Raw genomic sequence first — 128,312 nt, 5'->3', positions numbered from 1 at the left:
TTCAAATTCAAATTTTACATCTCTAGGAAAATTTAACCTCCAAATTGTAGACTTTACATTACAACAATCTTTCTTAACTACACAATTTATTGTTCTATTTCTCTCTATAATATGATAATAATCACAAATATTTAGGCCCTTAATTAACTTAGAAATATCCTCCATTAGTAACCTAATACAACTAGGAATGTTACTATTTTTATTATAACAATATATCACTATTTTTTAGTCACCTCTAATTCGTAGGTTCAGGAACTCATTGTTCTTAGTAACTAACATGTCATCTCTTAAAGTCATATATATTCCACAACAATTATTGATGCATTAACTAGATGTCTACTTGCATCTATTTTTATAATTCCATCAGAGTCTTGATCATCCATCTTGAAATACTTTTATGCTCTACCCTTGGTCCATTAAAATTAGTTTGAATTTATCATTAATTAGAGCAATCCATCGAATCCATTTATCGATCACTTAAAGGACATTACGCCCTTTATTTTGAAAGAATAACTCAGTCACAAATTCTTGAAGGTTTTCAGAAGTTTAGGGAAGCTTTCTTGATAATGAGAAAAGGGTTCTTGGATTTTTATTTTTTTTTTATTTATACTGCAATAATCTTAACATTTCTTTTTGGTTATATCATATATGTTGTGTCATTTTTCTCAAGTTCACTCTTGCAGATTCATCCATGTTTATATTATATGGTACCCCATCCATTACTATAATCTCTATTTGTTCTAGCAGGAGTATTAAAATTCAAGTGTGCTTCGATTGATTAGGAATCTTTCCTTGTCTACTGGGATTGACTAACCAATTTCCGGATCGCAGGACTTAGGATAACTATAGTTTTTCCTGACTTCTTCCTCAACTTAGTTGTAATTGGTTGATTATTGTGGAATTTTTGGTTGACTCAAAACAATGGCCCCATCTTACTAACAGGGTCCTCCTCTCTTTTTTCTATAGGCATATTCCTCAGAAGAATCTCATTGATTCCTTGTATGTTGCATTGGTGAAGCTGCATTGAAAGTGAAGATTGATTTCAGAGCTTACAAATTTATGGGGAATCACTTTCATTTTCATAATTATCAAATATTTTATTTTAAGTAAATCATTATTTCTATTTTCTAATTATCAAATATAATTTTATATTTTTATTTTTTATTAAAATTGTCTTCAAAAATGGTTGCTAAACATGATCTAAAATTTTTATTAACAATTTATTTTTATAGCATTTTTTTAAAAGTAATTTTTATTTAAAACTCTTTAAAAAATAATTTTTATAACTTGTTCTTTGCAAAAGTATTAAATAATTATATACAATATAACATTTTTTTAATGTATTTTTTATATTTTTAATTTTAAAAAATTATTTGTTTGATAAAAAAATTTGTTAAATGTTTTTCAATTTAAAAAATAAACAAAAAGACAATTCTTGTAAAGTAAAATAATTACCAATCATTATCAAAATCTTTAAATTATGTTTCTACTTAATATTAAAAAATATTATTTTTAAAATTCATGAACAAATTCTTTCTTTTCTAATTATTTTTATTTTATAATTTATATGGAGGAAATCATTTCCATTTTCTTTTTAATATCATGAATCAACCACGCCCACTGAAAATGAAAGACAACCAGCTGGAACCGCAGAAAGTGACTTGAGGTTGAGATTTCGTGTGCTTCACGCTTCTCTATGAAAGCGCGTCAGGTGGGCCGTCGGATCTGGAGATTGATAGCTTCTTCTTCTATTCTTTTACTTCACCGACAATGCATGTCGTCGTCAACACTTCAACCAAACAAACCCTCCACCTCTCACCTTCTATTACTTGTACCAAATTGGACCCACCTTCTCAAAGTAATTTTTTTTAATTAATTTGAAATCATATTTTAAAAATATGATTTAAATTTATACTACAGAATTGGGCACGGAGCGTTACCTAAGCCGCTACAGTGATAATAAGGTTTGTTTGGCGGGTAAAATACTCAAAACAGTAGTTTTCATGTACTCAGAATCTTGTACCGTAACGGTCACTTATACCGTCTGCATTGACTGCGTCTACCTGATTCCAAAAGCTTTCATGTGGCTTCTTTCTCAATTTAGCGTTTGCTTGTGAAAGCAAATTTTTTTTTTTGGTTGCAGGTGAGATGGTTATTTTCAATCAAACAGGTATGGTGTCATATTCTTTTGGTAAATTTCTCTTTCTTTTTCTTATTATCATTATTATTATTGTCATTATTTCTTGTTATAATTGCCTCTGCTTCTCAGACAGACTGTGTGGTTTATAGAGAGTAGGGAGAAGGGTAGATCTGGTGTGACCTGAAGGTTCTCTGCAGCGATGGCTTCAACAGTGATACTGGTCGTGGTCTTAATCTTTGATGTCATTGCCTTTGGTTTAGCAGTTGCAGCTGAGCAGAGGAGAAGCACTGTGAGTACACACTCTTATTTCTCTCACTGCTTCAATGAGTTACTCTGTTTTCCTATGCTTGATAGATAGGTGGGAAGGTGCATTTTGTGGTGGAGGTTAGTGGGTGAATGTTTGATTTTGTTGATGGGTTTCTACTTTGATGCATTTTTGTGATTTTGTTGATGGGTTTGGAGAAATGGGGTCTCTTTAAGGTATGGATCCATTGTCTCCTGTATGGTACCTGAGAAAATGGAGGAAAAAGAAAACAGAAATTGAAGGATTGGGTGTTTGTTCTTTTATCGTTTCTTTTCCCACTGTTTTCTGAGCAGCCAAGCAGAGGGTAACTGAAATTCTTGGATCTATTTGTTTTCTAAATGTTTCAGATCTATTACCATTTCCCTCTATCAACTTCAAAACAGGAATAAGCTTACTCCAAAGAATTGAGATGGATCTATTTGTCTTATGGATGGAATTTGATTAGGCAACACTGAAATGATTATGAGATCTGAGTATTGATGGGGTGATCTCCTTCTCTGAAAGTGCTTATTGATTAATAGCCAGCCACCGATAAGACTAGATCTGAGTAGGATAAAGGCATTTGCTTTAAGTCCACAAATTCCATCAATTTTCCCCAATTCAAATCTGGCCACTAGTGATGCTTCATCTCATAATTGACTTTTTAGCTTGCTATGATGTTTTTGTGATTCTGGTCTTACTGGAACCAAGCATTTTTACATCATATTTGGTCCAAAATAATGAAATTTAAGATTCAAAACTTCTGGGTCTTTTTGTCTTATATTCTCTTAGCAGCCAAACAGATCAGCCAACATTTGCTTAACACTTTTAAGTACTTCAACCAATTTGTTCAGTACAGGTCACTACTTTGGATTATTGAGATTTCGGCTTTATACCCATCTCTGTTTTTAATGTAGCAATGATCTCTTTGGCTGATTAGCTGGTTCCTAATGAATTAAAGTGCCATTGTTGTTTTCTTTGACAGGAGAAGCACTGCCCAAGTTGTTCCAGACAGTGAAGATAATTATAAGTACTGTGTCTATGACTCAGACATTTCAACCGGTTTGGGTGTTGGTGCACTTCTTTTCCTCTTCGCCAGTCAAGCCATTATAATGGTCGCAAGCCGATGCTTCTGCTGTGGGAAGGCTTTGAATCCTGGAGGTTCAAGGGCTTGGGCAGTCATCCTTTTCATAACTTGCTGGTTCGTTCCTGTACTAAAGCATACTAGTAAACCATGAGTGTTTTCCTCAAAAAAATTGACCAGATTCATTAATTTTTCAAATATCTTGATCAATTTTGCAGCTAAGATTTAGTATTTTTTCTGTGATCAATATCAGGGTTACTTTTCTCATTGCTGAGATATGCCTGTTAGCGGGTTCAGTGAGGAATGCCTACCACACCAAGTACAGGACAATTTTCAGTGAGGATCCCCCGTCATGTGAGACCTTGAGAAAGGGTGTGTTTGGCGCAGGGGCCGCTTTCACATTCTTCACTGCCATTCTCTCTGAACTCTACTATGTTTGCTATTCAAAAGCCAGAGGAAGCTTCCCAGCTTATGGTGGTAGAGAAACTGGTGTTGGGATGGGAACCTACAGCTGAGCTTAGTTAAGGCGATCATGACTGGCTTGTCAATTTGCTTTCTCCATTGCCCATTTTGTTTTTCATTTCATATATGAGGGATTGAATTTAGTCAGAGATAGATTGTATTCTCATCTGTATTTCATGTTTTTTTTTTCCCCTCATTCTATTGTGAACGATTCCTTCTTTGTCCTATAAATAATAGCAGGATCAGGACACTGTTGGTCGTGTTCCTATACGATTTACATGATCATGTTCTCAATGGTAGCTAATTATCTGGCCAGGTTCATATCACATTTTCTTTTTCGGGTTTTTTGTTAACCTTGCATGGAAAAAATCATCCTGCATATCAGGCCACAGGGATACTTTTGTTGATCTCAACATTTGTTAGTTTGAAGAATTTCATCCTTACAAGTGATTAGGAAACTGAATGTGATGATAATTCGTAGATTATCAGAAGTTGCTGTTTACAATGGCAGAGGAACTAAATTTCAGATGTCCCAAATGCAGAAGGGCTCAAAATCTTGACTGTATAAATGGTTGAAGAAATTGGTAGGAACATGAATGTTCTTGATGAAACCCTTGAGAAGATGATCTATTGTAATTCTTTTCACATGGCAATGCTTCCTTGAAATTTATCAAATTCTTACAAGCAGCACAAGCAAGGAAGGAAAATTTTTAATCTTCTGCCCATTTACTGCATTTTTATAGGAAGAAATCAAATTAGAAGGAAAATGTGTAGGCCACATGTTCTTCAGAAGGTGGGGTGTTTCTCTGCTAAATTTTTTTTCCCATTGCTTTCTCAGCTAAAATGAAAGAATGGTAATAAAAAAAAATATAGAAAATAGGTTAAAAACATTTTAGATTTTTAAATGGAATTTTATTCTACAAAACATAAAAACTGTTTTTAAAAATGATTTTCCGTAACTGTTTTCAAAAAAACTTCTTAAACAAAGTCTACATTTCTGCAGACTGCAACTTTGGCTTGGGTTTGGTCTATTCTCATCATCAAGATGAGACCAGAATTTTGGAATCTGTTACCTATCAAACATGGAACCTTAATCCCCGGGGTCGGTGGCAGGATCATTCCACCCTGAGAAAAAAACAAAAACAAAAAACAAAAAAAACAAAACAGAGGGAATCAAAGTTTTATGCCAAAGAAAATCCTTACACCGAAAGGAGTTATTCCCACTCCCATCCAGACGAAAAAGTCAGCAACGGAACCAGGTTTTGCTTGACGATTGACTCAAATGTTAGTAAGAAAAGGACTGGGCACAAGGGGCACAGCCATAAGAGTTGACTTTAATCCAAGAAATACTAAGAAATTAGGCAAAGTCTCATGCATAAGATATGTTCCATGCAGCCACACAATGGATCAAGTTGTGGGGGTCCTTAGTTCTTACAAAGTGGCCACTTCCCAGAATGGGGTATGATTGTCTCTTCACTACAGAAAATCCTATGTGGTTGAATTTTTCAGCTGGTTCAGATGATGACCAGAGCATTATCGTTTACTTTATTCTACTTCTTAGGTTATCTGATTGTGCCATTCCACCTCATATATCCACTTGAGTTGGAAACTAATATAATAATTATCACAAAAGAGAATATATCTAAAAGAATATTACTAAGAAAAGCACAAAAAGGAGTTTGATTTTAAGTTAATCTGCACCATTAGAAAGTAGAGGCTTTGATCCTAAATGGGTGAGAGAATATTTGGTAATCTGTACTGTGCAACTGCCATGAAACATTCTTTTTTTTTTCTTTTGACTCTACTCTGACAATGAATCCTCATCTGCCAAAAGTCAGACCCCTTTCAGGACCAAGAAAAGAAACAAATAGTGGCTTGTGATGTAATACGTTTGGTTTAGTTGATTTCATGTGTAACACCTGTTCATATCATATAAATATTGTCTATTATAATTGTAATTTCTCTCAGTTTTAAACCATGTCCATTCAATTAAAAACAACTCATATATATATATATATATATATATATATATATATATATATAGAGTTTTCTTGTATTGCAAGACTAAACAGATAGACATTTCTTACGGGATTGGATAGATAAAGACCCATGTTGATATTAGGGATTAGTTTTAATACTATTTGTAATGACTTTTTCTCTCTTATATGAGAGTGCATTAGGTGGTGATTTTAAAAAACATTTTTAACGTTTCTGATACTTAAAAGATAAAAATTTTAAATGTTAAAAAAGTTATAAATACTTCCTTCCTTACGGGATTGGATAGATAAAGATCCATGTCGATATTAGGGATTAGTTTTAATACTATTTGTAATGACTTGTTCCCTCTCATATGAGAGTGCATTAGGTGGTGATTTTAAAAAACATTTTTAACGTTTCTAATACTTGAAAGATAAAAATTTTAAATGTTAAAAAAGTTATAAATACTTCTTATAATCACTGTTAAATAGATTCTAAATTTGTTTACTATAGGCCCAAAAAATTTTACTGACTTAAAAATGCGTTTATATGATTAAGAGAAGTTTATATGTATATAGCATCAAAAACTTCTTCTCCTGCGGCAGGATATCCCAACATGCCAGAAAAATTGCTTGGCTTTTCTAGGGATGTAGCAAACTTGTTTGCATGAGTTTTTGACATCTGGTATTGTTCAAAGTCGTGAGGCATGAGTTCCTCATCTCAATGGGTAAACATCATTTTTGTCTTTGAGCCTGAGTGTGAGGGGGAGACTCATCGTCCATTAACTTGGATGGAAGAGTTGAGTGAAACTTGACCAAAAAACTAAATTCATAGTATTGGAGATAACCGTGTGGGTCCTCCACCTATCAACCCTGTGCCTCTCATCCAAGTCAGCGCATATCATATCTTTATCTGCTCTATAAGTTGTAGTCATTCCCTCGTCACCTCAAACCTGCCCTCTTCCTGATCCTACCGTCTCTTTCTCCTACTTGTTGATTGATCAGGGCTTGCTCTTTGTAAATTTGTTCTGCTATTTTTCCTGTAGGCCTCTTCTTCTACAATCTGCAACCAAGAGAAAAGGCTCATATCACTGTGACCACAATGGATGATGCTAATAGTAGTGTATCAAATCAAGAGGATGAAGATGTTGGCAACATGGCTCGGACTGTACTGAACCGGAATCCAGGTAAAGACAAGGGCAAGAGACGTTGTATTGGCTCGGAGAAGAAACTGTTAAAGCCAGCCATGGAAGAGTCATTGATGCTGAATAGGCCTCTTAAGAGGGTCAGAAGCTTGGAACATCAAATCCCAATTCAACGACCTTCTCATTTCATCCATCAAATGGCTCCAAATCCTATTTCTTCTCCAGCTTCCTTAAGGTTTGGTCTTCCCTTTTCCATGCCAACCCATGTGGAGCAACAAATGATCTCTTTTTCACCAAATGACTCTGAGTTGGAGCCTTACTCGAACCATAGGCTTCTCCAGTATTGGAGCAGTGTGCTTAATCTAAGTCCTCGAGGAAGAACGATGATGCCAACAATGCTGACAAATGGACTAGTCCAAGATGGAGGTGGTGTTTTTAGGCCTTCAACCATTGGTCCGCCCAACGCCAAGCTCTACAGAGGAGTGAGGCAACGCCAATGGGGCAAATGGGTGGCTGAGATACGTCTCCCTCGCAACAGGAGGCGCCTATGGTTAGGCACATTCGACACAGCAGAGGAGGCTGCTTTGGCCTATGACCGAGAGGCCTTCAAGCAAAGGGGAGAGAATGCACGCCTGAATTTCCCACATCTTTTCATCCACCAGAAAAGTGAAGATATGGGAGCCTTAATGGCTTCAAATTCAGCTTCTTCATATTTCTCCCATATCACCAATAAAAATCCCCTGCCCCAACAGAACCAACAGCATCTCCAGCAAGTCCAAGGAGAGACCAATTCACCAGTTTGGCAAATGGGAATGGTGCCTTCAGCTCTTGGGCATAGTCCTAAAAAAGATTTGGCCAAGCCCAGCTTTAAGGGCAAGTGTCCTGCTGATCTACGATCAAGCGAGATCACGGTCCAGGCTCAGGCACTCACACCAGGTTCTGGAACAGGGGAAGGCATATCAGAAATTTCCAATCCTGTATGGGGTGATATGACAGAGACTTGGTACAATTCAGTTTCAGCAGGTATGGTTCCTGTTAGCCCATTATGGGATTATTTTGATGCTGCAAATCATCTATTACCACAACCCAGAACAACTTTCCCTAGCTCTCAGCCACAGGACAGTAGTAGCACTACTGTCCAACAGCCCCAAGATAATTATGCAGCCTGAGCTTCATTGTCTCCCTCTCTGTCTACCCTCACTGGCTGCTGCATTTTCAATGAACAGCCAATGATCAGTTACAAATTCTCTCAACTTCATTTCACGAATCAAAACCTCAATCCCACCATATCCCAGTCAGCTGCTTCTCTATTCTGATAATTCTACACATTCTTACATCTTGTCTACACATCTGATTTACTAGCAACCAAATGCTAACTCTCTTGTAGAATGGTTGTTATTGTATATTTATGTCATCTGGCACATAGGATTTGGGGACGGTTTCATTAGCCCCTCTACTTTGGTCCATAAATCGCAAGCTCTGATACGATCCAAGACTATGCTTGCAGCTTGTACAGTGGTTTTCATCTTGTTAACATGGTGTATATTCTCTGTTTTTATAAAAAGGCAAAAAAGATTAGATGAAATGAGTCATCCCCAGTTGAAATTTGATCTGTTTGTTGGATTTTTACTATGGTTTTCTTGAGAAAAAAGATTGGGTAAAAAGAAATTTTTTATTTTTTGTCCACAAACTGTTAGATTATGTTGAGTGATGGGATTTGGTTCATTCTGAAAAAGACGTCCATGCAAATTGACATTGTATATGCAGTTAATCTGTCATAGTTGAGGGAAATTGAATATGCAAGCCACCCCCCCATGAGATCATCATTATACATTTCTTGTCTGCAACGGAAAGACATTGACAAACAGTTCATTGAAATAATCCAACTAAAATTATCTGAAGAAGTTAAAGCCCCCATGGATAATCATCAATGGTTTCTTTAAATTAATCTCAGCATCCAATCACTGAGCTGCCTCCATCTACTGCATAAAAAAATAAATTGTAGTGTGGGTGCTCTGTCACACCTGGCTGATCAAGTCTAACCTTTGAATAGTTCAACCTCCAAATGAAAACATTTGACTGTAGAAATGGAAGCGGCAATTTTTGTAATCAATCCAAAGAATGGTCGCTCCATGATGATTTCGGTCTATATGGTAATGTTTTTAGAAACAATTTTCTCACCCTAATATGCATATTGAGCCCAAATCAAACAAATTTAAGTTTTTATAAAAATCGGTAGTTGATAGTTCAACATGGTATTATAGCTTGATTTAGTCGAAGTTCGTGAGTTCAAACCACCTCTCCATAATTTGTTTCTCTTACCCGATTTGCAATTCTATGGTATCACTCCACATACAGGTATGGGGTCGAACACGAGGGAGGGTATTAAAGAGCATGACATGCATATTGGTAGTTCAACACACCATTCTCAATTGCTTTTTGTTCCATTGTTTTTGGGAACAACATTTGAGCACTAAAATATTGAAAACAGTTTTATTGACTTATTCTCCATGTATAGAATGCAAAGGTTTCCAAAATATTTTTCATAATTTTAATTGTTACTAAAAACAATCTATGAAAAACAATTAAGAACTTCTCGAATTTCTTCAAGAAAAGAATCTGTTTTCAAAACAAATTCTCAAAAATTGTCTTCTCTCAAAAGTGGACATGTTAAAAAACTTATTTTCTGTTTTTCAAAATGTCCCTTTATTTCTAAAAAGTATTCTTCGTATTTTCAATTGTTACTCAAAACATAATATAAGAAATAACTAAAAACACCTTAAATTTTTCCCAAAAAAGCAGCATGTTTTCAGAATAAAATCTTAAAAAACTGTCTTTTTTTTTTTTCTAATCAAAGTTTAGCAAACATGTTTTCTAAGTTAGAAAATTGTTTTTGGTTTTAAAAATAGTCTCTCTAAACAAACCCTTCATTTCCAGAAAGCACCCAATCATTATCTTTATTTTAGACCTTAGTTCAAGCTTGTATGTGAATTATCAACCAAGAATGGCCCATAAACATTGCAGAAAGAGCCTGAACTCTCAACAGGCTCTCTACTTGTCATCAACCCAGGCCAGCCCAGAAAGTTTCAGCATGTGAGCCAAACCATCAGCCCAACCCAACCAACTCAAAAGCCCATTTCTACACCCAAGTCTTCAAATTCAGGCTCAGTGGATCTCTTCACACTTAACAACAAAACACCTTCATGTGACTGCAATAAATTCTAGGACGTGTGAGGGCCTTTTGCTTCATCTCTTAGCAAGAGAAGATGTCATATTTCAGCTATTCAACCTTTTCTATGGCTCTCTCTCTCCGGAGAAAAGAATGGAAACACTTGAACCACAATCTTGGCTCTCCACCATCATCTACATTTGTTTGTGTTCTTTGTATTAAGATGATATTGCAGTGATATCTCGGAGTTTAATGCCGATGGATCGAGGTGCTAAGCCCACTCTTTTGACAGTTGCGACTCTTAAAAAATATGTACCAAAGAGAAGTACAATATTTACCTGAATTGTCGATGATAATTCATTGATGCAGTAATGGTGATATATGATGTACAAGTTAAGTTTGTGAAAGGTCTGTGGCGTCTCCTAAGGCTAAACATATAAAGCTGCAAATTTTTCAGCTACCATGGGTAGATAAATAAAAGATCATACTACTTTGTTGAAACTCAATTCTGACATTGGGGGCTGTCTGCAAAATCTCTTCAGCAGGTATCTTATCAGTAATTGAAGGGAGGAAGAAAGCAATGAGGTTGGACTGAAACAATTCTCTGTGAATTTGCAGGCATTTGAAATGAGTTCATTATATGAACACTCTCCAGAATGTTGCCGTAGGGATGGCAAAAAAACCCGAAACTATCCTAATGGGGTGGGGACGGGCATAGGAAAAATTGTAAAAACCCGAATCCGGACCAGGCAGGGCCTTATTCCCCGTCCCATCCTGGTCCGAAATTATCATTATTATTATTATCATTGTTGTTATTGTTATTATTATTATTATTATTATTATTATTATTATTATATGTAATTTTATATTTACTAAATTTTTAAAAATATGATACCATATATAATTTAATATTTTAAAATTAAAATTAACATGGGTTCTCTTTTGAGAAAGGGAAATTATTTCCCTTACAAGGATTCCCCATCCCGTTTAGTCTAAAACAAGGAATAGAATTATCTAAAATGGAGAATATGATGGAGATAAAATAAATTTACAAGTAGCGATGAAGATGAATGAACCCTCCTTGACCATGTCTCATCTTATTTACATCACTATTTTTTGATAAAATAAAGGGTTAATCTAAATAGATAGAAACATCCAAGAGAGGGGGTGCATTGGAGTTAAAAAAAAAAAATTCTTTTTAAACACAAGAAGCACAAATATAAAGAGATAAGATTATAAAAATCAAACTCAGATTTATAGTGGTTCGATACTTCCTTGCCTACATCTACTCTCCTCAAGCTCCTAACTGAGTGAGGGTTCCACTTATACTTAAAACTTCAACCAAGCATATAATCATTTTTTACATTTGGATTTCGGTTTTAATGAGCTTTTACACAATCTCTTCAAGTCTTTACTCACTTAAAGGTTTTAACACTCAATTAACAAATTCGAATCTCTCAACCTAACTCAACAATTGCTCAAATACAACTTAAGGCTAGGATGAATCACAAGGATGCACTAAAGAATATACAAATGAAGATTTAATACACCAAGAAAAGAATGAGAGCTTTTATGGCAAGAACAAATAAGTAAACAAATAAATGCAGGTGTTCTCTTACTCATAAATGAAGTGGAGCTCTTAATTTATAGATTTCTAACCTTGGGAACCAAAAAACCAAAAAGCAATCTCGACCAGTCGAGTTGGGGGTCGACCGGTTCACTAGCCGTTAGAGCATTAAATGCTTGGCAGGTGATCGTTACCCTCGGCCGGGAAAGAAAAGCTACTAGAAGAGAGAGAAGGTTTTTGGTATCTCTCGATCGGACCTCGATCAGGAAAGAGTAACCAGTCGATCGGTACCCTAACTGGTTGAGTCGATTGGCCAGTGCCTCGACCGATTCATCATTTTTGACCCAAAAACCTATCTTTTTCTGGTCTTTTTTGTTTCTATCACTTAGGCAAGGTTTTTAGGTAAACTAATATGTCAATTTTAAAACGTTTTGTCTAAGGTTCATTTGATAGAACTCGGATTTTGATGAAAATGTAACTTTAATGTATAAACCGAGTTTTCAAATATGCATGAAATGATATGAAAATCCTAAGCACACCTATGCATTCATCTTACATATATTTCCAATGATTAAAAAGTCTTTCAAAAATCTTGATCTTGCATCCATTAGGTCCTTTGATGAATTTTAAAATTAATATTTGAAATTATTTATAATTCAAACCAATTAGTAACTTAACCATGGTTTGTTATCATCTAAAAAAGATTAGGAGAACCCTTGGGCTAACATTTTTCTTCTTGAAATGACTTATTTTCAATCTTTTACTATGTATCGATTCCATTAAATGATTTCGATGGCCCAACAAGTAATATTACAAATTGACATATCAAAATTTTTTAAAGCATTTTTCCCTCTTATCAAAAGACCAAGAAAATGTTCCCTTCTATGAATAATGATCAGAATTCTTGACTCATGGATTTCTAATGTCTCCTTAGTACGAGTCCACCATGTCCTTATATTTTGTTTGTTCTTTAAAGTTAAAACTTTTTTGAAATCTTGATTTTATTATCATCTTCTATAGATATTTTCATGTTAACATATGCTATAAATTTTATAAATTTCAAGTGTTAATGAATGTTATCCATGATTTGAGAAGACATTTATAACTCTCCCACAACGACACCCTTGGGGTTTGGGGTTTGAATATGTGACATGTGACCTATGACCTCGACTCTAATACCACTTGTAAGATCTCAAGTACTACCAACTCTCCTAAAAACAATTGTTGTTAGGAAATGCGTATACCCTATCCTTATAGTATATTCATTCAAGAACCCAGGATATTCGAATACAAGAAGAGTTGATAGGACGTAATCAATTTCCGATCTGCCAACAATCTCCTCTGCTTCCCAACAAAAAAATAAAAATAAATAAATAAATAACGTAGTTTAATGACCTTTAATTACAAAAAATACTTCCTAATACTTATAAGCAAGAATTCATTTATTATCATACACTAAATGTATTTTCAATTTTGGCCCACGAAAGCTTCACAATTTAAATTTCAAAATTTCCATTTTTTTTCCCCAAAAAATGAATTGAGATGGAGAGATGCTTGATTGATCCGCAGCAATCTCGGTAATTATAGCATTGTACTTTGTAAAAATGTGTTGAAACATGATTGATGTCAAACAAGGGCATTTTGGCTTTGAGGAAAGAAAAGGAGATTTGGTGATTCCTCCACAATCTCAAAAGGCCGACCTCCACATTATTCCTTGGCCAATCTGTTTTTCCCTTTAATCTAATTTAAAGTAGTACAAAAGCACATGGAGGCTTTAAACCACCTACAAATATGTTGCAGTGACATGTCCCTTAATATTAATATTAGCTTGATTATTGCTGTCATATGCCCTCATTTAACACAAATTTTGCCTTTCTTTATTGCCAAATACATGCATTTCCACATTGGATACAAGCTAAAAAGTCTTTGACAACCCATTTAAATTGACTTTTGAGGAGTCAAAAATATTTTTAAAATTTTTATTTATTTATTTGATTAATTTCATTTAAAAAATTATGATTTAAAAATAATTTAATACAAAAATCAGAAAAACAATACTAAATATAAAACTCTTTTCGGGTTTATGTAGAAAACTATTTCATATTTGATAAAACTTTTATAATATTAATAAATTTTAAAAAATTATGACCAACATGGCATAGATGGTGTTATAATTTTATCAAATTTCAAAAGAAATTAATTTGTTTTTCCAATTTATTAGACTCCAAATCTCTTCCAAAACAACCTTACATGGGAAGGATGGTATAAAATAAATTTATGTCATAATAAAAAATAAAAAATAAATCTTGGATCATTGAACTCTAATAGTACAAGGGAACATATTTCCTAACCGTTCAATGACGTATCATTTCTATTGGTGCTAGTCCAAAAAGGACATAGAGATTGATTCTTTTGTGCATTTTTGATTTTTTTGACCATTTGAACGCAATCATGAGATATTTTGAAGGTTTTTCATATTTAATAAATAAATATAAGAAAATTTCAGATCCTTTTTAATTAATTTTATAGATGATACGAGAATCAATTAGTTAGAGTAAGTTGTGATTGTTAGAAATCGAGTTTTTATAATTTTTTTCTTCTTTTCAAAAACCCAATTTGATTTGAATTTTGAGAAATTAAAAGTGTTTTTTTTTTGTTTAACAAGAGCTTCTGTTTGTGACTAATTTTATTCAAAAAAAAACTTATGATTGCAAAAAATAATAATAATAATAATAATATGGAAGTTAAGAAAATATTATTTTTTAGAAAAATTTTATTGTGACTTAAGTAAAAAAATTCATTCAATGGAACTTATAATACAATATCGATATTACCCTTTTAAAAGTATAGTTTTAACTTCAATTTCATTTTTCGATTAAAAATAAAAATAAGAAATGATTCCAAACGATGTTAAGAGACTTGTATACGACTTCAATTTTGTTAACCAAAAACAAGAAAATCTATCATAAAATAGTGGAAAACATGCATTACAAGATTAAGATAGGACAAAGTAAAGGCTCCAATTTGGCCATTTTTAATCTCAAGTGTGCAGCCATATGATCCAAGTAGAATTTTTTTATTTTTTTATTTTTTATTTGGGAGAGTGAGAGAGAGATGGGCTTTCATGTCTCAGTACAAAGAAGCAAAAGCAGAGGAAGGTAGAAAATCATGTACATTAAAGACAGACCATGTATGAGACCAAATCATTGCACTATCTCTAACTCAATTATAGCATATGAGAGCATCCAAGGAATTCACTTAGCCCCACCCCTCTTCAATATCTTTCTTTTTATATTCAATCTCAACTCCAAAAGTCCAAACAATAAGGACACTCTCATTCATCTACTACCACCACCCCTTATTCACATGGACTCAACATTATTAAACTACTAACCCAATACCCACTTGGTTATTCACAATTATTATTATTATTATTATTTTTATTATTATTAATTCTCCTACCACCCACTATGATTGAGTTCAAATCCATCCATTTAGTCTAAAGTTAAAGGGACGAAACATGAATATGAACCACACTAATACAACTTGAATTTGATTAATTTTTCTATCTTTTTTTTGGGGGTTTTTTAAGTGAGATTAATGGTCTCTTTGGGTGTTAAACAGGCTGTTGGGAATCGACCCACATGGTCCCTCTGTCTTAAATAATATCAAGAGTAGCTTATGTGGGTGGGTTTTCATATTGTTGTGCTGTTGATTAATTCATAATGTTGGAGACATTATAATAGAGGAAAATAATTAAAGGGGGGGCTGAAGTAATGGGCAGGAGGGTTCCTTTTTCTTGAATGTAATCTCCATGGGTCTGAAAATTTTATTTAAATTAATGGTAGTGGGGGCATTGTGGGAGTCTGCAATTTCATCATGTTTGTACATTTGATTTTTGCTTCAACGATGGCCATGACCAAGTCTAGCCTTGATTTTGATTAGGTCAAATTTCATCAAACCTAACGGCGTGGAGTATCTTATAAAACCTTAGTTAAATTGATTTTTGTTAAGTTAAAAACTATTTTTTAAGTTAAATAAGAACTTTTAGGTCTGATTTATTAATTTTATTTAAATGGTATATAACATATCAAATAATTTAATATAATAGTCAAGAAAATACTATTTTTTATAAAACCCTTATTTTAATTTTTACGAGAGTTCTTTCATATTTAATATAATAATATTATTCTTTAAAAATTATAACTTTGGCTTTAATTTTAGCTTTCGAATAAGAAAAAAAAGTCATTTCAAATAAAGTTTAATGGCCGAAAACTTCTCTTCTAAGAAATATAAAATCTCACAAATATTTTTTAGGTGTAATGTCAATTTTTTTAATTGAAACATTCCAAATACTTTCGAAAATAAACCATGATGAAACATGAATAATAAATGGGGATTAAGGCATGACTAAATTTACAACTTTGATGCATACAATTAAGCACCCACTTCCACCATCCAATTATGGGTTCTTTTTCTTTTCACTATAAATGAGTTTATGATTTGTAATAAGCCTAGGGATGTGACATAAATTTTGAAAGCATCCACCATTTAAATAATTAATTAATAAAAAATTCCAATGCCTAATCAACAATTGAATTAAAAATATGATGATCATTGCAATGACAATTATCATTATCATGTACAATGATGAGAAGAGAACAGCAATATAGAGTTGTAGAATATCAATCAACCTTGACTCTATAGATTTTGGTTTTATTTTTCCAATTCACTAAGCTTTGAAAAAGAGAATATATAATTATATAAATATTGTGGGAATAAATTTGGAAACATGGCTAGCTTTGTCCTAGAGCCTAATGTCATTTGTCATATCATTGCTTCCACTCTGTGATGTTGGTCATGTGCTTAAGAAAATGTGAATTGAAAATAGTTGAGACATGGGTTCATTGTTTGTCAATTCATACTTTGAATTAAGAAATTTGTATCTTCCAAACTTAGGACATATATATTAATTATCATTCAAAAAATCATCATTTGGTTTCAAGGATGAATCATATTGTCCACCCTCAATTCTCCATTTGAGGTACATGTATAGTAGATTTTTTCATTCAATGGTGATAATGATATGTAAAAAGAATAAGAATTCATCGTGATTTGTACCTAAAACTTGTCGTGAATATATGTTTGAATTAATGATTAAGGTGAAAAATTTTAATTTAAAAATAATGTATTTTTATTTTAGACCTTATTTGGATCAATTTTTGAAAAAAAAAAAAATTAAACTCAATAGGAGCATTCATACCTATTCAATTAGTTTTGTTTAAAAAGTTTATGGTTCAAAAAATTGATTAATATTAAAACTAAAAATATTTTGTTTATTGTAGAAGCTTTATAACTTATGTAAAAGGTTTTTTTTTTATATTTGATAAATTTTTATGATACCAATATTCTAATAGTTGGTTTTTGCACTAATCTTCTTGACTAACTATGAATACTAACTTTTCAAAAGGTGAATTGTAATGTATTATACTAGTAATATATCATTAAAAAAAATTATACTAAAATTTGATGTAAACAAAATAAGAAATAGTCAAACTACTCCTATCTTACTACGTTGATTACCAATTCTTGAGTTCTAGTTTAAAAACGATAACTCTCTCAACCCACTCATAGGATTGGTTCACCCCTTGAACGTCTCAATAATATTTATTATAATATAAATAAGTTCGATAAAGATCATCTCGTAAGACCTCACAAGGCATCTTAAGAAACATATAATGTTTTTGGTTTTCTTCGTCTCTTCCTTCTATTCCTATGTCTTTATCTTGCCATTAGAACAAAATCCATATTGCCTTTTTAATAAATTCACTTAATGTTTGATTTTATGTTAGAGGAATTAAAAATTCTTATTGGAATGTTTTGATATAATTAATAAATATACATATGATAATGGTATATATACGGCTACATTAATGGTTCTAACTAAGTTATCATGTACCAATTTTTAAAGATATTTTAATTAATACGGTTTAATTTAACTTCATAGGATATAATTGTTTTTTAATTTTTATTTAATTATAGTAAATCCATAACTATAATAATAAGATACAAATACTATTTTTAAATATAAAATGTTAAAAGACGACACTTCTACTAGGGTCATTCTTAAAAATGAATTTAAGATGACTGTTCTACCTACATCATTACTAAAATTAATCAAAGATAATATTCCTATAAGTGTTAAAATTGGTAATTTCACAAATTTTATTTTAACTTAATTTTTTTTTTTTTTTTTACCTTTCTTAACACAAAAAAGACGTTATTTCTAGTTTAACTTGTAGTAAAAAAAATAAGAAGAAAGAATACAATGCTTAATTTTAAAAACAAACAATACAAAGAAAAAAATCTAAAACAAATGGAAAAAAAATTTAAGACGTTTGAAAAAGTATGAAGACAACCTAGTGAAGATTTGAAGGGTGGCATGGCCCATAAAAGGGCATAAATCAAATGTCATTCAAGTAGGCCAAGCATAGAGTTGTTTTAGCAAACCCCATTCAACAGATATAATTAAGGTTGAAGGGGCCATGGTAGGCCACTGCTTCATCTGTCCTTTACACCCCCATCTCTCTCTCTCTCTCTCTCTCTCTCTTACTCACCCACCCATCCACCCACCCACCACCCCTCTATGAATGTGCCTCCCAAGGGCCAAGAATTAAAGGAGAGCCTTTAATACCAGAACCTGCAGCTTCAGAATCCCATGGTTTAATCAAAGAGAGAGAGGCCTGCGGGTCTGATGAGACTCTCTCTCTCTCTCTCTGTGCATTGGGGGTCATAAGTTTTGCTTTATATTTTGCCTTCCCCCTTGGCCCTTCAAAATTTTCTTTCATTTTCCTTTTCTTGACAAGACCATCTATGTTTGGCTTTACGTATAAGTCTTGTCTGATAGTTAGTTAGAAGAACAGAACTATTATTATTAATTATTATTATTATTATTATTATATTGCATGGGGTATAGAGTCAACCATGGGACTTTTTATTTGACCAGATCATTGCCCGAGTTGCAATTCACCTCAACAGCCCCATAAATGATGAAACCCATCTTCATAATGGAGGATACTTTGCGTCTGGTTTGGACTTTGGAGGACTGCCATTGCCCTTTTCTCTCTGTTACTGCCTCTTCTTCAAGCATGTTTTAGCCTTTTAGGATAGTACTTACTCTGTGTGCAGTGGGTGCCTCTAATCTTTGGGTCAATATGGTGAAATCAATCACAAATTTACACCATGTGATTGTTCATTGGTTGGATGGAGGGTTTCTAATATCCAATACCATTTTTAAAAATAATAAAAACTATTTTTTTATTTTTTATAAGAAAAAAAAATAAAGAAAAAACGTTTTGTAATTGCAAAACCGAAAATAGTTTTTATTTTAAAAAAGAAGAAAAGAAAATAATATCTTTGAAGAATATTTTTTTAGTTATTTTCACTTGTTTTTTATTATTGTTTTAAAAAATATTAATTATGCAGATGCTAATAATAATTAAAAATAAAACATTACATATAAAAGTTATTTTAAAATATATTTTTAATTTAAAAAATTAAAAATATTTTAGATTCTCATATATTTACAAAATTTTTAAAAATTATTCTTAAAATCTGTTTTTTAGAATTATTTTTAAAAATAGTTATCAAACAAAGCCTAATAGTCTTATTTAAAATAATCTCATTATTTTAATTGGAAGCTAAATTTATAATTAAAATCATAATTTTTAAATGAAAATATTAGTATCATAAAAGTTTATTAAATATGAAAAAGCTTTTTATATAAATCAAATTTTAATTTTTATATATAAGAAATAACATTTTCTTAACTTTGATATTAATCTATTTTTTAATTTATAAATTATTTAAATGAAATTAATGAAACAAAAGTAGAAATTATTATTGAGCTTAAAAAAAAGTTTAAACTTCTCATCAATCCAAACAAAACTAGTAGGATGCAACGATGTTGCTTTTAAACCTGAAAATAAGTCACTTGAATAATAGTAGCCAAGTGTCATAAAAGGCTTATTGTATTCTTCTCGAACATCAATTGGTTTTCATATAAGATAGTTAAAGTTTGATTCAATAATTGATATTGAAGTATTGAAGCATCATATTAAAGGAGAAATTGTTGAAGTACAACAATACCGCTTTTAAACTTAGGAATGAGTTAACAAAATGATAGTGATCAAATGTTATCAAGGATGGTCCATGTTCACTTACACCAATACATCCATCACATAATATTCAATTTATGGTTTGGTTATTTCTTTCTTATTTACTTTTTCCATTCATGTTGAATATTGTAATACTACTGTTTAATCTATCTTATAATTATTTAATTTAATTGTAACAAATTTAATTTTCATTTATGCTAAATGTTGAATAGTTAAACAGTAATACTTATTTTTTCTATTTATATTAAATGTTAAAAAGTATAAATTTTTAATTATTTTTATTAGTTATAATTCCATATTTATGTTGAATATTAAACCATTACACTCTCTATTTTGAAAAGTCGAACAAACTCCAATATGCTAAGAACAAACACCTCTAAAAAATATCAAACTTGAAAAAATGGCAGAGGGTGAGATTACCACTATTTACATTTCTAATAGTCTATTAATTTTAAATATATATTGCATACATAATATATTTATTTTTCTTATTTTTTGAACTTTTTATTTGAAGTAACTTACTTTCAGACTTCAAATATCTTGGTTTTTACTTGTTATTATGTTATTACTTATATTCTTAAAAAATTTAATTAAATAAAAAAAGTTAAATTTTTTTTTCTTAATACTTAATTAAGATAAAATATTTAAAAAACAAATAACATAACACTTAACTTTATTAAGTACTATTTAGTTTTAAGTTCTATTTAAAATTAAGTAAAAAAAATAAATATCATCCACCTTTATTTTGTTATTTACTTTTTTAAATAAATTTTTTATCTCATAAGCTTTAAAAAGACAAATAACTTAATACTTAACCACCCATCTTTATCTCGCTATTTACTTTTCTTTTTTTTCCCTATTTTATCCCATAAACTTTAATAATATGAAAACGTTCATTTTTTTTTATACAAGATCATTCCAATTTTCAATTTTTCCTATATATATATATATATATATATATATATATATATATTTATTATATTGAGTTTAAATTTATTTGTTATTTTATTTATTTCTTTATTTTCTCTCATTTGTATTTTCTCTCCGTGGGAATCATAATGTTGAATACCCCTTTGACTAGTTGAACATTCTCATATACAAACATGAGGCCGTGCCCTGCCTCTTACCAAAGACACACACAAACATACCAAAATAAGAGGCCAAATTTCTGTGTGGATCAGAAAATTAAGGCACTTGGCTTTATGCCCTTAAGTCTCTTGCCTCACAATCATCTAAATACAACGCAACCAAACCACACTTTGGCCTCCCTACCCACCGCCTCCACCGTCCCTCTCCCTTCTATTCAATTCTTAAACTTCACCCATAAGAATGGGTCCCCGTTTTATAATGGCACCGCGACAAAAAGTCCTTTTTGGCTCAACCCCCATCTACAATCTACATGTGATGTAACCTAGGAAGAAAAATAATACCTATCCAACTCCCCTTAATTTTCATGAAAGAGACCATACTATTGGTTTGTAAAAGCTTGGTACGTAGAGGATGTCAGTTTCCGGAGTTCAATTTTCTTTTTTTATTATTAAATGACAAATCTGACCTTATTACATTTCTCCCTTTCATGTCCATGATTGTAAAAAATCAGAATGTAAATTAATGAAAATAAATGTAGAAATAAAGATCGGGATGAAATCAAATATTTATTTATTAAATAAAAGAGTTTTTTAAAATAAAAAATAAAAAAAATAAAAAACTTCTTTTGATCTTATTGTCTTCACTTTGACTTCTCTTTCTTTTTTTAGTCATTTTTGGTAATCCAACCTAGCCCTATGTCTTAGAATAGGGTGCGCCCACTTTTTGAGCCCCAACCACCAACAGTAGAAGTCAAAATTTGTGGTGGCCTTTTACTATTGAAGTAAAGTCAACGGGTGCTTTTAGTAATTTCATTTATTTATTTTGTTTTTTTTAATTTTGAGTTGTATTTAACAACCAAGATCCTAGCCGTACAATTTTGTTGGGATCTGTGGCACGTTGATGATGACCATCTAGACTAGCGGAGGGGGTAAGGTTGTGACTTATGGGGAAGAAAAACAACCCTAGAAAGGTTGGGAGGTGAAAGTGAAGAAAATTAATAAGATGGTCCCAAAAGCAGTTGAACTAATCCTCTAGCGGTCACCTTCACTTTCTAGTTACGGGCTGGACTCCATGTGGAGGTAGTTGAGTTGTGCCCATATTAAGGTGTTTTTGTATGGCCTTCTTAACTCAAGCCCAAGCCCACTAACTCATGGTAATTTTTTCTCTCTTTTTTTTTTTTTTTTAAATAATTGAGTGGAATTGTTTAATATTGTACTTGTGTATATAATAGATCCGAACTAAATATTTATATCATTAAGGCATGTTTGAATCTCTTCGTGAAATCTCGTTTGTCTCATTAAAATTTGCTTCAATTTTTCGGTGAAATTTCTCATCAATAATACGTTTCACATATATTTAGCAATTCACAAACTGTCGTCAAATGGTATAAATTTTAGATAAAGTTTTGTCACACGATAAGATATTAATATTGAGAATTCTTAGACATCGAAAGCATCTAGGATTCCTCGTACATACTATTATTAAAATTTATAATTGGTGGTTAGAATAAATACATGAAAATACTTTCATTTTTTCAAAAGAACTCATGATTATTGCCATTATGTATGTACTAGAAAAAGAGTACTTTAAAAAAAATTATTTATAAAATTAAGGTTTTTTGTTACATCAAAAAGTTATTTTTGTTATTATTATGATAAATGATAATCAATAAAAAATAGTGAAGTGACAATATGGTCCATTTTTTCTTTATATCTCAACAAATCGTTGTATTTCTTTCTACCTAATCTCATTTCTTTGTACCTTTTGTCTCATCTATTTCTATAATTGCTCATTCAATATTTCATATTTAATCATACACATATAAAGGATTCAAAAATTTAATTAATATAACATCAAAAGATTAACAAAAAAAAAAATCCAAAAAATCAAATAATTTTTATACAAAATTTATTTTACTAGGGTCTATTTAGTAACTTTGTAAACGGACACAATTTTAATTAATATAACATAAAAAGATTAACAAAAAAAATCCAAAAATTCAAATAATTTTATACAAAATTTATTTTACTAAGGTCTATTTAGTAACTTCCTAAATGAACACATTTTAATTTTAACTTAAAACATGTTTGATAGTGATTTTAAAAAATGTTTTTAACCTCAAAAGTGTTTTTGAAAAAAAAAAAATAGGTTTCGACAAATTTTAGAAAATACTTTTAAAAACCTAAAAATTTACTTATAATATTGAAAAATCACAAAAAACAGTTGATAGATAATTTTCTTAAAAACAACTTTTAAAAAAACAAACTTTCACTAAAATGCTTCTTAAAATTGTTACCAAACATCATCTTAATTAAAAGAAAATTTAACTAGTGGGCTCCAAATACTGAACAAGATATCATATATATTTTTTTTAATTTATATTTTCCATATAAGATTATAAATTGATATTTGACTTAGGATGGCTCTTGCCCAGTGTTTGACAAAATTAATGGACAAGAATGGAAATTCACAAGGAGGAAGAACCATAATATATCCACAAAAATAAGTAATAATCTAAAATAAAGGAGGACATTTTACACAAACTCCTACAATTAATCTATTATTATGCCAACATGCCAACACACAAAAATAAAATAAAATAAAATAAAAAGACATCAACTTTCACAAAAATTAAAATGACACGTGCGCACTCAAATATCACCCACAACCCACTTGCAATTTGACTTTAATTAAAATACAAAATAGGGGGGCTTTGTTTGGCCTATTTTTAGGCACCGACTAAAATAATTGTATTACTTAGAAAAATAATATAATGCTTTTTTTTTTTTGGTTCAATTTGGTAAAATACGTAAGCATTGTAATTGGACCTCCCTTCCCGCGTAACCCGACCCTTAGTATCGGTTGATTTTCAAGTGAAGATTTATTTTGACATTTTTAATGATTTTATCAAATAAATTCGGACTCATCAATACAATATATGAAATCATATTTTTAAGATGTTTTCAAGCTAAAGACGTGATTATGATAGTAAAAAGACTAGTTTGAATATAAGTTTTAGATGATGACTAAAGATGAATTTTGTTTTATTATAGAGGCTATTTTGGTTCCAAACTTATTCAAATCAATTAAAATTGAACATAATAGTTAAATTTTTGAAAATCGGTCTTCCATTTTGTTTTCAATTTTCTCATCTTTTAACTAATAAAAATTAAATCAAATCGATATTTTAAAACTTATTTATGATTATTTTATATTTGACAATTTTTTTTTATATTAGATTCTATTAAAGTAATTTATTGTTTTTATATTATGATCAAATTAATTTTAAATATATTTAATATATTTTTAATATCAAATCCAAGTTGATTTTAATTAATTTTAAAAATAAATTAAACTTAAAACCTAATATAAATTCAAATTAATTGACTTTAAGCTAAAAAAAACATAAATTTATAAGGACTGAGGGCTATAAAAGGTCATTAAATTGAATTGAAATCAATCAATGAAAACCAAATCAAACCAACATTAAAAGACTTGGTTTAGTTTCGTTTTTCATTTTAAATTTGGTTGATTCAATTTTTATTACATGCAAAATCAATTATATTGGTTTGATTCATGTTTTACTCAAAAGTCGATCAAATTGACTTTATTTATAATTCTATTCATATTATTTGAAGTCTCTTTTATTTCATTTTTTTTACCTTAATCCGTACTCGATGTTAATCCTTTGTACCATCGTCTAATAATCTATATTTTTATCGTATATTTATAAATTTAGCATATAAAAATAATATTTCAACTTTAATTTTTTTTCTTGCATGGCATAAGCCTAACGTTTTCCTTATTTGAAATATACGTGGAAGTAGAAAAGCGGGTGGGGACTGGGGAGGGGTAAAAGATGGAAGGCATTGAATTGAGGGAGTTGGTCATCAACTTAACTTATGTTTAGGGTTTGTTTGTTTTTTTAGGGGAGGGAGCGCACATTTTAGATTTTACTAACCAACAAAACGGCAGTTTTCACTCGAGACACAGAGTTACAAGGATGGTGTAATAATAATATTATTTTATTTTCTTGGAAGCCAAACAAACAAGGTTGAAAGGGAAATTTGTGTTTGAGTTTGATTTGAATGGGAGAGGAAAACACATGAGACCGGGTGGCTCTCACACTCACACAAAGACATACACGACACAACACAACGCTACATCACACGACACCGTTTCGTCTCGCTCTTTCTCTTCATCAGAGCCACCGCATAGGGCTTCGTTCCCTCTCTTTCTCTCTCCAGACTCTAGACATCGTCGGATCTAAGGGTTTGGGGGAGTGAGACAAACAGCAGCGTCGATCTTCGGGATTTTTCTCTCGGTTTCTCCCGCTTTCTCGCCTGCCAAACACCGGATCGAACTCGAACGGGACGCTTGATCGGATCGCACTCGTTTGGGGCATTCGCACACAGATGGGAATGCCCAAACGATGAGCAAAGCCGGCGACGAAGACGACGACGACGAGTGTTTCTACGAGTCTCTCGATCGGGTCCTCTCGTCCTCCTGCTCCTGTTCCTCTTCCAACTCCGATGATGATGCGGATCCGAATGCCTCGCCCAATTATGCTTCCGAGCACCCCTTTCCCATCCCCAAATTCCCCATTGGTGCTTCCAAATACGATATCTGGATCTCCGAGCCTTCCTCCATTGAAGAGCGCCGTTCGCGTCTTCTTCGCGAAATGGGCCTTAGCAACGACCCGTCTCTGTCCCGGGTAAAACCCACCGCTGATCGAAGTAACGGCGATATTGGCCGATCGGTTTCGTCCGATCGATTGGCCGGTCAAGGAGAGGCTGGTGTGGTCATTTGTCGATCGAAATCGGACGGTGCAAAGGATCAGTGTAATTCGTCAGTTTGTTCTCCTCCAATTCTTTCTATTTGTTCGGTTGTAAATAATAGCAAACTTGTTAATTCGCGAAGTAGTGGAAGTAATGGATCTCCGATTGCCAATGCTGCTTCTGCTTCGCCCAATAAGCCTCCCACCGGAAAAATGTGTAGGCGGGTGGATGAAACTAGGGGTGATTCCACAAAATCGGAGCCTAGTTTTGGTCGCAATTCTTTTTCTGGTTCTGGGAATGGGACTGGTGGAGAGTGTGATGAGGATTCGGATTGTAATGTGGTTGCGAGGACAGTCCCTCATGACCAAGTATGCACAATTAAGAATCTTGATAATGGGAAGGAGTTTGTTGTGAATGAGCTTAGGGAAGATGGTATGTGGAACAAGCTTAAGGAAGTGGGGACAGACAGGCAATTGACTATGGAGGAGTTTGAAATGTGCGTTGGGCATTCACCTATTGTTCAAGAATTGATGAGGAGGCAAAACGTGGAGGAGGGTAATAAGGATAATTTGGATATAAATGTTAATGGGGGTGTTGGGGGTGGATCGAAGTTGAAAAAGAAAGGGGGTTGGTTCAAGAGCATCAGGAGTGTTGCTAGTTCGGTGACTGGGCATAGAGAGAGACGGAGTAGTGATGAGCGGGATACATCGTCTGAGAAGGGTGGACGGAGGTCGAGTTCTGCCACAGATGATAGCCAGGAGGTTTCATTCCATGGTCCAGAGAGAATTAGGGTTCGGCAGTATGGGAAGTCATGCAAAGAGCTTACTGCACTTTATAAGAGCCAGGAGATACAAGCCCATAATGGGTCAATTTGGAGTATTAAGTTTAGTTTGGATGGCAGGTATCTTGCAAGTGCAGGTGAGGATTGTGTTATTCATGTGTGGCAGGTTGTTGAAACTGAGAGGAAAGGGGATCTATTGACAGAGAAACCAGAAGATGGGAATTTGAATCTTTTGTTTGTGGCCAGTGGATCCCCAGAACCAACTTCAATGTCACCAAATGTGGACAACAATTCATCAGAAAAAAAGAGGAGGGGGAGGTCATCTGTAAGCCGGAAATCAGTGAGTTTGGACCACATTATGGTGCCAGATACTGTGTTTGGGCTTTCAGAAAAGCCTTTTTGTTCATTCCAAGGACATGGTGATGATGTGCTTGACCTTTCATGGTCCTCCAAGTCTCAGGTTAGTTAATATTTGACTATTTGTCAATTCTCTTGCATGATGCCTATATCTTTTGCAAAGTAAGAGTGTTATAGGATGATTAGTTTGAGTTTTCCAGTAATGCTCATTAATTTGACTTTTGAATTCCAAAGATATTATTTGGTGTGTACTTATCCTTTCATATGCAGTGTTGTTTAATCATATTAGTTATTTATACATCATATTGATGATGGATTAAACATAATAATACCAAACTTTTGATGGAAAGATATTGAAAGAACATAGATTTCTTGTTTTAAATCTTTTTATCTAGGTGATTCCTCATTTGCACCTTGAACTTGGTTAAGCATTTTCTTTAGGTTTGTAGGGAGAGAGTAATGTATTGATTATAAAAGGACAGTAGACTTGGTTGATATTCTTTAGGAGGAAAGCAAAAGAGAGTTGGGTAAACAGTACAATGCGGTCATGGTGATTTTTTTTTATAGGTGTATAATGCAGTCATAGTGAATGATGGCTGATATGGAATTGAAACTACCTTTTATACCAATCAATCATTTGTAAGCCATTGGTCATGCCGATAAATAAGGTGCCTATTAAACAGATGTATTATTACACCTCTATGTTTTCTTGTGTATGTTTTTAGTTCCAACCAAGTGTGACCCATAATCAATTGTTCATTCTGCTTTCAATGGTGTTTGAATGATGAAATCCATTATCCATGGCTGCTTAAATAGTAGTAGTTTAGTTTTTTCCTCTATTTTTCCCTCTTAACTTTTATTGGCTTCACTCTATGGGATTTCTGACAGATGACTTTAGCAAAGCAGGAAAACATCCCCTTGAAACAATCTCTCATTAAAATCTAAAGCTATTTGAGAAGGAAAGTCCTGGGACCATATAAGAGAAACTGCGGGACTGGTTCAAGAAAAATCAGGGACTTAAGAAACACATTTTTCCCTGAAAAAATGAGGGAATTCCAAAGGTTGATAAAAGAATGAATGATGATGAGGTATTACTTGTGAAAAAGTTGATTGAAAAGTTCTCTAATATGCCAGATTTTGAATTCTGAGTGAGTGAATTGATTCATGTTCTAAAAAGGCCAAAATCAAGTGGATGAGGGCCATGCCAAAATACATGTTTGCCAAGGGTAATTTATAAACCGGATGGCAGAGCATGATCATGCACAAGGCTGGAAGTATGTGGGATAAACCTTTGTGGCTAGAATTAAAGTTGTTTTTAGCATTATTTAGTTCCACTGCGGGTAAGATTGAAGATTAAAAATCTTGGTCTCAGTCGGGCATTGCTAGTTGGAAGTTTGTTAAGCATCGCCTATGAATATTAGTATCAGACCCTACCAACTCAAATCAACTCAAATTTGATAAGCAATCTGTACACATGCACGCGCACACACACACACACACACACACACATATATATAATTTAGAAAGCTATATTTTTCTTGTTTGAGCCTTGGTGATGGAGGGAGGTTTGTTTCTTGTATACCTTGGATTGCTCTTTTGACGACTCTTCTAATACAATTTGATTCTTTATCTAAAAATAATAATAATAATTTAGAAAGCTATACATATGATAGACTTATTGAAAGGATCACCTCCTTTAGATAATTGATGAACTTCACTTTTTTTTTCTTTTTTTTTGTCTTTCCTTAATCCTTGTGACTTAACTGCTTAAAAATTTCTCTCCCTTGTGCATGCTCTATCTTGTGATGATTTTATAAGTGCCACTTTGGTGTCCCAATTGTCCTTGCATGATTCCTCTTTTATGTGAGCACATTCCTGGTCATATAGGAAAGTTGCTAGTTGAAGTGATTAATAGCCATCTTAGTGATGATTGTCATGGTCATTTTGTGATATGCTACCACATTATATTAGTGAAAATGTTTCGTTATGGCCTTTTATACCTATTTAGATTTAATTAAGAAAAATACTTGGAACTTTACAAAGTATAGAAGTGTCAATATTATCGTAAAACAAAGCAATGTGTATGAAAATGTTTTCCATGGTTTTAAAATTCGAATTGGACCAACCAATTTGATCGGTCCAACTGTCGACCGACGACCTTTTCGATCTGGTCCTCTCTTTTGAGTCGAACACCCATCAAACCGTTCGTGAACCGCCTGAACCGGCTACTGAGTCGGGCGGTTCTGTAAGAACCGAACGGTTCAAAGCCCACCCCATTTGCTACCCTTTTCTTTTTGGCAAAAGGTGGCCCAAATTGCTTTTAAGGCCCATTGTGTAGGCCCAACCTCACGACCCACCAGCTAGTTGTCTCCTCGTAAATGAATGAGGCTTTTAAAGCCCTTTTTATCTCCCTCCGTTTTCGATGTGGGATAACTAGAATGAATATTTTAAAGAAAAATTACATTTATAACTACATGAGGAGAGCTTGAACCCTAGACCCCAAGTTAAAGTAAAGCTAGCGGCACCATTCTACTACGCCCCCTTTCCTATTAAAATTAATAAAAAAAAAACAAATAAATTGCATATGTTATTTAAAAAAAATAATATAAATAATATATATATATATATATATATATATATATATATATAAGATTTTTCTTCCATTTTCAATATATTTTCATATTTAAATATTATACATGTTTTATTTAATGAAATTTAAAATATTAGTACATTTATATAAAAGATGAAGAAATAAATATCATTGATTTTTAATTTTATATATATTTTTAATTTTTTAAAATTATTTTAAAATTTAATAAAATATAAATTATATATTTATGATGTCACCGGTTCGACCACGGTTCAACCACTGGTCCAATCGCTAAACCGTGAACCGGTAACTTTTTCAATTCAATGACCGGTTCAATTTTTAAAACATTGATGTTTTCATTGAACTTGTCTACTTGCTAATAAATGATGGTGCAAGGTCTAAAGTTGAAAAGTGGTTGCAATTTTGAAAAAGAGTGAGGGAATCTTGGGTTGGTAGAGGTTAGTTTAGAATTTGGTTTTTGTCAACTTTGTTAAATCACTAGATATCACTCATAAGTTTAGGATCTTTGGTGGATTAACATGATATTAGAGCCCTGGTTAAATAGCGGTCTCGAGTTCAAGTCTCTTCTATTGTTTATTTTCCATTCATATGTATGTAATCAATGATTTCTCTCCACATGCAAGTATGGGGCCACACATGAGAGGGTGTGTTAGGGTGGTATATGTTGTAGTTCAGTTAGTTTTTATGTTAATTTGGTAGTCTATCATATATTGTAGGTCTACTATCTTATAGATGAAGTTTTTAAGTCAATTGGTAACTTAACATGATATCAAAGTTGTGGTTAACTAGAGGTTGCCTATTGTTCATTCCCCATTAATTATCCATAATCTGTTATTTGCCTCTCTACATACAAATATTGGACCACATGTGTAAAGGGTATTAGCCGGGTTTACATTGTGGGTCCTCTACTTAATAGCATAAGCTTTTAGATCATTGGTAGCTTAACAATGAAGAAAAAGAAAGGGGATTGCTAGCTTTCCTAATTGAAGTCTATTAATATCATTTTTTCCTTAAAATAAATTTTACGATTCCTGTTTTCAAGTGTTGCAAGCTTTTCTTTCCACTATTTTACTTTAGAGTTTCTCAATTTGTTCATATTGCCTCTCATTTGTATATTTTCTGTATCTAGAAGAAAAGAAATAGGTCAATTTTTAAGGAGTATGAAGTTCGTGCTGGCAAAGTCTTATTTAACTTTTGGCTTGTGTAAATAAAATTGGAATTTATAGGTCTTGTTTAGTCTCATAGATCTCTTTCTTTGTGGTGCCTATTTCTTTTATCCTTTTCAGTCTTGCTTTGTTTTTTTATCACCCATGTACACTGCTCTTTGCCTTGGTCTGTCCTTTCCTGTTTTCCCCAAGAAAATTTTTGCTTAAGCAAAGGAAAATTCTGAACACGGGATGTAAATGATGTTCATATCAGATGACTCAAACCTCAAGGGACACATTGATATTTTCAGAGGCCTTAAGAAAGGTCTCTTTAAATCTATCCCTAAATATTAATTGAATATAATTTGTGAAACTGGATATGTTCACCTATATTATTTAATTAAACATGTCCTAGAATCACAGATGAAGCTTCTAGATAATGATAATTTGTATCAAGACATCTTATTGTCAGAACTTTTATTTTCAGCAACTGCTCTCATCTTCAATGGACAAAACAGTTCGGTTGTGGCACTTGTCCAGCAAGTCCTGCTTGAAAATATTCTCACACAGTGATTATGGTAAGTACATGTGAGCTGCAACTTTTTCTTTTTTTTGTTTCTTTCTTCAATTTCTAAGTCCACTATCTACTTTTCAAAAATACCACTGATTTGGATAACCTTTTTGCCTATGAAGGGATATCCTCTCATAGAGCATTAAAAAAGCTTTTTTAAAAAGAGCTTGTTATGAAAAAGGAAAACTAAGAAGTTCAAGATATGCCTTTCTCCTTTACTGCATACTAGAAATTACAGCTAGATTATCAATTTGTGTGATTTTTCTGTAATTAAGGCATCAAAGATAGGAGCCAGCCAAACCAGCAGCCATAGAATTTTTTTTTCCTCTATTGTGTATTTAATTTGTTAGTTAAATACATTCTTATCTTTTGGATTTTCCTTGATACAGTAACTTGCATCCAGTTTAATCCTGTTGATGATAGATACTTCATTAGCGGATCCCTTGATGCTAAGGTTCGCATTTGGAGCATACCCGATCGTCAAGTTGTTGATTGGAATGATCTGCATGAGATGGTCACTGCTGCCTGCTATACTCCAGATGGTCAGGTTGGGCGTATTTAATTTGGCTAGTTGTTCCATGATATGCAAAAGTTTTATTGGCTCAAATTTTTTTCCTTTTTTCCCATGAAGGGTGCATTAGTTGGGTCATACAAAGGGAGCTGTAGATTATACAACACATCTGGTACAAGTTGATTTCTCTTCCCTTCCCCCAACTCCATCCTATTGAAGTTTCTTGATTCATTTCTTATTTTTTTCCCCAGAAAATAAGTTGCAGCCAAAAGGTCAAATAAATCTGCAGAATAAGAAAAAGAAACCTCATCACAAGAAAATCACTGGTTTCCAGGTAATAGACTGGCACTACTGCTGTGTACTTTTTGCATTCCATGGCTTTTTAGTTGCTGATTAGTTTTACTAAACAGTTTGCACCAGGAAGTTCATCAGAAGTGCTTATTACATCTGCAGATTCACGAATTCGGGTCATTGATGGTGTTGATCTGGTTCACAAGTTCAAAGGTATAACCACTCACAAAGATAAAGAAATGTAGACAGTATAATAATTTCTTCATTTCTTATAGTAGGTACTAGCTACAGGGTGGGTGTTAAATGCATGATACAGAAACTTTCTACTCTGTTGCTAACTTGATATGACTACAAAAAATTGATGGTTACTATCCTTTATGTACCATAGCTGTCTTTGGGCACTTGTGTACAATGGTACAGAAGCTTTTTGGAAACATGATTACACAAACTTCCCTGTCAAGTCTACTAGAGATATGATTTAGTTTTTGCTCTTTAACAGCTGATTCTTTTTTTGTATTAGAGCTTTTGATGGGGTTAAACTAAAACTACAGTTTGGATTTTCTCCCTATTCATCATGGACCTCCAGTTCAGGGATTTTGATTGAAACCTCAATTAGGAGTTAACCAGGGTGAAATTGAGCTTTAAAATTAATACTGTGATACAAAATGCTAATAACCTTATAAGTTGATGTTGATTCTTTGACAGGGTTTCGCAACACAAACAGGCAAATCTCCGCCTCTGTCACAGAAAATGGAAAATATGTGGTCTGTGCAAGTGAGGATTCTTATGTGTACGTGTGGAAACATGAAGGTGGTACCCGACCAGGCAGAAGCAAAGCCATTACTGTGACTCGCTCATATGAACATTTCCACTCGCAAGATGTTTCAGTGGCCATCCCTTGGCCTGGCATGGGCGAGACATGGGAACTGCAAGATAGTTTCTCAGGAGAGCAAATCGGTCTTGGCAGCCATCTTGATGAGGTCTCTACTGCCAATCATCCCCCTACACCTGTAGAGTATATTAATGGTGATGAGGGTTCACCATCAGTATCTGTATGTACCAGCAGCCCCCTTAATGGAACCATTTCTAGTGCAACCAACGGTTACTTCTTTGATAGAATATCCGCAACGTGGCCTGAGGAAAAACTGCTTTTGGCTACAAAGAACACAAGCCCTCATGCCAGTGTGGACTTTGCCAATGGGGTAAACCCCCATCGGTCCGCCTGGGGTATGGTCATTGTAACTGCTGGCCTCAGAGGCGAAATTAGAACTTTCCAGAATTTTGGATTGCCAGTTCGGATATGAGGGGGCTGATGAAGAAAATCAACCAGATCCTCAACAACGATGGGAAAATCGGTGATACTTGATTTTACCCCCCCTCTACTTGGCAAAATGTGTACAGAGAATATGTGGTGAGATTTGTAATATTAGCGAGTTCCTTTTTCTTGCTTCCATTTGCTTTGTGCTTGTCGGATGTGGGGAATAGAATGGAGAGCCGGTCCGACTTGGCATTGGAAAAAAAATAGATTTGTCAAAAAGAAGAGGAAGAAAAAAAAAGCCAAAAAAAAAAAAAAAAAAAAAAAAAAAAAAAACACTACACCTTGAATTTAGGGGACCGATGGATTTATGTAATCGGGAATTGTAGAGTTATGAGCAGGGGAAAAAGCTTATTAAATTTAAATGGAATTCTTTTACAATTCATTTGCACTGTTCGTTGCTATAAGAAGAGTACTGGGGTTCACAAACCTGTAAATTCCTCCTTTTGTGTTGTAGGCTTATCATTATCAGGTCATTCTGGAATCCATGTTTGCCCACGCAGTGAGATAACACATTAACGAAGGGCCTGTATTTGTGGTTGAGGAACTCAAATATTAAAATCGATTTTCTCGGTTTATTCCGCATGAAAGTTTGTATTTTCGAGTGTTGGCAATATTTCAAACTGGGCCTAAACCTCTCTTCTGTAATGGTAATTGGCTATGAAGAAACTACAGAAACCACGGGCTCCTTCCATCTGACCCAGCCCATTGCTTTCTGATTCCGCGAGATTTTAGGGTATGCTCTAGGCAGGAGCAGGCCTGTTGTACGATAGCCCCAGGTCAGACCCAAAGCCACTTTCTGGCCCAGATGTGGTATGTCAACCATCATTATTTACACAATATTTGACAATCGATAATAATTTTCTTTTTTTTTTTTTTCAAAATTAAAAAAACAAGAAAACATGTTTCCTAGCTAGAAAACTGTTTTTTGTTTTCTGTTAAAAACAGTTTTTTTGAAAAATACTTTTTAGTTGTTTCACTTGTTTTCGAATTAAAAAATAATTATAACAAATATGTAGTGAGATTAAAAATAAAATACTACATATAAAAATTATTTTGAAAAATATATTTAAAATATTAAAAACAGATAAAAAATATTTTAGATTTTTAAACAAATTTTAACTTCATAAAATATCAAAAAATAGTTTTTAAAAACTGTTTTTAAAATTGTTTTCAAAAACATGACCTTAACTACTATTTTCTTAATTATATTCTTCTTTATAGTCTTTTTGTAAGAGGAAGAACTACAAACCGTTATGGTTAGCAGCATACCATCTCCCAAGCTCTATTTCGGCCATCTATGCTCTAATTTTAATAAACATATTTATTAGATTTAGTTTATTTCTCAACTTTACAAATTAAAATTTTAGCAAATTTAATAATTATATTACAAACTACATAAAAAAAAAAAAAAAAAAAAAAAACAAACTCTTTTTGTATGCTTTTCAATGGATGGTTGATTTTTTTTTTTTTAAAGAATTCATAGGTGACGTGATGATATTATTGATTTGGTAATAATAATAATAATGTCACCCGAATAATATTAAAATGTTATTAAAAGTTGGGAATGCTGGGTGACAATTTTGTAGGAAGTGGCCCATTGAAGGTGGGGCCAATTATCAATATGATAATGTATGGAACAGATGAAGTCAAAACCTGTCTCAGCTCTGCAGTCTGCACAGCCTAATCCATTGGAACGAGCCCACTCCCCATCCTTCTCATTCTGTATGACCCAGCCCATAACGGGGTGTGGAGTGCCTCGACAACCCAACCAAAATATCCCTATTCCTCGTGGATTATTCATTTTAGCATCCTACCAAATAAATATAAAAGAAAGCTGCAAATATCATGGGAAATCCAAACCTCAAGCCCCCATTGGTGGTTTGCAATTGAGGTGGCAGATTCAATCTGCTGATAATTTTATCTTATCCAATTGTGTCACCGCTACCATCTCCTTATATACGCACACAATAAAAATCTCCATCGCTTCCCCACTGCCAACTGCCACTTTCCATCTCTCCAAATACTTGCAAGTTTGTAACACTCCAGTTGGAAGTTGTTTGTGGGGCTCTTCAGTTTGGTGGATATGGCTCTGCAAGCTGCTGCTTTGGTTCCCTCCGCTTTCTCCATCCCCAAGGAGGTCTCTTCTGCTTTCTTCTCTCATTTGGAGTTTCTTTCTTTCTTTTTCTTGTTTTTCTCATCAAATGTGCACGTCGGGTTGATTCTCTTTTGGGAATTGGTTGTGGGTTTTTGCAGGGGAAGGCCAGTGCTTCTTTCAAGGAATCTGGTCTTTTTGGAGTTTCACTTTCAGACCATGTCAAGGCTGACTTCAGCTCTTCTGCATTGAGGAACAAGGTAATGGCTTAGTCAATTTTGATTTCTTCCATGGCAGAAAATTTTGTTGCTTATTTACAAAAATTCAGAACTAACAGTAATTCTACATGGGAATTTAGTGTTTTAAAGCTAAGATGGATGTCTGAAATTGCTTACATTAAGTGAGGAACATTAGTCTCTAGAACACCCAACTCAAGAAGCCTCAACATTGTGTTTGGAAGTGAGGAATTTGGGGGAGAAAAGAAAGGAATTGATTTGAAATTAGTTATCTCACTACTTGAAACAGGGGAATTTTGTAGAGGGTAGTGAAGTTTAAAGAATTTCGATAGTTCTTTGTTCTATGATTGTTCTTTCTTTTATGCTTGTTTGTGTAATTGAACATTGAAGATTGGACCTATGGTATTAATTGGAGATGGAATTGAAACAGAGAAAACCATCCGTTGGAGCTATCAGAGCCCAGACCGCAGCTACAACTCCGGCCATCACCCGGGCTACACCAGAAGGGAAAAAAACTCTAAGAAAGGGAACTGTTGTGATCACCGGAGCCTCATCTGGACTGGGTCTAGCCACAACCAAGGCTCTGGCTGAAACAGGGAAATGGCACGTCATTATGGCCTGCAGGGACTTCCTAAAAGCCGAAAGAGCTGCAAGGTCAGCCGGCCTTTCTAAGGAAAACTATACCGTAATGCACCTAGACCTTGCCTCACTTGACAGTGTCCGGCAATTTGTTGATAACTTCAAGCGATCAGAACGGCCCCTTGATGTTCTGGTCTGCAATGCTGCTGTCTACCTTCCAACTGCTAAGGAGCCTACATTCACTGCTGATGGGTTTGAGCTTAGCGTTGGAACTAACCATCTTGGGCACTTCCTTCTCGCCCGGTTGCTGCTTGATGACTTGAAGCAATCTGATTACCCATCAAAGCGTCTCATTATCGTTGGTTCAATTACAGGTACTGCAATTAATCAGGACAAATATGATTCATGTAAAATAGAAGTACCACTGAATTTCATGATGAGTTCAATACAAATGTGTCATATAAATGTACTAAGTATGCTATTCCTTCTATAAAATGAATCAGGGAACACAAATACCTTGGCTGGAAATGTGCCTCCAAAGGCCAACCTTGGGGACTTGAGGGGAATGGCAGGAGGTCTAAATGGGCTGAACAGCTCAGCCATGATTGATGGTGGAGCTTTTGACGGTGCCAAGGCATACAAGGACAGCAAGGTATGCAACATGCTCACCATGCAAGAGTTCCACCGCCGATACCACGAGGACACTGGCATCACCTTCGCCTCCCTCTACCCAGGTTGCATTGCTACAACTGGCTTGTTTAGGGAGCATATTCCCTTGTTCAGGCTTCTTTTCCCTCCATTCCAGAAGTTCATTACCAAGGGCTATGTCTCCGAGGAAGAATCTGGAAAAAGACTTGCACAGGTAAGAGAAAAAGGACTTACCCTTTGTTAATAATTGATCGAGGGCAAGGGGCATAAATTTGATTGTTGGTTTATGATATAGGTTGTCAGTGAGCCAAGCTTGACAAAGTCAGGTGTGTACTGGAGCTGGAACAAGAACTCAGCTTCATTTGAGAACCAGTTGTCTCAGGAAGCTAGTGATGCAGACAAGGCTCGTAAGGTTTGGGAACTTAGCGAGAAACTTGTCGGATTGGCTTAAACGAACGCCTTAAGATGAGGTTCTTCTCTTTGACTAAATCTTTTGCCATGGGAGAGGAGGATATCACTGATAATGACCTGGGTCCATTTGCAAATGTGGAGTTTAGGTTCAGATGTTGTGAATGTTGTGAGCAAATTCCTTTTGTAAAAGTAGAGGACTTCTGAGTTAACAACCATAAATAAAATCGATCAACCCTTTTGCAGTTTTGAGTATGTGGGTAAAAATAGACGATGATGAGAAAAATGCAGAATCAATCAACTCAAAAAATGGAATGGTCAGTTGAACATCTAAACAATCTTATTATATGAAACAAAAGCAGTATCATTGTATGCTTCTCTTGGAAGCATATCAGAAAATCCCCATTACACCCAAGAGAATACACAAGCTCTCACCTGTAAAAATGATAAAGACGCTTGACCAGTCATTCTCTAGGGATTTGTCGATTTAATCATGTCCATTGTCTGAACTCCCCAACATACCCCAATTTGATTACCAACAAAACCTATAGTTTGAAATTCCTCTCAGTGTAAAAGGTTCTTAGAGAGGGTGATTTTGCAGAAGGAAGCAAAAGGACAAGAGAACAGCCCAGTAAGCATGAAGGAGGACATGAACGGGGCATCCAGATTATGGGTTCTTGTTGACAAGTCGCTCTCTCTTCTAAGAGCTTATTAAACCATCTCTCGGCTCAAAATCTTAACATCATATGAGGTTGGACAAGTCAACATGTACCTGAAGTTGAGTAATACCCGACTTCCAGCTGATCTGCGGTCTTCTTTGATACGTGGACTCAATAAATTGAAGAACAAGAAAATAAGTAAACACAAAAATTCTGATTTAGCAAGAGTAGAATGTTTCAACATAACAGAGTCTGTGGAAGGATCCACCGCACTAGTGCTCCAAAGTGTATTTCTGATAGTCGCCCCCTTCATTTGCTCCATCCATTGTGGCTTTGGTCCCATTGTCCTCAATAATTCTCCCTCATTAGTTCCCATAAAACACATTTCTATGCCAGTGCCCACTTTCCCCTCAACTCATCAAATCCACAAGTTGTCATGATGGCACACTTGCAACCATCAACTATAAATGAACCAATAAAAACTCAAAACAGCAGAGAAAGTATGATGTAGTCGACAAGGATGGAGACTACATGGAAACATATCACATCACTGCAATAAGGGAAACCAATAATTGAAAACGATTTTGATTCTTTCATCTCCATTTTTTACAACAGAGACAAGAAGATGATCGAGTGCATTCATATATAAGAGCTTCATGCAACCAACCCTCATCGTCTTTTCAAGAGGGTGCACATTATTAAGCACAAAGCTACCATTTTTCAATAAAAAAAAAGGGTTTGAGATATCCCTGTCAAATGAAGAGTAGATCATGTTTCTCCACCAATGCACAAGAACTCGAGGCAAAACTGAAATATGTCCAGTTCATATATTTGCAAAAGTTTTAAGACTTCATATATTTACAGAAGCTCTGAGACTCAACATACAGAAGTGATAATCATACCCGTGGTCTCCCCTATTTGTCCTGTAGAAAGCAACCTAAAGTTCATAACCTGGGAACCTGGCCTCAGATGGTTCGATCATGTCCAGAAACAGATAAGTCATTCCTCCAATGCCTTCAAATAGTGAATAAGGGCGATCACCTCCATGTATCTTCCCCTCTGATATAAGCCTTTGGGCCCTGTCGAGTAAAAAACAAGCAAATGCTTTGGCCCTGTACAGGAACTCCACATTACCAGTCAGTCTGTAGAGCGAAAGAAACACGTAGGTATTCCCGCTGATGCCATGACAAATCCCAACTCGCTTAAGCAGGCCTCTGTTCCATACCACCTCCCCTGCATCCACAGCTGCTTGCAGAAACTCCTTGTCTCCAAAAACCTGACCATTAATGTTCTTAAGATAGTTGTGACAGACTTGCAAAACCTTAAGAATAATCATCCTTCTATATAATAAGAGTAGATTATTGACATATTTTGGTATTAAAGAATAGCATATGCATCAGGAAATGGAATCAGAGAATCCCACAAATTTCGTGGTTGGTCTTTGAGCAGAATAAGATTAGAACACAGTTGCAGAGAAGTTACACTTTCCTGGGTGTCCACTTGACACAACAAGATCATAGGCTGGCTAATGGCTATGAATTTCCTATTCACATGATACTGTGCAATGCTTTAGTAGTACTTACACCAAAATAATAGTTCTTTTCTTGGGCTCCAAACATGAGTTACTGGAAATTTCTAGAATCACCTGTGGATCTTTTGTTCGATATTCTACTATACCAAATTAGAATGTCAATCCTTGTGCACAAATGAAAATATTACTGCTAACCTTTATTTCCTTAAGTTGTCTAAACTAGTTTGTAGGAGAAGTATCCCTGAGAAAGAGTACCTCAGCTGCTTTCAAAAGGGTAAGAGCAACACCAGGAGCACCATGACACCAATGCACAAGGCGGTCGGATTCACTTCCTTCACTTGAAGGATAATTTTCACTGGGGAAACGGTTCTTGATCATATAACGCAAGGTACCCTTGACATCCTCCACCTCATCTGGTTTCAGTTCCATGTGCATCAAAACATGCATAATCCCCGCTAACCCATGGGCAGCACCCCAATACTTCTTCCCGTGCCATTCATACATCAATGGGCATCTTTCCCTTTTTGCCATTTCTCTACCCGACTTGATAATTTCCTTCACGGCAGCTCTCTGTATTTAATGTCAACCCAACGAGAAATCATTTCACGGCAGCTCTCTGTATTCGAGAAGGATTGAGGCAAAATGAAATGAAAGAATGGTAGATCTTACCATGCGAGCAGAAGATATTGTGTCTTTACCAATATGCTTATTTAAGAATGAACATGCCCATAAGAACCCTCCTCGCCCATATAGTAACTCATTTGGCAAATCCTTAGGAAGCTTAATCTGCGCTCAAAAAGAAAAAGAATTGATTAATGGACAGATAAAAATAATCAATGCCAACAAACATAAATATTAAATTTTATCTTTTTTAATTTTGGAGTATTATAGCAGGTTAGGATTATTGGAATCATCATCATAGTTGTAAAAACATACAATCAAAGTACCTCTTTAAATTGAGTTAAGTAGCGACCAAGCAATCTTTCATCCCCAGCATGCTTAGCCGCAACAGCACCAATAGCATAAACACCAGCTTGCCCACATATGAATGTCACACGCCTGCAACCCCATACATTAAAAAAGCAAATTAAGTTAAGCTAAGTTGCTAAATATCCACTTTCAGGCAAACCAGGATAGAACCTGATAGTGGGTGCATGATCCCAACCATTTTTTTTAAGCAATCTCTCATATGAATTACGAAGAGTAGTTGAATACATTCATATTTTCCATGGTGGGCAAGGTAGGTTGGTCCCACGATTAACAGCAGAATTTCAACCAATTTAATTGATCATGCAGGTCTTAACGCCAAAGTGGTGGAGCTAATTTTTTCTTTTTCATTGATGGAATACCTGGATGAAACCCAAAAAATGGGCACAAAACAAAATCCACTTTGACAAATTCCCAATACAATAACCCACCCCAATTGAGCCAGTCTTTCTATCTTCTCCCTTTAAATCAATGTGCCAGAGTTTGATCAATCAAGTAGGTGTCTTAGCACCATTAGGAAGGGATTACAGCCAGGAATATCCCTCCAGGATCGTCCTTTCCACACCAGCTCCTTTGCTCCCAGGAAACTCTTAGTATCCAATACAGTATCGATGGGGCAAGGAGAAATCCGCAGAAACAGATAGAAAGGAATGAGTAAATCACTAATCCAGTGTAAAATTCCAACCGATTTAAGGAGCAGAAACACAGACACACACATAGGGAAAAGAGGGGAAAAAAGAAGAGGTACCCAGAGGTGGCGGAAGCAGAATCACAAGCCTTGACAATCTCGGAACAAACATTAAGATCATCCCTGTTGTTAGTAATCTGATAGGCCTTGAAGAGCAAAAACGCAGTCCCGAGAGCCCCAGTATACAAAGCGTAGTCCTGTACGCGTTTTCCAGAAAGCGCCCATGTCTCCCTGACAACCTGAAACATCACCACCAGCCACCACAACACAAAATACATTCACTTCTATTGTGTCCCTATCCATCCCCAAAAATACCCAAGACCCAGATCAAAAAGTTCAGAAAGAGGCGTGTACAGCGTCTTTGACATCCAAAGCAGCTCGCTTGAATTGTTGGGAGAGAGTTTCGTATGGAAAAGAGAGGAGCTTTATCAGAGAGTCTCCACTGTTTTGAGCGCTTGTTTCCTCCGCTTCCACTGCCGTATCCGGCATTTCGTTTGGGAAGAACCTGTCTGCCATCCCTCTGAGCACTCCAAATTTTGGTGGGTAGTCAATCGTGGGTGAAGACAGAAGAGCAGGCTAGCAGCAGCAGTGCGCCAGATTGAGTCGGTTCGACGCTATCCTTGAGTGGATTGGGCGACTTTATCCATGGATAGGATTTCAATAATTGGGTTGAGGACATCATTAACCCCATTCTAGTTTGGGTTCGAATTTGGAGCTAGACAAACGCGTCTTTATAATTAATTTCATTTACCTCATTTATGAAATTTGGATTAAATTCATCTCACCTCCATTAATATAAAATCTTATCAAAAACCTTCATTATACTTCTCATTGATTAATTTCATTCTCCTTCCCTTTGAGGAAATTTTTGCCGAAAGTTCAATGAAGTCTTAAGTATATTTAATCCAAACTATAAGAAAATAAGCAAAATTAACCTTACAATTTATTAGTTGCTCACATCCAATTAATTTTATTTCAAAAAAACATCCTTATAATAGATTTTATAATTTTAATTCAAACAAATATTTAATCAATAAGTAATATTAGAATCAAAATCATGATTTAAACCCCAAAAATGTCGTTTAAAAAAAATTATTGACAAATTAAAAGCGCTATAAGGTTTGGATATATCTTTTTCTTAAACTTCAATTACTTTTAAAAGAATTGACAACACCTCTCCTACAAGTGTAAATCTTTTATTTTATTCATCAAAATTTTAATATATATATATATATATATATATATATATATACTTTATATAATAAATATGTATAGGATATGACAAAATATAAAAAAAAATTAAAACTTATTTTAAAAAATTAAAAAAAGGTCATTTTTTAAAATTGTAAATAATTTTTAAAAACATAAGATAATCACACTAATTTTTTTAAATCTTGAAATATGTGAAATGACCCCATGATAAAAATAAATGTAATAACAACAATGACATATCCTCTCTTCAAATCGTATTCACATTCATTTTATTGAACTAGATGGAGGAAACGAGGAGAAAGGAATTCCGAAAACTACTAAAATATTGCCCATCCTAATATGTTTAGGATGAATATTCAAATGACATTGACATGTCCCAAAGCTAAAACAACCAAGTTTGGTTTGTTCACAGAGAGCAGGATTTGTCTTTTCAAGGCTCAATCGTATCAAGCGCATAACCCTGATCCCTTTTCCTTGTGTTTGGGATAACAATGATATCTCTTCCCTTTTCCCCCAACTTTGGATTCATTATTAGTTCAAAGAGTAGTGAAATATCATCACACTTGCGACATTTATTCTACGAAATCCCAACTAGGAAAGGAGGAACATTCAGGATATCAAATCATAAAAAGAAAGAAAGCTAGGAAGCTGGTTGGGATGGATGTTGTTGATGAAGATCAGACGATGAGCAGGAAAGAGCAGGCGGGTCTAATGGTAGTCCTCCCAATTAGACCAATTGACTTCACTTCCAACACGAGGCATGGAGTTGATCCTGGAGTAGACATCAACCTTGAAGTTGGCCCCACACATCACCCCTTCACTGTCTATTCTGGGCATTGCCTTCATCTTGTTCATTGGATGCTCGAAGCTCATCAACCCTCCATCGCTGTGGAACATGCACCCTAACCAAAAACCACCCCACAACATCAACACCCATCAGCCTTTAATATTAATTACTCCTTTAATATTTGCAAGATATGTTCAAGTATTCATTCAGCTATATATAGACTCACCTGTTGGGAAAGGAGCAAAAGATTTGGCACAGCCTGCTTTTATGACCCCCAAGTCATCGGAGATCACAACAGATCCGTCAGCTGCAACCCCCCAGAACAGCTTCACTCCTCCATCAGAGCCCTGCCAAGTGCCAACCATTTCACACACACAGATTACTTATCAATGGCATCAAGTAGTTTAAGATGGGGAAGGGGAATTAATGAAAGAGATGATGTTTACCAGAGCAGTAAATACAGTCCCAGCTTTGCTGTCATAGACGACAAAGGCAAAGCTTCCTTCAAGATCCTTCACCACCTGATCAGCTGGGTATGGGCCCCTGTCCCTCAGGGTCCTATACGCTTCAATCACGAGCATGGCTTCATTGCTCCCCTTCGACAGCCCATATTGCCTATTCAGTATGCACAGGTTGTTCAAACTCCCCATGAATAGACAGTATATGTCGTCAAATCCACCGAACAGCCTGAAAAAACCAAACCCAATTCCTCAATTAATACTCAGATAAAAAAAATATTTGACATATGTAAGTTTCTGCAGCCAGCATATATACCTTTGGTGGGTTAGGTAGGACCTGTCCGGAGAAACGTAAGCGAGTGCTGCAGCAGTGCCAAAGCTCATAGAGAAAGTGTTGGCAGGATGAGCAGATAAAAATTCCCTGAGGGTCTCCTCCGGCAGCTTGGGCTTCCTTGAACCATCCCGAGACGCCGGACTGTTGAGCTCCTCCGGCGGATGTGCAAACGCCTTGTGAAAAATGGCCAACATCGCTCAAAGCTTTACATGAATTGGGGGTATTAGTTTGTAAAGCGAAAATAAGGAGACGAACTTAAGAGAGAACGGGCAATATTTATAGGGAGTAGATGAAGATGATGATGCGGTGGATGTATCTGGTGGTTTTATCTTTACTTCAGACAAAGCATTCATGGATGGTACTGGATAAGTTTTCTCGTGTATCAATGACGTCACTCAGCTTCACTTTAAGTCTCTTTCGTTTGTTTCCCGAACATTGTTTATTCAGAGGTTGGACCTGCGTGTGATCCAGGGGCGGCTACATCTCCCTAGTTCAAATCTATTTACCACGTGTCGAACCCTCATTGGTGTTAGTTAAAAATGTCGTTTTTTATTTAAATAAAAAAATAATAGAAAGTTTGGATTGGGTTTAGTGCCAAGGCTTATCCAAAACTGGCGAAATTTGACCTCAGTCTGCGTCGGCCCCCAGGATTTTTTTTTTTTTCACTACTCTGTGGGCTGATGGGCCTCGCCGCCTTCAGCATGCGCTGGCGTTGAAGTGGCACCTCGTACTAATATTCTTTTGGCAGGACATCGGCACGTGCCTCTCACACCGAACGGAGGAAAACGACAAAACTATCGAGACGACGTCGTTTCGAAGATTAAATAAGAATAAAAAGCCTTTTGCAAGTAAATTTTTCCTTCATGGTAAAAATTTTTAGCTCCTGGATATATTTTTTGTTTTTAAATTTTAAAATAAAAAATATTAATTTCCATATAAAATATGAAATTTTTTTGTGAGCTACCTTAAAAACATAATAATTTTAAAAATTATTTAAATATTTGAGATAATACCTTAGATTTTAAACATTTTAAAAGTAACTTTAAAGATGTTGGTATATTTAGAATTTTTATATAAGAATTAATATAAATATGAATATAGAAATTACTGTTATTTCTTTATTTTTAAAAATTAAAAATATATTCAAATTAGTACTTAAGACCTTATTTGGTAAAAACAATTTTAAAAATCAGTTTTTGAAAGTAATTTTAAAAATTTTGTATTTTTTTAGAAAATAAAAAACTGTTGTTATATTTAGGTCTTGTTTGGTAACAAGTTTTCAAAAATAGTTGTAAATTATGTTGAACTTTATTTTGTAAAATTTGATATTACAAAATATTCATTTTGGTAATTAATTTATTTTGCCTTGAATATCTATGCTCTATATGCTTTATCCTTTCGTTTGAACTAGTAGTGGGATATAATTGATTCTACCAATTATATTCAAAAATAGATTTGGCTTGAGAAACATAAATTTTACCTATTATGTTGCCAAAATGGAAGCCTTTGGAAGAAAAGGAAAAGCAACAAGAAAAAAATACAAACTTTTATCTTAAATATCGAAAAGGAAGAACCTTTAAAGTGCAAAATGAGTAAAATAAAATTAATTTCATCAAGATTTTAATGATAAATTTATTATGATTTTAAGGTGGATTTATTATGATTATATTATTAAATAATAAATATGTGAAATATGAGGAAAAATAATTGACCCAGTTGATCAAAACGAGCATTATAAAATATGATCCTAGTAAGTAACATATGCTCTTGGGTTCAAATCTTGTCATTAATGACATACTAAATTTACCCCGTATTGATTGTTGTAGGGAGTTTGGATCCATGGACAGTTCTAAAAACTTAACAATAAAAAAAACACTAATCTTCAAAGAAAAATAAAAATTTATTTTTAAATGTAATTTATCAGATGAAACAAATATTATTCAGCGACCAAAGTTTATTTTTAGATTATTAAAATAAGGGAAAAAAATATAAAGACTATTGTTTAAAAAATTAAAAGCTTATTTTTAATACGATCTTTAATTTCTTATAATAAAGGTACTGATTTCTTATGGTTCTACTTTTCTATACAAATATATCACATGAGGTTGAGGACTGTAGTATAAATTGATTTCAAGACTGGGCTTCAATGGGATAAGGCCTCCCAAAATCCTAGAAAGGATCATTTTTCCCCAGATACATGAGGCCTTAGCCCATTGAAGTCATTCTCCAGCCCAACCCACCAATAGACCTACAAATGCCACATCCCAGTCTCTGTGTGTCCATGTGAACAGGGAGCAGATATGAAGGGGAAGCAGAAGCAGAAGCTACTGATACTATACGCATCCCAAACTGGAAATGCATTGGATGCAGCGGAGAAGCTGCCCTGTAGCACTTCTCTCCATCGACTGCTTCAATGCTGTATGTCCAATCTTTCTTCCTTGCTAATTCCCCTTGATTTTCTGTTTTTACGTGGTTTTGGTTTCTGAAGATCTGGAATTTTGCCTCAAATAATCCTTTTCGACAGTTATAATAGTTAGGGCACTCTGTCTTCAACAAGAAAATTATAGAGGCATCGGGTTTTCTTGGGTGATTAATGATCAGGAGACCTTTGAGAAATGACCATAAGATACGGAGTATTATGGACCTTGTCTGGGTTTTGTTGTTGTGTTTGAAGCTCCTTGCTAAGTGTTATGGATTATAGGGCATGTTGATTTGTGTAGCAAATATTGGATTCAAACAAGTATACAAAGTTTATTACTTTTCCTAATAATTGACAAAAGGGTGAGGTTAAGAGTAATATAAGAGTGGCTATGGATGTTTACTTTTTTGTTTCGTGTAGAACTGTTTTTACAGGACTATGTGACTTCCAATAATTTTCTAAGTATGCAAATCTGTACATACTGTTATTACATTCACATGTCAATTTTTACAGTGGCTTGAATCCAATATTTTTCAGCATCTTTCTTGTTTACTGTTTCAGGGTTCTTTACCTCATGAGGACAATGTGATATTCGTTGTTTCCACCACAGGCCAAAGGGATACACCAGATTCCATGAAGGTTTCTGGGATTCTGTTGTGAATATAAAAAAATTGGAGGAGCCCAGATGTCGATGTTTAGTAATCTATTTTGCTTGTCCTTATGTTGTAGGCATTTTGGAAGTTTCTTTTGCAGAGAAATCTTAATCAGTGGTGGCTAGAAGGAGTTCATTATGCTGTGTTTGGGTTGGGTGATTCTGGTTACCAGAAATATAATGTAATAATTTCTTTCTATTCTAGAAAAAAACTGTTGACATCTATAAGTTATATATCATATTTCATTAGTTTCATTTTGATGGATATTAAATAGAGGATTAAAGACATAAATTGATATCACAGTTCAAGGTCATGCAAGTAGTGTTGAAATTCGATTGTTTGCTATGGGTTAAAATATATATATATATATATATCAAAGGAATTTAAACATTTATTGGAATTTCTTAGATTAACATGAGCATTTTATCAAAGATATTTCTTATTTTGTGTGCTTGTTTTCTTTTCTTCCATTTTGTCCCTTTGTTTATAGATTTCCCTAGTTGTCTTGCTTTCTTCTAAGGGGCAGGGACCTTTCATCCTTTCATTGTATTTTCTCTTTTTTCGTTTCAAGATAGTTCATGTTTCTTGTCCAAAGAGCAAAAAATAAAAAAGAAAAATTATTTTATTTGGTATACTATTTATCAAATATGATAAGACCTCATTATGGAGCGATCAATCTTCATACCATTTTGATAGAACTTAGAAGTATTTTTCTAATTTTAACTTTTGGGCCTGTTAAGTTTATACTTATTGCATCTATAAATAGTTCATAAATTCTGACAAGAATTACATGTCCTTTTCAGTTTTCTTTATTAATCCAGAAAAATGATGCCTTGTTCAGCTGTTTTGTTAAATTGATTGCTCCATTTTTCTGTTAAAATTTCTGGTTGTTTCTCACAAATTGTGAAACGATATTGCTTTTTTCATACAATGATACAGAGTGAGTAACTGTGGAATGTTTTGATGATAATGAAATGGACTTCACTTTGTTTTAATTCAAAAGAAACTGATTTTCTGTCAGGGATGGCAGTTTGTGGCAGAGAAGCTTGACAAAAGACTTTTAGATCTTGGAGCAGTGGCTATTGTTGAAAGAGGTCTGGGCGATGATCAGCACCCTTCAGGGTACAATTATGTCTTAGTGTCCATATAATACCGAAGATTCTAAAATTCTTCAATGAATAACTGAATTTTTATTCATCTGTTTGGTGGATACAGAGAGGGATTTAGTAGAGGAGACTTGCCCCCCTTTCCTTTCTTCTTGTCCTGATATTTAATATTTATAGCCTTCTTTTGTGCTTCTTTGGCAAAGCCTCCTTGACAAGATTTTATCCCCTTTTCGGTTGTCAGAGCAGAATTATAGCCTTTGAATTTGGGGATTGTGATTTTATTAGCCTTCTTGTGAATAAAATTTGGATATTTTCATGTTTCTTTTCCGGTGGTGATGTCTGCCTGCCGTGGAGGTTGAGGTTCCTTGTGGTGCTTCCATTTAGCTTGGGTGGGGTTGGTATTTTAAGGGAGCAAAAAACCAATTCCTATTAGGATATGATAGGAACACCCTGAATCAAGGATCCACTTATCACTTGAGTTAATAACAATAACTACATCACCAGAATTAGAAACTTTCTCTTTTTCTTTTCCTTTATTTTTGGACAATTTTTCATACAGTGCCGTTCTTTGTTGCAATTGAAGTGCTTGATGTTTCCCCTGGACTTTGATTTGAATTTGGATTAACCTTTTTTGCCATTATTTTTCTTTCCTATTCTCCCTCTAGCCCTCAAACCTTCCCCTAAGCTTTATTCTCTACTCCCAACCCTTTTCTTCAACCGCTATGAGTTCAAGGCTACCCTCACATCCTCTATGGAGAATATATCTCTACCATACATCATAGTGTCCACAAAGTGCTCATAGGAATTCAATAAGGAACACATAAAAATTATGGCTTGGTTTTCATCATTAATCTTAACATCGATATTTCTCAAATCCATAATAGTTTTATGCAATCCATTAAGGTGGTCTTTAATTCATGTACCTTCTTTCATTTGGAGTGAATAATCACTTCTTCAAATACAAGTGATCTATAAGAAATTTCGTCAGACACAAACTTGCTAGCTCCAACTATAACTTAGCAACCACATCCTCTTCTGCAACCTCATGAAATACCTCATTACCTAAGCACAACAAGATAACACTTGGTGCCTTCTCTATAAGTTCATCCTTCTCTTCATTAGACTTCGTTGTTGATAAGAGTTTCTACACCGTTCAATGCTTTGGCTAACCCCTGTTGAACCAATAAGGCATGCACCTTAATGTGCCATAAACTGAAAATGTCTCTTCCATCAAATTTCTCAACCTCAAACTTTGTTGTCATTCCAAGTCTTAACATTCTAAGCTTTGATACCAATTTGTTATGCATGTGGAAGCTTCAATGTAACATGTTAGTGCAAGAACACAAAGATGAAATCAACGACACATAGAAGTATATTAGGTTTTAACGTGGTTTGAGCGGCCATGCCTACATCCACGAATGAAAAAGATCATTATGCTAAATTATAAAGAATGTTATGGAGGATAGAAAAATGGATACCACTATTGAGCCTTGAAACATCTCGTGTTTCTTTGCTCCTTGTATTTATACCTTGAACCTTGAGTCTCTACACCAAGTAATCGCCCATGCTTCCTCACATTTCTATCTACCACATATAATCTTTACAAGCCCATCTCTATCTTATAACCTTTTTCCCTCATGACCTAGAATACTTATGAATATATTCTTAAGTAAATTTTCTTATTTTATATGGAAATCTAATATTATAATAACAACCAATGCAAAAAATATTTTGTATAATGCTTTTTACAAAAAAGAACATATACCAATAGGGAATTTGAGACATTTTCCAACAGCACCAATAAGATTGGTTTGTCATGGTTTAAGTTAAAGGCGTAGGACATGGGAAAGGCCCTTTTTCATTAGGCGCTACCATCTATAATCTTCTATTTTCTTATATCTATATATGGAGAGGGATTGGACTGAAGTGTTCTCTTTGTCAGGGAGTTTGTGGGGAGGAGTGAAGGAGGTTTTGGAGGATTGTTCCTCTTTGCCTGATGTGGTCCATTTGGAGAGAGTTCAGAATTGATGTTGGAAAATTTCTTCATTAACTCTTTGTACTCTTGGTCTAATGTTGTTTTGGATTGTTACTTTTAGCTCCATCTTGAGTTTATTGTTTAGGAAGAGGATGAGGTGTTGTTTTATCCTTTCTTGCCTTTGGCTCTCTTTGTATACATTTTATGTACTTAGGTTATGGCTCTTTTTATTTGACACCTGCTAGTAAAATTTTCCTTTGCATATCAAAAAGGATTCCAACCTCAAACAGTTGGGATTAATGGTTTGTTGAGCTTGTTTCGATTTCATTGATACATCCAGATTCTAATCTAGATTATTGTTTATAATGAACTTCAATGAGTATTATATCCAATTGGTTGGAGATTTACTTTAATTTCATTTTTTTATTTTTTTATTTTTATTCTTCTAATAAAGAAAAATGTTTGATTTCAGATTCATCCTAGAGAGATGGAGAACTACCTTCCCATTGCTAATAAAAATGCTTCAAAGATCCCCATCAAATTAAAAACTTTTGTAGAATTGACAATAGATGTTTGCTTCCGCTTCTCCCTGGCGCTATTTCTTTGAGGCAAGAATCCTGTATGAGCTTTGTATTATTTACTTATTTTTTCTTCAATGGGTTGAATGTTGTAACTAGCCTTCTAGCTTTACCATGTGTCTTAATTTTGCTTCCTCTTTCTTGCTCTTCAATCTTTTTGTAAAAATGCTACCATTTCCTATCTGAACCTCCCATAACTCAAACTGGACCTGAGTTGGGTAACGACCTCTTTCTTTTCAGCAACAAGATGATAATGAAATATGGTCTTTGACAAAATGATTTCTCTTTATGCCAGAAACAACTGTTTATTTTGATATTCATTAATAGTAATTCTGAAGAAATAACTGTTCTAAAGAAGAATAAGAAAAGGTGTATATTTGATAGAAAGAGAAAATACAACTCTGTTCATTTAACCATGTGGGTGGATTATAACTTCCTTGAGTCCTATATCCTCTGAATGCATTCTTAGTTTATAGATCAGTAGTGTATTTATAGGCTAATCAATAAATGTAAAATTTGTTGTTCTTCTTCTTAGCCAGAAACAACTGTTTATTTTGTGTCTTTATTAGTAATAATTCTGAAGAAACAACAGTTTTATAAGAAAAAGTATTATCAGAAAGCATGATAGATATTATAAGTCCAAATTCTAACAGTTTAAACTTCTATGAAATTGATTGTCCAACATGGTATTAGATTCCTGTTTAGGGGATAATACGAGTTTGTACTTACCACATGATTATTTCCCCTAATTTAGTGAGCCCACATGGAAACATAAAGGAGGTTATCTGTGATTTGTTTGTCTGTGGGTCTATATGACTGTATCAGAGCCTTGTTTAGGAGGAAAGTATGAGTTTAAACCTTACCACATGATTATTTCCCCCAATGTAGTGAGCCCACATGCAAACTTATAGGAGGTCGTCTATGGTTTGTTTGTCTATGGATCTATTTGAGTCTGCATGTGTGGGGTATGAGGCCGCACATGAGGGAACTCTTAGAAAGCATGATATATATAATGTTTCAACAGGAATATATGTGACAGAAAGAGAAAGTACAAGTTATGTTAAATTTAACCATGTGAGTGGATTATAACTGCCTCAAGTTGTGTATCCTCTGCCTGCATTCTTAGTTTATATATCAATTGTGTATTTAGAAAAGAGAAGGCACGACTCTATTAAATTTAGCAATGTCAGTGGATTATAACTGCATCAAATTGTTCATGCTTTGCATGTGTTCTTGGTTTATAGATCAGTTGTCTATTTATAGGCACAAGTTTATTAAATTTAACCACGGGAGTGGATTGTAACTGCCTCAAGTTATGTATGCTGTGCATGGGCTGTTAGTTTATAGATCAGTTGTGTATTTATAAGCAGGTAGAGAAATGCAAGATTTCTTCTTCAATGTGGAAGAAATTTAAGTTGATGCTTGCTAATTTCCCAACGTGTAGTAATTTGTTGAAATAATTGAAGGTAGAAATTAAATATATTGTAAATTTGTTTCCAAAATGTATAATGCAATCTGATTTCAGACTGCGAGATGCCAGTTCACTTAAGTGACTAGCTATCCTGATATATTTCATCCTTTCAGGTCATGAGTTTTTTTGGCAACTGCTGAACATGAAAAGGAAAGGCTTCAATATTTTGCCTCACCCAAAGGAAGAGATGATCTATACCAGTACAACCAGAAGGAATGAAGAACTGTTCTGGAGGTTAAATTTTTTGAATGACTGATACATTTCTGCTTTGTGTTTTATTTAATGAGCATCTTTCAATTCCATTCTTTAACAGTTCTGTGCTACACTCCGCATTATTTCATGAAAACACACTGACAAAAGAACTGGTTCAAACCTTGTATGAGTATGAAGCCTTTTTTTTCTCATTCCAACATAATATTTTTAGGTCCAAAAAAAGGGATTTATTGATGGCTTTTAGGGAAAGGAAACGAATGGACCAGAACAACAGTCCCATGTAGATAGTGAATGATTGGTACTTTGCTTTTTCTTTCTTCCCCCTCTTAGCAGGCAGCTGGTGCTTTATTTGCATATTTAACTGCTACATGAATAAGTTTATTAATGAATGAGAAATCTTGTGCAATTTATTAGTGTTTTAGTAAACAACACCCCCCTTTTTTTATGGTTCCGAAAAAGGAAATCCCTCACATATGAACTAACTTGCCACATCTGAATTAAATATCCGAATGATCTGAAAATGCATGTTCCTTTTTCCTTTCACATCCACCCAGCGAGTAATGTTCTTTTCTTTTAATTAACCGATCGTCTGTATGGCATGCTATAGGTATTAGAGGATTTCCCTTCAGTGCAAATGCCATTCGAGTGGCTGTTGCAGCTGGTTCCTACTCCATTTCTTCTTCTCCATTAGCTCACCCCAATCAAGTGCACCTAACCGTGAACATGACACCATGGACAACACTTTTTAAGAGGAAACGAATGGGTCTATGTTCAAAGTGGCTAACTGGACTTGATCCTCAACAAGGTATGGATACATCATAACACATAAAACTCGTAAAATTTACACAATGCAGCAACTAAATAAATAGTTCCTGTCTGGGGTGCTTAACTCTGCATTCTCTCATGAACAGGGGTGATTATTCATGCATGGTTTGTTAAAGGTTCCCTTCCCGCCCCGCCACCATCACTTCCTCTCATTCTCATTGGCCCTGGGACTGGTTGTGCGCCCTTTCATGGATTTGTGGAGGAAAGTGCCGAACAAAGTAGATCTTGTTCGACTGGTCCAGTTCTTTTCTTCTTTGGTTGCTGGAATGAGGATGATGACTTCTTATACAGAGATTTCTGATTGTCTCATTCACGAAATGGCGGGTTCAGGGTGCTTTCGGAAGAGAAGGGTGGAGGCTTTTACGTGGCCTTCTCAAGGGAGCAAGAACAAAAGGTCTATGTGCAGCATAAGATGCGAGAGAAGAGCCAGAGAATCTAGAATTTGCTGTGTGAGGGGGCTTCCATCCATGTTGCTGGTTCTTCAACTAAGATGCCCTCTGATGTATTTTCCAGCTTTGAGGAAATTGTATCCAAGGAAAATGGTGTTCCAAGGGAATCTGCTGTGAGATGGCTTAGGGCAATGGTGAGGGCTGGCAAGTACCATGTTGAAGCAGGGTCTTGACTCTTGAGCAGACTTTTCTCAACAATGTATCATTTGAGGGAAAATGGTAGGAAAAGAAGACAGAGAGAAAAAGCAAAAGAAAAAAAAAGCATAAAAAAAAAAAATTGTGATATTTTAAATTTGTCTCACTTATTTTAACTTTTCAATATTAAGATTAAATAATTTAAAAATATATAAGTTTTTAATTAATTTTAAATTTTTTGATATTTTTTATAAGACAATCAAATGTGAAAATTATTTTCTGTTTGATTTTAGAAAAATTTGATGAGAAATGTAAGAAAAAGAAAATATATAAGAAGAGACGAAAGGAAAGAAAATAAAAAAAAAAAATTAAAGAAAATATAAAGTCTTGCTTGTTTAACTGCAGCTGAGCTTGGTTTGGTTTGGAGTTTATTTGGTTGATGGGAAAATCTATAAAAATATATCTTTTTCAAAAACACGTGAGTTTCAAAAATCATTACAAAACAAGCTTGGTTTTTGTCCAGAATAGAAAAAAAAAAAAAATTCAAACCTTGTACTAAAAGAAAATCCAACCAACTATGCTATTATGAAAGGAATGATTACAAACGAGCCGCAGAAAGCTGGTAGATGAGGTGAGAGAGAGAGAGAGAGAGAAAGAGAGTTGATCATGTGAAAGCACTGAAAGGGACATGTGAGAAAGGCAGAGGAGAGAGAAGATAAGCTCGTGAGCATTTCAACAAACGTTGTCGTTTAGGGAAACGGAGGATAAGACTGAGCCACCCTCCCCTCCTCTCCTTATCTGCCCATGTGAAACGTACGGAACTGTTTACAGCTCATTCCATCCGCACTCTCACGTCCCTCCACCCCCTTTCCCTCCCATCCACACCTTTTTCTCCCTCTTGTTTTTTTTTTTTTTCCCTCTTCTAATCAGGATTTTCTCTCTAAATTGTGCTTCCTTCTTTTTGTGTATTTTAATTTCTAGACATGAAAATAATTTTGAAAATTTTAGATTTCTATTGCCAAAGAAATCCCATAAGTCATGTATAATTTTTGTGCTTCCTTTCCATCTCTATTAATTCCAATATTTTTAAATTGGTATAATATTATTGTATAATTTATTCAAACTTTAAACATCGGTTGAAGTCGCCAAACTTACACCTTCTTTCTACTATGACATCATTAGGAAAAAATCAATCTCATAACAGTAACATTTTGTCCTTCTCTTCAATGGACTTTCTTTTGAGCTTTCTTTCTAATTTTTTTTTTTTAAAAAGATAAGTATGGAGATCAAAAGGCAACAAAGGAATTACATTTTATGTCAAAGATGGAAGTGGATTGATCACAAGGCTCCAAAAGGTTCAAATCAACATGAAGGTAGGCAAAACATGTGGACACTAGAAAAGACCATCTAGGATCCTTGATTGATGCTTCGAGTCTTGTGGTCAAAACAAGTGGGCTGATGTTCCTGTCCTTGTAAATGCATGTTCCAATTCGTCATTCTCAAACCTAACTCAGCTTTTGAATCATAGGCTAGCTAGACGACCCAAAAGGTAGGGGGGCATATATTTAAATTTGGATCTTTCTTCCAATGTCCACTTGGTTAATATCTCATTGATATAGGTTGTATTTATTTTTTAATGTCAAAGTTTAATCATTGAAACATGTGTGAATTTTTTAGTCGCTTAAATTTGGCTGTGACAGCACATATTCACGTATACTCGAATATGATATGATATGCACAATGATTAATCTCTAGATCTGATATGTTTATGATTTAATTAATTTATTTATTTAAAATTAAATTTTAAATCAATTTAATGTAGGTTAATAAGTTGAAACTATAATCAGACAAATTTGTAGTACGTATACTGATCCAAAAATAACTTATTGATTAAATGTGTTATGAAACAAATCGTATCAAATTATATTCTCATAATTTAAATTTTAAATAAAAACTCAATTTTTTTATTATGTTTAAATAAAATATCTAAAAATAATAAATGATTTACTAAAACATTGGAAGTATATAAAGAAAAATAAAAATAAAGAAGAAGGTCCATAGGTCCATAACCATAGCTCTACTTGAAATGTAATAAGAAAAACAAAATATGGTGAACTGGCATTTGCCCATGGAAAGTGATTGGAAATTTTCTTGAAGAGAATCTTTAGGGGTGTGTTTGTCTTATGATCTGTCCCAGTTGAAAATATGTTGCAAAGGATCTTTGTTAGGTTGGGTTTGTCGTGATCAGTGATAAGCTACTTGCATTTTATAGTCATAAAACTTAGGTATTTGGATCCTCATATTTTATAAAAATAAATAAATATTAAATCACTATAATAATGTGGGGGGTGATGCGCATGATGATCTCAAAAGTGGTGCCTTCCTGTTCTTTTGAAAATATTATTTGGACATGTAAAATTCTTTTTTGAAAGGATGATTTTAAAAATATTTTTAAATTTTTTTTTATAATAATATCTTATAAATTTTTTTAAAATGTTTTCTTTTAAATTTCCTATCCATTTCTCAATATCAAGTCCTAATGATTGGGATACAAATATTTGGTATTTTATCTGTTTCTTGAAAAATTAGGGAGAAAAAAATGGAAAAGAAAAGAAAAATAAGGAAAATAAAAATTCAAACTCCTTTCACCTAGTTATTATCTTTAAATAATTTTAAAATAAATAAATATTTAATTATTTTTCATGATAAACCAATATTTTAAAAAAAAATTAATGTTATATTTTCATATTTTCTCAAACCAAACAGTAAATGATAAAAATCTCAATTAAACAATATCTTAAGATTTGTTTGAGAATGTTTTTTAAAATAATTTTTAAAAACAGATTTGAGATCTTTTTTTTATAAATAAAAGTCTATTTTAATTTTTTATTAAAAGCAATTTTATGATTTTTTTTTTTTAAACAAAAGTATGTTTCAAAACTTGAAAGGTTCTCAACTTATTTTTTATATTTTAATTTTTTTTTTAAATAAATTTTATCTTTAATATCTCATTCAATCATTTTTATATACGTATAATTAATAATTAAAAATAATTAAATATATTTTCAAAAACATCATGTTTTGAAAACAATAAATAACCAAACATACAAAATATATTTTTCTCTCAGAAATTAAAAATAAATAAATAAATAAAAATTGTTGATAATGGTTCCCAAACATAGCCTTAGGTCCTCAGCAACTTGATTACAAATCTGCCCATGTGATAATCAACTCTATTTTATACCGCCATTCCAATGTTCGACTCCAACGACGTGTTTGGATTCTTTGGAACATGGCCTCTGAATTTTTTATTTTTTATTTTTTTAATTTTTAAAATTTTATTTTTAATGTTATTAAAAGCACTACTAGGAGGATTCATGCCTTCTATCTCCTTCATTTATTTTTTTATTTTTACTCATAAACTTAGGTTATACATATATGATATCTTATACCAAGTTAATAATTTTTTTTTCCAACACATTCTAATTAGTTTGAGCTGTAAGCCAGCAACGTTTGGGGTTGACACCACTTTCTTCCAATGACACTAATAATCTATCATTAGAACTAAAAATATTTCTAAATTAATAAACTAATGGTTTTCTTTAAAAAATTAATAATAATTAAATGGGTGTAAAAATCAATTTAATTCTCATAATTAGATTTGATAATCATTAAGAGGAGAAGTTTTTTTTTTTTTTTTTTTTTCGGGAATTTGGAGTTATATCTAACCAACAAACAAAGGAAATGCAAATTGCAGAGAGTAGGGTAAAATATGAGGGCTTTCCTAAATTAAAACTTTTAATACCATGTTGAACTAACAATTTTCTTAAAAGTTTAAATTTATAAGATTTGCATTCAATCTATATATCATGTTCCTTAACATCAGTTGTTATTTGGCAAAAATATTTGATAATTGTTTATTGGATTTTTTACTTAATAACTTAGATTATATTTGATTCCCCAAAAAATACTGAGAACAAAAAAAAATATATATTAAGAGAAATTGTTTACTTATATTTGATTTTGTTTTGAAAAATGTAAAAGAAAATCAAACATAATTAAAGGTGGTTAAATATTTATATATATTTTTTAGTCTATATAATAAAGGAAGATAAGAAAAATGAGTATGAATAAGTATATAAAAATAATTTATTGATTTTAATTTTTTTATTTTACTCCCTTTTTTCTATTTTCTTCTCATATTTTACTCTAAATTATAAAGTTAGGTTTGATTTTCAAAAATTACTAAAAAAATATTAAGAAAAATAATTTTCTTATATTTATTATATACTAAGAAATGTGAAAAAAAATAATCAAAATTGATAAAAAATTTATATATTTTTAAAGAAACAAATCACCCATCAATTTTTCATCATGAAAGTGGCTACCAAACTTCCATTATTGCTAATATTAATATACTACATTTTTATCCGCTACCAATCAGAGTATTAAATTATAAGTTAATCAATTAATTAACGTGGTATGATGGGTTCAAATCTTACTCTCAAATATAAATTAATGATATATATTACTGCATCATCAACTCAACCTTTTTTAAGTCAATCGGTGCAAATATACGGTTCACATTGCGGGTCTATTGACTTTATTTTTTAGGAATTTTTTTTAGGTCTTGGTAACTTAAAATGAGCGAAAAATAAAAATCTCAAATCAAAGCCAAAAATGTAAGAAGAAGCAATATAATATGAAATGTGGATATACATCGATCCCTCTAAATTACTTATAATAACATATTGATAAATATGTTTTCTTGTTTTTCTTTTTAGAAAAGAAAAATATAATTTTTGAAAATCATTGTCAAATAAGACTTTAATTTGCATTAAAGCCAAAAGCACAAATTTAAAATCGACTTTTCATAACAAAGAAAAACCAACTCAATAGAACAAACACTAAAAAGACTAAAGGGTGTTTTCCTTGCTTTGTTATCACTCTCAACAATCTCTTAATTTAATCTATCTTTTAAATTAATATAATGAATAATAAATAAATACTATGATATTATACAAAATTAAATTATTCTGAAAGGAGATATTATCTTCTATAAATATTTACGTCACAAGTCCAATATATCGAGCTTTGAGAAAATTAGTAATTCATTTAGTACATTAATTTTATAAGAAAATTGATAATTCAATTGGTATCAATTGGATGAAAAATTATGAGTTTAAATCACCTCTACGTAATTTTATATATGCAATAAAATATGATTTTACTAAATTCCTCGAATTTACATTTCAAATTTATATATATATATATATATATATATATATATATATATATATATATATATATATATTTTAAATATTTTATTAAAAACCATAAAATGTAAAAAAGAAATAAAATTTTTTGTGACGCTGAGGAGAGAGAAATTCAAAGGTCCTAGACATGGGATGATTGATAGAGGTGCAAATGTGCATGGGCATAGGTACCCTAGCCGTGTTACGGAGGGTGGACCCTCCTCCCTGTAATGTCATTCTCAAGCATCCCACATGGCGGACCCCATCACTCCATCCATTCCCATTTTCCCACCATCCAGCTCAATAATTTCAGAGTATAGGCACACCAACTGCGACCACAAAACATATTTTATTTTTCCCTAATACAAAATTGTCATTCATCCTATTATTTTTACTTTTTTTTATTACCATAACAATCGATCATTAACTATAGCCCAAAAAAAAAAAAAAATTCCTTTTAATACATATGGATTATTTTCTAATCGATAAAATGGATGATGACACATATAATACCAATTATTTCAATGGCTTAAAATAGCAGTGATTTTAAAAAGTATTTTTTTAAAAATAAAATAAAATTTATTTAACAGTGATTTTAAGAAATGTTTTTAAATTTTCTAATACAAAATTTTTTTATAAAAAAATATTTTTAAATATTAAAAATACTAAGAACGTTTTTTATAATCATTATCAAATAAACTCTTAGATATTTGAAAGATTTATTTGATAAATTTTAAAAAATATGAAAAATTATTTATTGTGTTGAAAAAACATTTATAGTGTTTTTTTTTTATGAAATATTTTATAGGTGATTATCTTAAAAATACGTCAAATAAAAATACTGTCAAAAACACTTTGAACATCCGAGCCTTTGACACACATCACAAATGGTGCAGTAAATATGGGACAAAAAGCAATTACAAAAGTAACGACAATTTTGAAAAATTAAAGATGCTTTGTAGATGTGGAAAAAAAAAAAAATTTAATGGTAGGGGTCCTCATGAAATAAATTCTCATGTCTTGCCCCCCTCAACTTATTCCGTGGCTTGGATTTTAGATAATTAATTAAATAGTGTAGTGATAAATGTGGGTGGACCACCATGGCCATATTCAATTTTTTGTTTTAAAAAATTCTTACCAAATTTACACCTGCATGTCTTGGTATAAGGATATTCCTCCAAGATTATAGACTTGTAGTGGTCCAATCCGACCAGTAAAAGTAACTAAAGCAATCAGGAGAATAATAATAATAAAAAAAAAAAAAAAAATTATCGCCGTCTGTTTGGAGTCTGGACAAAAGATAAAGTTTTTTAAAAAAAGTAAAAAAAAAGAAGCATAATTATTATTATTCTTCAATGCCATAAAAAACCGTACACCAAATTGGGAAGTGGATCTGCACACTCTAGTAGAAATTTTTTTCTTTTCCTTTACCACAGGCCTGCAGCATAAGGGCACATGGGTCTGTGAGTGCCAAAGAGAGATCATGAATGAAATGCTTGGGCAAAGCACATCAAAGAGAAGCAAGCATTTACATATACCAGGGTCTCATGGATATTTCACATGTAAAGGTACCACCTTTTCTATTCTAAAATTACAAGGCGAAATCAGCCTTCAATTATAAGAGTGTTAAAAATATAAATCAAGTATTATCTAATTATTAAATAGATAATATATTGTATAATTTGTCTAATAATTAGATCCTCCTATTTAGTAATAAGATTAAGTTGTTTCATAAGTCTATATGATTAATATTTTAATTAAATATGTTGATGATTTAATTTACTTATTTATTTAAAAACAAATTTGAAATGAGTTAAATATAGGTTAATTTTAACATTATAATTAGGCTAATTATCATAATTATTAAATAAGTCGATTGGGTCAAGTTCATATTATATAAGTTGACCTAAAAATTACCTATTTATCAAACGAGTTATATAAGACGACAGGAATTTAATTCAAACCCAATTATATTCAACCTAAATCTACAGAAAAATGTGTTGAGTTCGAGCCATATTAGTGAATCATATCAAATTTTATTATCACAGTATAAATAAGTAGGATCAAAATATAAAATAATGTGACATAAATAAGATATAAAATTATATATCTTATATTGTAATAATCTGTATCAAATAATATAAATATTATCTACTTTGAACCTAAAAAGATCTTCATAGGTTTAAATCGCGTTTACATAATTAAGAAGAAGTTGTACTTATATAACGTCAATCTGATATAGGATATCACAATCATCCTTCCATGTAAACACAATGTTCTCGTTACGTCCCATTATCCAATGTGGGACATTATAATCATTTTCAGCATCCAACCGTCTATATAATATTCGCTCTATATTCAAATAAATCATCATAGAATATATTTGTATGATTAACTCGATGTTTATAGAACCTTAGAGACTTTTCCTCTCATTGACATGAGATATTACTCATATTGGAATTAATTTTATTATTTTAATGGTTATTAATTCAAGGCCTTACTTTTTAAACTTCTATTTTCTTTTATGGGTAGTGTGATATGGCAATTTTGTTTTTTTGATATAATTAGAGTAAATGAGGTAGGACATGTGCTCCAAAGCAGATGGCACGTGGCTTGCAAAAGCAAGAAGATATGCCCTCGTAAACTGTCAGTGAAAGGTGAAGCATTATAATTGATTTACTCAACAGCGGTAGGCACATTGCTCATAATATGATTATTTTAGTAAGTGTGACTATTAATTTGCCAAGAAAGTTATATGATATCAACAAGAATCCTCCAGTGGACCATTGATTGGTCAGTCTATTTATACTTCTTAATTACACTTGTTCAAGAATTATGAACATGATTATCCATATTTTCAGGCTTCAGTAATGGTAGTAATGACTAATGATCTTTAATGTTTGGGAAAATGAGAATCTGGTGAGTTGAATCATCTTAATTAAAATTTTGAAACTTGTAGCCTTGTAGGTGAAGGAGTCGCAAGGGGTTGCAGAAGGGCAATGACAAAGACCATTGAATAAAATCAATAATGTTAATACCAAAAAGAAGAAAAGGTTAAAACAAGAGGCCTGTGCAGAGATGTGCTCTCTGGTTTTTGTCAGGCTTTTTGCCCACTTTTGGTTTTTGGTACTAACCATCTGGTCAATTTGGTGGCACCCTGACAAATCCTTGCAGACACTTAGAAGTAGTAAATACCAATTGGCTCTAATGGCTATAGCCCCATATCCCATGCACTAATTTGTGTAAAGAACCCACTTTGGAACTTTTAAATTTGTTCATATGGGATCCAAATTTAACGTTATTTTGTTCTATTGATTAATAGATACATTTACCCACATTAGATAAGTCCCTTCATAAGTATATGAAAATATCACATTTCTCAAATAGCTCATTCCTATGAATATTTTAGGTGTGTCCTACGGTCACTCCTACCACCGCAAAAATTGAAAAAGAGCAATGGCTGATGAAACAATTTTCTGTGTGGAAAATAAAACCCACCTGCAGTAAGCAAAGGGGCATAGAATTGTAGCATAAGAACAAGGAGATGACCCCACCCTTTTTGGTGTCATGCCCCCCCATACCCTACGTTTGCCCACCAAGGCACTTTACCGCACCTCCTCCGTGGAAAGTTGCCTCTTTATAAAGAAGACCCTTATTACTACTCCTCCTCCCCATTCACATATCACCATCACCAAGGCGGCAGCAGCAGCACCACCACGACTGCCACCCTCCTCCTCCTCCTCCTGAGTTCTGAAGCCTTCATCTTTCTCGGTCCAACCGCATATTCTCAGATTTCTGTCATTTTTGCATGGCCTTTAGCTTGCTAGCACATGTGGTGTCTGACCTCTGCCTGGGGAAGCCTGCTCTGAGGTCTCTCTCCATTTCTGCCACCGTCGGCGAGGCCTTGTCGGCGCTCAAGACGTCGGAGGACAGCTTTATCAGTGTATGGAGCTGTGACCACTCTGCTAATATCCAGGACGAGTGTCGGTGTGTTGGAAAGATTTGCATGGTAGATGTTGTGTGCTATCTCTGTAAAGATGACAACCTGTTGTCCCCATCTTCTGCATTGAAGTCACCCGTCTCTGACCTCTTGCCTAACATTCCAGGCCTGGTGATGCATGTGGAGCCACACTCGAGGTAAAGATTTGGCCTTTTCAATGGTCTCTGTTCTTCAATTTCATCCCTCCGGAGGGGTTCTTTTCACTGTTTAATTGCTTCCATTTCAAATTTAGACCCTTACATCAGCTTTTGGATCTTAAAAAATAGCCAAAATTTTGTTGCTTTGCTCAAATTGTTCAATTTTGGTGTTTGGGATATGGGGTTGTGCCCCAAATTCGTGACAAATCTTGATTGATTCTTGGTTTTTCAGCTTATTGGAAGCAATCGACCTGATTCTCCAAGGTGCCCAGAACTTGGTGGTTCCGATTCGGAGCAGCATCAGCAACAGCTCAAGGAGGAAACTGTATCAAAAGCCCCAAACCAGTCCGACCACCATGCATAAGGGCTGTGAATACTGCTGGCTAACTCAAGAAGATGTGGTCCGATACCTCCTCAGCTCAATCGGCCTTTTATCCCCCATCGCCGCCCTTCCCATCGACACGCTCAGGATCATCGACACTGACGTATTAGCCATCAACTACCACTCCCCAGCCTCCTCATCGCTCCCTGCAATCCTGCGCTCCCTCAGGGACCAAACTTCGGTTGCAGTCGTCGACGAAAATGGAGCTCTGATAGGCGAGATATCGCCCTTCACCCTCGCCTGCTGCGATGAAACTGTGGCGGCCGCCATCACCACCCTCTCCTCCGGGGACCTCATGTCCTACATAGACTGCGGAGGCCCGCCGGAGGAGATGGTCAAGATGGTGAAAACCAGGCTGAAGCAGAGGAACCTGGAGGGAATGTTGGAGGAATTCGCCCTCGATTCATCTTCAACTTCATCTCTGTCATCCTCTTCTTCGGATGAGGAGTCCTCGCCCTCCCCCAAGACTGCATTGTCCCGTCCAGGGAAGTACAGTAGGTCCAGCAGCTACTCAGCCAGGATGGTGAGAAGGGCTGAGGCCATTGTCTGCCATCCAGGGAGCTCGCTGGTGGCAGTGATGATTCAGGCCATTGCCCATCGGGTGAATTATGTTTGGGTGATAGAAGATGATTGTTGTTTGGCTGGTATTGTCACATTTTCTTCCATGCTGAAAATTTTCCGGGAACATTTACAATCCATGGCATAGAGTTAGGGGGTCCAGTCACTGTATTGTGGGGCTTGCTTCCCTAACATGCTGAGATTTATATGGAAAACTAAAGGGTTGTAATGGTGTGAATATTGAGACCTTTATTTATTGGTTTTTTTTTGGGGGGGGGGGGGATGGGGGAGGTCTTAATCATTTCCAAGAGGAAATGGGTCTTTGCCTGTTATGATATGTATGCACTTTTGCTTGAACTTTTGCCTTCCAGGATATGTTTATGTTTATCATAATAAAAAGCCACCAAATTCAGCATAGACAGGTTTGATGCTGTGTCTCCTTGGTTTCCAAAGCGTGCTTGCTTGACTCTGTGCTTTGGTGCTGGCCAGCCCATGGGTCGTGTAGAACCCAAGGTAATGATTCAAAGTCTTGTAAAAGTCATCCTAGGACAGCTAATGGCAAGTATGATGATTAAAATATGAAGGACTTGTTGGGTTGGCAGTTCATGATGTGGTCTAATTCAAATTGCAAGTTAATAATGGAAAGAAAAACCATCGTTGTCAAGTAAAAAATGAGTATTTTCTATTATTTTTGAAAAACCGTTTTAAAAAATAATGGAATAAATGTAAAGAATTATCGAAAATAAAGTAATGTATAGGATTTTTTTTTTTTTAAAGATTAAAAATAAATTAAAAACATTTTGAGTCCTAAAACAACTTTTATTCTAAAAGTTGTTAAAGAATTATTTTTATAAATTGTTTTCAAAAACAATTTTTTGACAACACCTTTCAAAACCATTTCCAAAGAAAAACTTAGGAACCCTTTGATAGCGTTTTTGAAAATAATATTTTATTCTTCAAAACATAAAAAATTAAAAAATAGGAATACAAGTTTGACAATTTTGACAATAAAAAATACAATATTTTTAAATATTATCTTTTGGTTATTTTTAAAAAATAATTATATAAATATATAAAATAATTAAAAGTAAAATACTATATATAAAATTTATTTTTAATACTATAAAATACAGAATAAAAATATTTTAGGGTAATATTTTTTATATAAAACATCAAACAATAATTGTAAAATGCCATTCTTAAAAACGGATCTTTAAAACTATTTTCGAAATTGCTCTCCGTAGAGGATTCAACTGAAAAAGGATTGGACAAACCAAGACTCCCACACACATCCCTAGAAGACTTTTTGGCCATTAAGGCCAAAAAAATCTCTAGTAGGACCCTATTGATTCTCTTTTGCTCTTTTCTCATTTGAGGATTCATGCTCTAAGCGGAACATCTCTGCTGCTTGGTGCGGAATTGCCAAACCTAGTAACTTTGCTTTTGGAATATCAGATATTGTTTTTGGCGTCATCAAGTATGGCCTTGAAAACAGCTGAATTATATAAACTTTGGCATTGTTGTTTAAAGTACTTCTCAATTATTTTGAGAAATAAAATTCTGATTGACAACTTTTAAGTATAAGAAAATCGAAAATTTTCGAGTTATTTTTCATAGAAATACTATATATTTACGGACAATATAAAAGTTTTCAATTTCAAAACTGTTTTAAGTCAAACATATTTTTTAAATTTGAAAATGCCAATGTAGAAAATGGTTTTCTCCGCTCATTCTCCATGAAAGTAATCTATGCCAATGTCGGATGCAAAAGTTCCTAAAAGAGAAAAAACATCATTTAGGCTTAGGCACGCACAAAAGGGGAGAAGGGTGGGTCCCCTTCAGACTTCCCTTTCTTTCTAGTGGGAGCAAAAGGCCTGGCAAAAGTAGATAGAACGTGATTACTAACCTATCACATTTTCATTATTCTGATTACTTTACAAAATATAAAACCATGAAGGCCCATATAAATCATTGTCAAGAGTCTCTCCAAACTAATCACAATTAGGCTCCCTCATTTCTTTAGGATGCTAAATGGAAATGGAGTCATTTCTTTCTGTTCTCCACATTACCTAAATCCACAAAAGCCAAAGAGATACCTAATATAGGGAAGAAAAGGCTAGGCAAAAGTGGGAAAACAGCTCAGCAAATCTGGAAAATTTGGAGAAGGACGTGTAACTGAACATAGTAAAGAGATTAGGATTGAAAACTATCAGTACTTCTCCTCACAAACATAACAGAAAAGAGTCAAAATGTAGATTTATGATTTTAACTGACCAGTGTCTTTTCAAAGTTGGTAATTGTGGGAGGGTGAGGGCAGTCGACCAGAGACCCCCCCCTCCCAACAAGCAGGATGATGAGTATTTACCTCTGCTTTTTGAAGGAAAACTTGGGTTGCTCACCCACCCACATGGAGTACGCAGCATGATGCCAGAGAAACCCAAAGAAATAATTATAAGTGAGCTGGCAATTTGGAAAACTCTACAACCCAATTTTGAAGAATATAAAAATGACTTCTCTGAGAAAACTGCATTTTAAACGGACAAACAACACATGATATGAAATGCTACTTATAGAAACACTTTCCTTTTCTTTTTCTTGTTTTTCTCTCATACCGCTAGTTTGCTACTCAGAGAAACACTGCAACAAAAAATTCAGAAAACCATCGTTTTCTTTTCTTGATGAAGAGTGAAAACTCTAAGCTCCAAGTCCTATCATGGTGCAGTGGGACCACTACTCAGTGTGCTGTGCCATACTGAACTCAGACAGAGAAGACGACAAAGCAGTGCTTCAGTCTTTGAAAAAAGCTTGTCTGCTTTCTGAGAACAGGGTTCTTCTCTCCTTTCCACTGAAATTTATGGACTACTTGGGGTTTCTCACGTTTCTAAGGATCGCTAGAAACGGTTTATCAATTCGTTTAGGGATGTAAACACCATTCCCGCTCGAATCCCCATTGTAGACTAGACGGGATGAAAACCAAAAATCCCAAAAATTCCTCACCCCCACCAAGAATCCGACTTCCCTATTAGTTTTTTTAATTTTACAATTTTAATGCTTTTTTTTTTTTTTTTTTTTTACTTTTTTTAATACAAAATTATATATATAATTTGAACATTCAGTAAAAACGAGGTACCTGAAGTTGTTCAAATGAGTGGTCCTCTTCTATGCAACCTGCAATATAAAATTAGAATCATGCACCCCAATGTAGAAGAACTAGTTCAGCTGGATTTCCAAACAGGCCCTAGATGTTATAGAAATAAACAACTTTCAAAACACAAATATTGGTCTGCATCAGAGAAGATGACAATACAACAATACTCGAAACTTTTTAAGCAATTAAGCTTTCTACTAAATACCTCGAGAACACAGTTTGGTTTTCTAATACAACAAAGATCTACCTGCATCCACAGCCTGGTAGCATTTGCCGAAAAAATATATATATATATACCCACTGATGTTCACTTACAATAAAAATCATAAAAGACCTCTCCAAAGTATATGGCAGATTCAAGAGAATCACCTACTTTCCGAGACAAGGCCTGCATCATCAGTTGCTTCTTGAACAAAAATTTCAGTAGGTACAGGGCATCCTCTCAAGGTGTCATGCCCGAGTTGTGCTCTTTCATTGTCACCAAACCCAAAGATTTGACCCTTATTAGTGACTGCAACGGTGTGGTACAGACCTGTGCTTATTTGAGAAATGTAGTGGCCTCTTAAGCTATCAAGGATCCAAGGCCTCATGACTTTATCAGAAGCTCCCCTGTCTGGAAACCCAAGACTACCAAAACCCATCCATCCAAAGCCATATACAGAACCGGAATCCACCAAGACAAAGGTTTTCCTCTTCCGTGCACAAACCTACAAGAAATCATAAGCATTGTAAGTGAAGCTAGACAATCTAACATGAAAAGAAACAAATAAAGAGAAGCACAAGGAAAAGCTGGACAAGGTATTTTAAGGCAAATTTATGGATATCCCATATGAAAAGACATCAGTCCTGCTCTTCCAAAAACAACCTCATGCAAAAAATAAGGCTGTTTTTCTAAGCGTTGGAACAGAAAATAAAAATATTTTTCAAAGTATCCACTTTCTTCTGCTCTAAACAAAATAGTTGTGGTCAATTAAAGAATATTTTCTTTGATCTGCTTTTCTGTTTACTAAATGCAGTCTGAAATCAAGTTTTTACATTTGTTTTTCACACTTCTTATTTTGTTTGATGATTCTACGGAATAATGATTTCTCAACCATAAATGCACGTTTGTCAAAAAGTTGGGTGGTCAATCAACAAAGGAACATTGCACAATTTGGTCCTGTAAACAAGACTGGTGAAAAAATAAACAAAATATCTCAGGATTCTCAGCTTCTAGCAGGCTATTATCACTATAACTACAGAAAGAATTCTGAACATGATAATGACACAGAACCAAACTATATCTATCCATATGTGTGCCCATGAGTAAGTCAATATTTGAAATTTGAATTTCTCATGGAAAAAAATAAATAAAAACTGCGTGTATGACAAGTCAATATTTGATCGTAGGAATTTTGAGTAACTTTTCTATGACAAAAATATTATGGAATAAAGGCACTAAAAGAAAATGGCTGGGACATGCATTTTTAACCTAAGACAAGACAATCTGCCTATCTACTCAATCTATAGATATGAGGATCTTCATCAGAAATAATTAAAATTGGGATTGTAATGGAACTGTGTGTGAAATGAAACAAACCTGCACAGCAAGGTGGCTCTTAAGGCTGCTTAAGATTTCAGGAGTAGTCTTATCAATCTCATCACCATGGCCCAATGCACCACAATAACCTTTGCCCCAGGTATATACCTGCAAGAATCATATGAAAATATTGAGTTGTGAGTTGAGAATGCCAAAGTCATGCATATTCATAAAAATGGATAAGTTCTTTTAAGTTAGGACTAACAAATCCACTGGAATCAAGTGCCACCACATGCTCATCACCAGCAGAGATGCGAACTACATGAATAGTCTTTCTTCTAAATGATTGGATTGCACGTGGTCGGAGCTCATTATGCTGCTCACCATGGCCAAGACAGAAATTGGACCCAGACCCGAAAGAGTGGACAGTCCCATCATCAGTTACGGCCATGGCATAACTTGGACCTGCAGCAATCTGAACCACAGGACCAACACCTTCAAGTAGTTCAACAATTTTGGGGGTCCGTCTGTCAACAGTATCACCATGACCAAGCTGGCCATGTGTGTTCGTTCCACATGTATAGACATGGCCTTTCATTGTGAGAAACACGGTAAAACTAAGCCCAGCAGCAACCTGAACAAGAAGAAAAAATTTAAATTAATGAAATGATATTGTTGGAGAAAATAAATGCAATTTATAAAATATAACATATTCAACAAACATCTAAGATTAGCCAAATAATTCCACAGCAGAAACTTAATTTAAAAGCATATAATTGCTTTAGAAAGGAAAGACTTATCAAATCCTAAATACATCAAGGAAAGTTCTTGCCCTTCTTAAAGTTACAGTTTAAGCCTTCAGGATGCACACAGGGGACGTATTGTTGAAAACATTAACAAGAACACAGCATTTTAAATGCTTATTCTTCAATCCTTCACAAAATCCAAGGTCTCGTAGGCCATTAACTTACAGCAACAAATTTGGTAATAAATTTTAATAAGGTTCCTTAACATAAGCCTTTAAAGTGAATAGCAAGCTGCAAAAGGGCATTGTAGAATATAGGTCTTTTGCATCTATGTCCAAGATATGCTAACAAACTACATGAATAATAAGTTCTCATCACTTACTATGACATTGAAGGTAAATCCATGATCCACATTTAACCACAAACTGCACTAATTATGAATCTTAGCACTCATTTCCAAAATGAGGAAATCTGGAATATCTCTCCCAACTTATGGATTGAAACCATAACAGTACCCAGAATCATCATTCGACCATCCTTGTCACAAGCAATTTATGTAGGTCAACTATCTGTTCGCTCCTAGAATGTCATTGATAAAAGATCCTGGATATCCACAGCATCTGACATGACTATCATTAACATGTGGACAATTCCCGTGCTTGAAGACACAGCATGGGAAAGTTGATATCTCAATTTTGGACTAAGGACACACAAATGTTTGGCACTTCAACCCTAAGATATATGATCAGCATAAACCAAAATAAGTGTAAAGGACAATTAAAGATAAACAAGCCAACAGTAAAAAGTATCCAGAGAAGCAATGTCAACAATTGAACAAGGAGAGTGCAAGATTTACTTATTTATCAATAAGTAAAATAGAAACATATGTGTTACTAAAAACACCTAAGATAAAGGGTGCACAACCCATGAACACAGTGAATATATAAATTTCCTTTCTTATTGTTACCAAGGATCATGGTACTTAATTCAACCCACATGAACTAATTCATATATATCAAACACAAAATAAATATTAAATTTCTATTCATTTCTGAACCCATACACAAATTTTCTCTTTCTTATTGCAACCAAGGATCACTGGCTTCAATTCAACTCACACGAGCTAACTCATGGATATCCAACACAAAATAAACTATAAAATTTCCGTAATTTATGAACCCATACACCAGTTTTTCATTCCTCCAATAGTTGTGGGAGATGCTTCACCTCAGGGAGTTACTGTCAAGGTTGTTTTAGATTTTCTGGCTGTAGTTTTGAGGGTTTTTAGTTCAGTTTTAAGGGCACCTCACCCTTCCTTGTGCCTTTATTATCTATTAATGAAGTTCTATTTCCTACAAAGAAAAAATTAAATAAAAAGAAAGAAAGGCAAAAAGAAAAAACCAATAACAACAAAAGGCCACCTGCTTGCAAGGAACTCCCTTCAGTGCTTCAACAAGTCTGGGCCGGAATATGGGACGAACCGTATCTCCATGCCCACAGCAAAAGGATGAATTATCTCCACAGGTGAAAACCTGCACAAAATTGGCAACACCACACTATTGATTCCACTTCATGAAAATCAATATTATGTATTATGAATTTTTTTTCTTTTAGAAGTTGTATATCATGATTCATCATTCATGTGCATCCCTGGTATATGCAACAAAGGGAATATGCATGAGAATCTCATTACAATAAGATGATCTAGGATATTATAGACTAAAAAAACTACAACATTAAAGCATCTCTTGACATTAACAACAAGAAGCTATGGACCATAGTCAAAGACTTGAGACATTAACAACAAGTGGGTGAGGCATGGCCTGCACAACCATAACATACTTTTAGATTTATGTCAATAAAGTCAACTTATGCACACAGCAAATTGACAGTTTGATGGGGGACAGCCTTTGAAATTATATTCAAGTAAGAAAAAGGAAAGACATACATAAACTTTAAGTAGGATTAATATTAGTTGGAATTAAATTAGAATTAATATTAATTGTAATAGTATTTAATTAATGATTAATAACATTATGTTATTTTGCATATTTTGCAAATTTCATGGTGAGACTCCATTATTTTTCTTCTAGGTGAGACTTCTAGAAGACTTAAGTGAGACTCTAAAGTTTCTATCTTTTCTTTTTCTTATTTCTTTCTCTCTATTTTATTTTATTTTGTTGTCATAAACTTTATCCCTTGTTCTTCTCCTTAAACCCTAGTCCACCTATTTGATTGTACGCAACGATCCTAGGGTTGTCCTACATCACTGTTTGACACAGGTTGCAGAAATAAATATGGTATGAAAAGCAGATAAACTCTTAGATTAAAAATATCTTTATTGTATCTCAAATATTTGCACCCACAACATCAAAATAAAATGCAAAGCATAATGTAGTCCCCTCATAACTAAGTCACCTTAGAGCATGCTAAGTAAGTGGCTAATAACCGTTTCCAAAATAAACGATTTGAATTAAGAAGGGTTACAAACCTCTCCAGACTGCATGACAAAGGCTGCATGATTGTGGGAGGCTGAGACTTGGGCCACATGTGCCAAAGGTGGGAAATTAATCCTGCTAAATGCCACACATTGTGTTGTTTCAGGACCATGACCAAGAACACCACACAAACTTGAACCACAAGAGTACACTGATGAATCCTTGATCAGCAATGTGTGATATCGTCCAGTTGTAATCTGCATCTGCAGAAAAAATTTTCTAATAAATAACTGCAGCTCTTTATCTGGCCAACAGCAAAAGTTTTGAAAGAAAAACAGGACTACTAAAAATAACAAATCATCAGCATCAATCCACAGGTCAGGTTAGTCTGCCAAGCAATTAAATATGTAAAAGAAAAGAATCAAATGATTTTTTTCCTTTTCATTTTCCCTTGTGGTCATGTTCCAGGTTGCAATCAAATAACTACTCAAACTAAAGACAATTTTAATTATTCATTACCCTTTTGTATCATAATAGGAGAAATCAAATATGAACAAATTGACCATTTTGTCAGCATCTACATTAAAACTGAAAAGAACACTAGATGTAGTCAAATGTAATGATAAGACATTTTATAACCTAAAAATACAATAGAAACAAGAATCCAACACCATAGAAATGCAGGTCAGATTTTGCTCTTTGTGGCTGCTTGGGGTTGAATTTACTTAAAACTTCATTGAAAAAGGTTTATGTAATCTAGCTAACAAGGACTGCTAAAATTCAATGATGTAATCAACATGTCATGCATGTTAACACTACCATATGAATAAAGTCCAGATTGTTTTGTGGATACAAAAGTTTGTATTGGTTTTGCCTTAACCCTGCCCCACTAACATTATATGCAAGAAGAAAAGCAATTGCAAATACTAAAAGAAATAGTACATTGCCTGCTGATGTCTCGCTTATATATGATGACTGCTCCACAGATTGCAAGAATCTTAAAACCCGCTTCCAATTTTCCCCACACCGATCAAAGAGATCTTTCTGCGCATTCAAACTCAATGCTGCATAAATGGGATGAGAACCACATAGCTGAAACGCCGCAAAATCCACCAGAGACCTAAACTTGTGTGGGTACAACCCATGACTTGCACCAAAAGTCCGTGATGTCAGCTCTAAACAAACAAGATCCACTGCACTCAACCGCCCTGAGCTCAAGATCTCTAGAATCAAATGTGAGGGCAATTCCTCAAAAGAAACAGACCAATAACGGTTTGCCATTTCACAAATTCTTTACTCTTCCACCTCCACAGGGAGAAAAAAAATACACAAAACCCTTATTCCCCAAAATTCCCCTTTTGAGGTTTTCACTGTAAAAAGCCTCGATTAAGGTACCCGACAATTTAGAGACACGGATGAGCCACAGATTTCACTGGCACAATCAAATTTTCAGGCGAAAACGCATACAGTTGAAGAAACATATAAAGAAAGCATCAGAGGGAATAAAAATATAGGAAATTGAGTACACAAAAGGGGCTATGAATGAAAAATTCACAGGCAATTGATGCAGCGAATCGAAATAAAACATCAGAAGGGACGAATCGCGCTGGAAAAGTCGTCAAATTCAACAAACACTGATCTCACCTGCAAACCGAAACCAAATTGAGCAACCAAAAAACAGATTAATCACCAAAACTGGATAATTAAATTCATACATTCATACCACAAAACCTAGAAATCGATCGAGAACGAAAATAAGCAAAATGTAGGATTTCAGATCAAAATTCGGAACTGATTCAATCAATCTGATATGGAAAAGCAATTGCCAGTGGAATCTTACCAAAAAAACAAAAAAGCAGAAACTTGTGAAGCTTTTCGATGGCGATCTCAGACTTTTACTCCGAAAATTAGAAAAAACATGGAGGAAAAAAACGAAGAGAAACAATTGATTAAAAAAATTGAAAAAGGAAATAGCTTCGTGACAAAGCTTCCACTTGGGGACAGAGATAGAGAGAATAAAAGAGAAAGCTAGGGTTTTGAGCTATCTTTATGGCGACATTTCCTCCGAAACACCATACTTTCTCTCTCTAGACTTTGTAGCGGCCGTACCGTAGAGAAGATTGTGATAATTTTGGCGGAAAAATGCTATCTCCCGAGATTTTCGCGAGTTTTTTTTTTTCTCTCAGGTTTCAACGCTGGTGATTTTTTTATTTTTACTATTGTCATCTCTCTTTGGACACGTGGAGACTTCCATGGTGCCACGTCGGCGAAACTTGAGAATCCGGCTTCGTCACAGTGCACTGGTGCTTGGACTCGCGCGGGTACATGAAGTCCGGTACTCGCGCCTTGCAATTATTCCTGGATTTCGTCAATTATTTTAAAAGATTTTTAAATTTTAAAAAAAATTAAATACTTGGAAGCACACTTAAAAACCTAATAAACATAAAGGAGCCTAAATTTAAAAGGCAAAAAAATTATAATAATTTGGTTTTAAAAAAGAAACACAATGTTTGTTATTGCATTCCAACAAATTATGAAAATAATCATTAATGGAGAGAATTTGAGACATATTTAGCATTGAGTCCCATTTAAGTTTTTGCATGTATTATTAATATATGATCTAATCAATAATTTAAATTCATATTAAATTTATAAATTAAATACACTTTATCTTTCAATTTATTTTATTTTATTTTTTTATGTTTGAGACTTTAACTCTCGTGTTTAACAAGTTTGAAGGATAAAGTCTTGAATATTGAGTGTGAAATATAAAAAGTAAGACCTCACAAAATTTAAAAATAAAATTTTAAAAATAAATAAATAAAATAATAATAATAACAAAAATAATAATGATTAAATAAATAAATATGAAAATTAAAATTTAAAAAATTAAAAATTAAATTTAAAAATCAAAATTTTGAAGAGTTATTTAAAGACGAAAATTTAAAAATAAATAAATAAAATAATAATAATAATAACAAAAATAATATAGTCCTGCTCTTCATCCATTTCCCCCACAAAATTTGCAGCTTCCAAATTTGTTTCCTAGAAGTATGAATTTAATACTTTCCAACAGCAATGGAATCATATTGATCGAACTTCATCGACAACTAAACATCAAATGCAAACAGATCATCAAATCTCACACACACATAGCCATAATAAACTCAGTTGAGGGGAGGATTCTAGCTTTTTCGGGTGCAAAATGACCGATATTCGCCAAGATCCGAAATTTCGAACAATCAAAAGCAAAACCCCATTTCCTTTCTAAAGTTTTCTCCATTTTCTCAGCAACCAGACAGAACATAGGGGAACAAAAAAAAAAAAATTAAATTAAAGGAACCCAGTTTGGCTGCTAAGAAACGGAAAAGAAGTTGGAATTACAAATGAGTTTTGAGGTGAAGAACGAGGATACAAAACCCAAGTCAGATTTCAAACAAAGCTTCAAAATTTAGGGTGTTCTTTCCTGAAAAAAAGGAAGCCAAACAAACCCTGATAATTTCGGGGGCCTCTTCGGACTTCTGTGAGCCTCGTGACTGTTAGTAAAACCTGAAAATTAGGGTTTCAATTTCTTCTTCTTCTTCTTCTCACTCTCTCTCTCCACTTTCTGTTTTTCTATAAAACTTTTCTTGCACAAGGTTCCACCGCCCTCACTCTCTAAAATGAAGAATTTCCTCTATCGAAATCTCTGCTAACCTCTACTCTCTACTGTCCCCCGAAAGCTCACTCTCCTGCAGCTCACCCTGAAAATTCCTGCTTTTTTCTTCTTCTCCCAAAAAGGAAAAGAACGAAAGAAAAAAAAAAGGCAATTCCTCTCTCCCTGCGGGTCTTGTGGGAGGTTCCAACCCATTTCCCACTTAGACACCACTTCTTTGTGCCCAAAGCTCTTGTGGGAGGTTCTGGGGTTTATGGCAGCTCTAAAGGCGGTAGTAATGGTTAGAACTCCAAGACATAAGAAAAGGGTAATCATGTCAAATGAGAAAAGACAATGGTTAGAACTCGAAGAACTCCAATTTGGATAGGTGACTCAACAAAGGCCTCGTCATGATTGATATTACGTGGGCACTCTTCCAGAAGGTTGTTGAGCACTGGTTTTCACCATGAATGCGTTGAAGAAAATGATGGCTATTTCACTCTCTCTCTGGTTGATTATGATCACCCCGGCTCTGGTGGGAGGTTCTAGGATTCATAGCTGCACGAAGGAAGCGGCTCTTGTGGGAGGTTCTGGGGTTTATGGCCGCTCTAAAGAGGCGGTAGTAATGGCACGGGGGCCTGTTCCATCATCTTCTTCTTCTCCTTGCACTCGCATCGGCATTGGCAATGGAAACGATCGGCCCTGCCCCCCCCATCCACTCATCCATGGTGATGATGATGGATGATGCCCATACTATGGACTATTGCTTTATGAGATTATCTATTTTTGGTCGTTTTGAATGTTGTAGTGTTATATGTATGGAATATGTCTATCTATGCTATTATTGATTGGTTTCTGAGGACGTGTGAGAAAAGAAAGAGCAAATCTGTTCAATTTGGAAGTCACTTGTTTTACATGTTTAGCCATCAGCTGCTTGGTCGCTGAGAAAATGTAGGAAATGGGAAAGAATTTAATTCTGAATCCTAGTGTCATTTATAATGCGGTATATTTTAGTTATGCTGTATATTATCAGCAGGAAAATGGGGAAAAATAAAGGAACTGAAATATTGGTTGTGTTGTATTTCTGACTTCATTTCCTTGCAGAGAAAATGTAGGAAGATTTTCTTTGTTGTTATATGTTGTATTTTTAATCATGTTTTCTTTGGTTATTATGGACATGTAGGAAAAGAAAAGGACTTTCTTGAATCTCTAGTGTTTGCTGTCTTCTAAATTTTAATTGTAGTCTGTTTTCGTTTCTCTGAAAATGTTGCAAAACAAGGAAAATTAATTGAACCAGTATTCTTGTTTGTTCTGTTCTTTTCAATGTGCACTTCTTAGTTTCTAGGAAAATGCAGGAAAGGAATAGAAATGTCTTGGATTTGTTCTTGTTTGTTTTCTGTGAATTATATTCTGTTTGATTGCTGAGAAGAATTAGGATAAGGAATTCAAATTTCAGGGTTTCGCATTCTTTGGGACATGAGGAGTTAAAAATCCTTAGTCATGTGAGCAAATAAAATAGAACTGGTTGGATTAACAGAGCTGCGCCAGGAACTTGCTCCCCTATCCGATGTGGGACATCACAAATACCCTCGGGGCCAAACAGACAAACACCCCTTACGGAGCACAAACCCCCACACCGGGGTCGGGGATCGGTTCTGATAGTATTTGTAATGACCCGCACCCAACTATGTAGATATTGTTCGCTTTGGGCCCAAGGGGGCTCTCACGGCTTTAAAACGCGTCTACTTGGTTAAGAGGAGTCTCTACATATATAGCGCCAGGAACTTGCTCCTCTATCCGATGTGGGACATCACATTTCTGGTTTTTGTTACCCAGAAATTTTTTCCTACAACCTATGGCATTAATATTTAAACATCCTTTTCTGTAGCCCTTGCTGTCCTTTATCACCTTATCCAAAGTCATGATCAATTTATCTTCTTCCCAAACCACAGTCAGTCACTATATACCCTTACTTTTCCTACTGAAAATCCTGATTCCCAAATCACAACCTGCAAACTCAATGGCCACACTTGTCTTGGGTGGTCACAATCTGCCAAGTTATTCATCAGAAGCAAAACGAAGATGGGCGATTTGTTGGAGAAAGTTCCCGTTCCTAAGGAGGATGATCCTAAGTTTGAGACATGGGAAGCTGAAAATTCCATGATCATGCCTTGGTTGGCTCATTCTATGCAACCAGAAATCAGCAAATCACTTCTCTTCCTTTCAACAGCTAAGGAGATTTGGGAAGTTATGACATTAAATATTCAAAGGTGGAGATAAAGGCTCAAGTTCATGACTTAAAGAATTAAATTCATTCTATGAAGCAATGGTTGTTATCTGTGACAGAGTATTATGATATGCTAGAAGGCTTATGACTAGAACTGGACCACTATCAACAATTCATAATGGAATCTGTTGCTGTTCAACTGCAGAAGTTGATTGAAGAAGACAAGAATTTTGCCTTCCTGGCTGGTTTAAATCCTGAACTAGATCAAGGGTTCAAGTTCTGGGAAAAGAACCTTTTCCCTAAGGCTATGTTTGGTTTCATAAAATTTGAGGAAAAATGGTAAGGAAAGAAAATATAAAGAAAAAGTGAAGGAAAATAAAAAAAATAGATTAAAAATCGATAAATTATTATTTTTGTTACTTTAAACTCATTTTATTTATTTTAACTCATCAATATAAAGATTAAATAATTTAAAAATATATAAAATTTTAATTAGTTTTAATTATATATATATATATATTTTATATTTTTCATAGGATAACTAAAAATGAAAAAATAATTTTCCTTTATATTTTTTTTCTTTCCTTAGTATTTTCTGGGAATCAAACATAACCTAAATGAAAGAAGCATTTGCCTATGTACATGCTCTTGCTATTCCCAAATTCAATAATTATTATACAACTGGGAAACAAGAAGGAAGGAGATCAAATGATTGAATGAAAATAGCACTGGTGGTGTGATTTTTGTACCAAACCTCAACATGCACAAGAGACCTATCGGAAGATTCATGGAAAGCCATATTCCATTGGGAAAAATTATACATTTCATTTTTTTAAAAAAAAAAAATTGAAAGTTATTTTGTAGGTTAAGGGATTACTTTATTTTTAAAAAAAAAACAAATATCCATAAAATAAGTTTCAAATAGGGTTATTTAATTAAAACCATTAAAATAATCTTGAATTTGTAAATTTTACTCTTTAAAATCAACAAAAAAATACCTTTACCTAGTAAATTTTTTATTTTATTTATTTATTTTTATCAATTTTACATAAAACATGATTAAAATATTGAATGACATTTTATGTGTTATTTTTCAAGTTGAAATACATAGATGTTAGATTTATAAAATTTAGATCATTTTATCTCCTTTAATTAAATAATTATTCTGAATAAAATATTTGTGCCAATTGAATAAAATAAATTGCCTGTCTTTGTTTTTTGGTTGACTAAAAAAATAAAAATATTTAGTTTTTTCTATTAAGCTAAAAATAATTTATTTGATATCAGCCAACATAATTAAAATGAATTTACATCAATTTCGTTATGTTGATCGATGTTAACATGTTATTTTTCATTAAATAGAAAAAGTAAAATATTTTAATTTTTTCTATTCAATCAAAAAACAAATACTACTTAATAACCTTCATTCTTCAAAAATTATAAATATAACATCAAATTTACTTAAATAACTTTATGATTTTTTGAAAAGTATTTTAATTGAACCTATATTTTGATAATGAAAAAAAAAAATTGGTCAATAAATAAGAAGTTATATATAAATGAGTTTAAAAGGTTTTAATGAAAGCAAATAAAGACTTATTAACACCTAAATTAGATCTTATTAATAAGGACTTATTTAAATTATTTTTACACACTTCTTTAAATATTTTTCATTTATTTATTTAATTTCTATTTTAAATTAAATAATTTTAAAATACATAAATTTTTTAACTCATTTTAATTATATATATATATATATATATATATATATATATATATATATATATATATATATATATATATATATATATATATTATTGATAAAATATGAAAAAAAATTTATTTATTTTTTTTCTTTCCAAAAAAATATGTAATATAAACCTTATCAACAAATTTATGTGCTTACATAGTTATATTATTTATGTGTACAAAAATAATATGATATAACTTTATTGAAAAATAAAAAATGCAAAAGATTTTTCAATACATGTAGAAGGATTATTGGTCAAACAAATAAAAGAATAAAATTGTAAAATAAATCATTTCGAATTTAAAAATTTTAATTTTACAATTTTTAAGTTGTCAAACCCTTTGTTGAAAGTAAAATATGTTCCTAATTATTTATTTATTTTTTTATTATTATTTAGTAACACTCTTAATGACAAAATTTCGTTGTCCATAAAACGACGCCGTATTAGCAACCTGAAATTAAATTATATACGTAACCTTCCAAGCCGTTTACCCGGTCTGTCAGTACACTCGACCCTTCACTTCTAAGGACTAGGCATTGAGTCTCAGACTCTCAAGGCCCATTCACAGGTATAGAAAATTTCCCTCTATTTCTCACCCTAATACTGTTTGGTGTTGAAATTTTGATCCAGATGCAAATTTTAAGGGTTTTTTTTCAGCTAATTCTGAGTCATTTGAATTCGGATGCTCGTTGAATTGTAACTTGCAATCATTCTGTTTGTTCATTCTTGTTGGGAATTTATTTGTTGTGTTCGTTGGGGTTCAGATTTGATTTAGAATTTGGCTTTTGGAGTTAGGGTTTAGTGGGGATTTTTTTGAATTTGGATTTGGGATTTAGGGCTAAAATTTCCATTGAATTTCACAATCATATGAGGAAAACGATTAAACCCTATCATCAAGCTTGCCATTTTAGGATTACAGTTGTGGTGCTCTGTACTAAAACGTGTTGTGAGTAGTTGTGGAAGCAAGAAAGGTGAACATTGATAGATGACGGATACGATATAGGAGTTGAAGAATGTATATGTGTTTGTTTATCATTTCTTTTAACCCAGCAATGGGGAATCCACCCATAGGGCTCCATTTATCCATTTATCCCAACTGCCAATGAAGGAAACTCTGGATGTTTGATTATCATGGGAAGTAAATTTTAGGGAGAGAGATTCTAGTATATAAAAAAAAATCCTATTAAACGTTCGAGTAAAGCTTAGAATTAATATTCTTAAAAAAACAAAAAATTTCATAAACTAAATTGAGATTCTTTAATTTATTTTCATAAAATTAATGTAACAGAATTTTAAATTAGTTAGGTAATTTTGTATGGTGGAATTGGAGAGTAGGAATTTCCTGACTCCTAATTAATAAATAAATATATAATGTAATGAAAATAACTCTCTTCTTTATTGGTATATGATTATATTTATTTTATGAGTATCCCGAGGTTTGGGGTCTCCATGGAGAGGCCTAAGGGCTTCGCCATGGAAGGTTCCTCAGTTATATATATATATATATATTTTTATTTATTTTATGAGTATCCCACCACATCTATCATGCATCACACTGTAGCCATAGCCCTTTTTTTGTATGTCGGAAATAAACCTCCCTGATATCATTTGAATCAGTAAGTTTCTCCGTATCTTCCATGTTTGTGCCTGATACACTGCCTGATAATTCTAGGAATCTTTCCAGATTCAGAAATCTATGAAAAATCTACTGAAATTTTGCAATGCCAACACACAGGCGATATTGACTGAAAATCTGGTGTTTCATTTCGGAACCATCTGAAATCTCGATATTACAGTGATATTCGTTGAAATTATTGATTTATAGGAAAAAATTTGAGGCTTTAGGGGTAGCATTGTTTTATAATTAGGGTTGTTGGGTGCTGAGGAAAGAAAATGTTGCTTTATTTTTTCTGTTTTTTTTTTTTTTTTTAAGTTTTTAATAGATTGAAGAGATTTGCTACTTATTGTGATTGATGAGTTGTGAGTTGTCTAATTGTGTGTATAGATGATGGAGGAAAATTTGCTGCACAACGAGAGTATGGAGGAGGAAGAAGAAGAGTATGTATTGCTGAATCTGGATGAGGTTAGAGGCCAAGTTGATATCCCACCAAATGCCCCATATGTTCTATCCGTATGCTTCTCAACTTGTAATTTTCACTTTTTTAAAAAAAGTGATTTGTATGTTCTTGATTTTTATGACTTATTGGTTGAATTTGAAGTCTTTTTGTTTCTATTATTGATATATTACTGGATTTTTTTTGAGGGGGAGTTGGGAAATATGTGAATATGCAAAATTTTGGAATGTGGTGATTTTCTGGTTTTGTTGATTGGGTTGAAGGTTGGAACGAGCGAAAGGAACTGAAACAAATTTGAAGGACTATCAATTTTTGGTGTTTGGTTGTTATACGAATAGCAAGGAAGAAAATATTTTCTCTTTCTGGAAGTGGAAAAAAAATTATTCAAAACATGTTTGGCAGCACATTTTTTTGAAGTTTGTCTTTAAGGAAAAGAAATTCCACAACATGGGTCACTGTTAGGAAACTGCAAAATATTGATTTTTCAAATATGTGAGCACTCTTGCAACTGAAATTGGAAAAGATGCCATAAAAAAATAAAATAAAATAAAATAATAAAAAACTAGTTCTTTTTATCTTTATTTTGTTTTTATCTTACATTATGCATACATTTTATCATTTTTCCTTTGTTTATAATGTCACTTTGTTCTTTTTGAAATAAAAATTGCAGGGTCTAGACACGCTGAGCCCAATATTGGTTATAGGCGACAGCTTGAAGCTGGTGAGTTAATAGCTTGCAAAAATTTGAGGTTCACCTCAAGAATTGCAATGACAAAAAACATTCTATTTTTCTCTATTGTATCGTGGCTGTATATTATTTCAGTATTTTTCTTCTCCTTGTTAGAGGTTTTTCATGTTTGCCTCTGGTCTAAACATGTTGCTGTCTAAGTGCTTTCAGAGCAATGATTGTATGTTCATTAGTCTTTGAACTATTAAGGGATTTGGGATGTTCTAGGAAAACTAATCCTTTTAATGTTGTTTTCAGTAGCATTTGAGATGAGTAAATACGAAAATAAATCAGTTTGGCTTTAACTAGAAGCTATAGAAGTTCCACTAAACATGAAATAGCTTCCTACATAAGCCAAAATAAGGTTTCTACAATAAGCAACATTTTACCACCTTCTGCATGGAGCTCTTTTAACAAAATTATCCCAATAAGTATAGAAACTCTTATTGATCTTAAAAATAATGTTAGGAATTTGAGGCTAATCCAAACTATGATAATTACCTTAGAGGGGGGGTGAATAGGGTGATGGTCTCTTTTCGCAAATATAAACTATGTGAATGAAGAGACAATTATATGCAAGTATATAATAAGCAATGTAAAGACAATTGCATATAAATTAAAAGAGTTAGGGAAGAGAGAGTGTAAACACGAGAGTTTATAGTGGTTCGGCACTTCCTTGCCTACGTCCACTCTCCTCAATCTCCTAACCGAGTGAGGGTTCCATTATCTTGAAGCTTCAACCAAGCTTCTAATCTCTTTACAATTGGATTATGGTTCCAATTCACCCTCTTGGACTTTTGGCTTCAAGCACTCTTTACACTTCTCAAGAGTTATCCCACTCTTGAACAACCTCTCAAGTGATACCCCTCACTTGAGAAAATTCCTCTCAAAGATATACAAATAATGATCTGACAAAAATCCTAGCACAAGAACTTTAAGCTCAAATGATACAAGAGAAACTAGGATTGAATGGTGCACTAAAGATATGCAAGTTTTGGAATAATGGTGCACTCAAAAATACTCTTCCAATGCTCAAATATAATCAAGAAAGATTTGGGAAGATTTAGCTTATGAAACAATGAAGTTTGGAGCCTTTTTATAGAAGAAAAAAGTCATACTAGCCGTTGGGGGTTCGACCGGTTGACTAGCCGTTAGGAAAAGTGACCGTTGGGCCTCAACCGGACCTCAACCGGTTGAGGTTCAACCTTGACCGGGAAGAGGAGGCCACTGGGAGAGAGAGAGTTTTTGGCCTCCCTCAACCGGTCCTCGATTGGACGAGCACAACCGGTCGACCGGTTGAACCGGTTGAGCCATTTTTTTGGCTCAACACTCAACCTTTTTCAACTTAAAACCTTTTAACACAAGTTTGAAAATCATTTAACACAAGGTTTTAGTTGAAAACATGAAATCATCCAATTCTTAAGATATTTAAAACAATATTACACTTGGATGATTTTGGTGCATAAATAAAGAATGAAATGCATGAAAGTCTTAGTACACCAACAACCTTACAAAGAGATCCTAAGAAGCTTTGGTCTTGAAAAACTCTTCTCTTTGAGGTGGTCTTCTTCTTCATGATTTCTCCTTGACTTGATTTGTCTTTGGATTGCCACTTTGAAAGTTGTCTTGCCTAATCACACTTGAGATATGATCATTAGTTCTAAACCTTGTTTTGTTATCATCAAAATCAAGATTAACCAAACCTTGGTTTCACAAATAAGTTTTGACTTCTCATAAGCTTGTAATCTTCTATTTATTTATTTAATAAACAATGTGAGAGGTCCACAAATAACTTTGAATAGAATCCAAAGTTACTGTTTTTTGTGTTATGGTTTTTTAAACTCTGAATAGAATCCATAGACTTCACGCTAGCTGGAATTAACTTACAATTAGTTATATATAGTTATGTATTCATTTGCTAAGTTTTCTTGTTGCATGGTAAGTTATGAAGATTAACCTTATGATTTCTGAACACAAGTTCTTTCCATTAATGCTTGTCTTTTCACAGATTGGGGAATATGAAGAAACAATTGGTACATGCTTGGTTTTCTCAGAAGGCCGTAAGTGTGGTTCCTTACCCAAGAAAATGTATATTTGATCATCCAAGTGTTGTCAATTTTAAGTTCATTTGATGTCATTTATTTAATAGATCTGTTACTAAAAGTTTATCATGTTATACACTTTGCAGAGGCCACCCCTGTGGTTCATGAAGAGACGGGACCATCTGAAGCAAATCTTTTTTCAGGCACATTCATAATAGATCCTAATCAAGCTCCAGCCAAGGAAGTTAAACCGATTGCTAGCCTCCAGAAAATTTTGAGGTTTAGAGTATTACACGAAGGTGATGTTCAAGATGCAACTTCTGAACCTGTTGATATTTGAACAGTGTGTCAATACCCATTACTTGTTATCAGTTATCTAAAGTCAATCTTGAGTTTATGTGAAAAGATCACTGTCAATATAATAAAACGTTAAGATTGACAATATCCTGACTTGAAATTCTTCAAAAAGAATACTGCCTAAATTATAAAATGGATTGAATCAATTGGTTGCCCAAACTGTTTATTAATCGAACAGATATAAATTTGTTGAAATTGGAACAGTGTGTTCTAATACTGTAGTTTAATTTTGTTAGCTCTAAGAGATGGTCTATAGAGAGTGTTAGATCAAATTTAGGGTTCCAGAAAGTGGTAAAAGCAAATTATTCTCATGTTTGGTTATACCATGAAAAATACGAAAGAAAGTCAAATATAATTAATATTAGTAAAATATTTGTATATTTTAAAATTATTTAATCTTTATATTGAAGAGTTAAGTAAAATGAGTTTGAAATAATATATAAAAATAATTATTAACTTTAAATCTATTTTTTATTTTTTTTTCCTTTTTATGTTTTTTCTCTATTTTTTTTCCCTTACATTTTCCTTCAAACTTGATAGGAGCCAAACATAGTCCTAGTGTTTTATTTTTTTGAGCTTTTGGTAGACAAAAGAGACCTGATCCAAACAAGTACTCGGCTCCCATACTAGATCATAATGAGAAACTCTTTTAGACTTCATCATTATGTAGGAGTAAAAGAATACTACCAAAGTCCACAGATTGTGTCCTTTGCTCCTCAGGCATCCGACTTAAGAAAAACAGGAGGAAATAATTTCATTCCTGGGAAGTATATGAATTTTAAGTTCGGGAATTTTTTTCATGTCCGAATTCTCTTGGATCGGATTTTGACCATTTTATCTAGAAACCAATTGATGTTAAGGTAGGTCAAATATAACAAACCTTCATTTGGGTTACTCATCCCTAGGTTTAAGGCCCTCCTTGAGAGGCATATGCAGTTAATTCAAATCCAAGTCAGAAGTGTAGTTCGGAGCCAACTTGGGGTATTCAGCCTTCAGTATTTAAATTTGGATTCAGCTTAGATTGGAAATGTCAAATTCAGGATGAATCCTGTCCACGAAATTATAATTTTTTTTCTCTCCTTTTAGCTACATCTGTACCCAACAACAAAGTAGTATAATATATAACCTGTTCACAGATCCGCTCTTCCTTTCAGGAGTTTATTTATATAAAAAAATAAAAAAAATATATATATATATATATAATATATAACATGGATGGATTGAAGGAAAGGGTTAATCAAAGTCAAATTCATCTATTAAAATATCCGACTTGCTTCAAACCTAATTTGATTTGATGTCATAATGAGAATTTCTAAGCCATAAAATATATATATATATAACAATACTATAGAATAAGAGATAAAAGAAATTAAATATGTTTCAAAGTTATAAAATATATCATTGATTACTAATATAACATAAATAACAATTCTCAAAGATTGAATATTATTTTATTTGGACTTTGATATGTGGCACGTGTCCTAGGTCTAGGCCAGAGCTTTGACTCTGTCATGGGGTTGGACTTGTTAGGCTTGGACCTTCACGGTTGGTGAGTTTATGAATGCTTAATCTTTAAGGAAAGATGTTATGAACTTGATTCCCATACTTTCAAATTTGATTTTGAAAATTGTCTTGCTTTTTCAAATGATAGTTGAATTAATTAAGATTTATAAAATATTTAATGTAATTTAAATGATATTTTATTTTCTTTGTGAGAAAGTAAATATGATTTTAATTATTATAAAATAAAATATATTCAAGATAACCACAAAATAAATAAAAATTATAAAAAGTTAATATTTATGAAATAATTAAAATCAAGTTTAGATATATAAAAAATTACAATATTACCTAACAATTCACAGACGCATTCTAGTAATAGCTTCTAGAAACAAACAAACGAACAAACTACACAGTCAAATCCAAAAAAGAGAAAGCAAGGAGGAGAGAGTGTCACTCAAACGTCATATCTACCTACGCAAACTTTCTCCTCAGTCAAATCCACTCACTTTTGGGGCCTGTATGTGAAAACCCCAAGATTTGCTCCATTTGCACCACTCATATCACAACCAAAAGTCATTACTCATGAGTCAAACAAAAGATTCCTTTTTTTTTTTCAGTCCAATTATGGCATTCAGATTGGTATGTATTTGAAATAGAGCTTCTATAGATATAAAGGTTTTGGTCGGTCTTGGGTTTGCGTGATCATCTCCTCTAAATTAATAATATCTAAATTGTTATAAATATTATAATAATTTGCATATGGATGATAATATTATTATCATATTTATACTTTTATCATATTTATATTGTTCCCTTAGCATATGAATAAAGGTTAATGAATTAATAGAGTGATACCGAATAATTAAGCTATCATCTCTTTTTATTTGTTTATTTTTTTATTTTAATTTTCATATTTATTTTACAACACAAACTTACTTTTAATGGCTAATTATTTTTAACAATTATAATGCATATCTCTTAAATGCTGTAGGCAGCAAATTTAAAATATAACATTCGCTTGTCTCCTATTTCATGAAAAAATAATTAAGTATAAAAATAATGAAAAGAAGAAGTTATTTTGTTAAAAAAAAATTAAATCATTTTTTTAAAATTTGATCAAATCGGTATATAGTTATTCTAAGATACACATTTAATTTTTTTAATACTTATAAACATTTATTTTTTTTAAGTATTAAAATAATTAAAAAACTTCATAAAATTACTATCAATACCATTCTTATAAATTTTCTTTTAAAATAATTCTTATATTAAAAATATTTTCTAAAGACAGTGTCATATAGAGTTTAAACAAGTGAAGAATTTAAGTTAATAAGATATTTATTTTGTATCAGGTAGAGCAAAGAGTTTGATCACTTCTCATATTTATCTTATTATAGACTTAAAAATTTGTTTGAATTTTATTTTTATATTAATTTTAAGTTTAATTTTATTCTTAAATTTTAATTTCTAATGACATGTGTTGTTTTTAACCCACTCATCATTTAATTTTTAATTTTTTTAAAAAAATATTATTTTATTTTATTATTATTACTATTACTATTTTTTTTTTTTTTTCTTTTTTGTCTTTCCTCTTTCTCCTATCCTAACCATTCCACCTACTCCTTTCCACCTACTCCCCTTGCCATTACCTTCTCGTACGCGTCTACCCACTTCCCATTCCTTCCTCGAAGGTGATTTTTTTTTATAAAAAAAAAAAAAAATTTAAATTTTTTTATCCTCTTTCTATACTATCCTCTCTTGATTTTTTGTCAAATCTTATGTTTTTATACGTTGAATTTCTTAGTTGATAATTATAAACTAATTAAATAAGATTTTCTTTTAATTTTTAAAAAATTGAAACAACAATCTTCTTCAAATAAAATTTCTAACTCTTCTCAAATTTAAAAATAAATAAATTAATAAAAATGAATATAAGAAATAAGTATAATCATTTAATAGATTTAATTATTATAAAATAAAATATATTCAAGCATGATCATGAAATAAATGAAAATTATTTTTTTATAATTTTGATTAAATAATTAAAATCAAATTTAGATATATGAAAAATACAATATTAGGTAGCAATTCACACGGTTGCGTGTGGATGAAGCTAGAAATACCCTAAACCTAATGAAGCTAGAAATATAAAAAATGTGAACCGCCAAGACACAGACCATGCAAGGCACAAGCATCGAAAGGAGATAGAAACAGTCAATTCAAAGTGAGACAGGAAGAAATAGTCGGCAACCATTTTTGCTGTATTATCCCTAGAGTTATGCTGATGGGGCTGCTTTTGTACCCCTATTATCAATAGGAGAATTATGGTTTTGGGAGCTGTTGGGTTTGAAAATTGCTGTGAAGGGCTTACACTTAATATAATTAGAGTGGGAAGTTACAAGAAATTATAAAATTACGCCTACTTTATGAGTCATACATGCCCAAAATACTCTTAAGAGCCTTTCCTTTTTTTTTTTTTAAGGCGGCAATTAAGTATTCATGCCTTTTTTAAAAAGGGAGAATTAAGTACATGATGATTAATATATTAAAATTTTAAGAAAAATTTAAAAATAATGAATAGAATATTTTTTTCATAATCTATTTAATATTTATATAGTTTTTATTTTTTTTAAGTTACAACTATTATCTTAATTTATTTTTTATTAATTTAATATTCGATTATTTTTTTTATTTGGAAATTTAATTAAATAATAATTTATATTAATTTAACTTGCTTATTTTTTTTATTTTGTAATTTTTATTTTTAAATTTAATTAAGCAACAATGGCATAAGACATGTTTATATCAATTTATTTTTTATTAATTTCACGTTAACTTAATATTATTTTTTATTTTGAAATTTGGATTTTTTGAAATTTAATTAAATAATAACCCTATAAGACATGTTTATCTTAATTTATTTTTCATTAATTTAATGTTGAATTATTATTATTTTTATTTAATTTTTTTTTGAAATTTAATTAAACAATAACGGCATAACACATGTTTATCTTAATTTGTTTTTCATTAATTTAATATTTAATTATTATTATTATTATTATTTATTTTGATGTAAAAATTTGTAAATCATGAATTTATGTATATATTTTGTTTTATTTTCTTTATTTGTTTTTCATACTAAATTAGTAGAAAATTTAACTGAATGTATGCATAAATATCAAATATAATTTTTTTTTTCCATATGTTTACATGTATATAAGACAATCATACTAAATATACTCGCATTTTTATTATTTTTCATAAAAGGATTTGTATAAATCCAATGTAATTAGTATAAATATCTTTATACATAAGGATTAAAACCAATGTGTCTTAAACATTGTAGGAAACAAATTTAAAACATAATGATTGCATACCTCCCTATCTTATAAAAAAATAATTAAAGTATAAAAATAATTAAAAGAAGTCATTTTGTTTTTTTAAAAACTTCAAAATCCCCTTTTTCTATAATTAAATTTTTTAACATTTTAAAATCTAAATAATTTCATTTATGATTGATTATAAAAAATTATAATTTTTCTCTTAAAATGATTTTTATACTAGAAGCGAGTTTAAAAACGTGAGGATTTAAAGTTAATAAGGTATTTATTTTGTACCATAACATTCAAGGTAGAGGACAAGGTTTGGTCTGTTCTCATATTCATGCATGTAGAAAAAAAATTGATAATCTTTAAAATTTGATAAAGAGAGCACTGCATTTTTATTTTTAAAATATCTCTACCAATTTGGATATTAAGTGCGGGCCAACCTGGATATCCAGGTGTACGTAATTTTCCCGAAAGTCGTTGTTATACGGCGACATGGGTGAATAGGAATAGAACATTTTGAACAGGTAGTTGTTGGCACTCTCTGAGCAGTCTGACATCGACTTTCGATCATGAATGTGGCAAGTTGGACTCCCTATATAAACACTGGCACTCTGTATGTTTAGCACCGAGTTTCCATCACGAATGCGTTCAAGAAAGCGATGAAGTGCATCTCCATACCACTCTATCTCTGGCTGATTCTGATCACCCTGGCTCCGGTGGAAGGTTCTAGGGTTCAGAGCAGCTCCAAAGAGGCGGTTGTGATGGCACGGGGGCTTGTCCCACCAGCTGCTCCTTCCTTTTGCACTCACATCGGCGTTGGCAACGGAGATCATGACCGCTGCCCCCCGGCTCCTGTGGGAGGTTCTAGCTCCAAGAAAGCGGCTCTTGTGGGAGGTTCTAGGGTTTATAGCAGCTCCAAGGTGGCGGCTGTAAAAGTTTGGGGGCCTGTCCCACCATCTGCTCCTTCCTCTTGTACTCACATCGGCGTTGGCAACGGAGATCATCGCCGCTGCCCCCCATCCACTCCTTGATGATGATGATGATGGATAATGCCCATATAGAGTATTATGATCGAGATTATCTGGTTTGAATAGGAAGTTATCTATTTTCTTCTTTGAGTAAAAAGCATGATTATGATGTTCACGTTGCTATGAATTTAGCTTTTTTATTTTTAAGAATTAATTGGTTGAGGTAAAGAAATAATTTTTATATTTGTGAATTTAACATCTTTTATTTTTATTTTTTGAAGTATAACTTATTTTTTATATAAATATATTTAATTATTTCAAGTATTTAAATATAAATTTTAAAAGAAATAATTATTTTTATAATAAAAAATAAATGATTTTTTGTTAAAATGTAAAAAAAATAAAATGATTTAGGGTTAAATTTTTAAAATTGAGTTTTTAATTACCTTTCTAACCAAATAATTTTTTTTTAATATATATAAGTTTTATGACAATGAAACTATAAAATGTTGTATCAGATTATTTATTTCTGCTTTGAACAACTATTACACGCCACTAAAACGCTTGATTCCAATTTCTTTAAGAGATAGTAAGGGCTCCTAAAATATATTTTCAATAGAATATAGAAAATAAAAAATAAAAAATCATGGCTATTTTTTTATATTCCCACAGCCGGAAAGGGTACTGACCTATCCAGGACCTTTTTGTTCCAATGAATCGTAGATATAAAAAAATATATTTGATTTGAAAACAAAAATACTTGTTATTGAAGCAATAACAATAATAAGATAAGAAGAACTTTCCAATGATATAGAATCGAAATGTGAATTCGTCTTATTATTTTATAATTCTTTTTTTCTTTATATATATATATTGGGAGCCGTCATTTTCACAAGTTGGAGCCTCTTCTCGGCGACTGGAGTTGGAGGCGAGAGTGCTTCCTCCGGAGATCTGAGGGTTTCCTTTTTCACAGTTGAATTTCTTCCAAAAGTTTGTGCGGGAAAAGTAGATCCATCAAGGAAATGGTTATGCTGGCCGTGAATTGAAGGCGGCGCCCATCTTTCCCCTCTCTCAACTTGTATACAGGTATACACAATTTTCCTTCGTTTTCTTTTCTCTGTTATTCTCTTTTGGTTGATTTGTACCTTCTGATTGTACCACAGTTGAGATCCGCGTTTCTAGATCTGCAATCTTGCAGGCATTGGGCTTCAAATTTCTGTTGTAATTTGTCTCTCTCTCTTTTTTTTTTTTCATGCGATTTGTGAAGAACGGTGGAAAGATAACTGTCAATATAATAAAATCTTAAGATTGACAATAACCTGACTTGAAGTTCTTCAAAAAAAATACTGCCTAAATTATAAAATAGATTGAATCAATTGGTTGCCCAAACTGTTTATTAATTGAACCGATTGATTGAAATTGGTGCAGTGTGTTCTAATATTGTGGTTTACTTTTGTTAGCTCTAAGAGATAGTCTACAGAGTGTGTTAGATCAGAATTAGGCTATGTTTTTTCCCGGAAAGTAGTAATGAAAGAAAGAAAATACCAAAGAAAATGATTTTTTTCATTTCTAGTTATATCATGGAAAATACTAAAAAAAAAAAAGTCAAATATAATTAACATTAGTAAGAAAATTATATATTTTTATATAAAGAGATAAAGTAAGTAAAATGAGTTTGAAGTAATATGTAAAATTGATTTATTGACTTAAAATTTAAATTTTTTTTTTTCACTTTTTATTTCTCTCTACTTTTTCTCACTATTTTTTTCTTTGGCCTTTCCCTTTTAACTCTCCGGTAGCCAAATATAGCCTTAGTGCTACCAAAGCCCAGACCCACTTTTAACTCTCCGGTAGCCAAATATAGCCTTAGTGCTACCAAAGCCCAGACCCAGAGATTGTGTCCTTTGCTCCTGCTTGAAGGCATCCAACTTAAAGAAAAACAGGAGAAAATAATTTCATTCTTGGGAAGTATATAAATTTTAAGTTTGGGAATTTTTTTCGGGTTTGAATTCTCTTGAATCAGGTTTTGACCACTTTATCTAAAAACCAATTGGTGTTAGGATAGGTGAAACATCACGAGCCTTCATTTGGGTGACTCATCCCTAGGTTTAAGACTGATGTTGTTGCACGGTTGCACCCCAGGAAACTCTGCTCACAATAATAGACTTAGGGTCTGCAATATCATCAGCCTGAAACGGCAAAGCTGCTCCAGAGACACCCTGAAATCAAATTGAAACTCATGCTAGTGAATTATGTTGAAGTTGATTGGATGAAACAGGTTAGTTCATCAAGAAATCTAGTTTAATAGTAGGCAGAATTGAGTGTAACAAAATATATGGATTCATGAAAATTGAATTGAGATTGATGGTGCAATTGGTTATGGTTTAAGGCCCTCCTTGAGAGGAATATTGGGTTGGTTGTAGCAGTTAATTCAAATCCAACTCAGAATTAGGAATTGTAGTTCTGAGCCAACTTGGGGTATTCAGTCTTCAGTAAAAGGGAAGGGTTAGTCAAAGTCAAATTCATCTATTAATATATCCAACTTGCTTCAAACCTAATTTGATTTGAAGTCGGGATGAGAATTTCTAAGCCACGCCTAAGTCCTCAGGGAATTAGGGTTGGTACTTGTTACAGGTTGCATGACTCAGAAAAAAAAAAATAGAATTGAGTCTCTTAATAGATAAAATAATTATTTTAAAGCCATAGAATATATAACAATACTACAAATTAAGAGATAAAAGAATTAAATATGTTTCGAAGTTATAAAATATCTTATTGATTTCTAATATAACATAAATAACAACTCTCAAATATTAAATATTATTTTATTTTAAATAAAATAATATGTGATATTGTACATGGATTTCTCTTTTACAAAAAATTTAGATCATTTAAACATATTAAATAAAATAATATGTTTGAATGACATTTTCTGTGTTATTTTTCAAGTTGAAATACGATAGATGTTAGATTTATAAAGTTTAGATCATTTTATCTCTTTTAATTAAATAATTATTTTGAATAAAATATTTTTACCAATTGAATAAAATAAAGTATTTGTTTTTTGATTGAATAAAAAAAAAAACAAAAATATTTAATTTTTTTTATTAAATAAAAAATGACTTATTTGATATCAACCAATATAATTAAAATAAATTTATTTATAAGTTCAATTCAGTTATACTAATCAATGTTAACATGTTAATTTTAATTAAATAAAAAAATCAAATATTTTGATTTTTTTTCTATTCAATTAAAAAACAAATATTACTTAATAACCTTTATTTTTTTTAAATTATAAATATAACATCAAATTTACTTAAACAATTTTTTGATTTCTTGAAAAATGTTTTAATTAAACCTATATTTTGATAATGGAAAAAAATAAAAAAATAAAAATCTGTTGTTAAATAAGAAGTTATATATAAATGAGTTTAAAAGGTTTTAATGAAAGCAAATAAAGACTTATTGAAAAGGACTTATTTAAATTATTTTTACACGTTTTTTAAATATATATTTATTTATTTATTTATTTTCTATTTTAAATTAAATAATTTTAAAATACATACATTTTAAACTAATTTTAATTATATATATTATTGATAAAATATGAAAAAATAATTTCTATAGATTTTTTTACTTTCCAAAAAAAAAATGTAATATAAACCTTATCAACAAATTTATGTGCTTACATAGTTATATTATTTATGTGTACAAAATAATATGATATAACTTTATTGAAAAATAAAAAATGCAAAAGATTTTTCAATATATGTAGAAGGATTGTTGGTCAAACAAATAAAAGAATAAAATTGTAAAATAAATCATTTCGAATTTCAAAATTTTAATTTTACAATTTTTAAGTTGTCAAACTCTTTGTTGAAAGTAAAATATTTTCCTAATTTATTTTATTTTTATTATTTAGTAACACTCTTAAATGGCAAAATTTCGTTGTCCATAAAACGACGCCGTATTAGCAACGTGAAATTAAATTATATACGTAACCTTCCAAACCGTTTACCCGGTCTCTCAGTACACTCGACCCTTCACTGCTAAGGACTTGGCATTGCGTCTCAGACTCTCAAGGCCCATTCACAGGTATAGAAATTTTCCCTCTATTTCTCACCCTAATACTGTTTGGTGTTGAAATTTTGATCCAGAGATGCAAATTTTAAGGGTTTTTTTTTTTTTGGCTAATTCTGAGTCATTTGAATTCGGATGCTCGTTGAATTGTAACTTGCAATCATTCTGTTTGTTCATTTTTGTTGGGAATTTATTTGTTGTGTCCGTTGGGGTTCAGATTTGATTTAGAATTTGGGTTTTGGAGTTAGGGTTTAGTGGGGATTTTTTTTGAATTTGGATTTGGGATTTAGGGCTAAAATTTCCATTGAATTTCACAATCATATGAGGAAAACGATTCAACCCTATCATCAAGCTTGCCATTTTAGGATTACAGTTGTGGTGTTCTGTACTAAAACGTGTTGTGAGTGGTTGTGGAAGCAGGAAAGGTGAGCATTGATAGATGACGGATACGATATAGGAGTTGAAGAATGTATATGTGTTTGTTTATCATTTCTTTTAATCCAGCAATGGGGAATCCACCCGTAGGTCTCCATTTATCCCAACTGCCAATGAAGGAAACTCTGGATGTTTGATTATCATGGGAAGTAAATTTTAGGGAGAGAGATTCTAGTATATATAAAAAAATCCTAATAAACGTTCGAGTAAAGCTTAGAATTAATATTTAAAATAAAAATAAAAATTCATAAACTAAATTGAGATTCTGTAATTTATTTTCATAAAATTAATGTAACAGACTTTTAAATTAGTTAGGTAATTTTGTATGGTGCAATTGGAGAGTAGGAATTTCCTGACTCCTAATAAATAAATAAATATATAATGTAATGAAAATAACTCTCTTCTTTATTGGTATATGATTATATTTATTTTATGAGTATCCTGAGGTTTAGGGTCTCCATGGAGAGGCCTAAGGGCTTTGCCATGGAAGGTTCCTCAGTTATAAATATATATCATACATCACACTGTAGCCATAGCCCTTTTTTTGTATGTCGGAAATAAACCTCCCTGATATCATTTGAATCGGTAAGTTTCTCCATATCTTCCATGTTTGTGCCTGATACACCACCCGATAATTCTAGGAATCTTTCCAGATTCAGAAATCTATGAAAAATCTACTGAAATTTTGCAACGCCAACACATGGGCGATATTGACTGAAAATCTGGTGTTTCGTTTCAGAACCATCTGAAATCCCGATATTATAGTGATATTCGTTGAAATTATTGATTTATAGGAAAACATTTGAGGCTTTAGGGGTAGAATTGTTTTATAATTAGGGTTGTTGGGTGCTCAGGAAAGAAAATGTTGCCTTGTTTTCTCTGTTTTTTTTTTCTTTTTAAGTTTTTAATAGATTGAAGAGATTTGCTACTTATTGTGATTGATGAGTTGTGAGTTGTTTAATTGTATGTATAGATAATGGAGGAAAATTTGGTGCACAACGAGAGTGTGGAGGAGGAAGAAGAAGAGTATGTATTGCTGAATCTGGATGAGGTTAGAGGCCAAGTTGATATCCCACCAAATGCTCCATATGTTCTATCCGTATGCTTCTCAACTTGTAATTTTCACTTTTTTAAAAAAAGTGATTTGTATGTTCTTGATTTTTATGAATTATTGGTTGAATTTGAAGTCTTTTTGTTTCTATTATTGATATATTACTGGATTTTTTTTGAGGGGGGGTTGGGAAAGATGTGAATATGCAATTATTTTGGAATGTGGTGATTTTCTGGTTTTGTTGATTGGGTTGAAGGTTGGAACAAGCGAAAGGAACTGAAACAAATTTGAAGGACTATCAATTTTTGGTGTTCGGTTGTTATACGAGTAGCAAGGAAAAGAAAATATTCTCTTTCTGGAAGTGGAAAAAAAATTAGTCAAAACATGTTTGGCAGCACATTTTTTTGAAGTTTGTCTTTAAGGAAAAGAAATTCCTCAACATGGGTCACTGTTAGGAAACTGCAAAATATTGCTTTTTCAAATATGTGAGCACTCTTGCAACTGAAATTTGGAAAAGATGCCATAAAAAAAAAAAAAAAACACTAGTTCTTTTTATCTTTTTATTTTTTATTTTTTTTATTTTTATTTTATCTTACATTATGCATACATTTTATCATTTTTCCTTTGTTTATAATGTCACTTTGTTCTTTTTGAAATAAAAATTGCAGGGTCTAGACACGCCGAACCCTATATTGGTTATAGGCGACAGCTTGAAGGTGGTGAGTTAATAGCTTGCAAAAATTTGCGGTTCACCTCAAGAATTGCAATGACCAAAAACATTCTATTTTTCTCTATTGTATCGTGGCTGTATATTATTTCAGTATTTTTCTTCTCCTTGTTAGAGGTTTTTCATGTTTGCCTCTGGTCTAAACATGTTGCTGTCTAAGTGCTTTCAGAGCAATGGTTGTATGTTCATTAGTCTTTGAACTATTAAGGGCTTTGGGATGTTCTAGGAAAACTAATCCTTTTAATGTTGTTTTCAGTAGCATTTGAGATGAGTAAATACGAAAATAAATCAGTTTGGCTTTAACTAGAAGCTATAGAAGTTCCACTAAACATGAAATAGCTTCCTACATAAGCCAAAATAAGGTTCCTACAATAAGCAACATTTTACCACCTTCTGCATGGAGCTCTTTTAACAAAATTATCTGAATAGGTATAGAAACTCTTATTGATCTTAAAAATAAGTTTTGACTTCTCATAAGCTTGTAATCTTCTATTTATTTATTTAATAAACAATGTGAGAGGTCCACAAATAACTTTGAATAGAATCCAAAGTTACGGTTTTTTGTGTTATGGTTTTTTAAACTCTGACTAGAATCCATAGACTTCACGCTAGCTGGAATTAGCTTACAATTAGTTATATGTAGTTATGTATTCATTTGCTAAGTTTTCTTGTTGCATGGTAAGTTATGAAGATTAACCTTATGATTTCTGAACATAAGCTCTTTCCATTAATGCTTGTCTTTTCATAGATCGGAGAATATGAAGAAACAATTGGTACATGCTTGGTTTTCTCAGAAGGCCGTAAGTGTGGTTCCTTACCCAAGAAAATGTATATTTGATCATCCAAGTGCTGTCAATTTTAAGTTCATTTGATGTCATTTATTTAATAGATCTGTTACTAAAAGTTTATCATGTTATACACTTTGCAGAGGCCACCCCTGTGGTTCATGAAGAGACGGGACCATCTGAAGCAAATCTTTTTTCAGGCACATTCATAATAGATCCTAATCAAGCTCCAGCCAAGGAAGTTAAACCGATTGCTAGCCTCCAGAAGATTTTGAGGTTTAGACTATTACACGAAGGTGATGTTCAAGATGCAACTTCTGAACCTGTTGATATTTGAACACTGTCTCAATACCCATTACTTGTTATCAGTTATCTAAAGTCAATCTTGAGTTTATGTGAAAAGAATGCCATTGTTGTCCCCAACAAACTGTACTTACAATAATAGATTTAGGGTCTGTAATATCATCAGCCTGAAACGGCAAAGCTGTTCCAGAGACACATTGAAATAGGTTGGGTAAAGTTTCTAGCATCAACACCCTGAAATCAAATTAAAACTCATGTTGAAGTTGACGGGATGAAATAGGTTTAGTTCATCAAGAAATCTAGTTTTAGAGCAGGCACAATTGAGTATGATACATGGGTTCAGACAAATTGAATTTAGATTGTTGGTGCAATTGGTTATGGTTTAGGGCCCTCCTTGAGAGGCATATTGGGTTGATTATAACTGTTAAATAAAATCCAACTGAGAATTAGGAAGTGTAATTCTGAGCCAACTTGGGGTATTCAGTCTTCAGTATTTAAATTTGGATTCAGCTTACATTGGAAATGTCAAATTCAGGATGAATCCAATCCACGAAATCATAAATTGTTTTCTCTCCTTTTAGATACATCTGTACCCAACAACAGTAAGTTAACAAACCAACTTGTTCATAGATCGGTTTTTCCTTTCAAGAGTTTATATATATATATATATATATATGTGTGTGTATATATATATATATATATGTATGTATATGTGTGTGTGTGTGTGTATGTATATGTGTGTGTGTGTGTGTGTGTGTGTGTCTTGATTCAAACCTAATTTGATTTGATCTCATAATGAGAATTTCTAAACCATAAAATATAACAACACTATAGAAAAAGAGATAAAAAATTTAAATATGTTTCAAAGTTATAAAATATATCATTGATTACTAATATAACATCCCTATAGAAAAAGAGATAAAAAATTTAAATATGTTTCAAAGTTATAAAATATATCATTGATTACTAATATAACATAAATAGCAATTCTCAAAAATTAAATATCATTTTATTTGGATTTTCATGTGTGGCACGTGTCCTAGGTCTAGGCCAGAGCTTTGACTCTGGCATGGGTTGAATTTTCGAGCTTAGGCTTGGACCTTTACGGTTGGTCAGTATATGAATGCTTAATATTTAAGGAAGATGTTTTCAACTTGATTCTTATACTTTCAAATTTGATTTTGAAAATTTTCTGGCCTTTTCAACTCTTAAGCATGAAAGTGTGATTTTTTTGTAAGTCTTATAAATATGTATTTTTAATTAAAATTAAAATTTAGAGAGATTTTGAGATATATTTGTATATTTTTGATTTTAAAATATTATTCTTTAATTAAAATTAAGAAATTTGAAAATTATATATTCAAATAAATTTTAATTTAGTTTTAATGAAAATATGAATATTATTTGATTGATCTATAATTATCAAAATTTAAATTATAATATATGATAAATCCTTTTATGAATATAATTAATAATAATAAGAGCCTAGCATTTAGGGTTTAGGGTTGGCTAAAGTTGCTACATTTCAACCTTCCCTATCTCAACGCTCATTTAAGCTTTTGTCAAACCTTATTGAAAATGAGTTTTCGAAGCCCCATAATCTACAATTGAATGGTAGGTGAGAGGCTTGGATTCACCTCACAACATGATCATTTCATGGTATTTTAGACGCCTGGGATAATCACAGCTAATATTGGCGAAACCTCATTGCTGGAATTTTTCTAAAAGTTGATAATATGATAAGATATGCACGTGTTGCCATGAAATTATTATGATATATTCTAGAAGACGACTATATTATATGTTCGCATATAACATTATTATTATTATTATTTAATTTTGGAATCTTTAAATTTGGTAAAAAAAAAAAAATTACTATTAATTTTCATGGCAACCTCATAACTTATGTGCATGCTATGCCTCTCAATCAACGTGTTCATCAAGTGCTTTCATATTAACCTAATTTTCATGTTTATTGTGCGCCAATTATGTATAAATTTATTTCAATTTTAGACAAAGCAAAAGAGAGTTCATTTTGGGATGTTAGATGTTTTATATGAATTAAATTTTAAAAGTGGTGAAGCAACAAGTAAGTCTACAAAGTTAGATTACTCTAGTTGGTTTGACTCCTTTCCACTTCAATTTTGCGTGGGATATGGGAGGAAAATGAAATTAAAATGGATTGTTTTTAAATAGATTGCATGGAAAAGATAATTTTATTCGTTATTTTCTTTTATTAAAATAAAAATAAATGAAAATAGAATAAGAATTTTTACTCCAATTTTCTAAAATTTTTACTCTAATTTTCTTTTATTTTCTTGATTGCCAATTAAGATATTTGATAAAAAAAAAAAAGTTTGCTTTACGAAAAAAACATGAATAAAATTGACATAAACATTTAAATTTTCGATGATGTTTTTCTTAATCAATATTTCACTCAATCAATATGAAACGGTGGACGGTGGCGGTGTTGAAACTTCATTGATGGAATTTTTTAAAGTTTGTAAACAAAATAATTATTGTTTTGTTTTGAAATTATTGTAATATATTATAGATAATTGTTGGCATAGAACATTTTTTTTTTTAATATTAGAATCTTTAAATTTGGTATTATATATATATATATATATATATATATATATTTAAGATTCCTTTTTGCCTATTTAAGAAGACTCGGGCTTCATTTGTAAGCACACTAAAATTTTCTCTCCCAAGCTTATGCTCTCCCTTCTCTCTTCTTTCTCTCTCATCATGTTACCCTTCAAGCCTTCAAGCTTTCTTCAAGCTTTCCTACCCTTATCCATTGTAAGATATTTCTCCTTATGTATAATTTATTAATATAAATATGTTTTGATTACCTCTTATATGGATGGTTTTTAATTATGCTTTGAGTAGACTAATCATCAACTATAAGCCCCTCAATGATGTTTTAAGATGGATCAGGTATCCTATCCCAAATAAAAAAGTATATATATATATATATATTTCCTAAACTTTTTAAAAAATTAAAATAATAATCCTATTAAGACGTGTGTGGACCCTGCATTTCGGCTCAATGCGTTTCCCACTCGATGGCGAGCTCGATTTTTATTTTAGAAAAATTGATTTTTATTGATTAAAAAAATGACTTGGAGTCGCCACTTATTTTTGTTTTATTTTTAAAGGGTAAACAAAATAAGAAAGAAAAACCCTAAGTGTGACTCCTTATTTTGGAAAAGGTGATCTACGAAAAATCGGATCGGGTTCGGGGGTCAGGTTACTTATCGGGAAGGTACGGTAAAGACCGTAGCACCCCTCTAAGTCCCTAAAGACGGGTCTCTACTAATAGAATGAAGCTGACATGGCGATCAATGTGAAAATCGATGAATACCCGAATCAATCATGCACACATGAGTATCAGAATATGCAACAGAGGATAATCAAAGTGGAAGTGGATGCGTACCTGATCAGCAAACGGCAACGCGCTATCACAAAACGGGGTTAGTGCATAGTAATGAGCATAAAGTATATCACTCATATCACTCAACCAGATAAAGAAGCACCAATATCATGCATGGTATTATTTCAAATTCACTTTTATTTTGATGAAAATTTATTTGATGTGGGGCCCCCATCAAAACCCGTTTTATTTTTGTGTGAATTAATTTCGTAAATCCTATCACCAAGAATTACGAAAAATAAATTCACGCTTATTTTAAAACATTTTTGAAAATCAAAGAAAATTCGAAAGTGGCTCGCCAAAAAGAAAATGGCAACCAAATTTTATTAAAAATGAGATTTTGGTACCTAAAACTCTAAAGATGAGAGATTTGATGATTTGAAGTCGTTTAAAAATAAATAAATAAATAAGTAAATAAATAAAATAAAATAATAATGATAATAATAATAATAATAATAATAATAATGACATAAGCTAGACAAACATTTGAAAACGGAGTTAGGAAATTATTTTTGAAAACAAAGGAAAAGGATTTTAGGGGCCACGTGGCTCAGAAAAGTGGCCATGCTAAGGTGGCCATGCAGATTAGAAATGCAAACTTGGAGCACCCTGAACACTGACTGCACTAAAGATGATTTCTCGTAACTTCCTATATGTCTCTAATACCCTTCCCCCAAGCATGAACACATGAATTACTCGATCTGCTGCTAACATTGCTGGAACCTTCCCTTGCATCAACATCTTAGCCACAAGAACCTGAACCCCAGCATACTTGGCGTCCCACCCGAGCTCTGTCATAGACCAGCCGGTTCCTCCGAGCGATTGGCCATTCTTTCCAAGGGAGCTCAAGTAGTACTGACTGTTAATTGCTTGATATAACCACACAGCTGCCCAGAGCAGCTCATCAGCGTATTCACTGTAAGACCAGTAGTACTTCTGGGCCACTGTGATGCTGCTGTCATATTTGCCCCTGTATTTGTCTCCAAACTCGAACAGCTGTCGAGCATGGGTCGGAAGCTCATTGGCGTAGGAAGGGTTGGAGCGGCGGAAGACAATAGAGGCGGCGACCATGGCGGCGGCGGTCTCTCAGGCAAGGTCGGACCTGGGGTTGCTAGGATCGATATTATATGCCCACCGATCTGTGGTCATGTCCTCTTGCTTTTGCCAACAGAAGTGATCTGTGGTCATGCCCCCATTGCGAACTTCCAACATATCAGGATCATTCCATCCACTAGGTCCCGCATAGACTGCCCACTTGTCATTCAGATCAGCAAATGTCCTAGGAAAATGACCCCAGACTACCGCCTCGTAGAGAAGATGCAAGAGAAGGTTCGTTGAGTTCGACTTTTCACTCACAATGCATCTGATGAAACTGCTCCTCAAGGACCGTGACATCCATCGATCGACTTTCCTTCCTCGCAGACTGCAGATACGTGAACAGCATGGCCACCCCTCTATTGAGCTCCAACAACTTGCCATCCATTTTCTGTCATGAGCCGAGGGAGGCGAGAACGCCATAAACCAGTCGAGAATGAACATGGCTGATGGGTTTCTCACGAGAAACAGACTCTAAAATTCAACAGATCAACCCAAACTGATCACAATCAGTAAAACAAAGAACCAAGTCGCCGGAGAAGAGAGCGTCGAAGTTCAAACAGTCAACGACTCCGCCGGAGATTCCCGTGTTCCGACTGGTGCAACTGACTTCTGATTCCCAGGTAAGCAAACCCCATTTGATGTCTCATTTTGGAATATACCCATCAATCATCACATCCTATGGGTATGGAGATGATGAGAAAGTATCAAAGGTCCTGGTCTAGTTCATGGGTACAGAAGATCAATAACCTCAGGTTTGCTCTACATGTCACCAAGATTTATATTCTCAGATGCCATTACAAGCATGGTTTGCTGCTTGCTCTTTTCTTTTCAAACGAATCATGGACCTCAGCAACCCTGCTTCTTTTCTTTTCTCATAGGCAGAAGCATTATTCCTGGCCTTCTCAATCAATTTGGTCATTCCGAGGTAAGCAACAGTCTTATCATTTTTAAGGGAATGAACCTTAGCAACACCATGATGGACTCGGGTATACTGGATTTTGAGGGCATCGATGTAGCAATCAGCAGCCAAACGGCACCGGGCACAAACCACAGAAGGAGATGATCCTTCTCTCAACCAAACATCAAGCATGCAAGAACTTGGACCCAATCTGGGAGTCCCTGTTAATTATACATAAAACCCATGCACGTCAATATTCTCAAAAGAATTTTTCTATCATTACTGGTGAGTAGCCCAGCATACCATGGCTGCTCCACTTTCGCGCTAGAATTCTTGTGGTGTCAGTCACTCACTGGATTCATGAAAACGCTCTCTTCTTGTTACCACGTCTTTTCATATTTTCTGTATTCCTTTTGACTTCTCATTCCGATCAATCAAAGACATAATGCTCCAAGAATCATGTAAGTGGGCCCAGGGTATGAATGCTTGGATCAGGCGTGAGATAGTCGCTGAAAGTGGTGCAGCAACCATAAGGGACCTCAACTGCAATCTCATCAGTGGGACCTCCTCATAAAAGTTCACACTACTCCATACTTCTTTCTGCAGTGCTCGTAGGACCCAACATCACATGTACTCCAGAAGCTCTATTCAGTTAGCTCAGACGCTGCATACCGTAGTTGGAATTCACGATTTTCAATCAACCTATTCTCTATTCTGTGAACTGCTTCGGCACTGTCAAACTGCTCTAGCTAGCTTTATATCAAACCTTTTCTTCATGTTCAATCCCGTCTTTGCAACAGTAAGCTTACCAACAAGAAATCCAATAACATCAGCACCTATACCGCGGGGCCTTGCTGGAGCGTCGATGCCTTCGCACCCATTGATGTCCCCATGGCATTGACCACATCATTAGTCACCATTTTCTAGGCCATGCAAAGCCAGAACAACAACGTGGCGTAGGGATCACTGAAGGTAATTGCCTGCATGAGAGGTTATGAAATATGGGTATGGATATGGGCAGTGGGTATGAAGTGAGAGTGATTCATTAATGATGGGCATTGACAAGGTGGAAAAGTGACAAGGGTGGCCATGCGCAATGGATATCATGCACGTGATTGGGAGGTGAATGATGGGTCTGATGTATGCTCGGGAAGGATGCAAGATGCTGTTGGTGGATCACGACAAGAGGTGATGAGAGAAAGAGCATGGGGGAGGAATGGAAGGTGGGATAATGGTGAAATGAATGAAGGGATAGAGAGAGAAAATGGGTTTCTGTGCATGGAGTTAATGGAATCGGTGATGGGATAGGGGCAGGAAGGGTATTGGAATTGTTCATGGTGCAGTGGTTCAAAAAAAGCGATGAGGAAAAGTGCCCATGCAAATAACAACTATACATGGGAGAGCAAAAGCTTGTCCAGGAATATGTGGCATCTTCAGTTTTTGACCACTTGAGAGGACGGGGCCCCCTGCGCCATTTGGCTGCCCAACTGATCAGCTCCACCACTGGCAAAGCCGCTACTGCTTCCAGCAGCAGCACCAACATAATTGTCAACACCACCAGCCACACTGAAATTCCCGCCACTGCCGTCAGAACGTGCTCTATCCGTTGCATAGTTCACTCTCACCCTCCGGCCATGAAGATCCTGTCCATCCAACCAGCTTATGTATTCTCTGCAACTGTAGTTTCACTAGGGCCCGGAACCGTAACAAAAGCAAACTCCCAGCCTGCAGCTACCATTGGGATTAATAGCCTCTTGCCTCTAAACTGGAATAGATTACAACATTAGCTCCCTTATCCGAGCAAGTCTCTCAAAAGATGGTTGAACTGGTGAAGGAATCGACCAGATCCCTCGTGGTGATCCAACTTTATGACCATGCCGTACATGAGCCTCACTGAACTCATCTAACATGATATTCTCCATGTATGACGAGGTGCGTCACAGGCTTGGACTCTTGGAGAAGCTGAGGACCAACTTGTATGACCAGGGAAACTTGAGAGACCCAGGATGAAAGGAGCCTAGCCGGAAACTAGATGTCCTCATTTGTGCCCCTACGCAATAGATACCCACAAACCTCGAACAGTGTCATGGTGCCAACTGAGCTCCCTTTGAACCTTATAATAGAACTTCACCAACCAGTCATAACCCTTTTCTCCGTGTCAAAACGTTGAAGGAACACACAAAAATCCACTTTCCCACAGCTCTTGCATTGATCAAGACCTAGAAACAGAGCCAAAAAAAAGAAAAAAAATGGAGGGAATATGAAGCATAAAAGGAAACGAGTGGAAGTGATTCTCAGAGGTTTCATTTCATGAGCCATCCATGAACCCTCTGATTAGGTGAGAAAATCCATTTTACACACAACCTTGACGCATATTCATAATAGAAGCAGAGTACCAAAATCAGCTATGGCAACCACGAAAGTAAGGCTTCATCCCAACAAACTAAACAACATTCAAAATATCAACAGCAACTATGGAGGAGCAATAAGAATAAAAAAATAACAATAAACCTTTTGCTTTCATACCTGAGAGTGCCGATGTTCTGTTCCGCTTCAAACGTTCCTCAAACACTGCTCCAAAATACCTCCGGAAAATCGATCTCCTCAGCACCTCTTCTCCACTCTCTAATCTCTTCCTCTATCCTCTCATTTTCAGTCGGTCTCCTCTCTATCAGCTTTCTAAACTCCCCTCTAAAAAATCTTCTCTCTAGCTTGCTCTCTCTTTCTTACTCTCAAGCTCCTCTCCTCTAACTCTCAGAAGAAAGTCCCTCCCTCTGCACTTTCTTTTTCCTTCCCTCTCTCTGGTAGCCTCCTCTCCCACCAAAAATCACCAAACAAAAGCTCCTCCTCACCCAAAGCTCTCTGCCCCCTTCCTCTTCTCAGAAAACTCCCTCTACAACCTCCAAAAACCTCTTTCTCTCGTCTGCCCCTCACTTCCTAAAACAACCCTACAAAAGGCTGCCTCCTTCAAAAGATTTCTGCCACCTTTCTAAAACAACTTCTCTGCCCATATCTTTTTTCTCTCCCGAATTTGCCCCTCTAACAAATCCCTGCAGAAACAACCAACAAAAACCCCCCACTACTCTGCAGAATCCTTTTCCTCTCTCTCATCCGCTCTTGCTAACGGCCTGCAGGAACCTTCTAGAATGCTCCTCCACGTGTCACCCTTCCATTGGCACTCCAATCTGATTCCTCAACAACCAACCATGCATGGACACGTGGCTCCTTGAGATCATGACACTTGGCAAAATTGGGCTGCACAAAAACGAGCCCTAAATGGGGTCTACAACGTGATTTCTAACTTTTATCAAATTAAAATAAAAGAAATTATATTTGAATTAATAAGAATAAATATAAATAAATAATTTATTAATTTATCATAAAACTTAATTTTAATTTTGATATGATCGTAGATTATTAAATTACAATTTTAGATATTGTTTCTTTTAAAATAATGAATCAAATTAAGATTTATAAAATATTTGATATAATTTAAATGATATTTTATTTTCTGAGAAAGTAAATATGATTTTAACTATTAATGTAATCATTTAATAAATATAAAATAAAATATATTCAAGATAACCACAAAATAATTAAAAATTATAAAAAGTTGATTTTTATAAAATAATTAAAATCAAGTTTAGATATATAAAAAATTATAATATTACTTAACAATTCATGGACGCATTCTAGTAATAGCCTCTAGAAACAAGGATTTTTTACAAGAGTATAATGCTTTTCAAAAATAATTTCAAATCTATCATAGTTTTGGACAGATAGGAAAATATATATATATTAAAATTGTCTTTTCTAGATTTATTTTCTTAAAAAAAAAATTATACAAAAAAGAATCGTCTTGCTAAAAAAAATGATTTTTTGAGGGGACAATTTCTTTAATAAAATAAGGGGAGAAATATGTCTTAAAAAAAGTAAGAAATTGTTTTTTGAAGATACGATTTTGTTAAAAAAGAAAATTAAAAATTGTAAAAGGTGAGAAATCGTCTTTTAAAGAGATAATTTTGTTAAAAAAAAAAATCAAAATCAAAAAGTGTGAATCTCACAAAAGTAAGAATTTTCAAAAAATAAAAATAAAAATATTAAAAGTGGATAATAATCTCTTGAAGAGATGGTTTCCTAAAAAAAAAAAAAAAAACCCTTAAAAGAATCATATAATTATTTAATAAATTAATAATAATTTTTTTTTATAAACATTTTTCACATAAAATTGATAATAATTTTTTTTTAAATTCCAAAATAAAAGAAACCAAAACTAAGAGATAAATATTATTTATTTTATAAATAAATAACAATATCAAATTAAATTAATTTTATTAATTATAATTAATTGAATTAATTTAAAGAAAAAATTGAAGGTTAATTTTTTTTAATTTAATATAAAATTTTTAAATATGGAATGTTAAACATAATTTATATTTTATAAATATTATTGTTGATAAATATGTTAATAATTATAATTATTTTTATATATTAAATTTTTGTAAATAAATTAATTAATTTTATAATATATATTTATTTATTTATAATAATAACATTATTGTATAAGTATATTATTTTTAGGGAATAGAAAAATTGATTTTTGAAGGGTTTTTTTTTTTTTTTTTAAGAAAATCGTTTCTTATAGAGATGATTTATCATTTTTTGATTTTTATTTTTTGTGAAAATTGTCTTGAAGAGATGATTACAATTTCCCATTTTTTATATATTTTTTTTGTTTTTATATAAAATTGTCTCTTTAAAAAATAATTTTTTTAAAATAAAAAAAATATTTTTCTCTCTCCTAAAACTATGATAAATTTAGAATTATTTTTCTTACTATAATAGTTTAAAAATTATTTTTTTTATGCTATCGTTCTCTTGTAATAAATCCTTAGAAACAAAACATACTACACATCAAATAGACATCAAATCCAGAAAAGGAGAAAGCAAGAAAACATCAGGCGAAAGCAAGAAAGAGTGAAGTGTCACTCAAAAGTCAAATCTACCTACGCACTCACTTTTGGGCCTTTGGCTTTATTGTCGATTACGGTAGCTTTCATACTGATACAGCACGCAATTAATATTAAATAATTAGTTTTAGACGACATAAAAAAGTTGGCCAAATATATAAAAACCCCAAGATTCGCTCCATTTGCACCACTCATTTTCACAACAAAAAGTCATTACTCATGAGTCATCTACGATCTACCTCTCCATTTTAATACCGTAAAATCTCAATAAATAAATCATTTTATTTAAATAAGTAACAATTTAATAAATTAGTAATCTTCTCGAAACAATAAAACCTTTAATTTGTGAAACGACAAAGATCTTTAGACAAACATGGACATAATATGCTCTTTCTTTGGATTCATTGCACCTTTTTTCGGAGCTTTAAAAAAAAGTAATGTTTAAATAGTTTTAAGTCCGTGAGTGAAGCATGACACTCATTTTCTTTCTGTCCAATCATAACATTCAGACAGGTAAGTGTGTAGAACAAAACTTCTATAAGCATAAAGGTTTTGATTGGATTCATGTGATCATCTCCTCTAAATTAATAATGTCCAAATTATTATAAATATTTATATTAATTTGTGTATGGATGATAATATTACTATCATATTTATACTTTTATCACATTGGTATTATCCCCTTAGCATATGAATAAAGGTTAATGAATTAATAAAGTGATACCTAATAATTAAGTTATCCTCTCTTTATATTGGTTTATTTTTTTCTTTTAATTTTCACATTTATTTTACAACACAAACTTACTTTTAATGAGTAATTATTTCTAACAATTATAATCCATGTGTCTCAAATGTTGTAGACAACAAATTTAAAACATAATAGTTGAAAAAAATTTAAATAATTTTTTTTAAAAATTTGATCAAATCAATGTATAGTGATTTAAAGAAATACTTTTAATCTTTTTAATACTTCAAAATTTTTATTTTTTAAATATTAAAATGATTAAAAAACTTCGTATAATCACTATCAATAATACTCTTATAAATTTTCTCTCAAAATAATTTTTATATTAGAAATATTTTCTAAAAATAGTGTCACGTCTTCTTTAAGTTAATAAGATATTTATTTTGTAGCAGGTGGAGGAGGGGGTTTGGTCTGTTCTCATATTTATCTTGTAGAAAAAAATATGGTGTGGTTAAAAATTATGGCCTAGAAATAAAATGGTGATCTTAAAATTTGATAAAGAGATTGTGGGGTTGAGACTTGAGAATTGGTAGGCAAATAGAATCTTTTGATCCATTGGTGTATTGCTGCAGAAAATTGCATGCAGGAAAAGGTACCTCTTTAGTCTATATAAACACCAGTCTATCCCTTATGTTTAGCACCAACTTTGCACCATGAATGTGTTGAAGAAAGTGATGGCGTGGATCTCCATCTCATTCTCTCTTTGGCTGATTCTGATCACCCCGGCTCTGGTGGGAGGTTCTAGGGGTCATAGCAGCTCCAAGGAGGTGGCTCTTGTGGGGGGTTCTAGGGTTTATAGCAGCTCCAAGGTGGCGGCTGTAACGGCACGGGGGGCTGTCCCACCATCTGCTTCTTCCTTTTGCACTCACATCGGCGTTGGCAACGGAGACCATCGGCGCTGCCCCCCATCCACTCTTTGATGATGATGATGCCCATATGGACTACTGCTGTATGAGATTATCTATTTTCTGGTTTGCATAAGAAGAATGGCGCTTTGAATAAGAAGTTATCTATTTTCTACTTTGAATAAGAAGCATGATTACGATGATCACGTTGTTATGCACTTGATTTCTTATTTTTAAGAATTAATTGGTTGAGGGGAAGAAATAATTTTTATATTTATGAATTTAATACCTTTTATTTTTTTTGTTTGAAGCGTAACTTATTTTTTCATATATAAATACCTTTAATTATTTCAGGTATTTAAATGTAATTTTTTTTAAAAAAATAGTTATTTTTATAATAAAAAAATGAATGTATTTTTGTTAAAATATAAAAAAAAATTATTTAGGATTAGATTTTTAAAATTGAGTTTTCAATCTCCCTTCTAATCAAATAATATTTTTTTAATATATTTAAGTTTTATGATAATGAAATTATAGAATGTTGTAACAGATTATCTATTTATGCTTTGAACAATTATTATGCGTCACAGAAACGAATTCCAATTTCTTTAAGATAAAGTAAGGGCTTGAAAAATATATTTCAAATAAAAATAAAGAATCGAAGGAATCTTTCTTTGATTCTAAATTCTTTAAGATAAGTAAGAGCTCGAAAAAACAAAAAGAATATTTCTTTGATTCCAATTTCTTTAAGATAAAGTAAGGATTCGAAAAATATATTTTTAATAAAAATATAAAAAGAAAAAAAAAAGAACATTTATTTGATTCCAATTTTTTTGAGGTAAAGTAAAGATTCGAAAAATATATTATTTCTAATAAAAAAAAAAAAAAAAAAAAAAAAAACCAAAACAAACCGAATCTTTCTTTGAGTTTGTTCAAAAGGCCTTATGTAATTAAAGCATTAACAATAATAAGAACTATTTCATCAAAATGTGAGTTCTTCTTATTATTTTATAATTCTTTTTTTTTTCTTTTTTTCTTTATATATATATTGGGAGCCGTCATTTTGACAAGTTGGAGCCTCTTCTCGGCAGCTGGAGTTGGAGGCGAGAGTGCTTCACCCGGAGGTCTGAGGGTTTCCTTGTTCACAGTTGAATTTCTTCCAAAAATTTGTGCGGGAAAGGTAGATCCATCAAAGAAATGGTGATGCTTGACGTGAATTGAAGGCGGCGTCCATCTTTCCCCTCTCTCAACTTGTATACAGGTATACAAAATTTTCCTTCGTTTTCTTTTCTCTGTTATTCTCTTTTGGTTGATTTGTACCTTCTGATTGTACAAAAGTTGAGATCCGCGTTTCTAGATCTGCAATTTTGCAGGCCTTGGGCTTCAAATTTCTTTTGTAATTTGCCTTTTTTTTTTCATGCGATTTGTGAAGAACGGTGGCATCGGACATGGCCGCCATCAACGGCCGGTAAATTTTTTCCTTTTTTTCCGTATCAGACAAGAAAGAAAAATTGATGAAACGCTATTTTGATAGTTTTATATATTTTTTATTCAAAGAAAAAAAAAAAGGGATGAATGTCGTGGATGTATTTAATAATTCTCTTAATTTTTTAATATTGAGACAGACAATATTTCTCGGGCCCGGAGCAATCTGTCATTATCTATCTCCTTTGTATGCTGATGCTAGATGGACATAATGGTATTTTTGCCTTTTTGGTCCCATGTTTATAATGATTTTGTGCCTGGTCTACATGCAGAGTCGGGAATGGGAGAATTGGGGTGGGCTGTGGTGAAAATGACCCGAGAAAGGGTCATCCATTCTACACCTTTATAATGATTTTGTACCTGGTCCAGATGCAGAGTTGGGTACATTGGGAGAATTACTAAATAAAGTGGGCTGTGGTGAAAATGACTTCGAAAGGGTTATCCATTCCTGGAAGTCTTGGGAAAGGTGGGAAGAAAGTGCAAAAATTCCACGGCATTTGTGTTAATAATGGTAAAAATACCAAAAACAACCTTCGACAACCCAAGAAAAAACAAATAAGCAAAATATAAAGTTTTAGATACCCAAGGTGGGAAAGGTGGGAAGAAAGTGCAAAAATTCCTCGCCATTTGTGTTAATGATGGTAAAAATACTAAAAACACCCTTCAACAACCCAAAAAAAAAACCAAATAAGCAAAATATAAAGTTTTAGATAGAGTCCCCAGCAAGCTTCCTTTTCTCCATCTTGTGCATATCCTTAAAGAAAATCTAATAAAAAATCCGGTCCTAAAATGACTTCATGCTCTCCCCTAATTTTGTCTTTATTTTCTAAATTTGGATCAACTGGTATTGTAATGATCCGCACCTAACCATGTAGATATTGTCTGCTTTGAGCCCAAGAGAGCCCTCACCCTATGCAGACACAACGTCTTCGTTGTATTGCACAGGATTGTAGGGTCAAACAGACAAACACCCCTTACGAGGCCAAACAAACCCCTACATCAGGATCGAGGATCGGCTTTGATACCATTTGTAATGACTCACTCCCAATTGTATAGATATTGTCCGCTTTAGGCCCAAAGGGACCCTCACGGCTTTAAAACATGTCTACTTCGTTAAGAGGAGCCTCTACATATATAGCGTCAGGATCTTTCTCCCCTATCTGATGTGAGACATCACATGTATCATTTGATTTGAACTATTAAGGCCTTTCGGATGTTCTAGGAAAAGTAATCATCTTAATGTTGTTTTTAGTAGCATTCGAGATGAGTATATAAGGAATTTGAATTAGTTTGGTTTTAACTAGAAGTTGTAAAAGTTCCGTTAAACATGAAATAGCTTTTTACAAAAGTCAAAATAAGGTTCCTACAATGAGCAGCATTATACCACTTTTTGTACGGAGCTCTTTTAACAAAATTATTTGAATAGGTATAAAAACTCTTATTGATCTTAAAAATAAGTTTTGACTCCTCCTAAGCTTGTAATCTTCTATTTATTTATTTAATAAACAATCTGGGAGGTCCACAAACCAAGAAAGGGTTTGACATGCACATGAGCTATAATTTCATTCTTGGGAAGCATATAAATTTTAAGCTTGAGAATTTTTTTCAAGTCTGAATTCTCTTGGATCGGATTTTGACCATTTTATCTAGAAACCAATTGGTGTTAGGGTTGGTTAAACATAAGAAACCTTCATTTGGGTTTACTCATCCCTAGGTTTAAGAATGTCATTGTTGTCCCCTACAAATTGTACTTACAATAATAGATTTAGGGTCTGTAATATCGTTAGCCTGAAACGGCAAAGCTGTTCCAGAAACACACTAAAATAGGTTGGGTAAGTTTCTAGCATCAACACCCTGAAATCAAATTAAAACTCATGTTGAAGTTGACGGGATGAAATAGGTTTAGTTTATCAAGAAATCTAGTTTTAGAGCAGGTAGAATTGAGTATAATATATGGGTTCAGGCAAATTGAATTTAGATTGATGGAGCAATTGGTTATGGTTTAAGGCCCTCCTTGATAGGGCAGTTAATTCAAATCCAACTCAGAATTAGGAAGTGTAGTTCTGAGCCAACTTGGGGTATTCAGTCTTCAGTATTTAAATTTGGATTCGGCTTAAATTGGAAATGTCAAATTCAGGATGAATTCTATCCACGAAATTATTAATTTTTTTTCTCTCCTTTTAGATACATCTGTACCCAACAACAATAAGTTAACTACAAAAAATAAAAACTAAACTTGTCTTCCTTACAAAGTAGTATAATATATAATATATAACTTGTTCACACATGGTTTTTCCTTTCAAGAGTTTATTTATAAAAATAAAATATATAATATATAACTTGGATGGATTGAAGGAAAGGGTTAATCAAAGTCAAATTCATCTATTAAAATATCCAACTTGCTTCAAACCTAATTTGATTTGATGTCATAATGAGAATTTCTAAGCCATAAAATATATATATAACAATACTATAGAATAAGAGATAAAAGAAATTAAATATGTTTGAAAGTTATAAAATATATCATTGATTACTAATATAACATAAATAACAATTCTCAAAGATTGAATATTATTTTATTTGGACTTTGATGTGTGGCACGTATCCTAGGACTAGGCCAGAGCTTTGACTCTGGCATGGGGTTGGACTTGGATTTTCGAGCTTTTAGGCTTGGACCTTTACGGTAGGTGAGAGTATATAAATGCTTAATCTTTAAGGAAAGATGTTTTGAACTTGATTGTCAGACTTTCAAATTTAATTTTGAAAATTATCTTGCTTTTTCAAATGATAGTTGAATTAATTAAGATTTATAAAATATCTAATGTAATTTAAATAATATTTTATTTTCTTTGTGAAAGTAAATATGATTTTAACCATTAATATAATTATTATAAAATAAAATATATTCGATATAACCATAAAATAAATAAAAATTATAAAAAGTTAATTTTTATGAAATAATTAAAATCAAATTTAGATATATAAAAAATTAAAATATTACCTAACAATTTCACAGACCCATTCTAGTAATAGAATCTAGAAACAAACAAACAAACTTTCTTCGCAGTAAAGCAACTGCGTTTTTATTTTATTTTATTTTTAAAATATCTCGACCAAACATTGATGTGGCAATATTTTGTGTGAGAATTGGTAGGCAAAAGAATCTTTTGACCCATTGGCAGTAGCTGCCGAAAATTGCATGCAGGAGATGTACCCCTCTTTGGTCTTTATAAACCCCAATGTTAAGCTCCATTTTTCCACCATGAATGTGTTGAAGAAAGTGATGACGTGGATCTCCATTTCATTCTCTCTTTGGCTGATTCTGATCACCCCGGCTGTAACGGCACGGGGCCCTGTCCCACCATCTGGTCCTTCCTCTTGCACTCACATCGGTGTTGGCAACGGACATCATCGGCGCTGTCCCCCGGCTCTGGTGGGAGGTTCTAGCTCCAAGGAGGCGACTCTTGTGGGAGGTTCTACGGTTTATAGCAGCTCCAAGGTGGCGGCTGTAACGGCTCGGGGACCTGTCCCACCATCTGCTCCTTCCTCTTGCACTCACATCGGCGTTGGCAATGGAGGCAGCCGTCAGCGCTGTCCCCCTTCCACTCATCGACGACGACGAAGAGGAGGGATGACAGCAAAGACGACAAGGACGACGACGACGTTGACAAGGGCGGCGACGACGATGACAACGGAGACGACGACGTTGACAAGGGCGGCGACGACGATGACAACGGAGACGACGACGTTGACAAAGGCGACGTCGACGATGACAACGGCAGCGGCGGCGGCGGCGACGACGACAACGGCGACAATAACGACGACATGATGCTGTCATGCCCTTGATCTGCTACTTTTAATATGTTTATAATGAAACTATCGTTTGGTTTGTGAGATTATCTATTGTTTTGCTCTGAACTGATCTGCTCCTTTTATCACTCCTATGTATACAAGAGTTTTATGATAATGAAACTATGGATCGTTACCGAAATTTTTTTTTGGTACTTCTTCTCCTTCCACTCGGCGTTGACAAATCGTATGAAAAAAAAAAAAAAAAACAAATTACAAGCCGTCACGCCAGTGATTTCAAAGCGCCACAGAAACGCGTGGCATAAAAACACGTTTTATGAGATTATCTATTTTCTGCTTGTTCCAGTATTGTGGGCTGGTTTCAATTTTTTGTTGGTTGTCTGATGGTCTGATCAAGGTGCAGTCATTTCCACACGTTGGAGCCTTTTCTCGCAGCTGGAGTTGGAGACGAGAGTGCTTCCTCCGGAGATCTGAGGTTTCCTTGTTCACAGTTAATTTCTTCCAAAAATTTGTGCAGGAAAGGTAGCATGTATACATGTATACAAAATTTTCCTTCGTTTTCTTCTCTCTGTTATGTTGATTTGCACCTTCTGATTGTACCAAAGTTAAGATCGGCGTTTCTAGATCTGCAATTTTGGGGCTTGTAATTTGTCTTTTATTTATTTTTTCATACGATTTGTGGAGAACGGTGGTCGTGGATTTATTTAATAATTGGCCCGGAGCAATCTAGACTGTCATTATCGATCTTGTTTGTATGTTGCTGCTAGATGGGTCATTCATGGTATTTTTGGTCCCATATTGAAATTGTCGAGGTCGATTACTTTACACCTTCTTTTAATGATTTGTACCTGGTCAAGATGCATAGTTGCGTATAGATTTTTCTTTTTCTTTGTCTTTTCCTACGCCTGGTAATCTGGTATGGAAGGGATCTGAATCCTTTCAAAATGATGAAATATGTGAAAAGATTACCAGTAAACAAGGGCTAAATATATATTGGAATTCAAATTCTTGGGCCAAGTATATATTTGAACAAGTTGTTTGTAAAAACATTTTTTTTTGGCTTTGTAAAAATATAACAAATTTAATTTTTATAATATAAATTAAATTTGATTCAAGTCTTATTAAAAATGAAAATAGTTTTGTAATTATAAATATATTAAAAATAAATAGATAATTTTTAGTAAAATATGAATAATAATAATATAATAAAATGATAAATTATATATATTTTAAAAAATTACTATTTTAGTATATGTTAGAAACATAAGGATATTAACGTCTTCTTAATTTTTTTTGTTAAAAATAAATAATAATTTTTAATAATATTTTATTTAAAATGAATAGTGAATTAAGTTTATTTAAAAATATATTTGTACATATAGGAGAAACATTAAATTTATGACTCATACTATATTAGTTTTGATTTTTTTTTAACAATTAGATCTATTTTTTGAGTTCTAGATTATTTTTAAAAATTGTTAAACTCATTAATAAATTTAATACAAAGTATTGTTTAATTTGAAGTTCATTTTTATAGCAAAAAAGTTTATAAAAATATAATTATGTGCGAAAAAAGAAATATTAGAGCCATTATGAACAAATTTTATTCATATATTTAATATTTTATTTGAGTCTCAAATTATATTTAAAAATTACTAAACTTGTTAATAAATCTAACACATTAAGTCTTATTAAAAAACTTAAAAAATAATTATTCTACATAGAAGAGAAATAATAGTCATTTTAGACCAATTTTTACCTATGAATTTTTGGTATTGAATGATTCATTATTTGAGTTTTAAGTTATTTAAAAAAATTATTAAACTCATTAATGAATCAAATGAATTAAGTATGGTATAAATTAGAGTTCATTTCCCTAGTAAAAATAATAATAATTCTACATAAAATAAGTAATAATAAAGTCGTTTTAAACCAACTTTTATCAATAAACTTTTAGTATTAATTAATTTATTATTTGGGTTTTAAATTATTTTTAAAAATTACTAAACTCGTTAATGAATTTAATATATTAAGTATAATCTAATTTGGAATAATATACATACATATATATATATATATATATATATATATATATATATGAAAAAGAAACTAACTCAACATTTGAAATAAATTTTGATCTATTACTTACTAATGTTCTTGAATTCCATGACTTTTTAATATTAATTAAATTTATTTTCTAGTTTAAAATTATTTTTTAAAATCAATAAATTTTATATATTAAATAGAGTTTGATTTGAAATTTATTTGTTTAATGAAAATTTTAAAAAATAAAATAAAAGAAGTTCAGAAAAATACATGTGATTTAAGGAAAAATCATATTTAAAAATTTTTGATATTTGCATTAGATCGTGGAAAAAGAAAATGAATCATATAATGTTCAATTTTATTTATTTTTTAAAATTTTCTATGTTTTTATTTTTTAAAATAGTGAAAACAACTTTTACATATTCTCTTAAAAGTGTTTTTTATTTCACTTTGTTTTTAAAAACTATTTCCAAAAGAGAATAACAATAAAATGATGTTAGGAATTTTTAAATCACATGATTAAACAAACTCTTAATTTCAATTTGAGATGTTATATGTTTTACATGAATTAAACCCATCATTTAGGAGACTGTTAATTTAAATTTACAGTGGAAGCAATAAGTGAGCCTGTAATTTCATTTAACAAAATTTCAATCCCAACTATGGTTTAGATCCTTGGCATGAGATATTGGAGGAAAGTTAAAGTAAAATATATTGATTTTAAATATGTTGCATGCGAAACACTGATATTTAAGAAATTTTTTAGTCAAAAAATTGAACAAGAAATTTTTTACTCGACATCAAGGACATGCCAAAAGTCGATTAGGTGTTCGACTTCATGTTCGGGCTGCAAGGATAGGCCCAAATGGAGTTGAGGCGCTAAGGAGTATATGACCTACCTGAAGCCATTGCGACAATAGATTGCCTAGTCGATTATCAATTGGATGCTTCGTCTTCTATGAGTTAGAAAAGGAAGGGGTTGTAGCAGCAGCAGCATAGACAAGGAAAACAAGGGGAATCCATAGCCTCTAAGAAAAATGAAGGCAAGAAGGGAAATAAGGTTAAGACGGTTCCAGCCCAGGTGGCAGAGAAGTCCACCATAGTGCAAACAACCAAAGGTAGTGGGTTGTTTCATTTGCAATAGTCATACTAGGCCAAAGATTGTCCCAAAAGGGAAAAGCTAAATGCCCTGGTGGTAGGAGAGGGAAGTGACAACAGTGAGTTGAAAGTCACTCTATGAATGAACCATCTTCAATTGCTGAATGCAATTCGGCCAGAGCAAACCTATAAGAGATTGATGCATATGGAGATCGAGATGGGTGGTCAAAAAGTGGTGACCTTAGTGGATAGTGGGGTAACCCACAATTTTGTTTCGCCTACAGAAGCAATAAGGTTAGATCTAAAACTGTGCGAGGATAGCAGCAAGTTGAAGGTATGAAGAGCAAAGCACAAGAAACACAAGGCCTGGCTAAAGATATGGCTATTTAGATGGGCAGATGGAAAGATGCGGTTAATCTACTCAATACCCCTTTAGATGACTTTGACCTAATTATGGGTAATGGATTCTTTGTGAAGGCAAAAGTGATGGTGTTATCACACTTGAATGGGTTGATTTTCCATGGATGAAACTCAACATTGCTTTGTGCAATGATTAAGTAAGGTGCCAAAGAGGGCTAAGTCATCCAGAAAGAGTAGGCTCCTTACTATTCAAGTGGAGAAGGGATTGGAAAAAGGTTTAAGGACCTATGCTGCCACATTAATGGAAAGCAAGTCAGATTGTGTTAAGGGAATTCTTGATGTTGTTCTGAAAGAGGTGCAAAAATCCACTAATGTGAGGCCCAATGACCAATAAGTTGACATAGCGCAAGGAGCACAAGAGACCCACAAGTCTACATCCAAGCAGATGGAAGGCATTGCTTAGAATGGAAGTTCCAGATCAGAAGGAAATCGGGAACATGAGAGGTTGTCCAAGGATATGAAGGTAACTTAAGTCAGCGAGAGCTTCAACTCCTTTAGGTGGAGGTGGTTTGTCAGCACCCACACCTTTACCCGGACACTAAAGTTACTAAGGGCCTCATGGGTAAACACATTGCACCTATGGGGGAAGGCTTAAGGAAAGAGACAAGGTGATGGAGGGTTTGAGGCATCAGAAAGGCAAAGTGTCATAGCACTTGGGCAAGTGTGAGGTGCCACACACAAGTCGTGCGCATAGGGCGCGCACACAGCAGCTGCATGCACAGGCAGCGCACAGCAGTGAGCATGCATGGGCCGCGCACACAAGCAACATGAGGGTTAGGAGTTCTAGATTTTTTTTAAATTATTTAATAAATTCATTATTCCTCCTCCTGCATACGTGATACTCCTCCAGAAACATCTAAAACAGCTCTTCAGAAACCTCTAAAATAGCCTGAAATGCTCTTTAAGGAGGGAGGGGGGAGTAGGTGACTCAAGGTGGCATAGGCATGACCACACCAAGGGGCCTCAGTGCAAAGCCTTCGACACGAGCAAGACACATAAGGCAAGCCTTGTGCAAGGCAGCTTGAAGAGTCACGTCATAGTTTGTTGCTTGGATGTAGTATGACGATGCAACAACAACAAAATTGACTCAAGACATGATGTGGGATGCTATGCATAAAGGCGCAATGCCTTGTGCATGGATGAGAAGTCATGTGTGCAATGTCATTACTTGTTGCTGCACCAAGAGAGGATAAGACATGGCATGGTGTCATCGCAACAATAGGAAGGTCTGGGGCGTGGGCTTCAGACATGAGCAAGGGATGGTAGTGACCCTTGCCAAAGCACGCAACCATGGGCAAGGAGCCAAGGTGTGATGCAACCCATGTGCACAACGACATGGGGCATGGGCATGGAATAAAGACAACATGTTGCCTCAACATAAATTAGACTCAAATGTGCAGACCAAGAAAGGGTTTGACATGCCCATGAGCTATAATTTCATTCTTGGGAAGTATATAAATTTTAAGTTTGGGATTTTTTTTTCAGGTCTGAATTCTCTTGGATCGGATTTTGACCATTTTATCTAGAAACCATTTGGTGTTAGGGTAGGTCAAACATAACCAACCTTCATCTGTGTGACTCATCCCTAGGTTTAAGAATATCATTGTTGCCCCCAACAAACTGTACTTACAACAATAGATTTAGGGTCTGCAATATCATTAGCTTGAAACGGCAAAGCTGTTCCAGAGACAAACTGAAATAGGTTGGGTAAGTTTCTAGCATCAACACCCTAAAATCAAATTAAAACTCATGTTAGTGAATTATGTTGAAGTTGACGGGATGAAATAGGTTTAATTCATCAAGAAATCTAGTTTTGGAGCAGGCAAAATTGAGTATAATATATGGGTTCAGGCAAATTGAATTTAGATTGATGGAGCAATTGGTTATGGTTTAAAGCCCTCCTTGAGAGGCATATGCAGTTAATTCAAATCCAACTCAGAATTAGGAACTGTAGTTTTGAGCCAACTTGGGTATTCAGTCTTCAGTATATTTAAATCTAGATTCAACTTAGATTGGAAATGTCAAATTCAGTATATGAATGCTTAATATTTAAGGAAGATGTTTTGAACTTGATTCTCATACTTTCAAATTTGATTTTGAAAATTTTCTTGCTTTTTCAACTCTTCAGCATGAAAGTGTGATTTTTTTGTAAGTCTAAAAAGATGGAATATTTGGATGGTTTTTTTTTTTCCTTATAAATATATATTTTTAATTAAAAATAAACTTTATTGAGATTTTGAGATATATTTGTATATTCTTGATTTTAAAATATTATTCTTTAATTAAAATTAAGAAATTTGAAAATTATATACTTAGATAAATTGTAATGAAAATATGAATATTATTTGATTGGTCTATAATTATCATAAGAATTATCCTTTTATAAATATAATTAATAATAATAAGAGAGTGTAGCTTTTAGGGTTGAGGGTTGGCTACAAGTTGCTATATTTCAACTTTCCCTATCTCAACGCTCATTTAAGCTTTTGCCAAACCTTGAAAATTAATTTTAAAAGACGCCCCACAATCTATAATTGATGGTGGGTGACACGCTTGGATTCACCTCACAAGTCACAACATGATCATTATTTTAGATGCCTGGAACAATCGGCTGAAATTGGCGAAATTTCATTGCTGGGATTTTTCTAAAAGTTGATAATATGACAAGATATTTACATATTGCCATGAAATTAGTATAATATATTATAGATGACGACTATATTATATGTTTGCATATAACATTATTATTATTATTTAATTTTGGAATATTTAAATTTGGTAAAAAATTAGTATTAATTTTTATGGCAACTGCATAACTTATGTGCATGCCTCAATCAACACGAGCTTTTATATTAACCTAATTTTCATGTTTATTGTGCGCCAATTATGTATAAATTTATTTCAATTTTGGACAAAGCAAAAAAGAGTTCATTTTGGGATGTTAGATGTTTTATAAGAATTAAGCCTTTTGGTTGTGGAAATAGGAAATAATGGCGAGTGATTTCAATTAAAAGCGGTGAAGCAACAAGTAAGTCTACAAAGTTAGCTTACTTTAGTTGGTTTGACTTCTTTTCACTTCGATTTTGCATGGGATATGGGAGGAAAATTAAAAGTGAAATGGATTGTTTCTAAATATATTGCATGGAAAAGATAATTTTATTTATTATTTCTTTTTATTAAAATAAAAAATAAATGGAAATAGAATAAGAATTTTTATTCCAATTTTCTAAAATTTTTACTCTAATTTTCTTTTATTTTCTTGATTGCCAATTAAGATATTTGAGAAAAAAAGTTTGTATTCAAACAAAAAAACATGAAAACATGAAGAAGAATATATTGATGGGAAGTTCTATTTTAAAATTTACATTAAGATTTAAATTTTCAATGATGTTTTTCTCAATCAATATGAAACGGTTGAAACTTCATTGATGGAATTTTTTAAAGTTTGTAAACAAAATGATTATTGTTTTGTTTTGAAATTATTGTAATATATTGTAGATAATTGTTATTTTTTTCAGTATTAGAATCTTTAAATTTGGTATTAATATATATATATATATATATATATATATATATATATATATATATATATATATATATATATATATATATATATATTTCCTAAACTTTTAAAAAAATTAAAATAATAATCCTATTAAGACGTGATTTTTAACTCTTATACTCTTATCAAATTAAAATAAAAGAAATTATATTTGAATTAATAAGAATAAATATAAATAAATAATTTATTAATTTATCATAAAACTTAATTTTAATTTTGATATGACGGTATATTATTAAATTATCATTTTAGATATTGTTTTTTTTTAAGTAAAGAATGAAATTAAGATTTATAAAATATTTGATATAATTTAAATGATATTTTATTTTATCTGTGAGAAAGTAAATATGATTTTAACTATTAATATAATCATTTAATAAATATAAAATAAAATATATTCAAGATAACCAAGAAATAAATAAAAATTTAAAAAATTCATTTTTATAAAATAATTAAAATCAAGTGTAGATATATAAAAAATTACAATATGACTTAACAATTTACAGACACATTCTAGTAATAGCCTTAGCCTCAAGAAACAAGGATAAAGAAGGATAGAAAGAAGAATTTTTTTATAAGAGTACGATGGTTCAAAAAATAATTTTAAATCTAAAAAAAATTATACTAAAAAAATCGTCTCATTAAAATCGTTTTTTGAAATGATGGTTTCCTTAATAAAATAAAGGGAGAAATGTGTCTTAAAAAAAATAAGAAATCATTTTCTAAAGAGGCAATTTTATTAAAAAATAAAATAAAAAATTGTAAAATGTGAGAAATCATATTTTAAAGAGGCGATTTTGTTATAAAAAACAAACTAAAATCAAAAAGCGAGAATTTTTAAAAAATAAAAATATAAATATAAAAAGTGGGAAATAGTATCTTGAATAGAAGGTTTTCTAAAAAAAAAAGTGAGAAATTGATTTTCTTAAAAAAAAAAAAAAAAAAAGTTTCAAAAATCATATAATTATTTAATAAATTAATAATAAATTTGTTATTTTTGGCATAAAATTGTTAATATTTTTTTTTTTAATTCCAAAATGAAAGAAAGCAAGAAAACATCAAAGTGAAGTGTCACTCAAAAGTCAAACTACCTACACACTCACTTTTGGGCCTTTGGCTTTATTGTCGATTATGGTAGCTTTCATACTGATACAGCACTCAAAAATATGAAAACAACTTTGACCGTTAATGTTAAATAATTACTTTTAGAAATTATTCGACAAAAAAAGTTCGCCAAATATATAAAAACCCCAAGATTCGCTCCATTTGCACCACTCATTACACAACAAAAAAGTCCTTACACATGAGTATCTACCTCTCCATTCCAATCTCCATTTTAACACCGTAAAATCTCAATAAATAAATCATTTTATTTAAATAAGTAACTATTTAATAAATTAGTAATCTCCTAGAAATAATAAAACCTTTAATTTGTGAAACAGCAAAGATCTTTAGACACGCATGGACATAATATTCTCTTTTCTTTGAATTCATTGCAACCTTTTTCGGAGCCCTAAGAAAAGTAATGTTAAAATAATTTCAAGTCTTTGAGTCAAACAAGACATTCCTTTTCTTTTAGTCCAATCATAGCATTCAGATAGGCATGTGTGTAGAACAAAACTTCTATAGACATAAAGGTTTTGGTTGGTCTTGAGTTCATGTGATCATCTCATCTAAATTACTAATGTTCAAATAGTTTCAAGTCTTTGAGTCAAGCAAGACACTTCTTTTCTTTCGATCCAATAATAGCATTTAGACAAGCATGTGTATAGAACAAAGCTTTTATAGACATAAAGGTTTTGGTTGGTCTTGGGTTCGTGTGATCATCTCTTGTAAATTACTAATGTTCAAATAGTTTCAAGTCTTTGAGTCAAGCAAGACAATCCTTTTCTTTCGGTCCAATCATAGCATTTAAATAGGCATGTGTGTAGAACAAAGCTTGTATAGATATAAAGGTTTTGGTTGGTCTTGGGTTCGTGTAATCATCTCCTGTAAATTACTAATGTTCAAATAGTTTCAAGTCTTTGAGACAAGCAAAACACTCATTTTCTTTCGGTCCAATCATAGCATTCAAACAGGCATGTGTGTAGAACAAAGCTTCTATAAACATAAAGGTTTTGGTTGGTCTTGGGTTCGTGTGATCATCTCCTCTAAATTACTAATGTTCAAATAGTTTCAAGTCTTTGAGTCAAGCAAGACACTTCTTTTCTTTCAATCCAATCATAGCTTTCAGACAAGCATGTGTGTAGAACAAAGCTTCTATAGAAATAAAAGTTTTGGTTGGTCTCGAGTTCATGTGATCATCTCCTCTAAATTACAAATGTTCAAATAGTTTTAAGTCTTTGAGTCAAGCAAGACACTCTTTTTCTTTTGGTCCAATCACAGCATTCAAAGAGGCATGTGTGTAGAACAAAGCTTGTATAGACATAAAGGTTTTGGTTGGTCTTGAGTTGGTCTGATCATCTCCTCTAAATTAATGTCCAAATTGTTATGAATATTTATATTAGTTTGTGTATGGATTATAATATTATTATCATATTTATATTATTCCCATGTTGGTATTATCCCCTTAGCATATGAATAAAGGTTAATGAATTAATAGAGTGATACCTAATAATTAAGCTACCCTCTCTTTATATTTGTTTATTTTTTCTTTTAATTTTCACATTTATTTTACAACACAAACTTACTTTTAACTGCTAATTATTCTAACAATTATAATCCATGTGTCTTAAATGTTGTAGGCAGCAAATTTAAAACATAATGGTCGCTTGCCTCCCATGAAAAAATAATTAAGTATAAAAATAATGAAAAGAAGAAGTTATTTTGTTAAAAAAAAAAAATTAAATCATTTTTTCTAAATTTGATCAAATTGGTATGTAGTGATTCTAATTAACATTTTAAATTTTTTTAACACTTAAATTTTTTTATTTTACAAGTATTAAAAGGATTGAAAAACTTCGTTATCAATAGTACTTTTATAAATTTTCTATCAATAATTTTTATATTAGAAATATTTTCTAAAACCAGTGCCACATCTTCTTTAAGTTAATAAGATATTTATTTTGTAGCAGGTGGAGCAGAGGGTTTGGTCTATTCTCATATTTATCTTGTAGAAAAAAAATATGGTGAGGTTAAAAATTATGGCCTAGAAATAAAATGTTGATCTTAAAATTTGATAAAGATAGCCAATAATAAAATTTGAGAGTTGAGAATTGGTAGGCAAATAGAATCTTTTGACCCATTGGCAGATTGCTGCCGAAAATTGCATGTAGGAAAAGGTACCTCTTTGGTCTACATAAACACCAGTCTATCCCTTATGTTTAGCACCAACTTTGCACCATGAATGTGTTGAAGAAAGTGATGACATGGATCACCATCTCATTCTCTCTTTGGCTGATTCTGATCACCCCGGCTCTGGTGGGAGGTTCTAGGGGTCATAGCAGCTCCAAGGTGGCGGCTGTAACGGCACGGGGGGCTGTCCCACCATCTGCTTCTTCCTCTTGCACTCACATCGGCGTTGGCAACGGAGACCATCGGCGCTGCCCCCCATCCACTCTTTGATGATGATGATGCCCATATGGACTATTGCTGTATGAGATTATCTATTTTCTGGTTTGAATAAGAAGAATGGCGCTTTGAATAAGAAGTTATCTATTTTCTACTTTGAATAAGAAGCCTGATTATGATGATCACGTTGTTATGCACTTGATTTCTTATTTTTAAGAATTAATTGGTTGAGGGGAAGAAATAATTTTTATATTTATGAATTTAACATTTTTTTTTTGTTTGAAGTGTAACTTACTTTTTATATAAATGTCTTTAATTATTTTAGATATTTAAATGTAAATTTTAAAAGAAATAATTATTTTTATAATAAAAAAATGAATGTACTTTTGTTAAAATATGAAAAAAAAAATGACTTAGAATTAAATTTTAAAATTTGAGTTTTCAATCACCGCTCTAATCAAATAATTTTTTAAAAAATGATAATGAAATTATGGAATGTTGTATGAGAATATCTACTCTACTTTAAACAATTATTAAGCACTCACAGAAACCCCTAATTCCAATTCCGTTAAGATATAATAATGGTTGAAAAAATGTATTTTCAATAAAAATATAAAAAAATAACAAATAAAAAATGTTCTTTGAGCTTATTCAAAATGACGATTTTATTTTATACCAACAATCGATATAAAAAAAATTATCTGATTTGAAAACAAAAATGCTTATTATTGAAACAACAACGATAATAAAAATAGTTATTTCCATTTTATGATATAAGAGTAAAAATAGAATCAAAATACGAGTTCTTCTTGTTATTTTATAATTCATTTTTTCTTGTCTTTTTTCTTTATATATATAAATATATATATTGGGAGCCGTCATTTTCACAAGTTGGAGCCTCTTCTCGGCAGCTGGAGTTGGAGGCGAGAGTGCTTCCCCCGGAGATCTGAGGGTTTCCTTGTTCACAGTTGAATTTCTTCCAAAAATTGATCCATCAAGGAAATGGTGATGCTGGCCGTGAAAAAAAATTTCCTTCGTTTTCTTTTTCTGTTATTCTCTTTTGGTTGATTTGTACCTTCTGATTGTACCAAAGTTGAGATCCGCGTTTCTAGAACTGCAATTTTGCAGGCCTTGGGCTTCAAATTTCTGTTGTAATTTGTCTTCTTTTGTTTTTTCATGCGATCTGTGAAGAACGGTGGAATCGGCCATGGCCGCCATCAACGCCCGGTAATCTTTTTCCTTTTTTCCGTATCAGACGAAATTTTGATAATTTTATATATTTTTTATTAAAAGAAAAAAAAAGGATGAATGTCGGGGATGTATTTAATAATTCTCTTAATTTTTTAATATTGAGGCAGACAATATTTCTCGGGGCCGGAGCAATCTGTCATTATCTATCTTCTGTGTATGCTGATGCTAGATGGCCACTAAGGGTATTTTCGGTCCCATGTTGAAATTGTGGAGGTGGATTACTTTACACCTTTATAATGATTCTGTGCCTAGTCTAGATGCCGAGTTGGGAATGAGAGAATTACTGAATAGGGTGGGCTGTGGTGAAAATGACCCGAGAAATCCATTCTACACCTTTATAATAATTTTGACCCGACAAAAGTGCAAAAATTCCACGGCATTTGTGTTAATAACGGTGAAAATACCAAAAACAACCTTCAACAACCCAAGAAAAAACAAATAAGCAAAATATAAAGTATTAGATACCCAAAGTCTTGGGAAAGGTGGGAAGAAAGTGCGAAGATTCCTCGATACCAAAAACACCCTTCAACAACCCCATAAAAAAACCAAATAAGCAAAATATAAAGTTTTAGGTAGGTGGTGTTTGTTTTTTTTGACTTTTTACTTAAAACCATTTAGTTTTAGAATTTAGGTTGTTTGTTTTTTTACTTTTTCATGACTTATTATAAACTTTTTACTAAATAGAAAAAGCCAAAATATGTGGCTTTTTTTAAATAGAAAAAATAACACAATAGTTTTTTTTACTTTTTAATAATTAATAGAAATAAAATACTACAAAAACAAACAACCTAATATTTAATACTATTAAGTATTAAGGTTCTATTTAGAATTAAGTAAAAAAACAAACACCACCGTAGTGTTTGTTTTTTTACTTAATTCTAAATATAACCTTAATGCTTAATAGTGTTAAATATTAGGTTGTTTGTTTTTATAGTATTTTATTTCTATTAAGTATTAAAAAGTAAAAAAAAAATCAATATGTTATTTTTTCTATTTAGAAAAAACTACATATTTTTTGCTTTTTTTATTTAATAAAAAGTTTATAATAAGTCATGAA

The 128,312-nt window shown here is 32.8% G+C and overlaps 11 protein-coding genes and 1 pseudogene across 21 annotated transcripts; 8 read left to right on the top strand and 4 right to left on the bottom strand.

The window, feature by feature from the left end:
- The first annotated feature begins 2,074 nt into the window (after window positions 1–2,074).
- LOC117908078 lies at window positions 2,075–4,251 on the top strand. Its single transcript, XM_034821739.1, has 4 exons — window positions 2,075–2,170; window positions 2,270–2,419; window positions 3,409–3,624; window positions 3,761–4,251. Exons 2-4 carry the CDS (start codon window positions 2,340–2,342, stop codon window positions 4,020–4,022), a joined length of 558 nt encoding a protein of 185 aa, XP_034677630.1. The 5' UTR covers window positions 2,075–2,170; window positions 2,270–2,339; the 3' UTR covers window positions 4,023–4,251.
- Window positions 4,252–6,909: 2,658 nt separating this feature from the next.
- On the top strand, window positions 6,910–8,697 carry LOC117908591. The gene has a single exon (XM_034822240.1). It carries the CDS (start codon window positions 7,048–7,050, stop codon window positions 8,257–8,259), a length of 1,212 nt encoding a protein of 403 aa, XP_034678131.1. The 5' UTR covers window positions 6,910–7,047; the 3' UTR covers window positions 8,260–8,697.
- Window positions 8,698–25,137: 16,440 nt separating this feature from the next.
- On the top strand, window positions 25,138–33,837 carry LOC117908980 (WD repeat-containing protein 44). Of its 2 annotated transcripts, none has more exons than XM_034822860.1 (7): window positions 25,138–27,111; window positions 31,252–31,342; window positions 31,725–31,882; window positions 31,967–32,018; window positions 32,098–32,180; window positions 32,300–32,350; window positions 32,843–33,079. In XM_034822860.1, the coding sequence occupies exons 1-7, from the start codon at window positions 25,525–25,527 to the stop codon at window positions 32,984–32,986; spliced, it is 2,166 nt and encodes a 721-aa protein (XP_034678751.1). In that variant the 5' UTR covers window positions 25,138–25,524; the 3' UTR covers window positions 32,987–33,079. The 2 variants fall into 2 exon arrangements, with proteins under 2 accessions (XP_034678751.1, XP_034678750.1); XM_034822859.1 differs by having other exon boundaries at window positions 25,143–27,111; window positions 32,257–32,350; window positions 32,843–33,837.
- A 1,594-nt stretch (window positions 33,838–35,431) lies between these two features.
- On the top strand, window positions 35,432–37,670 carry LOC117908849 (protochlorophyllide reductase, chloroplastic). Its single transcript, XM_034822644.1, has 5 exons — window positions 35,432–35,592; window positions 35,709–35,807; window positions 36,214–36,736; window positions 36,866–37,224; window positions 37,306–37,670. Exons 1-5 carry the CDS (start codon window positions 35,539–35,541, stop codon window positions 37,459–37,461), a joined length of 1,191 nt encoding a protein of 396 aa, XP_034678535.1. The 5' UTR covers window positions 35,432–35,538; the 3' UTR covers window positions 37,462–37,670.
- Window positions 37,671–38,829: 1,159 nt separating this feature from the next.
- LOC117908848 (lanC-like protein GCR2) lies at window positions 38,830–42,126 on the bottom strand. The gene is made up of 6 exons (XM_034822643.1): window positions 41,638–42,126; window positions 41,344–41,522; window positions 40,556–40,667; window positions 40,278–40,394; window positions 39,864–40,178; window positions 38,830–39,353 (listed from the first exon to the last, which is right to left on the bottom strand). The coding sequence occupies exons 1-6, from the start codon at window positions 41,797–41,799 to the stop codon at window positions 39,015–39,017; spliced, it is 1,224 nt and encodes a 407-aa protein (XP_034678534.1). The 5' UTR covers window positions 41,800–42,126; the 3' UTR covers window positions 38,830–39,014.
- Window positions 42,127–42,741: 615 nt separating this feature from the next.
- On the bottom strand, window positions 42,742–44,327 carry LOC117909405 (stem-specific protein TSJT1-like). Its single transcript, XM_034823444.1, has 4 exons — window positions 44,057–44,327; window positions 43,729–43,969; window positions 43,509–43,629; window positions 42,742–43,397 (listed from the first exon to the last, which is right to left on the bottom strand). The coding sequence occupies exons 1-4, from the start codon at window positions 44,266–44,268 to the stop codon at window positions 43,204–43,206; spliced, it is 768 nt and encodes a 255-aa protein (XP_034679335.1). The 5' UTR covers window positions 44,269–44,327; the 3' UTR covers window positions 42,742–43,203.
- Window positions 44,328–46,312: 1,985 nt separating this feature from the next.
- Window positions 46,313–54,031, top strand: LOC117909090 (annotated as a pseudogene).
- An 8,780-nt stretch (window positions 54,032–62,811) lies between these two features.
- On the top strand, window positions 62,812–64,647 carry LOC117909671 (CBS domain-containing protein CBSX5-like). Its single transcript, XM_034823768.1, has 2 exons — window positions 62,812–63,290; window positions 63,523–64,647. The coding sequence occupies exons 1-2, from the start codon at window positions 62,962–62,964 to the stop codon at window positions 64,376–64,378; spliced, it is 1,185 nt and encodes a 394-aa protein (XP_034679659.1). The 5' UTR covers window positions 62,812–62,961; the 3' UTR covers window positions 64,379–64,647.
- Window positions 64,648–67,450: 2,803 nt separating this feature from the next.
- LOC117909211 (ultraviolet-B receptor UVR8) lies at window positions 67,451–74,280 on the bottom strand. 2 transcript variants are annotated; one of them, XM_034823154.1, is made up of 7 exons: window positions 73,922–74,280; window positions 73,024–73,725; window positions 72,135–72,338; window positions 71,065–71,175; window positions 69,163–69,531; window positions 68,958–69,065; window positions 67,451–68,085 (listed from the first exon to the last, which is right to left on the bottom strand). In XM_034823154.1, the coding sequence occupies exons 2-7, from the start codon at window positions 73,360–73,362 to the stop codon at window positions 67,744–67,746; spliced, it is 1,473 nt and encodes a 490-aa protein (XP_034679045.1). In that variant the 5' UTR covers window positions 73,363–73,725; window positions 73,922–74,280; the 3' UTR covers window positions 67,451–67,743. The 2 variants fall into 2 exon arrangements, with proteins under 2 accessions (XP_034679045.1, XP_034679044.1); XM_034823153.1 differs by having other exon boundaries at window positions 72,135–72,344; window positions 73,922–74,275.
- A 5,915-nt stretch (window positions 74,281–80,195) lies between these two features.
- On the top strand, window positions 80,196–98,198 carry LOC117908058 (general transcription factor 3C polypeptide 6-like). 3 transcript variants are annotated; one of them, XR_004650150.1, is made up of 6 exons: window positions 80,196–80,261; window positions 81,699–81,824; window positions 82,439–82,489; window positions 84,504–84,555; window positions 84,684–84,943; window positions 98,179–98,198. XR_004650150.1 is itself a non-coding variant. In XM_034821709.1 (5 exons), the coding sequence occupies exons 2-5, from the start codon at window positions 81,699–81,701 to the stop codon at window positions 84,875–84,877; spliced, it is 423 nt and encodes a 140-aa protein (XP_034677600.1). In that variant the 5' UTR covers window positions 80,196–80,261; the 3' UTR covers window positions 84,878–85,040. The 3 variants fall into 3 exon arrangements, 2 of the variants coding, with proteins under 2 accessions (XP_034677600.1, XP_034677601.1); XM_034821709.1 differs by lacking the exon at window positions 98,179–98,198 and having other exon boundaries at window positions 84,684–85,040; XM_034821710.1 differs by lacking the exon at window positions 98,179–98,198 and having other exon boundaries at window positions 84,504–84,583; window positions 84,684–84,789.
- On the top strand, window positions 80,232–98,251 carry LOC117908060. Of its 7 annotated transcripts, none has more exons than XM_034821713.1 (5): window positions 80,232–80,261; window positions 96,186–96,311; window positions 96,932–96,982; window positions 97,739–97,790; window positions 97,919–98,251. In XM_034821713.1, the coding sequence occupies exons 2-5, from the start codon at window positions 96,189–96,191 to the stop codon at window positions 98,110–98,112; spliced, it is 420 nt and encodes a 139-aa protein (XP_034677604.1). In that variant the 5' UTR covers window positions 80,232–80,261; window positions 96,186–96,188; the 3' UTR covers window positions 98,113–98,251. The 7 variants fall into 7 exon arrangements, with proteins under 7 accessions (XP_034677604.1, XP_034677603.1, XP_034677609.1 ...); XM_034821712.1 differs by lacking the exon at window positions 80,232–80,261 and adding an exon at window positions 91,598–91,780 and having other exon boundaries at window positions 97,919–98,240; XM_034821718.1 differs by lacking the exon at window positions 80,232–80,261 and adding an exon at window positions 94,721–94,792 and having other exon boundaries at window positions 96,186–96,263; window positions 96,932–96,979.
- Window positions 98,252–102,102: 3,851 nt separating this feature from the next.
- On the bottom strand, window positions 102,103–102,588 carry LOC117909089 (endoglucanase 19-like). Its single transcript, XM_034822991.1, has one exon. The coding sequence runs from the start codon at window positions 102,586–102,588 to the stop codon at window positions 102,103–102,105; it is 486 nt and encodes a 161-aa protein (XP_034678882.1).
- Window positions 102,589–128,312: the final 25,724 nt, after the last annotated feature.

This window comes from Vitis riparia, chromosome 19 (assembly GCF_004353265.1).
Source record: "Vitis riparia cultivar Riparia Gloire de Montpellier isolate 1030 chromosome 19, EGFV_Vit.rip_1.0, whole genome shotgun sequence".
Taxonomy (NCBI): domain Eukaryota; kingdom Viridiplantae; phylum Streptophyta; class Magnoliopsida; order Vitales; family Vitaceae; genus Vitis; species Vitis riparia.
Note: the sequence above shows the minus strand (reverse complement) of the source record. Positions and strands in the feature narration are given on the sequence as shown.

What these genes read in the sequence shown, in the direction of transcription:
- LOC117909405 (XM_034823444.1), bottom strand. Translation starts at nt 44,268, where the DNA reads ATGTTGGCCATTTTTCACAAGGCGTTTGCACATCCGCCGGAGGAGCTC. An exon ending in TCCTACCTAACCCACCAAAG is followed by an intron (nt 43,970 to 44,056) that starts GTATATATGCTG and finishes TGGTTTTTTCAG; the next exon opens with GCTGTTCGGTGGATTTGACG. An exon ending in TTTTGCTCCTTTCCCAACAG is followed by an intron (nt 43,398 to 43,508) that starts GTGAGTCTATAT and finishes GTTTTTGGTTAG; the next exon opens with GGTGCATGTTCCACAGCGAT.
- LOC117908060 (XM_034821713.1), top strand. Translation starts at nt 96,189, where the DNA reads ATGGAGGAAAATTTGGTGCACAACGAGAGTGTGGAGGAGGAAGAAGAA. An exon ending in ATGCTCCATATGTTCTATCC is followed by an intron (nt 96,312 to 96,931) that starts GTATGCTTCTCA and finishes TAAAAATTGCAG; the next exon opens with GGTCTAGACACGCCGAACCC. An exon ending in CTTGGTTTTCTCAGAAGGCC is followed by an intron (nt 97,791 to 97,918) that starts GTAAGTGTGGTT and finishes TACACTTTGCAG; the next exon opens with AGGCCACCCCTGTGGTTCAT.
- LOC117908078 (XM_034821739.1), top strand. Translation starts at nt 2,340, where the DNA reads ATGGCTTCAACAGTGATACTGGTCGTGGTCTTAATCTTTGATGTCATT. An exon ending in GCAGTTGCAGCTGAGCAGAG is followed by an intron (nt 2,420 to 3,408) that starts GAGAAGCACTGT and finishes TTTCTTTGACAG; the next exon opens with GAGAAGCACTGCCCAAGTTG. An exon ending in ATCCTTTTCATAACTTGCTG is followed by an intron (nt 3,625 to 3,760) that starts GTTCGTTCCTGT and finishes GATCAATATCAG; the next exon opens with GGTTACTTTTCTCATTGCTG.
- LOC117908058 (XM_034821709.1), top strand. Translation starts at nt 81,699, where the DNA reads ATGATGGAGGAAAATTTGCTGCACAACGAGAGTATGGAGGAGGAAGAA. An exon ending in ATGCCCCATATGTTCTATCC is followed by an intron (nt 81,825 to 82,438) that starts GTATGCTTCTCA and finishes TAAAAATTGCAG; the next exon opens with GGTCTAGACACGCTGAGCCC. An exon ending in CTTGGTTTTCTCAGAAGGCC is followed by an intron (nt 84,556 to 84,683) that starts GTAAGTGTGGTT and finishes TACACTTTGCAG; the next exon opens with AGGCCACCCCTGTGGTTCAT.
- LOC117908980 (XM_034822859.1), top strand. Translation starts at nt 25,525, where the DNA reads ATGAGCAAAGCCGGCGACGAAGACGACGACGACGAGTGTTTCTACGAG. An exon ending in ATTCTCACACAGTGATTATG is followed by an intron (nt 31,343 to 31,724) that starts GTAAGTACATGT and finishes TCCTTGATACAG; the next exon opens with TAACTTGCATCCAGTTTAAT. An exon ending in TCTGGTTCACAAGTTCAAAG is followed by an intron (nt 32,351 to 32,842) that starts GTATAACCACTC and finishes ATTCTTTGACAG; the next exon opens with GGTTTCGCAACACAAACAGG.
- LOC117909211 (XM_034823153.1), bottom strand. Translation starts at nt 73,362, where the DNA reads ATGGCAAACCGTTATTGGTCTGTTTCTTTTGAGGAATTGCCCTCACAT. An exon ending in AGGGAGTTCCTTGCAAGCAG is followed by an intron (nt 69,532 to 71,064) that starts GTGGCCTTTTGT and finishes CTTCTTGTTCAG; the next exon opens with GTTGCTGCTGGGCTTAGTTT. An exon ending in CACTTGATTCCAGTGGATTT is followed by an intron (nt 69,066 to 69,162) that starts GTTAGTCCTAAC and finishes TGATTCTTGCAG; the next exon opens with GTATATACCTGGGGCAAAGG.
- LOC117909671 (XM_034823768.1), top strand. Translation starts at nt 62,962, where the DNA reads ATGGCCTTTAGCTTGCTAGCACATGTGGTGTCTGACCTCTGCCTGGGG. An exon ending in CATGTGGAGCCACACTCGAG is followed by an intron (nt 63,291 to 63,522) that starts GTAAAGATTTGG and finishes TTGGTTTTTCAG; the next exon opens with CTTATTGGAAGCAATCGACC.
- LOC117908849 (XM_034822644.1), top strand. Translation starts at nt 35,539, where the DNA reads ATGGCTCTGCAAGCTGCTGCTTTGGTTCCCTCCGCTTTCTCCATCCCC. An exon ending in CTTTCTCCATCCCCAAGGAG is followed by an intron (nt 35,593 to 35,708) that starts GTCTCTTCTGCT and finishes GGGTTTTTGCAG; the next exon opens with GGGAAGGCCAGTGCTTCTTT. An exon ending in CTTCTGCATTGAGGAACAAG is followed by an intron (nt 35,808 to 36,213) that starts GTAATGGCTTAG and finishes GAATTGAAACAG; the next exon opens with AGAAAACCATCCGTTGGAGC.
- LOC117908848 (XM_034822643.1), bottom strand. Translation starts at nt 41,799, where the DNA reads ATGGCAGACAGGTTCTTCCCAAACGAAATGCCGGATACGGCAGTGGAA. An exon ending in CTTTGGATGTCAAAGACGCT is followed by an intron (nt 41,523 to 41,637) that starts GTACACGCCTCT and finishes GTGATGTTTCAG; the next exon opens with GTTGTCAGGGAGACATGGGC. An exon ending in TCTGCTTCCGCCACCTCTGG is followed by an intron (nt 40,668 to 41,343) that starts GTACCTCTTCTT and finishes ATGGGGTTGCAG; the next exon opens with GCGTGTGACATTCATATGTG.
- LOC117908591 (XM_034822240.1), top strand. Translation starts at nt 7,048, where the DNA reads ATGGATGATGCTAATAGTAGTGTATCAAATCAAGAGGATGAAGATGTT.
- LOC117909089 (XM_034822991.1), bottom strand. Translation starts at nt 102,588, where the DNA reads ATGGTCGCCGCCTCTATTGTCTTCCGCCGCTCCAACCCTTCCTACGCC.